Source organism: Carcharodon carcharias, chromosome 19 (genome assembly GCF_017639515.1).
Source record: "Carcharodon carcharias isolate sCarCar2 chromosome 19, sCarCar2.pri, whole genome shotgun sequence".
Taxonomy (NCBI): domain Eukaryota; kingdom Metazoa; phylum Chordata; class Chondrichthyes; order Lamniformes; family Lamnidae; genus Carcharodon; species Carcharodon carcharias.
Genome location: NC_054485.1, coordinates 83763142 through 83907320, shown reverse-complemented (window position 1 = coordinate 83907320; position 144179 = coordinate 83763142).

Sequence of the window (144179 nt, the reverse complement as noted above, 5' to 3'; positions counted from 1 at the left end):
ACTCACCTCCTGACTCCACAAAGTCTGTCCACCATCCACAAGGCACAAGTTGGGAGTGTGATGGGATACTCTCCACTTGCCTGGATAAGTGCAGCTTCGACAACACTCAAGAAACATGACCCTATCCAGGACAAAGCAGCCCACTTGATTGGCACCCCATCCACAAGCATTCACTCCCTCCACCACCGATGCACAGTAGCAGCTGTATGTACCATCTACAAGATGCACCGCAGGAATTCACCAAATTCTCCTTCCAAAACCATGACCATTACCATCTAGAAGGACAAGAGCAGCAGATAGATGGGATCACCATCACCTGGAAGTTCCCCTCCAAGTCACTCACTATCCTGACTTGGAAATATATCGCCGTTCCTTCACTGGGTCAAAATCCTTTCCGAACAGCACTGTGGCTGTTCCTACACCACATGGACTGCAGCGGTACAGGACAGCTCACTACCACCTTCTCAAGGACAACTAGGGGTGGGCAATAAATGCTGGCCCAGCCAGAGAAGCCAACATCCAGTGAATTAACAAAAAAAAAAACACACTTTTGACCATATCTCACTGCTGACAATATTGCCCTGCTGACCATACCAGATGACTGACCGTATCGCACTCCTGACTGTATCGCACCTCCCTGCTGACCATTCCACACCACTCACCATCCTAAATCATCGACAATGCCTCAGGACTGCCAGATCACACTGCTGACCATACCTCCCTGCTGACCATTTCACACCACTGACCATTCCACATCTTCAACCATGCCTCAAGACTAACCATCACACACCACTGATCATATCTCCCTGCTGACCATGTCTCCCTTCTGACCACCTCTCACTGCCGACCATCCCTCACAACTGACCACCCACGCCTTCGACCATATCACACTCCTGACCATATTCACTACTGACCATACCATGCCACTGAAGATATTGCATGCTGATTCCCATATCTCACTGCTGTCTTTAACTGAGAGCTGTCGACATTTCACTATTGCTTCGACAAAAGAACCTTTCCCACATACAATTTCTATTTTATTTTAGATTAATTGAGAGAATGGATATGTATATAAGGAGCGAAAATGGAGAAGTGGTACAGCTCAGTCATGATTGAATTTCTCTGTGAGCTGATGATCTCCCATGGTTCCGGTGTTCATGAGTTACGGACTCACCACTGACCGTCCCATCCCACTGACCATCCAGCACCAATGACCATCCCGCACCAATGACCATTCATCACCACTGTCCTGTGCTCACCACTGACCAATGTACATCACTGAACATCCCACACCCCTGCCAATCATACGAACATACATACAAAATAGAAGCAGAAGTAGGCTATTTGACCCGTCGAGCCTGCACCACCATTTTATAAGATCACGGCTGATCTTTTGTGTTTCGAATTCTACATTCTCATCTATCCCTTATAATCTTTGATTCCTTTACCTAACAAAAGTATACCTACATCCTCCTTAAAAATATTCAATGACCCTGCCTCTATCCCCTTCTGAGTCAGAGAGTTCCAAAGTTGCACAACCATCTGAGGGAAAAAATTTCTTCTCATCTCTGTCCTAAAAGAATGGCCCCTAATTTTCAAACAGTGCCCCCTAGTTCTGGACTCACCCGCAAGAGAAAAAAATCATTTACACTTCCACCTCATCAAGACCATTCAGGATCTTATATACTTCAATCAAGTCACCCCTCACTCTTCTAAATTTCAGTGTAAACAAGGCCAGTCTGTCTAACCTTTCCTCATAAGATAACCCACTCATTCCAGGTATCAATCTAGTAAACCTCCTCTGAACCACCTCCAATAGATTTACATCCTTCCTTAAATAATAAAACCAAAACTGCACACAATATTCGAGGTGTGGTCTCACCAATGCCCTGTATAACTGAAGCATAATACCCTTACTTTTATGTTCAATTCCTCTCATAAGGATAGCATTCCATTAGCCTTCTTAATTATTTGCTGTACCTGCACATCAACTCTTTGTGACTCATACACTAGAACACCTAGATCCCTCTGCAGCTTGGAATTCTGCAGCTGTTCTCCATTTAAGTAATACTCAGCTTTTTTATTCTTCCTGCCAAAGTGAACAACTTCCCACATTATACTCCATCTGCCAGATTTTTCTCCACTCACTCAACCTATCTATATCCATCTGCAAACTCCTTATGTCTTCTTCACAACATACTTTCCTACCTATCTTTGTGTCATCTGCAAATTTAGCTGCCATGTCTTCACTCCCCTCATCTAAGCCATTGAAATAAATTGTAAAAAGTTGCAATCCCAGCACAGACCCCTGCAGGACCCCACTCATCATATCCTGCCAATCAGAAAAAGACCCATTTATGCATACTCTGTTCTCTGCCAGCCAGCCAATCTTCTATCCATGCTAATAAGTTACCCCCTACTCCATGAGCTTTTATTTGCCTCAATAATTTTTGATTTGGCACCTTTTCAAATGCCTTCTGGAAATCCAAATACAGCACATCTACAGGCTCCCCTTTATCCATAGCACATGTTACTACTTCAAAGAACTCCAATAAATTGGTTAAATGTGATTTTCCTTTCACAAAACCATGCTGACTCTTCCTGATTACTTGAATTTCTCTAAGTGCCCAGCTATAACCTCCTTTATGATCGATTCTAACACCTTCCTCATGACAGATGTCAAGCTAACTCGCCTATAGTTTCCTGTTTTCGGCCTCCCTCCCTTCTTGAATAGAAGGGTTATATTTGCTGCTGTCCAGTCTGATGGAATCTTTCCAGAATCTAACGAATTTTAGAAAGTTAACACCAACGCATCTACTACCTCAATAGCCACCTCTTTTAAGACCCTAGGATGAAGCACATCAAGGTCCAGAGACTTGTCAGCCCAGAGCTCCCTCAGTTTGCTCAGCACTGCTTCTCTAGTGATTGTGTTTTCACCAAGTTCCCATCTCTCTTCCACTTCTTGGTTTACAGCTATTACTGGAATACGGGCAATGCCTTGACCAATCAGGGTCAAGCTGCCTGGTTTAAATTTCAAACAATGATTGGCAGTTAACTGACAGTCACCATCAGTGGTGCATTCTCCATGGCAACTCCTCTACCAAACTGCACTCTCTTCACATCCAAATAAATTGTTATTTTCCCCTAATATTGATATTCTTGCGCAGGGTCCTGATGAGTGCAAGATGAAAAGCTTCGACATGTCTCCTTTTCACCAATATTCAGGTTCTGTACCACCAAACGACTATTTATTACTGGAATGTTTTTTTTCTATCCTTTATAGTGGAGACAGAAGCAAAATATTTGTTCATTTCATCCGCCATTTCCTTATTATCTACTATTAACTCCCCATTGTCACTCTCTCAAGTACCAACAGTCACTTTACCTATTCTTTTCCTTTTTAAATATCTATAGGAACTCTTGCTATCCATTTTTACATTTCTAGCTGGCTTCCTCTCATATCTAATTTCTTTCTCCTGATTAACCTTTTAGTCATTCTCTTCTGTTCTTTATATTCTGACCAATCATCTGACCTACCACTCCACTTTGTGCAGTTATATGCTTTTTCCTTAAATTTGATGCTTTCCTTAGCTTCTTTAGTTAACCACAGATGCTGGGTCCTCACAGAATTTTTCTTTATAGTAGGAATATTCTTATTCTGAATATTCTGAAGAATCCCCTTAAATAACTGGCACTGCTTCTGTATTGATCGATCCCTTACCCTAGTATCTCAGTTCACATCAACTAGCTCAGCTGTCACACCCACAAAGTTGCCCTTATTTATGTTTAAAATGTTATTCTTAGGCCCACTCTTCTCTCTTTCAAACTGGATATAAAATCCAATCATATTGTGGTCACTGCTACTGAGGCATGCCTTCACTCAGGTCATTAATTAATCCTGTCACATAACACAATACCAAGTCAAATATAACCTGCTCTCTGTTGGTTCCAGAATGTGCTGCTATAAGAAACTATTGTGAAAGCATTCTATGAACTCTTCATCCAGGCTACTACTGCCAATCTTTTTTCCAATTTATATGTTAATTAAAATCACCCATGATTATTATCTCCCTTCATCACAAGCAATATTTCTCCTTGTATACTTTGTCCTACATTGTGGCTACTGTTCGGGGGGCTGTAGACCATTCCCACTAGTGACTTCTTTTCCCTACTATTCCTCATCTTCACCCAAACCAATTCTACATCCTGATCTCCTGAACCAAGTTCATCTCTAACTGTTGCATCAATACCAGCCCGACAACTTGTGAATGTGGAACTGAGCCACAGACTATGCAACATCTCCTGCAATGTCTATCGCTAGAGGAACTCTGCACTGTTGCAGATCTTGCTGAATTCAACAACAAGGCGCAAAAATGTGTCCAGTTCTGACTAGGCCATGTATAGACTGTCCGTGGACATGATAAATTTTTTTATAAAATAAATAAAATAAAAATCAATATCATCCTTGTTCAACAGTGTTACCCCTCCGCCTTTACCTAGCTTCCTATTCTTCTTGAATGTCATATACTCCTCAACATTCAAAACACAATCCTTATCATTCTGCAGTCATGCCTCTGGCTATCAGACCATATTTATTTACTTCAATGTGTGCTATCAATTCATCTACTTTGTCATGAATACCACATGCATTCAGCTACAGAGCCTTTAGTTTGTCTTTTTGTCTTTTTATTATCTTCGTGACATCTAGTCTTGACTATTGGTATATTCTTATGTTTTGTCTCTCTGTGTCTTCCTGCTATTCTATGATCCTCACTTTTCATATTACTATTATGCTCTCCTACCTTGAACAGACCCCTTGAATTGTTACATTAGCCTGATCTCTCACCTCCCTTGTTTAGTTTAAAGATCTCTCTACTTCCTTAGTTGTGCGATCCTCAAGAACACTTCAACTCAGCAACGGTTCAGGTGTAGACCCTCCCAATGGTAAAGCCCCCACTTTCCCCAGTACTGGTACCAGTGCCCCATGAACTGGAACCCACTTCTCCCACACTAGTTTTTGAGCCATGCATTTGTCTCTCTAATCATATTTGCCCTATGTCAATTTAGACATGGCTCAGGTAATAATAGAAGCAGGCAATATAGCCTTCTGGACACTCTATATTTGCTGCAAAGAACAGTGTCAACCTCCCTCACTATACTGCCCCCTACTAACACTGTATTCCTGTTTGCTCCCCCCCCCCCCCCCCCACTTGAATGGCTTCCTGTACCATGGTGCCATGGCCAGTCTGCTCAACTACCTTACAGACCTTGCTTTCATCCACACAGGTTGTGAGTACCTCAAGCCTGTTTGACAATTGCAAGGTTTGAGGCTCCTCCACTACTGTCTGCTCCATGATTTTACCTGCCTCACTCATAGTCACATCCCCCTGTCCCTCACTGCTGACCAAAACAGATGACCCTATTCTAATATGTGTGACCATCTTCTGGAACAAAGCATCCAGGTATTTCTCCCCCTCCCTTATATTGCACAGTGTCTGTAGTTCTGCTTCCAGATCAATAAGCCTGATCCAGAATTCCTCTAACTGCTTATGCTTCCTGCAGACATGTTTATTATGGATAGCCTTGGCATCCAGGAGTTCCCACATTCCACAGCTGCAGCATAACACCTGTCCTGCCATTGTTATTTATGTTATTCAGTTAACATAATTTAATTATTCACACAATTAACTCAAATAATTCCTATGTATGCCATACCTCTTTTTCCCATGCACCAAATTCCCATGTGAACCTAATTTGCTACTCACTTGGTCTCCATTGTCGCTCAGGTGTTGTGACTTCGTGTGCCCCTTACTGATCATGCAGTTTGAAAAATCTGTCTCTTTTATAAAGTCTCTGATGAGTCATTAGCTAGTTCAGCTTCCTGCTCCAATAATTAACACCATTTGAATCAACTGCTGTCAGTTGATTGGTAGATAACTGCCACTTTAGGCAGTTCTCTACCAAACAAGCTAATCCAATTTACTTGAAGTTAGTGCTATGTCAGATCTTGATTCTTAATCTACAGTTAAAACCTGAAAAAGACTTACCAGGACTTACCATGTGACATTAATTCACTACTCATTCGGTCTCTGTCTCACTCTGGCTTAGTTGCCTCTCTCCTCGTGTGTCTCTTATTGACCCCTCATCACTGACCATCCCACACCATTGACGATCTCTCACCACTGACTATCCCCCACCACTGACCATCTCTCACCAAGTACTTCCCTCAGCACTGACCATTTCTCACTATATAAGTTACTCCATGTTTAGTTGTCCTTTTCTCCAGGTGTGTCAAAGATTTTTCTACATTTCTAAGTGAAATAAAACACAATTATCCTTTACAAGTGAATTTCAAATTGCCACCATTCATTTTATAACAAACATTGACATTATTTGGCAGGTTCCTATCATTCACTCACCTCAGGAAGAAGATTCATCTTGGCTTTCCTACAGAATTATGACAGTTCTGCTGTTCTCACCATGCAAGTTGTCACGTATGACAGACCAACAGATGTGAGTGTTTCTATATCTGACCCACCCTATAACCGTTCGGTCTCCATTAGCGCAAACAGCACTGCTACTATGACTGTGAATTCCACCTACATGTTGTCAGGTAACCAAACCGCTAGAAGGGCGATAATCGTTACCTCAGATGAAGACATCTCCCTCATTGTGTTAAGTGGGAGATCCAAGACACATGATACATTTTTAAATTTGCCCTTCACCAGTTTGGGTACAAAGTATTATATCGTCACACATACCATGGACACTCCGTACAACGTTAAACAATTTGCTATTGCTAACAGCAACGAAGATGTGCTGATCACCATAACCGTTTCGGGATCTCTGACCTTCAATAGGACTCAGTACACCGACAAAGCGAGATTATCATTTGCAATGAGACCGAACGAGGTTGTTCAATTTCAGAGTGACAAGGACTTGACAGGAACAAAGGTTGAGTCCACAAAGCCTGTGGCTGTCTTCAGTGGAGAACAATGCATAAATGTCCCTCCGACTAATTGTGACCATATCAGTGAGAATTTATACCCAGTGGACAAATGGTCCAATTCATTCATTGTTTTCCCCTTAATGAACAAAACGAAGATGGACATCATCACCATTGTCTCTTCAGAGAATGACACCACTGTGAATATTCGCACAGAGGAAGGAAACAGGAAACTTCTGCTTCATGAAGGAGCTCATGTCAATGTTAATGTGAATGGTGGGATGATGATAAACTCAGCCAAGCCGATCATGGTGATTTACCTGTTTACAGGGGGCAGCACCTCAATGGTTTCAACCTTCGACCGCTTCCCTTTGACCGTGATACCATCTGTCTTTTTCAGCAATTACTTTGTATTTGTGACAATGGACAATTTATTCAATTACATCCTGGTCATTTCATCAGGACCAAACTCTGCCAGCATTAATTTGGACGGGGAACCTTTATCTACATACCTCTTCGAAAATGTAACCTTCGCTGACTTCTCTGCCACCAGAATCTACCTGGGGGAAACTGGGGGACGTCATGTCATCTCTCATGATTCAGCTCGCTTCATAACCTACAGCTATGGGATCAGAGAAGCCGAATCAAATGATAACATATCTCCCAGCATCAGTAAGTATTTGGTTGTTCACATTCTTCAATTGAAGAGCTGATGGTGTAATGTGAATGTCACTGACATAGCAAGTCAGAGGCAGAGTCTAATGTTTTTGGGTCATGGGTTCCAGACCCAGCATTGAGGATGGTGGAGCTTACATTCAATTTATTTAAAAAATAATCCCGAACTGAATGCTAGCCAGAGTGAGCATAAAACTGTCATTGATCCTTGTAAAAATGCTAAATCTGGTTCATGACTGCCAGCAAAGCCCAGATCCCGGGAAAGAGTAAAAAAAACACAAACGGAATTGTCGGAATGAAAGAGGATTTATCAAGCCTGTGATCCTCAAAGTGTCACCTGCAGCTGGTCTAACATGTGAGTCAGTATCACAGTTGAGGCCACACAAAAGAATAGGCCAGGACTCACATCCCCACCACTTGCACGATATCATCACACAAGCGGACCAGGTCCCACCCTATCTCATTGCTGACCATAACTCACTGCTGACCATATCTCATTGCTGACCATATCTCACCGCTGACCATATCTCACCGCTGACCATATCTCATTTCTCACAACATCACACTGCTGACCATATCTCACTGCTCACCATATCTCACTGCTCGCCACGTCTTACTGCTTACCATATCTCATTGCTGACCATATCTCACTGCTCACCATATCTCACTGCACACCATTTCTCTGCTTACCATATCACACTGCTGACCAAAACTCACTGATCACCATATCACACTGCTGACCATATTTCAGCACTGATCATAGCATGCCACTGAATATCATGCACACTGATTACCATACCTCCCTGCTGTCTTTTCCTGAGATCCGTCTGTATTTCACTACTACTCATACAAACAAACCTTTACCTTATATGATTGTTAGTCCTTTTTAGATTAGTTGAAAGAATGGATATGTACATATGGCTGGTCATTGGGGCAGGCTGCAGCTTAGTCATGCTGGAATTTCTCTTGGGGCTTATGTTCTTCCACTTTTGTGATGTTCATCAATCACAACAGTCCACTACTCACCACTATCCATGCAACACCGCTGCCCATCCCACACTACTGACCATCCCACACTACTGATTATCCCACACTACTGACCATTACACACCACTGACCATTCAATGCCACCGACCTTGCCACCCCACTGAGAATCCAACACCACTGACCATCCCACAGCACTGATCATCCAACACCACTGTCTATTCCACACCACTCTTTTTTGCTCACCACTGACCATCCAACACCACTGACCATCCAACACCACTGACCATTCAACACCACTGACCATTCCATGCACTGACCATGCAACACCACTGAGCATGCCACACCACTGTCCATCCCTGACCACTGACCATTCCACACCACTGTGCATCCCTCATCACTGACCATCTTAACTACTGACCAACCCATACCACTGTCAATCCCACTCCTCTGTCCATCGCTTACCACTGACCATCCCACACCACTGACCAGCCCACATCATCACCATCCCAGATGACTGACCATTTCTCATTATCTCCCTACATCAGTTACTCCATGTTTAGTGCTTTGTACTTTTCTCCAAGTGGGTCAATGATTTTTCAAGGTCTCTCAGTGAAAAGGAACTTAATTATCTTTTACAAATGAATTTGAAGTTGTCCCCATTCATCTTATAACAAATTTTAAAATTGCTTGGCAGGTTCCTATCATTCCCTCACCTCAGGAAGAAGATTCATCTCAGCTTTCCTACAGAATTATGACAGTTCTGCTGCTCTCACCATGCATGTTGTCACATATGACAGACCAACATTTGTGAGTGTTTCTATATCTGACCCACCTCGTTCAGTCTCCATTAGCGCAAACAGCACTGCTACTATGACTGTGAATTCCACCTACATGTTGTCAGGTAACCAAATTGCTAAAAAGGCGATAACCATTACCTCAGATGAAGACATCTCCCTCATTGTGTTAAATGGGAGATTCAAGAAATATGATTCATTTTTAAATTTGCCCTTCACCAGTTTGGGTACAAAGTATTATATCATCACACATATCATGGACACTCCGTACAACGTTAAACAATTTGCTATTGCTAACAGCAATGAAGATGTGCTGATCACCATAACGATTTCGGGATCTCTGAACTTCAATGGGACTCAATTCACTGACAAAGATATATTATCATTTGCAATGAGACCAAACGAGGCTGTACAATTTCAGAGTGACAAGGACTTGACAGGAACAAAGGTTGAGTCCACAAAGCCTGTAGCTGTCTTCAGTGGAGACCAGTGCATAAATGTCCCTCCGACTAATTGTGACCATATCAGTGAGAATTTATACCCAGTGGACAAATGGTCCAATTCATTCATTGTTTTCCCCTTAATGAACAAAACGAAGATGGACATCATCACCATTGTCTCTTCAGAGAATGACACCACTGTGAATATTCGCACAGAGGAAGGAAACAGGAAACTTCTGCTTCATGAAGGAGCTCATGTCAACATTACTGTGAGTGGTGGGATGATGATAAACTCAGCCAAGCCGATCATGGTGATTTACCTGTTTACAGGGAGCAGCACCTTAATGGTTTCAACCTTCGACCGCTTCCTGTTGACTGTGATACCCTTTGCCTTTTTCAGCAATTACTTTGTATTTGTGACAATGGACAATTTATTCAATTACATCCTGGTCATTTCATCAGGACCAAACTCCGCCAGCATTAATTTAGATGGGGTACCTTTACTTACATATCCCTTTGAAAATTCAACGTTTGCTGACTTCACTGCCACCATAATCTACCTGGGGGAAACTGGAGGACGTCATGTCATCTCTCATGATTCAGCTCGCTTCATAATCTACAGCTATGTGATCAGAGAAGCCGAATCAAACGGATACCTAAAAGGTAATATATCTCCCAGCATCAGTAAGTATTTGGTTGTTCACATTCTTCATTTGAAGAGCTGATGGTGTAATGGGAATATCACGGTCAGAGCAAGTCAGAGGCAGAGTCTAATGTTCTTGGGACATGGATTCCAGACCCAGCATTGAGGATGATAGAGCTTACATTCAATTTATTTTTAAAATGATCCTGAACTGAATGCTAGCCAGAGTGAGCATAAAACTGTCATAGATTCTTGTAAAAATGCTAAATCTGATTCATGATGGCCAGCTAAGCCCAGATCCCGGGAAAGAGTAAAAAAAACAAAAATGGAATTATCGGAATGAAAGAGGATGTATCAAGTCTGTGATCCTCAAGATGTCATCTGCAGCTGGTCTAACATGTGAGTCAGTATCACAGATGAGGCCACACGAAAAAATGGGCCAGGACTCACATCCCCACCACTTGCATGATATCATCATACAACCGGACCAGGTCCCACCCTATCTCATTGCTGACCATATCTCACTGCTGACCATATCTCATTGCTGACCATATATCATTGCTGACCTTATCTCACTGCTGACCATATCTCATTGCTGACCATATCTCACTGCTCACCATATCTCACCGCTGACCATATCTATCTGCTCACCATATCACAATGCTGACCATATCTCACTTCTCACCATATCACACTGCTGACCATATATCACTGCTCACCATATATCACAGCTGACCATATCTCACTGCTCACCATATCACACTGCTGACCATATCTTACTGCTTGCCATATCTCACTGCTCACCATATCTCACTGCTCACCATATCTCACTGCTCACCATATCACACTGCTGATCATATATCATTGCTGACCATATATCACTGCTCACCATATCTCACCGCTGACCATATCTATCTGCTCACCATATCACACTGCTGACCATATCTCACTGCTGGCCATATCTCACTGCTCACCATATCTCACTGCTCACCATATCTCACTGCTGACCATATCACACTGCTGACCATATTTCAGCACTGATCATACCATGCCACTGAATATCATGCACACTGATTACCTTACCTCTCTGCTACCTTTACCTGAGATCCGTCTGCATTTCACTACTACTTTTACAAACAAACCTTTACCTTATATGATTGTTAGTCCTTTTAAAATTTAAAAGAATGGATATGTACATAAGGCCGGTAATTGGGGAAGGCTGCAGCTCAGGTCATGCTGGAATTTCTCTTGGGGCTTATTTTCTTCCACTGTTGTGAAGTTCATCAATCACAACTGGCCACGACTCACCACTAACCATCCAACACCACTAACCATCCAACACCACTAACCATCCAACACCACTTACCATCCCACACTACTGAACATCCCACACTACTGACCATCCCACACCACTGATTATCCCACACTACTGACCATCCCACACCACTGACCATTCAATGCCACCAACCATCCCACCCCACTGAGAATCAAACACCACTGACCATCCAACACCACTGATTATCCCACACCACTCTCTTTTGCTCACCACTGACCATCCAACACCAATGACCATCCAACACCACTGACCATCACTCACCACTGACCATTCAATGCACTGACCATGCAACACCACTGACTATGCCACACCACTGTCCATCCCTTACCACTGACCATTCCACACCACTGTCCATCACTGACCACTGTCCATCCCTCATCACTGACCATCTGACTCCACTGACCAACCCACACCACTGTCCATCCCACTCCACTGTCCATCGCTTACCACTGACCATTCCACAGCGCTGACCATCCCACATCATCACCATCCCAGATGGCTGACCATTTCTCACTATCTCCCTACATCAGTTACTCCATGTTTAGTGCTTTCTACTTTTCTCCAAGCGGGTCAATGATTTTTCGAGGTTTCTCAGTGAAAAGGAACTTAAATATCGTTTACAAATGAATTTGAAATTGTCGCCATTCATTTTATAACAAGTTTTAAAATATGTGTGGCAGGTTCCTATCATTCCCTCACCTCAGGAAGAAGATTCATCTTAGCTTTCCTACAGAATTATGACAGTTCTGCTGTTCTCACCATGCATGTTGTCACGTATGACAGACCAACAGCTGTGAGTGTTTCTATATCTGACCCACCCTATAACCGTTCAGTCTCTATTAGCGCAAACAGCACTGCTACTATGACTGTGAATTCCACCTACATGTTGTCAGGTAACCAAACCGCTAAAAGGGCGATAATCGTTACCTCAGATGAAGACATCTCCCTCATTGTGTTAAGTGGGAGATCCAAGACATGTGATACATTTTTAAATTTGCCCTTCACCAGTTTGGGTACAAAGTATTATATCGTCACACATACCATGGACACTCCGTACAACGTTAAACAATTTGCTGTTGCTAATAGCAATGAAGATGTGCTGATCACCATAACCGTTTCGGGATCTCTGACCTTCAATGGGACTCAGTACACTGACAAAGAGAGATTATCATTTGCAATGAGACCGAACGAGGTTGTACAATTTCAGAGTGACAAGGACTTGACAGGAACAAAGGTTGAGTCCACAAAGCCTGTAGCTGTTTTCAGTGGAGAACAATGCATAAATGTCCCTCCGACTAATTGTGACCATATCAGTGAGAATTTATACCCAGTGGACAAATGGTCCAATTCATTCATTGTTTTCCCCTTAATGAACAAAACGAAGATGGACATCATCACCATTGTCTCTTCAGAGAATGACACCACTGTGAATATTCGCACAGAAGAAGGAAACAGGAAACTTCTGCTTCATGAAGGAGCTCATGTCAATGTTAATGTGAATGGTGGGATGATGATAAACTCAGCCAAGCTGATCATGGTGATTTACCTGTTTACAGGGGGCAGCACCTCAATGGGTTCAACGTTCGACACTTTCCTGTTGACTGTGATACCATCTGTCTTTTTCAGCAATTACTTTGTATTTGTGACAATGGACAATTTATTCAATTACATCCTGGTCATTTCATCAGGACCAAACTCTGCCAGCATTAATTTAGACGGGGAACCTTTATCCACATACCCCTTTGAAAATTCAACCTTTGCTGACTTCACTGCCACCAGAATCTACCTGGGCCAAACTGGAGGGCGTCATGTCATCTCTCATGATTCAGCTCGCTTCGCAATCTACAGCTATGGGATCGGACGAGCCGATTCAAACGCTTATCCAGTCACCAGCAGACCGTCGACCATCAGTAAGTGTTTGGTTGGTCACGTTCTTCACAAGGGGGGGCAGGTTCGTGGGGGTCACAGCTTTCGCACTGTAAAGTTTCAGGTGAATGGCCTTGGGAGGTGGGTTCAAATCCCACCACAGAACTGAATGATACGACCAATTGATTTTAAATTGCTAAATTAGGTTCAGAAGTGCCAGCGAAGCCCACCTCCCATGAAAAAAGGGGAATAAAAAGCACACAAATGGAATAGAAGAGGCTGTATATAGCTAGGGCTATTCCAAAATAGAATTCAGTGTCACAGATGTGATGATTGCAGAGAAGAGGCCAGAAACCTCATCATCACACAACCAGGCATCATGTCACCACAGCACACTGCTGAAGAGACCACCCTTCTGACCATACCACACTCATACTTTCCCTTTTATTCCATGACCTAGAATTTTGCTCACAAGTCTGCTGTGTGGCATCTCAGTTCTGATCACATCTCACTGCTGACCATTTCACACTGCTGATCATACCTCACTGCTGACCATTTCACACTGCTGATCATACCTCACTGCTGACCATTTCACACTGCTGATCATACCTCACTGCTGACCATTTCACACTGCTGATCATACCTCACTGCTGACCATTTCACACTGCTGATCATACCTCACTGCTGACCATTTCACACTGCTGATCATACCTCACTGCTGACTATTTCACACTGCTGATCATACCTCACTGCTGACCATTTCACACTGCTGATCATACCTCACTGCTGACCATTTCACACTGCTGATCATACCTCACTGCTGACCATTTCACACTGCTGATCATACCTCACTGCTGAACATTTCACACTGCTGATCATACCTCACTGCTGACCATTTCACACTGCTGACCATATCTCACTGCTGACCATAACTCATTTATGACCATATCTCATTGCTGAACATTTCACGCTGCTGACCATATTTCACTTCTGAGCATAGCTCATGGCTGACCATATCTCATCGCTGACCATATCAGACTGATGAGCATTTCTCACTGCTGACCATATCTCATTTATGACCATATCTCATTGCTGACCATATCAAACTGCTGACCAAATCTCACTGCTGACCATATCAGACTGCTGACCGTATCTCATTGCTGACCATATCATACTGCTGACCATATCAAAATAATGATCATATCTCACTGCTGACCATAATCACACTGCTGACCATATCTCCCTGATGGCCATATCTCACTGCTGACCATATCTCACTGCTGACCATATCAGACTGCTGACCATATCTCATTGATGACCATATCTCACTGAAGACTACATCACACTGCTGACCTTATCACACTGCTGACCATATCTCACTGATGGCCATATCTCACTGCTGACCATATCTCACTGCTGACCATATCAGACTGCTGACCATATCTCATTGATGACCATATCTCACTGCTGACCATATATCACTGCTGACCATATCAGACTGATGACTGTATCTCACTGCTGACCATATCACACTGCTGACCATATCCCACAGCTGGCCATATCCCACAGCTGACCACATCTCACTGATGACAACATCAAACTGCTGACCATTTCTCATTGCTGACCATATCCCACAGCTAACCAAATCTCACTGATGACCACATCTCACTGCTGACCATAACTCACTGCTGACCATGTCACACTCCTGACCATATCTCACTGCTGACCATATTACGCTGCTGACCACCCCTCACTGCTGACCATATCATACTGCTGACCATAGCATACTGATGACCATTTCTCATTGCTGACCATATCAGACTGCTGATCATATCTCACTGACGACCACATCAAACTGCTGACCATTTCTCATTGCTGACCAATTCCCACAGCTAACCAAATCTCACTAATGACCACATCTCACTGCTGACCATAACTCACTGCTGACCATGTCACTCTCCTGACCATATCTCACTGCTGACCATATCACATTGCTGACCATATCACACTGCTGACCATATTACACAGCTGACCATATCACACAGCTGACCATATCTCACTGCTGAACATATCACACTGCTGATCATGTCTGACAGACTAGACAAGCAACAGCCTGACATAGTCACCCTCAAGGAATCATAACTAACAGATAGTGTCTCAGACTCCACCATCATCATACCTGGGTATGTTTTTTCCCAAGGGCAGGACAGGCCGAGCAGAGGTGGCAGCAGAGTGGTCTACAGCTGGAGGGAGTTGCCCAGGGAATGCTCAACTATCGACTCCAGACCCCATGAAGTCCCATGTCATCAGGTCAAACATGGGCAAGGAATCCTCCTGCTGATTACCACGTACCGCCCTCCCTCAGCTGATGAATCAGTGCTCCTCCATGTTGAACATCACTTGGAGAAAGCACTGAGAGTGGCAAGGGTGCAAAATGTACTCTGGGTTGGGGGACCTCAATGACCATTACCAAGAGTGGCTCGGTAGCACTACTACTGACTGAGCTGACTGAGCTCTAAATGACATAGCTGCTAGACTGGGTCTGTGGCAGGTGGTGAGTGAACTAACAAGAGGGAAAAACATACTTGACCTTATCCTCACCAACCTGCCTGCCGCAGATCCATCTGTCCATAATAGCATCGGTAGGGGTGACAACCGCACAGTCCTTGTGGAGATGAAGTCCCACCTTCACAATGAGGATACCCTACATTGTTTTGTGTGGTACTACCACCATGCTAAATGGGATAGATTTTGAACAGATCTAGCAACTCAAGACTGAGCAGCCATCAGGCACTATGGGCCATCAGCAGCAGCAGAATTGTACTCAAACACAATCTGTAACCTCATGGTCTGGCATATCTCCCACTCTACCATTACAATCAAGCCAGGGGATCAACCCTGGTTCAATGAAGAGTACAGGAGAGCATGCCAGGAGTAGCACCCGGCATACCTGAAAATAAGGTGTAAATCTGATGAACAGGACTACTTGCATGCCAAACAGCATAAGCAGCAAGGGGTCATCAACCTTATGCTATCAAGCGGCACTTGCTTAACAATAACCTGCTCACTGACCCCCAGTTTGGGTTCCGCCAGGGCCACTCAGCTCCTGTCCTCATTGCAGCCTTGGTTCAAACATGGACAAAAGAGCTGAACTCCCAAGATGAGGTGAGACATGAAGGCAGCATTGGCTGAGTGTGGCATCAAGGAGCCCTAGGAATACTGGAGTCAATGGGAATCAGGGGAATACTCCACTGGTTGGAGTCATACCTAGCACAAAGGAAGATGGTTGTGGTTTTTGGAGGTCAGTCATCTCTGCTCCAGGACATCACTGCAGGATTTCCTCAGGGTAGTGTCCTCGACCCAACCATCTTCAGCTGCTTCATCGATGACCTTCCCTCCATCATAAGGTCAGAAGTGGGGATGTTCGCTGATGATTGCACAATGTTCAGCACCATTCACGACTCCTCAGATACTGAAGCAGTCCATGTCCAAATGCAGCAAGACCTGGCTTGGGCTGACAAGTGGCAAGTAACATTCACACCACACAAGTGTCAGGGAATGAAAATCTCCAACAAGAGAGAATCCAACCATTTCCCCCTGATGTTCAATGGCATTACCATCACTGAATCCCCAACTATCAACATCCTGGGAGTTACCATTGACTAGAAACTGAACTGGACTAGCCATATAGATACTGTGGCTATATGAGCAGGTCAGAGGCTAGGAATTGTGTGATGAGTAACTCATCTCCTGACTCCCCAAAGCCTGTCCACCATCTACAAGGCACAAGTCAGGAGTGTGATGGAATACTCCCCACTTGCCTGGATGAGTGCAGCTCTCACAACACTCAAAAAGCTTGACACCATCCAGGACAAATGCAATGTTGGCATTTATTTCAAGAGGACTAGAATATAAAAGCAGGGATGCGCTGCTGAGGCTTTATTAGGCTCTGGTCAGACCACATTTAGAATATTGTGAGCAATTTTGGGCCCCGTATCTCAGGAAGGAGGTGCTGGCCCTGGACAGGGTTCAGAGGAGTTCACAAGAATGATCCCAGGAATGAAAGGCTTAACATATGAGGAACATTTGAGGACTCTGGGTCTATACGCGATGGAGTTTAGAAGGATGAGGGGGGATCTGATTGAAACTTACAGAATACTGAAAGGCCTGGATAGAGTGGACATGGGGAAGATGTTTCCATTAGTAGGAGAGACTAGGACCCAAGGGCACAGCCTCAGAGTAAAGGGAAGACCTTTTAGAATAGAGACGAGGAGAAACTTCTTCAGCCAGAGAGTGGTGAATCTATGGAATTCACTGCCACAGAAGGCTGTGGAGGCCAGGTCATTGAGTGTATTTAAGACCGAGGTAGATAGGTTCTTGATTGGTAAGGGGATCAAAGGTTACGGGGAGTAGGCGGGAGAATGGGGTTGAGAAATTTATCAGCCATGATTGAATGGCGGAGCAGACTTGATGGGCCGAATGGCCTAATTTCTGCTCCTGTGTCTTATGACAAAGCAGCCTGCTTGACTGGCACTGCATCCACAATCATGCACTCCCTCCACCGCCGAAGCACAGTAGCAGCAGTGTGTACAATCTACAAGGTGCACTGCCTGAACATACTAAAGCTGGGATTTTCCAGCCCTGTCGCAGGTGGGACCCATTGCAGGCGAGGCGGCGTCCCAGACAGCAGTCCATTGACTTGTGGTGGGACTGGACAATCCTGGCGGCAGGCGAATGCAGATAATCCCACCCCAAGCCTCCTTCGACAGCACCTTCCAAACCCACGACCACTACCATCTAGAAGGACAAGGGCAGCAGGTAGATGGGAACACCACCACCTGGAAGTTCCCCTCCAAACCACTCACCATCCTGACTTGGAAATATATCACCATTCCCTCACTGTCACTGGATCAAAATCCTGGAACCCCCTCCCTAAAGTCACTGTGGGTGTACCTACACCACCAAATGAACTACTGTGATTCAAGAAGGCAGCTCACCACCACCTTCTCAAGGGCAATTAGGGATGGGTAATAAATGCTGGCCCAGCCAGTGAAGCCCTCATCCCATGAATTAATTTTAAAAAATCTCATTGCTGACCATATCATACTGCGGATCACTCCTCATTGCAGACCACACCTCATTGTGGACCGTGTCACACTGCTAACCATATCACACTGCGGACCACACCTCACTGCTGACCATATATAACTGCTGAGCATGTCACACAAACGTAATGGCACAGAAGGAGGTCATTCGGCCCATTGTGTATGCATCGGCTCTCCAAATGAGCATTCTGAGCTCATGCCATTGCCCTGCCTTTTCCCCCTACCCCTGCACATTGTTTCTATTCAAATAATCATCTAATGCCCTCTTGAATGCCTTGATTAAGCCTGCCTCCACCACACTTACAGGCAGTGCATTCCAGATCCGAACCACTTGCTGTGTGAATAAGTTTTTTCTCACATCACGTTTGCTTCTTTAAATCTGTGCCCAGGCCAAGGATAGACATGTGGGCATGAGAGCCCACATGTCTGTCCTTGGCCTGCTGCATTGTTCCAGTGAAGCTCAACACAAACTGGAGGAACAGCACCTCATCTTCCGACTAGGCACTTTACTGCCTTCTGGATTGAATATTGAGTTCAACAATTTCTCCTCCATCCCCACCCCCTTTCTGATCCCCCCTTTTCTTCCAATAATTTATACAGATTTTTCTTTTCCCACCTATTTCCATTATTTTTAAATGTATTTCCATCCATTGTTTTATCTCTACCTTTTAGCCTTTTTCTATTCCTTCACCCCACCCCACCCCACCCCCACTAGGGCTATCTGTACCTTGCTCGTCCTGCTTTCTACCCTTAATTAGCACATTCCTTAGATAATATCACCACCTTCAACACCTCTTTGTCCATTTGTCTGTGACATCTTTTGGTTATCTCCACCTATCACTGGCTCTACTTGTCCCACCCCCCCACCCCCCTTAAACCAGCTTATATTTCACCTCTCTTCTATTTTTACTTAGTTCTGTTGAAGGGTCATTTGGACTCAAAACGTTAACTATATTCCTCTCCGCAGATGCTGCCAGACTTGCTGAGTTTTTCCGGGTATTTTTGTTTTGGATTTCCAGCATCCGCAGTTTTTTGCTTTTATCTCCTCTTAACCTTCTTCTCTCCAAGGAGAAAAATTCCAGACTCTCCAATCTATCCTCATAGTTGAAGTTTCTCATCCCTGGAACCATCCTTGTAAACCTCTTCTGCACTTTCTCCAATGTATTCACATCCTTCCTATAATGTGGCACCCAGAACTGTACACAATATTCCAGCTGAGGTCTAATGAGCATCTTATATAAATTCAGCATAACCTCCCTGCTCTTGTACTCTATGCACCTATTATTAAAGCCCAGGATACTATGTGCTTTATTAACTGCTCTCTCCGCCTGTCCTGCCATCTTCAATGATCTGTGTACATGTGCATCCAGGTCTTTCTGCTCCTGCACCCCTTTCAAAATTTCACTCCTTATTTTATATTGTCTGTCCATATTATTCCTACCAAAATGCATCACCTCATACTTCTCCACACTGAACTGCACCTGCTACCTATCTGTCCACTCCACCAACTTGCCTATGTCCTTTTGAATTCCTATATTGTCCTCCTCACAGTTTACAACACTCACAAGCTTTGTATCATCCACAAACTTTGAAATTGTGCTCTGCACACCAAGATTTAGATCATTAATAATTATCAGGAAAAGCAAGGGTCCCAATACCGACCCCTGGGGAACACCACGACAAACCTTCCTTCAGCTTGAAAAATATCCATTGACCATTACTCTCTGCTTTCAATTTTTCAGCCAATTATGTATCCGCGTTGTTACTGTCCTTTTTATTCCGTGAGTAATAACTTTTCTCACAAGTTTGTTGTGTGGCACTGTATCAAATGCCTTTTGAAAGTCCATGTACAGCACATCAACAGCATTACCCTCATCACCTTTTTCAGTTACCTCTTCAAAAAACTCCAGCAAGTTTGTTAAACATGATTTCCCCTTTAGAAATCCATGCTGGCTCTTCCTTACCAACCCATATTTTTCCATGTGACTACCAATTCTATCCTGGAAAATTGTTTCCAGAATCTTGCCCACCACTGAAGTTAAACTGACTGGTCTGTAATTGCTGGGCTTATCCTTACAACATTTTTTGAACAAGGGCGTAAAGTTTGCAATTCTCCAGTCCTCTGGCACCATCCTCGAGTCTAGGGAGGACTGAAAGATTATGGCCAGTGCCGCTCTAATTTCCACTCTCACTTCCTTCAATATCCTTGGAAACATCTCATCCAGTCTCGGTGCTTTGTCAACTTTGAGTACCGACAGTCTATTCAACACTTACTCCTTGTTGATTTTGAACCCTACTAGTGACAGAGTTTCCTCGTCTGTCACCATGGCCTGGGTAGCAATGCCTCCTTGGTAAAGGTGGATGCAAAGTATTCATTTAACACTTCAGCCATGGCCCCTTAGTCCATTTGTAAATCCCCTTTTAGGTCTATAATCGACCCTATTCCTCCTTTTACCACCCTTTTACTATTTATATGCCTAAAGTAGATTTTGGGATTCCCCTTTATGTTGACTGCCAGTATTTTCTCATAATCTCCCTTCGCTTCTCTAATATGCTTTTTCAACTGCCCTCTGACCCTTATTCCTCTTGGTTCTCAATTCTATTTTCTACTTGACACCTGTCATAAGTGCATTTTTTCTCCTTTATCTTAATTTCAATCTCCTTTTTAATTCAGGGAGCTCTGGATTTGTTTGCCCTACCTTTCCCTTTCGATAGAACATACCTTGGCTGTGCCCGAACCAGTTCTTTTTTGAAGATAGCCCATTGTTCAGCTACAGTTTTTCCCGTCAATCTTTCATTCTAGTCTATTTGGCCCAGCTCCATTCTTGCCCCATCGAAGTCAGCTCTCAGCCAGTTAATTATTCTTACTTTGGATTGCCTATCGTCCTTTTGAATCATCATCCTAAAACATACAATATAATGATCACTGTCTCCTAAAAGTTCCCCCACTGACCAGGTCAAACAGTGCATACTTTCATGTTGGACTAGACACATACCGCTGTAGAAAATTTTCCTGAACACAACCGAGGAACTTTTGCCCCCCTCCGCCCTTAACACTACCACTGTCTCAAGGTTGACCACATGATACTGCTAAACATATCGCACTGTTGAACATATCGCTCTTATGACCATATCTCACTGCTGACCTTACCACACTGCTCACCATATCACACTGCCGATCATATAACACTGCTGACTATATCTCACTGTTAAGCATATCACACTGTTGAGCATGTCACACTGTTGACCATATCAGACTGCTGACCATATCACACTGCTGACCATATCACACTGCTGACCAGAGCTCACTGCTGACCAGATCTCACTGTTGACCATGTCACACTGCTGACCGGATCTCACTGTTGACCATGTCACACTGCTGACCATATCTTACTCTTGACCATATCACACTGCTGACCATATCTGAAAGCAAGCATGAAAGTACAGCAAGCACTTAAGAAGGCAAATGGTACATTGGCCTTCATTGTGAGAGGACTTGAGTACAGGAGCAAGGATGCCTTACCGCAGCTGTACAGGGCCTTGGTAAGACTACACCTGGAGTATTGTGTGCAGTTTCGGTCTTCTTCCCTAAGGAAGGATATACTTGTCATAGAGGGAGTGCAGTGAAGGTTCACCAGACTTAGATGGCCACATTGTTGTATGAAGAGGGATTGGGCCGACAAGGCCTTTATTCACTGGAGCTTAGAAGAATGAGAGATCTAATTGAAACCTATATAATTCTGACAGGGCTGGACAGACTGGATGCAGGGTTGGTGTTTCCTCTGGCTGGAGGGGTCAAGAACAAGGGGTCACGGTCTCAGAATACAGGGTAGACCATTTAGGACTGAGATGAGGAGAAACCTCTTCATTCAGACGGTGGAGAAACTGTGGAATTCTCTACCACAGAAGGCTGTGGAGACCAAGTCACTGAATATATTTAAGAAGGAAATAGATTTTTGGACTCTAACAGTGTCAAAGGGTTTAGGGAGAGCGCAGGAGTACGGCGTTGAGATATATGATTAGCCATGATCATAATGAATGGCGAAGCAGGCTTGAAGAGCCGAATGACCTATTATTGCTCCTATTTTCTATGCTTCTATGTTGCTATCACACTGCTGACCATATCACACTGCTGACCTCATCACACTGCTGACCATAATTCATTGCTGACCATACGTTACTGCTAACCATATCACACTGCTGACCATATCTCACTGCTGACCATATCTCACTGCTGACCATACCTTACTGTTAACCATATCACACTGCTGACCGTATCACACTGCTGACCATATCTCACTGCTGACCATACCTCACTACTGACCATACCTTACTGCTAACCATATCACACTGCTGACCATATCACACTGCTGACCATAACTCACTGCTGACCATACCTTACTGCTAACCATATCACACTGCTGACCATATCTCACTGCTGACCATACCTTACTGCTAACCATATCACACTGCTAACCATATCACACTGCTGACCATACCTCACTACTGTCCATAACACACTGCTGACCATATCACACTGCTGACCATACCTCACTACTGTCCATAACACACTGCTGACCATATCATACTGCTAACCATATCGCACTGCTGACCATACCTCACTGCTGACCTTATCACACTGCTGACCATACCTCACTACTGACCATATCAGACTGCTGACCATATCACACTGCTGGCTATACCTCACTGCTAACCTTATCACACTGCTGACCATACCTCACTGCTGACCATGTCTTACTGCTGACCATACCTCACTGCTGACCTTATCACACTGCTGACCATATCACACTGCTGACCATATCATACTGCTAACCATATCGCACTGCTGACCATACATCACTGCTGACCTTATCACACTGCTGACCATACCTCACTACTGACCATATCAGACTGCTGACCATATCACACTGCTGGCTATACCTCACTGCTGACCTTATCACACTGCTGACCATACCTCACTGCTGACCATATTATACTGCTAACCATATCGCACTGCTGACCATACCTCACTGCTGACCTTATCACACTGCTGACCATACCTCACTACTGACCATATCAGACTGCTGACCATATCACACTGCTGGCTATACCTCACTGCTGACCTTATCACACTGCTGACCATACCTCACTGCTGACCATGTCTTACTGCTGACCATACCTCACTGCTGACCTTATCACACTGCTGACCATATCACACTGCTGACCATATCTCACCATGGAGGCCCGCTGTGATGTGCTCTACCCCCGCTCTGGGCACAGGATGAGCAGCAGCATCAGTAATTCAGCTTGGGAGATGGTGGCAGCAGTGGTCAGTGCCATTACCCTGCAAAAGAGGACAGTCACCCAGTGCCGTAAGTGGATGAATGATCTCCTCTGTTCCTCCAGGGTAAGTCACTCTTCTCATCACTTCCAACTCACACACTCACAAACCCATCACACATCTATAGGATCTCACTCGCTGCCAGTCACCATTCACTCTTTCACACACACCCTCATTGTCCTCATATCGTCCGTGGGACCACTCACACACACACACACTTACACACACATGCCAGGCATACTTATCATCTGGTATGGCAGGCATCCCACTTACAGACTCACTATCTGTATTCATGCAGGACAAGCTGGCACACAACAACAGGGAGAGGTCGCAGACCGCTGCAGGAAAGCCTGAAATCAAGTTCCTCTTGGACTTTGAAAACAGAGCCATCCAGCTGGCCAGTGAGGATCTGGGCCGGATCTGTGCTGATGGTGAGGTTGGCGGTGCTCTACCAAGTGCAACATCCATCAGACAACCATGCTGTGCTGCACTTCCCCTGTTCCGCAGTCCCCTGCTATGCACTAATTATCTCGCCTTGCTTCCACAGGCGAGACCGCCGATGGAGTCTATGACCCACAGGGCCTCCAATCAAGGCCCGAAAAAGCCTCTGAAGAAGAATCCGAAGGCACCTTCATTGAAGACCCATCACGGCGCTCAACCACACCCTTCACCAGCGCAGAGACACACACCTTGGCGGGACCTAGCTTTACAGTCACCTTCTGGGAGCAGAGATAGCCAGACCTGCGAGGGACACCTCCACTCAGGCAGTGGGCTGAGTGTGAAAGAAACATCCAGGACTGATATCACTGGAAAACTAAATTCATTGGTTGGTGAAAAGCTGCTGTTAGGGAGTGTGTTTAAATAGCTTAAAACTAGAAAAACATATCATTTATAAAGAAGTAGCTACTTGGATTTCAGTAGGGAACACTAGCAATGGGGAAGTAAAGCTAAATCAAGTCAAAATGAAAAAAAGTAATGAAGCAAAGGTAAAGTTAGCATAAGTGTGGTAAAATTAAGTTATTAATTTATTCTACTCATTTTACTTGCTCTAAGTGTAATAAATCGTTCTTAGAGTTATGGGATGGCAGGTCAGCTCGGCCAAGTGGAGTGTACATCCTGCGGTATCTGTGGAGGTGTGAACGCATCATGTGTCCCAAACACATCTGTAGGATGTGTCACCAGCTGCACAAGCTCGAGCTCCGGGTTTCAGAACTTGAGCAGCGGCTGGAGTCAGTCTTGTGCATCTGTGAGGCAGAGGACTATGTGGATAGCACATATAGGGAGGCGGTCACACCGCAGGTCAGAAGTGTACAGCCAGAGAGGGAACGGGTGGCCCCCAGGCAGGCTAAAGGAATCAGGCAGGTAGTGCAGGAGACCCCTGAGTCTATCCTGTTTGCTAATCGGGTTTCCATTTTGGATGCCAATGAGGGCGATGGTTCCTTGGGCGGCTCAGCTGTACAGAGGAGGGGGGGGGGAGGAAAAAGAATGGAACGGCAATCATGATAGGGGATTCCATAGTCAGGGGATCAGACAGGGGTTCCTGTGGCAGCAAACGTGACTCCAGGATGGTGTGTTGCCTCCCTGGTGCCAGGGTCAAGGATGTCATGCAGTGGCTACAGGACATCCTTTGGGGGGAGGGGAATCAGCCAGAAGTCGAGGTCAACATTGGGACCAATGACATAGGTAGGAAGAGGGATGAGGTCCTGTAAGCAAATTTTAGGGAGTTAGGAAGGAAATTAAAAACCAAGACATCAAGAGCAGTAATCTCAGGACTACTCCCAGTGTCACATGCTAGTGAGCATAGGAATAGGAGGGTTGATTGATTAAATATATGGCTGGTGAACTGGTGTAGGAGGGAAGGCATCAGATTTCTGAGGCATTGGGACCAGTTCTGGGGTAGGTGGGACCTGTGCAAGCTGGACAGGTTACATCTTAACAGGACTGGGACTGATATACTCACAGGGAGATTTGCTAGTGCTGTTGGGGTGGGTTTAAACTAGCTTGTTGAGGGGGTGGGAACTTGAGGGGTAGCCCAAATTGGAAGGAAATAAAGTTGGCAACAGGAAGTAGTAGTGAGACTAGGAGGCAAAAGAAACAAAGCAGAGCACTGAGTATGCTTCAAATGTGAAATGATGTCAAAAAGACAAAGTTAATCGCAATAAGGTAGATGATCTAAAGGCACAAATAGAGGTAAATGGGTGTGATATAATTGCCATTATGGAAACATAGCTGCATGGTGACCAAGACTGGGAACTGAATATTCAAGGATATTCGACGTTTAGGAAGGACAGACAAGAAGGGAAAGGAGTTGGAGACGCACTAATAATAAGGGATGGGATCAGTGCTTTAATAAGGGAGGATCTCAGATCAGAAGACCAATGTGTGGAATCTGTTTGAGTGGAGCTAAGAAACAGCAAAGGGCAGCAGACATTGGTTGGAGTTGTTTATAGGCCACCAAACAATAGTGGTAATATGGGGCATGGCATTAATCAGGAGATGAGAGAAGCATGTAGCATGAACAATACAGTAATCATGGGTGACTTCAATCTGCATGTAGACTGGGTAAACTAATGCTGTGGAAGACGAGTTTCTGGAGTATGTTAGGGATGGTTTTCTAGAGCAGTATGTTGAGGAGCCAACTAGAGGACAGGCTATTTTAGATCTGGTATTATGTAATGAAAATGGGCTAATTAATAACCTTGTTGTAAAAGAACTTTTAGGGATGAGTGACCACAATATGATTGAATTTTACATTATGTTTAAAAGTGAGTTGGTTCACTCTGAAGCAAGGGTATTAAAGTTGAATAAAGGAGATTACGAAAGCATGAGGGACAAATTGGTGGATGTGGATTTGGAAAATACATTAAAAGGTAAGACTGTACATAAGCAATGGATAGTCTTCAAATAACTATTACATAGCTTACCAGCACCTATACATTCCTTCAAGGTGCAAAAACCTAAAAAAAGTCAGTCAACCATGGCTGACAATGGAAGGTAAGGATTGTATAAGATTAAAAGAAAAGGCTTATAAAATTGCCAGAAGTAGTAGTAATCCTGGAGTTTGAGAGGTTTTTAAAATATAACAAAGGAAGACCAAGAAACTGGTAAAGAGAGGGAGAACAGAATATGAATGCAATCTAGCAAGAAACATAAAAATGGACAGTAAAAGCTTCTAATGGGCCCTACTCTTTCCCTGTTTATCCTCTTCCCATTGATATACTTATAGAATATCTTGGGATTTTCCCTACTTTTACCAGCCAGAACTTTCTCATATCCCCTCTTTGCTCTCCTAATTGCTTTCTTAAGCTCTACCCTGCACTTTCTGTACTCCACTAATGCCTCCGCTGATTTGATTCCCTTGTACCTGCTAAAAGCCTCTCTTTTCCTTCTCATCATATCCTGAATATCGCTGGTCTAGATCATTAGATCATTAATATCAAGACCTAGATCATTAATTTATATCAGGAAAAGCAAGGGTCCCAATACCAACCCCAGGGGAATTCCACTACATACCCTCCCTCCAGCCCAAAAAACATCCCATGCCCATTACTCTCTGCTTCCTATTTTTCAACTAATTATGTATCTACGTTGCTACTGTCCCTTTTATTCCATGAGAAACAACTTTTCTCACAAGCCGGTTGTGTGGCACTGTGTCAAATGCCTTTTCAAAATCCATGTACCCCACATCAGCAGCATTACTCTCATCAACCTTTTCTGTTACCTCTTCAAAAAACTCCAGCAAGTTAATTAAACACGATTTCCCCTTTAGAAATTCATGCTGGCTCTTCCTTACCAATCAATATTTTTCCATGTGACTACTAATTCTATCTTGAATAATTGTTTCTAGAATCTTGCCCACCACTGAAGTTAGACAGACTGGTCTGTAATTGCTGGACTTATCCTTACAACCTTTTTTGAACAAGGGTGTAATGTTTGTCATTCCCCAGTCCTCTGGCACTTCCCCTGGGTCTCAGGAAGACTGAAAGATTTTGGCCATTGCCCCTGCAGTTTCTACTCTCACTTCCTTCAAAATCCTTGGAAGCATCTCATCCGGTCCTGGTGTCTCGTCAACTTTAAGAACCGACAGTCTATTCAACACTTGCTCCTTATCAATTTTGAACCCTTCTAGTGACAGAGTTTCCTCATCTGTCACCATGGCCTGGGCAGCATCTACCTCCTTGATAAAGTCAGATGCAAAATATTCATTTAACACCTCAGCCATGGCTCCATCATCCATGTGTAAATTCCCTTTTAGGTTCCTAATCAGCCCTACTCCTCCTTTTATCACCCTTTTACTATTTAAATGCCTAGAGAAGACTTTGGGATTCCCCTTTATGTTGGCTGCCAATCTTTTCTCATAATCACTCTTAGCTTCTCTAGCAAGTTTTTTCACCTCCCCTCGGAACCATCTAGAATGTTAGAATCTATTATAAAGGATGCGATAAGTGGATACACGGATAATAATGATCTGATTGGGCATAGTCAGCATGGATTTGTGAATGGGAAATCATGTTTGACGAACTTGTTGGAGTTTTTTGAGGATGTTACTAATTAGATTGATAAAGGAGAATCGATGGACATAGTATACTTGGATTTTCAGAAGGCTTTTGATAAAGTCCCCCACAGGAGGCTGATTAGCAAATTAAAAGCACATTGGATAGGAGGCAATAGACTGGCATGGATTAAGGATTGGCTAACAGGCAGAAAACAGAGAGTAGGAATAAATGGGTCATTCTCGTGTTGGCAGGCTGTGACTAGTGGGGTATCACAAGGATCAGAACTTAGGCCCCAGCTGTTCACAATATATATCAATGATGTGGATCTGGGGACCAAAGGTAATATTTCCAAGTTGACGAATGATACAAAATTAGTCAGGAATGTGTGTTATGAGGCAGATGTAAAGCAGCTGCAGGAGAATTTGGATAGACTTAGTGAGTGGGCAAGAACATGGCAGATGACATATAATGTGGAGGAGTGTGAAGTTATCCACTTTGGCAGGAGGAACAGGTGTGCAGAGTATTTCCTAAATGGTAAGAGGTTAGAAAGTGTAGATGTACATAAGAGACCTTGGTGTCCTCATCACTTAAGGCTAACATGCAGATGTAACAGGCAATTAGGAAAGCTAATGGAATATTAGCATTTGTCGCAAGAGGGTTTGAGTATAGGAGTAGTGAAGTCTTGCTTCAATTGTATAGAAACTTGGTTAGATCGCACCTGGAGTACTGTGTACAGTTGTGGTCCCCTCACTTCAGAAAGGTTATTATTGCCATAGAAGGAGTGCAAAGAAGGTTCACCAGACTTGCTCCGGGGATGGTGGGACTGTCTTATGAAGAGAGATTGGGGAAGCTGGGCCTGTGTTCTCTAGGGATTTGGAGAATGAGAGGTGATCTCATTGAAACCTACAAAATACTTCAAGGAATAGACAGGATAGATGCAGGTAAGATGTTTCCCCTGGTTGGGGAGCCTAGAACCAGGGGACACAACTTCAGAATAAGGGGGAGGCCACTTAGGACTGAGATGAGGAGAAATTTCTTTACTCAGAGGTTTGTGAATCTTTGGAATTCTCTACCCCAGAGGGCCGTGGAAGCTCAGTCACTGAGTATGTTTAAGGTAGAGATTGATAGATTTCTGATTAGCAATAACGTAAAAGGTTTTGGGGATAGTGTGGGTAAAAGGCATTGAAGTGTTCGATCAGCCATGATTGTATTGAATGGTGGAGCAGGTTCAATGGGCTGAATGGCCTTCTCCTGTTCCTATGTTCCTATGTTCCTACAGTAGCCTCAGGATTACAACCTGGTGAGCAGATCGCACTGTCTGATCAAAAGCAGGCGGCGGCAGGGACTTCCCAGGTCTCTGGCACTCGGAGGACCACTGGAGACCAGAAATCTGCTGAGTCCAAGTCAGATGAGGAGCCTCTGGACTCGGTCATACCTCAGTTGCTGGAGCTGCAAAGGGATGTCTGCTGCACTCCTCAGATGGAGGAGTACGTCCGCCTTCAGTCTGGGGTGAAAGCGCTGGCATGCCAAAGCACTGAGGTCAACACTGGCAGGATGGCAGCTGCCATGGAGTCCTTGGTCCAGGACATTTGTCCTACACTGCTGCATGGGCGGAGCTCCATTGCTGATGCCATAGTTGACCTCCAACAGTGTGTACACGAGAGGGGTGCCAAGCAGTTCGATCTCACTCCAGCTTCCCCTTCCCCTCAAGGAGACAGTCAGGGGCCCTCGGGCACCCATAGGAAGGCAGATCAGCAGGTGCACATCCCAGGGCCATCCACCCAGATGACTCCAGGAGTGTCTGGCCCATCCGAATCCTCCTCTTCCTGTGAGCCCAGCAGATCCAGTTCCACAGACCGAGGAGGGTGCCACTGCCAAACAGCAGGATCCTGAAAGCAGGCCGGGGTCCTCCAGGTCTCAGTCCTCCAGAGGATGGCAGCTAAGGTCCCCACAGACAGGGCAGCAGGCTGCCTCCAACTCCACTGTGGATGCCGGGGAGCAGCAAGACGTAGCAGCAGGGTTAGGAAAGTTAAGAAGATGTAGTTGCACAGCCTGGGCACGTGTGTTAATCTCTTCTACATAACGTTCACTATTGTAACTAAACCCCCAAGAATGTCTTCCTGCCTATGGCTCCTTGTTCTGAGAGCAGCATTCGTGTCACTCAGATGTGAAACCTTTCTGCACAAGATAAAGACAGGTGCATCAGTCCAGGGCCTCCTCTCTGTGCTTTATGCAGCCTTCAGACCAAAGTGATGGTCCAGCCTCACACTCCTCAGAAACATTACTGATGTCTGCACTTTGATGGTTCTTGTCATTGCTGCCAGAATGTTGTGAGCATGCATCACAGAGTTCCATCATTCTCTCTGTGTGGTCTCGGTACCTATGAGGTGGGATTAATCCCCCGTCTCTTCAGCATCTGTGACCAGTGATGCTGTGCTCCTGAAGGGTCAGGTGCTGAAGGCTGACAAAGGATCAGGTACTTTAAAGTTTCATGGCTATGTCTCTATGATATGAGCCTGATCACAGAGCACAAGTGAGCTGCCCTTGACCAGACAGGAATCAGACATTCACATGGGTGATGTGAAGATCTATGGAGTGTCTTCACTGCATGTTGTCATCATCCTCCTGGAACCGAACGACTATTAGGGCCTCCGCTTCATGTCATTGACAAGAGCCTTATCACAGAGGGTACTCATGCTGCCATCAGCCAGACTGGAGTCAAACGTTCACAGATGCAATGTGAGGATCTATGCTGTCTCCTCACAGCATTTCATCATCATCTTCCACAAATCTAGCAGCTATGAGGACCTCCCAAATGTGTCTGCCTCATCTGACCAGTGCGATAGCCTCATCCCCATCATTGTCACATTTGAGTACCTCCTCACCCTCATCCTCTTTGACGTCCTCCTCATCGGAGGAGGCGTGCAGCTCCTCCATCTCCTCCTCAGCCAGATCATTTCCCTGTTGCAGCACTAAGTTGTAAAGAGCGCAGCAGACTATGATGATGTGTGACACCCCCTGCGGACCGTATTGCAGAGCTTCACCAGACCAGTCCAGGCACCGGAACTGTATTTTCAGCATCCCGATGGTTTGCTCCACCAGGTTGCGAGCTGCAGGATGAGCCTCGTTATACTGTTGCTCTGCTGCAGTCTGAGGCTGCCACATGGGTGTCAACAGCCAAGGCCTCTGTGGGTAGCCTTTTAAGGAAGGATGTAAATGCATTGGAAGCAGTTCAGAGAAGGTTTACCAGACTAGTACCTAGAATGGGCAGGTTCCCTTATGAGGAAAGGTTGGACAGACTAGGCTTGTATCCTCTGAAGTTTAGAAGAGTAAGAAACGACTTGATTGAAACACATAAGATCCTGAGGAGTCTGGACAGGGTGGATGTGGAGAGGGTGTTTCCCCTTGTGGGAGAATCTAGAACTAGGGGGTCACTGTTTATAAATAAGGGGTCACCCATTTAAGACAGAGATGAGGAGAAATGGTTTCTCTCAGGAGATTGTGAGTCTTTGGAACTCTCTTCCTCAAAAGGAGGTGGAAGCAGCATCTTCGAATATTTTTAAGGCGGAGCTGGATAGACTCTTGATCAGCCAGTGGGTGGATGGGGCGTGGTGGGAGCTGAAAGGTTTCCGTGGGTAGGTGGGAATATGGGGTTGAGGTTACCATCAGATCAGCCATGATCCTAGTGTATGGTGGAACAGGCACAAGGGGCCGAGTGGCCAACTGCTGCTCCAAATTTGTATGTTTGTATGTTCATTGCTGAGCATATCACGCTGCTTACCATCACCAAATTCTGGCCATACCTCACTGCTGACCTTATTGTAGAGCTAACCATTCAAAACCGCAAACCTTACGGTAGACCATGCAATACTGCTAACCATGCCTCAATACTGACCCTATCATAGTAATGGCAATATCACACTGCTGACCATATCTTGCTGCTGACCATATCACATTATTGCCCATATCAAACTTCTGACAACATCACACTGCTGACCATATCAAACTTCTGCTGCCCATATCAAGCTGCTGACCATATAGCACTGCTGACCATATCTCACTACTGACCGTATTTCACTACTGACCATATCACAGTGCTGCCCATATCAAACTGCTGACCATATCACACTGCTGACCATATCTCACTACTGACCACACATCAATGCTGATGATACCATGATGTTGACCATCGATCACAGCTGATGAGCCACACTTCTGACCATATCATTAAGCTGATAAGTCCTGACAAAATCTCACGGCTAACTTTATATCAATGATAAATGTATCTCAATGCCGACCAGGGTACACTGCTGACTATTACTCATTGTTGACCATATCTCACTCCAGAACGTATCTCACTGCTGACCATATCGCACTGCTGACCACATAACACTACTGACCACAACTTACTCCTGACCATACCTCAGCGCTGATTATATCACTCTTCTGGGCATTTCAAATTACTGACAATATCACACTGCTGTCCATACCTCACTGCTGATCACTTCAAATTGCTCACCATATCTCACTTCTGACCATATCTCACTTCTGACCATATCTCGCTTCTGACCATATCTCATTGCTGACCATATATCACTGCTGACCATATCACATCGCTAACCATATCACACTACTGACCATATCACATTACTGACCATATCTTACTGCTGACCACACATCAATGCTGATGATACCAAATGTTGACCATCGATCACAGCTGACCAGTCCACACTGCCGACCATATCAAAAACATGATTAGTCCACACTACTGACAAAATCTCACCACCAACTGTATCTCACTGCTCACCATATCACACTGCTGAAAATATCACACTGCTGACCATATTACACCACTGACCATGTCACACTGCTAACCATATCTCACTGCTGACTACACATCAATGCTGCTGATACCACAATGTTGACCATTGATCACTGCAGACCAGTCCACACTTCTGACCATATCACAAAGCTGATACGTCCACGTTGCTGATGAAATTGTACCGCTGATTATATATCACTGCTGATCATATCACATTGCTGACCATATCACACTGCTGGCTATACCTCACTGCTGACCATGTCACACCCTTGACCATCTCTTGCTGCTGACCATACCACAGTGCTGACATCACACTGTTGACCATACCTCAATGCTGACTCTATGACACTGCTGATCATATCTCACTGATGACCATATCTCACTGATGACCATATCTCACTGATGACCATAGCTCACTTCAGAACATATCACACAGCTGACTATATCTCACTGCTAACCATATCTCATTACTCACCATATCACTCTGCTGACCATATCTCACTTCTGTCCATATCACATTGCTGACCATGTCACACTGCTGACTGCAACTTCCTCCTGACCATACCACAATGCTGACTATATCACACTCTGAGCATTTAAAATTGCTAACCTTTTCACAAGTTGACCATATTTTGATGTTGACCATATCTCACTACTGAACACACTTCACTGCTGATCCTTTCAAATTGCTGACCATACCTCACTGCTGACCATATCACACTGCTGAACGTATCTCACTGCTGACCATATCACACCGCTAAACATATCTCACCGCTGACTATATCTCACTGCTGACCATACATCAATGCTCACGATACCACAATATTGACCATCTATCATGGCTGACCAGTCCACACTTCTTACCATATCACAAAGCTGTTAAGTCCACACTGCTGACAAAATATGACCACTGACTTTATCTCACTGCTGACTAAATCATACTGCTGACCATATCACACTGATGACCATATCACACCGCTGACCATATCACACTGCTGACCATATCTCACTGCTGACCATATCTCACTTCTGACCATATTTCACTGCTAACCATGTCTCTTTGCTGACCATATTTCACTGCAGACCATACCTCACTACTGATCACACTTCACTGCCGATCATTTCAAATTGCTGACCATACCTCATTTCAGACCAGGTCACACTACTGACCATATCTCACTGCTGAACATATCTCACTGCTCACCATAACACACGGCTGGCCATATCACACTGCTGACCATATCTCACTGCTGACCATATCTCATTTCTGACCATATTTCACTGCTAACCATGTCTCACTGCTGACCATATTTTGCTGCTGACTATATCTCACTGTTGACTATATCTCACTGTTGACCATATCACACTGCTGACTATTGCAAACTCCTGACTGTCTCTTACTGCTGATCATATCTTACTGCAGACCATACCTCACTACTGAACACACTTCACTGCTGATCATTTCAAATTGCTGACCATATCTCTTTTCAGACCAGGTCACACTACTGACCATATCTCACTGCTGACCATATCACACTGCTGACTATTTCAAATTGCTGACACAGGGGGAGGCAATGGCATAGTGGTATTGTCAGTGGGCTAGTATTCCAGAGACCTAGGGTAATGCTCTGGGGACCCAAGTTCATATCCTGCCACAGCAGATAGTGGAATTTGAATTCAGTAAAAATCCAATGATGACCATGTAACCATTGTTGGTTATTGTAAAAACTCCCCTGTTTCACTAATGCCTTTTAGGGAAGGAGATCTGTTGTCCTTACCTGGCCTGGCCTACGTGTGACCCCCAGACCCATAGCAATGTGGTTGATTCTTAAATGGCCTAGCAAGCTGCTACAAAGACGCAACTCAAGACTGGGCATTCATGAGGCACTGTGGGCCATCAGCAGCAGCAGAATTGTACTCGAACACAATCTGTAACCTCATGACCTGGCATATCCTCCACTCTACCATTACCACCAGGCCAGGGGATCAACCCTGGTTCAATGAAGAGTGCAGGAGTAGCACCAGGCATACCTAAAAATAAGGTGTCAACCCAGTGAAGCTATAAAACAGGACTACTTGCCTGCCAAACAGCATAAGAAACAAGTGATAGGCAGAGCTAAGCGATACCACGATCAACAAATCAGATCTAAGCTCTGCAGTCCTGCCACATCCAGTCGTGAATGGTGATGGACAATTAAACAAGTCACTGGAGGAGGCAGCTCCGTAAATGTCCCTATCCTCAATGATGGAGGAGCCCTGCACATCAGTGCAAAAGATAAGACTGAAGCATTTACAACAATCTTCAGCCAGAAGTGCCAAGTGGATGTTCCATCTCGGCCTCCTCCGGAGGTTCCCAGCTTCACAAATGCCAGTCTTCAGCCAATTCAATTCACTCCACGTGATATCAAGAAACAGCTAAAGGCACTGGATACTGCAAAGGCTATGGGCCCTGACAATATTCCGGCAAAAAGTACTGAAGACGTGTGCTCCAGGGCTTGCCACGCCCCTAGCCAAGCTGTTCCAGTACAGCTACAACACTGGCATCTACCCGGCTATGTGGAAAATTGCCCAGGTATGTCCTGTACACAAAAATCAGGACAAATCCAACCCGGACAATTACTGCCCCATCAGTCTACTCTCGACCACCAGTAAAGTAATGGAAGGGAGCATCAACAGTGCTATCAAGCGGCACTCGCTTAGTAATAACCTGCTGACTGATGCCCAGTTTGGGTTCCGCCAGGGTCACTCAGCTCCTGACCTCGTTACAGCCTTGGTTCAAACATGACAAAAGAGCTGAACTCCCAAGGTAAGTTGAGAGTGACTGCCCTTGACATCAAGGCAGCATTTGACCAAGTGTGGCATCAAGGAGCCCTAGCAATACTGGAGTCAATGGGAATCAGGGGAATACTCCACTGGTTGGAGTCATACCTAGTACAAAGGAAGATGGTTGTGATTGTTGGAGGTCAGTCATCTCAGCTCCAGGACATCACTGCAGGAGTTTCTCAGGGTAGTGTCCTAGGCCCAACCATCATCAGCTGCCTCATCAATGACCTTCCTTCCATCGTAAGGTCAGAAGTGGAGATGTTCAGCATGATTCATGACTCCTCAGATACCAAAGCAGTCCATGACCAAATGCAGCAAGACCTGGACAATATCCAGGCTCGGGCTGACAAGTGACAAGTAACATTCGCATCACACAAGTGTCAGGCGATGACCATCTCCAACAAGAGGGAATCCAATCATTGCCCCTTGATGTTCAATGGCATTATCATCACTGAATCCCCCGCTATCAACCTCCTGGGGGTTACCATTGACCAGAAAGTGAACTGGACTAGCTATATAAATACTGTGGCTACAAGAGCAGGTCAGAGGCTAGGAATCGTGCAATGAGTAACTCGCCTCCTGACTCCCCAAAATCTGCCCACCATTTGCAAGGCACAAGTCAGGAATGTGATGGAATACTCCCACTTGCCTGGATGAGTGCAGCTCCAACAACACTCAAGAAGCTGGACACCGTCCCGGACAAAGCAGTCTGCTTGATTGGCACCACATCCACAAACATTAACTCCATCCACCACCAACACACATTAGCAGCAGTGTGAACCACCTACAAGATGCACTGCAGGAATTCACCAAGGTTCCTTAGACAGCACCTTCCAAACCCATGACCACTACCACCTAGAAGGAGAAGGGCAGCAGATAGATGGGAACACCATCACCTGGAAATTCTCTTCCAAATCACTCACCATTCAGACTTGGAAATATATCACTGTTCCTTCACTGTTGCTGGGTCAAAATCATGGAATTCCCTCCCTAACAGCACTGTGGGTGTACCTACACCACATGGATTGAGTGGTTCAAGAAGGCAGCTCACCACCACCTTCTCAAGGGCAATTAGGGATGGGCAATAAATGCTGGCCCAGCCAGCAAATCCCACGTCCCATGAATGAATATAAAAATAAAACTGCTGACCATACCTCACTGTTGACCATATCACACTGTTCACCACATCACACTGCTGAATATATCTCACTTCTGACCATACAACATTGCTGAACACAACTTGCTCCTGTCCATACCACGGTGCTGATTAAATTACAATGTGAGCATTTCAAATTGCTGACCATTTCACACTGCTGACCATATCTCGCTATTGACCATGCCTCACTACTGAACACATCTCACTGCTGATCATTTCAAATTGCTGACCATATCTCACTTCTGACCATATCACTTTGCTAACCATATCACACTGCTGACCATATCCCATTGCTGACCATATCTCACTGCTGACCATATCTCACTGCTGACTACACTTCAATGCTGGTAATGCCACAATGTTAACCATTGATCACTGCTGACCAGTCCAAACCTCTGAGCATAACATGAAGCTCATAAGTCGACACTGCTGATGAAATTGCATCGCTAAATTTATATCACTGCTCACCATATCACAGTGCTGACGATACCTCAGTGCTGACTATAACACACTATTGGCCATATCACACTGCTGACCCTACATCAATGCTGACCATATCACACTGCTGACCCTATCTCACTGCTGACCTTTTCACACTGCTGATCATGTCTCACTGCTGACCATATCACACTGCTGACCATCCCTCATTGCTGACCATCTCTCATTGCTGACCATATCTACATGCAGACTTTATCACACAGCTGACTATTTCAAATTGCTGACCATCTCTCACTGCTGACTATATTTCACTGCTGATCATACATTACTGCTGACCACATCTCTTTGCTGACCATATCACACTGCTGTCCTAGGCCAGGGAGAAAAATCATAAGCCCTGGTTCTTCTCCTCTTTTGGGTCCCCAAATATCTCTCCCATCCTACCCCACCCCCCAACCCACCTTTACCCGTACCCCTTACATCCACCCCTCCCTCTCACACATTTTTGGTGCCCAGAATTGGGAGCCATAGTCACAGTGGGGTCTAAGTGTTTGAAATAGAATTAGCAAAACCTCTTGTATTTTGCACTCTCTGCCTCTATTTAGAAAGCCCATTGAAAGATCAAGTTTCAGTCTGACCACAGCTTTGTCAGACATTTACACACAACATGGTCATTCTCTATGTTCTATGTTTCTATGTTTCTATGTCAACCATCTCTGCTTCTTTGAACCAGGCCCTATGCAATATCCAAACAGGAACAGCCAAAAGACTTGAACCTCACAGGCACCACAAACAACAATCCTAGGTACAAATGTGAATATTTTGAACTAATAGTGAAAAATCCTGGTTTTGCTTCAAAGTTTAAAAATGGCAAAATCTTGCAGTAAATTAGCACCAACCAATGTGAACAAGAAAATTACACTTTGCATTGCGTGATTAATATTTTCTCATTATAACTTGAATCTAACCACACTTACAATTGCCCAACATGGAGCATATAATAGGAGAGTAAAGTGCTGTAGATGCTGGAAACCTGAAATAGAAACAGAAAATGCTAGAAATACTCAGCAAGCCAGGCAACATCTGTGGAGGGATGGACAGAGTGCATGCTTTAGGTCCGCGACCTGCAGTAGTTCTGACGGAGGGTCACTGGCCTCTGTTTCTCTCTGCACAGATGCTGCCCGACATGCTGATCATTGCCAACGCTTCCTGTTTCTCTCGGACCAAAAATCACCCCTATCGCCAGCCCTCAAAAAAGCAATCAGGCTCTTGCAGGCCTCTCATTCCCCTTCAGCAAGAAACCCAGCTGCAGATGGCCAAAATATGGTTCAGCAACTACGTTAAATATGAATTTAAAAAAAAATTAAGAATGAAGAAAACATAAACATTTTGCTGAGCCAAAATAAAATCAATGTCAAAGCGATAATTTGATAATCTAAAAAAATGAGTAATTAATGAAGATGATCATAAACAGCGCCGAGCAGCAGAGCTAACTAATAAAGCCATTTTTTTGTCTTTTCACTTAAGAAGCAGAGCTAGAACAAGACAGGCTCGGCCTCAAGACTTGGGCCAGGAGTTTCTGGTGCCCCCCCCCTTAATGGTGGGACCCACCCTGAGAGATCGGCTGCCCAGCCAAAAGTCCGTTGACTTTTGGTGGGAGCGGCCCATCCTGGTGGTGGGCCGGGCCAGGAAACTCCCACCCCCTCGGTCCTGAGGGAATGGGGAGGGAACCAGGGCCGAGCTAAGGGTTTATGTTTAGCTAACACTGACCTTGCGTTCACCTCTGATGGCGCAGTCTCCAAGGTAGCCTTGGCGGAATTCATATGAAAGCGGGGATTGGAAGCTGGTTGGTTTTCAAGCCTGGGTTTGTCTTCTCTCCCCGACTGGTGTGGATAGGGGTTTTTGGGGAGGGAAGAGGAGGGCTGGTGGGGTTCGGCAGGGTGTGTGTGTCAAGTTCACTCAGTTCACTCACAGTCTCAGGGTTCTCACCCCCTCACTCAATTTCGAGGGAGGACTGAGGTCAGGAGGGATTGTCCCCTCCAATGGAATTGCGCCTCGTGTTGTCGAAGCCCCAACACCACAGCCCCGACTGGAGAGGAAACCAGAAATACAGACTCTGCCATGATCAGCAAATTAGGAAATGGCAGGGTGCACCACCACATAGCCCCAGGCCAGGCCGCAGCAAAAATAAATTAGAGAGGGAGAGGGATACAGAAACGCGGTACACAATCCAATACCCAGGCAGTCACCCATTATTTGTTGAGGAACCTGCCTCGTGATATTGGTGAGATACGAGCTGAATCTTTCATAGCAGACAGCAGTGTGGTGGGGCTCCATATTAACGCCAAGAGCAGTGGTGGGAGGGGGCTGGAAAGGGTCTGGCCCAGGGGCCAGTCCTCATGCACCATCGAGGGAGGAGGCTCGGGAAGACCTGGAGAGGCGAGGCACTGGGAGCTGGACCTCTTACAGAATCAAGCTCCTTGACATGTTCTTTCCAGTTTCTTCTGCAAGAAACCATCCAAGTAATTCCAAGAGCTTTTACGGCTTCTTTGACCTTTGATGGCAATGCTTTTAATGGGTTTCAACAACTGCCCTTGTGCTCAGGCCTGTACATTTGCATATGTACTCTTTCATCCAAAATCCCTCCTGGACTGTCCTGTACAGTATTGAAATTCAACTCAGCTTCTCAGTAGCTACGTATACAACTTTGGACATCAAGGCCTTTTAGTTGCAAACAATACACCTTCAGTAGATTCTGTGCCAAGTTAAATTGTCATTAGACTCTGGTAGAAAGTCTTGCTGATATGTCCAGGTAGGAAAAGTTCTCCATAGTGATCCGACTTCCAGATCTCAATTCAGAACCCTTTACTCCACCTAACTAGAAGGACCTCGAAGGCAGATTTAGATTCCATTATGGCCAAAACCTCAAGCTGCCCGAGCCAGCTGCATCGCACCACCGCCACTCCCTTACCCGGCACTGCCCAACCTACCATCTGTTGCCAGTGAAACCAGCCAGATGCGTTGAGCTGGGAGAAGGAGAGGCAGAGGCCTTAAAATCTCAAAATGGCTCAGGAGCCCCTGAGTTGCTTTGAGTGAATTGAGGATTTGAACTCACTCAATGTCGACCTAGGCACCTGAAACGACAATGGCAAACTCAGCCCCATCGACCCTGCAAAAACCACCTTACTAACATTGAGGGGCTTGTACCAAAATTGGGAGAGCTGTCCCCGCAGTCTGGTCAAGCAACAGCCTGACATCGCCGTACTCACAGAATCATACCTTACAGTCCATGCAGGTGCAGCAAGCAGTTAAGAAGGTAAATGGCATGTTGGCCTTTGTTGCGAGAGGACTTGAACAAGGATGTCTTACTGTAGCTGTACAGTGCCTTGGTGAGACCATACCTGGAGTACTGTGAGCAGTTTTGGTCTCCTTACCTAAGAAAGGATATACTTGCCATAGAGGGAGCAAAGCGAACGTTCACCAGACAGATTCCTGGGATGGCAGGATTGTCGAATGAGGAGAGATTGGGCCGAATAGGCCTGTATTCACCGGAATTTAGAAGAACGAGAGGGGACATCATTGAAACATATAAAATTCTGACAGGGATGGACAGATACGATGCAGGGATTATATTTCCTCTGGTTGGAGGGTCTAGAACAAGGGGTCACAGTCTCAGGATACGGAGTAGACAATTTAGGACTGAGATGAGGAGAAACCTCCTCACTGATAGGTGGTGAACCTATCAGAATGCTGTGGAGGCCAAGTCACTGAATATATTTAAGAAGGAAATAGATAGATTTCTAGACTCTTTAAGGGGTATGGGGAGAGAATGGGTGTATGGCGTTGAGGATCAGCCATGATCATATTGAATGGTGGAGCAGGGTTGAAGGGCCGAATGACCTACTCCTGCTCCTATTTTCTGTTTATATGCCCCAGACACCAATATTGCCATCCCTGGGTATTTCTAGCAGAGGTGGTGGCACAATGGTATACAGTCTGGAGGGAGTTGCCCTGGGAGTCCTCAACATTGACTGTTGGCCCCATGAAGTCTCAACTAGGATTGGATGCTGGTAGATGGTGAATAAGGAGTCTTAATTTTTTAAAAATCCTTTAGTAAAAATCTAATTTTGTTTGTAGTAAGCATTTAACTGAAATCTACAGTTTAAATTCTAAAGTTCCCAGCCTTATGCTGTGTTTTAGCAAGGTCTCCACTGGATGAGTAGTTGGGCTTACTTAATTAAGGAAGTAGCTGAAACTGGTTCCTCTGTGACTGGGTCAGCTAGCCTTTATTTCAGGAGCATATCAAGCCAGCCAACTTAGTGAGACTTAGAACAGAGTGTTGGGAGCTGGGTAATTAAGAGAGTTAGGGGAGGAAGCTTTTGGCATTTGATAATGCAAGAGGAGTAGTGGCCTTAAAAAGTGAGGGGAACCAGGCCCGAGACCAGAGCGGGACCAGGAGCCAGCATGAGAGGAACGGCAGCCTTGGTAAGTAGGGCCTGGTGAATATTTCTACAGTCCAGTCTTTAAAGTGAAAATTGGTCTTTAGTTTAGACTAAGTAGTGTTTAAAGTATAAGAAATAAGACTTTAGTATACATTTAATATCCCTTTAACTAGAGGAAGTAAAAGTAAAGGGAGTAATTTAAGGGTAAGTCATTGGCCACATGGAATGGTCCCCCTGTGCAATGTGGGAAGTCAGGGATACTCCCAGTGTCCAGGGAGACTATGTGTGCAGGGAGTGTCTCCGGCTGCAGCTACTTGAAATCCGCGTTCTGGAGCTGGATCTGCGGCTGGAGTCACTGTGGAGCATCCTCAAGGATGAGATCTTTGTGGATAGCATGTACAATGAGGTGGTCACACTGCAGGTAAGGAGTGCACAGGCTGAAGGGGAACAGGGGTGACTGCCAGACAGAATAAAAACACTAGGCAGGTGGTGCAGGAGTCTTCTGGGTCTATCTGCCCCTCCAACAGATTTTCCTTTTGGACACAGTTGGGGGAGATGGGTTCTCAGGGGAATGCAGCAAGAGCCAAGTCTGTGGCACTACATGTGGATCACCTGCACAGGGGGGTGGGAGGGAGAGAGTAGGAGAGCAATCGTGATAGGGGATTCTATCAGAGGGGGAACAGATAGACATTTCTGCAGCCACAGACGTAACACCAGGATGGTATGTTACCTCCCTGGTGCCAGGGTCAAGGATGTCACTGAGCAGCTGCAGGATGATCTAAAGGGGGAGAGTGAACAATCAGAGGCAGTGGTCCAGATCAGTACCAATGACATAGGGAAAAAAAGGGATGAGATCCTGAAAGCAGAATATAGGGAGCTAGGAAATTAAAAAGCAGGACCTTGAAGGTAGTAATCTCAGGATTACTCCCAGTGCCACATGCTAACGAGATCAGGAATAGGAGAATAGACCAGATGAATGCGTGGCTGGAGAGATGATGTAGGAGGGAGAGATTTAGATTCCTGAAGCATTGGGGCCGATTCTGGGGAAGATGGGACCTGTACAAGCTGGGGGTTGCAGCCCAGCAGGACCGGAACCAATATCCTCACTGGGGTATTTGCTAGTACTGTGGGAGAGGTTTTAAACTTGAGTGGAAGGGGTATGGGAACCTGTGTGGGGAGACTCAAGAGAGGGAAACAAAGATAGGAATGAAAGACAGAAAAGTAGAAAGCATAAGTGGAAGACAGAGGATACAAGGGCTAGCAGCAAATAGGGCCATAGTACAAAAAAAATGTGTAAAAATGTTAAAAAGACAAGTCTAAAGGCACTGTATCCGAATGCATGGAACATTCGCAATAAGGTAGATGAATTAACGACGTAAATAGATGTAAACGGGTATGATATGATTGTGATTACGGAGACCTGGCTGCAAGGTGACCAAGGCTGGGAACTGAATATCCAAGCATACTCGATATTTAGGAAGGACAGGCAGAAAGGAAAAGAAGGTAAGGTGGAGTTGTCAGTTAAGGATGAAATCAGTGCGATAGTGAGAGAGGATATTGGCTCAGAAAATCTAGATGTAGAATCAGTCTGGGTGGAGCTAATAAGCAACAAGGAGCAGAAAATATTAGTGGGAGTTGCCTATAGACTCCAAACAGTAGTGATAAGGTAGGGGACAGCATTAAACAGGAACTTAGAGATGCACGTGACGAGGATGCTACAGTAATCATGGGTGACTTTAATCTACTTATAGACTGGGCAAAACAAATTAGCAATAACACTGTGGTGGATGAATTCCTGGAGTGCGTACGAGATGTTTTTTTAGACCAGCAAGTTGAGAAACCGACTAGGGAACAGACTATCCTAGATTTGGTATTGTGCAATGAGAAGGGGTTAATTAATAATCTTGTTGTGTGGGCTCCTTTAGGCAACAGTAACCATAACATGATAGAATTCTTCATTAGGATGGTAAGTGAAGTAGTCCAATCCAAAACGAGGGTCCTAAATCTAAACAAGGAAACTACAAAGGTATGAGGAGTGAGTTGGCTATGATAGATTGGGGAACTTCATTAAAAGGTATGACAGTGGATAGACAATAGCTAATATTTAAGGAACAAATGCATGCACTGCAATAGTTATACATTCCATTCTGGCGCAAAAACACAACAGGAAGAGCGGCTCAACCATGGCTAACAAAACAAATTAACGATAGCATTAGATCCTCTTTGGAAAGTTGCTAGAAAAAGCAGCAAGCCTGAGGATTGGGAGCAGTTTAGAATTTAGCAAAAGAGGACCATGAGATTGGTTAAGAGGGGAAAATAGAGCTTGAAAGCAAACTTGCAAGAAACATAAAAGAGGACTAAAAGCTTCTATAAGCTTCTATAAGCATGTAAGTAAAAAAAGATTAGTGAAGACAAATGTAGGTCCCTTACAAGCCAGAATGCGAGAACTTATAACAGAGAACAAATAAATAGCAGAGCAATTAAACAATTACTTCAATTCTGTCTTCACGGAGGAAGATGCAAATAACTTCCCAGAAATGCTAGGGAACCAAAGGTCGAGTGAAAAGGAGGAATTTAAGGAAATTAGTATTACTAAAACAATAGTACTGGAGAAATTAGAGGGACTGAAAGCTGATAAATCTCCAAGGATTTATAATCTACATCTCAGTGCACCAAAGGCAGTGGCCATGGAAATAATGGATGCATTGGCTGTCATCATCCAAAATTCTGTAGATTCTGGAACATTCTCAGCAGATTGGATGGTGCCAAATGTAACCCCACTATTTAAAAAAGATGGGGGGAGGGGTAAAACAGCAAATTACAGACCGGTTAGCCTAACATCAGTGGTGGGGAAAATGCTAGAGTCTGTTATAAAAGATCTGATAAGAGGACACTTAGAAAATATCAATGGGATTAGACAAAGTCAACATGGATTTATGGAAGGGAAATCATGTTTCACAAACCTACTGGAGTTTTTTTGAGGACATAACTAGCGGAATAGATAAGGGAGAACCAGTAGATGTGGTGTATTTGGATTTTCAGAAAGCTTTTGATAGAGTTCCACATAAGGGGTTAGTGTGAAAAATTAAAGCACATGGGATTGGGGGTAATATATTGGCATGGATTGAGAATTGGTTAACAGACAGGAAACAGAGTTGGAAAAATGGGTCTTTTCAGAGTGGCAGGTGGTGACTAGTGGCGTGCCACAGGGATCAGTGCTTGGGCCACAGCTATTCACAATATATATAAACAATTTGGATGAGGGAACCAAATGTAATATTTCCAAGTTTGCTGATGACACAAAACTAAATGGGAACGTGAGTGGTGAGGAGGATGTAAAGAGGCTTCAAGGCAATTTAGGCAAATTGAATGAGTGGGCAACTACATGGCAGATGCAGTATAACATGGATAAGTGTGAAGTTATCCACATTTATAGGAAAAACAGAATGGCAGAGTATTGTTTAAATGGTGATAGTTTGGGAAATGTTGGTGTACAAAGGGACCTGGATGTCCTTTACACCAATCACTGAAAGTAAGCATGCAGGTGCAGCAAGCAGTTAAGAAGCAAATGGTATTTTGGCCTTCAATGCAAGAGGACTTAGAGTATAGGAGCAAGGATGTCTTACTGCAGCTGTACAGGGCCTTGGTGAGGCCACATCTGGAGTATTGTGAGCAGTTTTGGTCTCCTTACCTAAGAAAGAATATACTTGCCATAGAAGGAGTGCAGCGAAGGTTCACCAGACTGATTCCTGGGATGGCAGGATTGTCGTATAAGGAGAGATTGGGCTGAGTAGGCCTGTGTTCACTGGAGTTTAGAAGAATGAGAGGGGATCTCTTTGAAACGTATGATTCTGCCAGAAATGGACAGACTGGATGCAGGGATGATGTTTCCTCTGGCTGGGGAGGGGGGTGGTCTAGGACAAGATGTCACAGTCTCAGGATATGGAGTAGGCCATTATGATTGAGATGAGGAGAAATGTCTTCACTCAGGGGATGTTGAGCCTGTGAAATTCTCTACCACAGAAGGCTGTGGAGGCCAAATCACTGAATATATTTAAAAGGAAATAAATAGATTTCTGGACCTTAAAGGCATCACGGGGTATGGGGAGAGCGCAGCAGTATGGCTTTGAGATAGAAGATCAGCCATGATCATATTGAATGGCGGAGCAAGCTCAAAGGGCCAAGTGGCCTACTCCTACTCCTGCTCCTATTTTTTATGTCTCCATTTTTCATGGCATCAAGTCAAACATGGGCATTGAAACCTCCTGCTGAACACCACCTACTGTCCCCCCTCAGCTGATGAATCAGTGTTCCTCCATGTTGAACACTACTTGGAGGAAGCACTGAGGGTGGCAAAGGCACAGAATGTACTCTGGGTGGAGGACTTCAATGTCCATCATCAAGAGTGGCTCGGTAGCACCACCACAGATCGAGCTGGCTGAGCCCTAAAGGACATAGCTGGTAGACTGGGTCTGCAGCAGGCAGTGAGGGAACCAACAAGAGGGAAAAACATCCTTGATCTCGTCGTCCCCAATCTACCATTCGCAGATGGATCTGTCCATGGCAATATCAGTAGGAGTGACCACTGCACAGTCCTTGTGGAAACAAAGTCCCGCCTTCACATTGAGGAGACCCTCCATCGTGTTGTGTGGCACTACCACCGTGCTAAATGGGATAGATTTCGACCAGATCTAGCAACTTAAGACTGGGCAACCATGAGGCACTGTGGGCCATCAGCAGCAGCAGAACTGTACTCAATCACAAGCTGTAACCTCATGGCCTGTCATATCCCCCACTCTACCATTACTACCAAGCCAGGGGATCAACCCTGGTTCAGTGAAGAGTGCTGAAGGGCATGCCAGGGACAGTACCAGGCAGATGTCAACCTGGTGAAGATATAACACAAGACTACTTGCGTGCCAAATAGCGAATGCAGCAAGTGATAGACGGAGCTAAGCGATCTCATAACCAATGGATCCGATCTAAGCGCTGCAGTCCTGCCACATCCAGTCGTGAATGGTGGTGGACAATTAAACAACTAACAGGAGGAGGAGGCTCCACAAATATCCCCATTCTCAATGATGGGGGAGCCCAGAACATCGGTGCAAAAGATAAGGCTAAAACATTCGCAACAATCTTCAGCCCGAAGTGCAGAGTGGATGATCCATCTCCGCCTCCTCTGGAGGTTCCCAGCATCACAGATGCCCGTCTTCAGCCAACTTGATTCACTGCACATGATATCAAGAAATGGCTGATGGCACAGGATATTGCAAAGGCTATGGGCTCTGACATTATTCCAGCTAAAGGACTAAAGAATTATGGTTCAGAAGTAGCTGCACAAGTTGCTCCAGTACAGCTACAACACTGGCATCTACCCAGCTATGTGGAAAACTGCCCAGGTATTTCCTGCCACAAACAGTAGACAAATCCAACCCAACCAATTACAGCCCCATCAGTCTACTCTCGATCATCAATAAAGTAATGGAAAATGTCCTCAACAGTGCTATTAAGTTGCATTTATTCAGCAATATCCTGCTCACTGATGCTCAGTTTGGGTTCGGCCAGGGTCACTCAGCTCCTGACCTCATTACAGCTTTAGTCCAAACATGACAGAAGATCTGAACTCTAGAGGAGAGTTAAGAGTGCTTATCCTTGACATCAAAGCAGCATTTGGCCTAGTGTGGCATCAAGAAGCCCTAGCAAAACTGGGGTCAATGGGAATCAGGGGTAAAATTATTGGACTCATACCTAGCACGAAGGAAGATGGTTATGGTTGTTGGAGGCCAGTAATCTCATCTCCAGGACATCACTGGAGGAGTTCCTCAGGGTAGTATCCCAGGCTCAACCATCTTCAGCTGCTTCATCAATGACCTTCCTGCCATCATAAGTTCAGAAACGGGGATGTTCACTGATGACTGCACAACGTTCAACACCATTCGCGACTCCTCAGATACTGAAGCGGTCCATGGTCCAAATGCAGCAAGACCTGGACAACATTCAGGCTTGGGCTGACAAGTGGCAAGTAACATTCATGCCACACAAGTGCCAGGCAATGACCATCTCCGACAAGAGAGAATCTAACCACCTCCCCTTGACATTCAATGACATTACCATTGCTGAATACCCAACTATCAACATCCTGGAGGTTATCATTGCCCAGAAACTGAACTGGATTAGCCATATAAATACTGTAGCTACAAGAGCAGGTCAGAGGCTAGGAATCCTTCGGAGGGTAACTCAATCTCCTGACTCCCCAAAGCCTGTCCACCATTTCCAAGCTACAAGTCAGGAGTGTGATGGGATATTCTCCATTTGCCTGGATGAGTGCAGCTCCCACAACACTCAAGAAGCTGGACACCGTCCTAGACAAAGCAGCCCACTTGATTGGCACCACATCCACTAACATTCACTCCCCCCACCACCGATGCACAGTGGCAGCGGTGTGTACCATCTACAAGATGCACTGCAGGAATTGACCATGGCTCCTTCGACAGCACCTTCAAAACCCACGACCTTGACTACCTAGAAGGACAAGGGCAGCAGATACATGGTAACACCACCAGCTGGAAGTTCCCCTTCAAGCCACTCACCATCTTAATTTGGAAATGGATTGCCGTTCCTTCACTGTCGCTGGGCCAAAATCCTGGAACTCCCTCCCTAACAACACTGTGGGTATACCTACACCACATGGACTGCAGCAGTTCAAGAAGGCAGCTCACCCACCACCTTCTCAAGGGCAACTAGAGATGGGCAATAAATGCTGGCCCAGCCAGCGACGCCCACATTCCGTGACGGAATAAAAATAATTGATAATTTATGTCTGGAGAGGAATCCACCTGCCCACATTTACAGGGGAAGTTGGGTGCTTTGAAACAACTGTCACCAACCTGCTTGCATTCCAGTCAGGTTTGAAGATTAAGGCAGCAGTGATTCATGTTGGTGAAACCCAAACAGGAATCCACAAGCTGAGAAAGGAAACTGGCACATCTTACTACCCAACCAATCATTCCAGTTGTTCTGAACAACAGCAATCATTGGTCGATTAACCTGTCATTTGGCATGGTCTACATGCTGGATTGGCTGCTTTGGACACTGACCATTCAAACTGACAGGTCAATTAGCCCTGCAGAGGCACAAGGCCAGGGGGAATTAGCACCCTCCACATCACCCTCTCCTGAGTCCTGCTGCTGACCATATCTCACTGCTGACCGTATCTCACTGCTGACCGTATCTCACTGCTGACAATAACACATTTCTGACCATATCACACTGCTAACCATATCTCACTACTGACCATATCACACTGCTAACTGTATCTCACTACTGACCATATCACACTGCTAACCGTATCTCACTACTGACCATATCACACTGCTAAGCATATCTCATTGCTGACAATAACACATTTCTGACCATATCTCACTGCTGACCATGTCACACTGCTGACTATATAATCTCACTGCTGACCATAGCTAACTGCTGACTATAGCTCACTGCTGACCATAGCTCACTGCTGACCAAAACTCACTGCTGACTATAGCTCACTGCTGACCATAGCTCACTGCTGACCAAAACTCACTGCTGACTAAAGCTCACTGCTGACCATAGCACATTGATGACCATACCACTGTGCTGACCACATCACACTGCTGATTAACCATCTCTGCAGACCATACAAATTTGTACAAAGCATACACCACTGACCATTCCTTACCACTGACCATCCTACACAACTGTCCATCCCTCTCCATTGTCCATCCCTCCCCACTGACAATCCACATGACTGACCACTTCTCACTATCTCTCAATATCAATTACTTCATGTTTAGTGATTTGATCTTTCCTCCAAGTGTGTCAAAGATTTTATATGTTACTCAGTGAATCAAAACACAATTATCTTTTCTAAATGAATTTGAAATTGTCACCATTCATTTTATAACACATTTTGGCATTATTTGGCAGGTTCCTCTCAGTCACTCACCTCAAGAAGAAGATTCATCTTAGCTTTCCTACAGAATTATGACAGTTCTGCTGTTCTCACCATGCATGTTGTCACGTATGACAGATCAACAGTTGTGAGTGTTTCTATATCTGACCCACCCTATAACCGTTCAGTCTCTATTAGCGCAAACAGCACTGCTACCATGACTGTGAATTCCACCTACATGTTGTCAGGTAATCAAATCGCTAAAAAGGCATTAACTGTTACCTCAGATGAAGTCATCTCCCTCATTGTATTAAGTGGGAGATTCAAGACACATGATACATTTTTAACATTGCCCTTCAGCAGTTTGGGTACAAAGTAAGATATCGTCACACATACCATGGACACTCCATACAATGTTAAAGAATTTGCTATTGCTAACAGCAATGAAGATGTGCTGATCACCATAACCGTTTCGGGATCTCTGAACTTCAATGGGACTCAGTACACAGACAAAGCGAGATTATCATTTGCAATGAAACCGAACAAGGCTGTTCAATTTCAGAGTGACAAGGACTTGACAGGAACAAAGGTTGACAGGAACAGCCTGTGGCTGTTTTCAGTGGAGACCAATGCTTAACTGTCCCTCCAAATAACTGTGACCATATCAGTGAGAATTTATACCCAGTGGACAAATGGTCCAATTCATTCATTGTTTTCCCCTTAATGAAGAAAGCGAAGATGGACATCATCACCATTGTCTCTTCAGAGAATGACACCACTGTGAATATTCGCACAGAGGAAGGAAACAGGAAACTTCTGCTTCATGAAGGAGCTCATGTCAACATTACTGTGAGTGGTGGGATGATCATAAACTCAGCCAATCCGATCATGGTGATTTACCTGTTTACAGGGGGCAGCACCTCAATGGGTTCAACCTTCGACCCCTTCCTGTTGACTGTGATACCATCTGTCTTTTTCAGCAATTACTTTGTATTTGTGACAATGGACAATTTATTCAATTACATCCTGGTCATTTCATCAGGACCAAACTCTGCCAGCATTATTTTAGATGGGGGAATCTTTATCCACGTACCCTTTGAAAATTCAAACTTTGCTGACTTCACTGACACCAGAATCTACCTGGGCCAAACTGGAGGGCGTCATGTTATCTCTCATGATGCAGCTCGCTTCGCAATCTACATCTGTGGGATTGGACAAGACGAGTCATATGGATACCCAATGGGCAACAGACCCCCAGCATCAGTAAGTGTCAGTTCTTCACACTGTTCATATGGTGAGACAGTGGCATAGTGGTAATGTCATTGGGCTAGCAAGCCATCAGCTCAGGCTAATACTCTGGAGACATGGGGTCAAATCTCACCATGGTGGCTGGTGGGATTTGAATTCAATTCCTTTAAAGAAAAAGGAATAATGATTGCCATGAAACTGTGATTGATTGCTGTGACTTGTTCATGAAGGAAGTTGTGGCTTTGCTAACAAAGCCCACATCCCATTAAAGCATCAATGGGATTGTAGGACTAGGAGAGGCTGTTGTGGCACTCAAAGTGTTGTCTGCAGGCTAGCCCCTTGTCCCTGTAAGTCACTACCACAGTTGAAACAATATAAGAGAACAGGCCAGAACCCCCATTCCCACTGCTAGCGTGACATTGTCAGGAACCAGGCCGGCTCCCATGTGTGTGGCATAGGAGCCATTGTAAACACAAGTGACAGTGATGTTGTTTTACAAGCGTGATTGAGATTGGATTTTTCAATGCCAGGGCTGGAAGCAAAGAAGCGGCACTGGCTGAGCATGGAGCCCAGCTGGACAATGAAGTTCTCCAGCTTATCACCTCTGGTGCCTCTTCAAAAACAGCATCGTTCTCCCCAATCATACCGATGATTTTTTTCTTATGGTGGCTTGCAAATGCGGGTCGGGGTGGGGCTGACAGGTGGTCCTCAGGTTTTTTTCTCCCAAAACCCAGTGGTCCGCAAACAAAAAGGTTTAACAACCACTGGCTTAAACGATCAAGGCAAGATTCCAGCCTCCAAAGGGAGGAATGTGATTGTTTCTTTAGCTCAGAGTTTTCTGTCTGACTCATTTTCACCTGCAAGAATCAGGTGGATCCCATCGAAAGGATCGAGGGGTGATATTGATCTTGACCAGTGACATTGGTTCGCCGCCCATCATATGTCTTGTCAGTCATTCAACCCTATTGAAGCCAATGGAATGAAATATCAGATGAGGAGTAAAATGGTAATATAATTGTAATAATTATAATCCAAGTCAGGAACATAGCAGAGCTCAATTGAAACAGGTGTAATGTGAACAATAGAGGTGACAGCCACTCTCTGGTTTATTTCCCAGGGCAATGCCTTGACCAATCAGAGTCAACCTGCCTGGTTTGGATTTAAACAAAGCTTAGTAGCTAACTGTCAGTTGTCAGTTAACTGGTGCATTCTCCATGGCAATGCCTCCACCAATCAATGTCCACTTGCCAACCAATCAGCACTCTCTTCTCATGAAGTATAAATTGTTGTTCCCTTTGCGTTTGGCATTCTTGTGAATGTCTTGATGAGTGCGAGACAAAAAGCTTTGACATGTGTCTTTTTTCAGCGAAACTCAAGATCTGTACTACCAAACAATTATTTCCTAAAATGTTAAATGACATGCTAATGTTATGACCAATGCAGTTGGTAAAGCTGAGTTCTTTAAAAATCCCAGAGGGAAACTTTAAACAACTGTCATAACCTATAATTTTAAGTGTTACGTTTGAGGTGCAACTCTAAATTCAGGAATCAGGCCACCAGTCCTGGAGAGGTTTTATATGAAACTAGATGAAACATTTTATTAAGCTGCAACACCTTAAACACAAATACATGGCTACAAATCACTCCTATTATAATTTTTAATACATTTCCAAACTGATCTCCATTAAGGCAATAGCAATCCATATACTTAACCAGACACCAGGCAAAGCATTTTCACCTTACAAGTTCAAAATGAGGTTTTTTTACTTTGGTTCCTGTGGAGACAGTTGGAGGCTAACAGCTACGTTTGATCTCATATTGCCTCTGCTCTACACACAATAAACTGCTGAGGTTATACTTAGCACAGCTCATTGAATGTAAATTCTCATTGTATCACCAGCCTCTTCTAACAATAAAACACCTTTCATACTACCAATTTTATTAGCAATATAAACATTGCTTGGTCTCTGCTAGCTAGGTGCCAGAATTCATCCCACTTCTTGAATGCTCTATTCAAAAAATGCAAATGCACTCTACCTCTCTTACATCTCAAAACTAGTACACATCAAAGCACCCAGACTAGTTGGCTTTAATCCAGTTAAGACACACCCTCAGACTAAACCTCTGTTTTAAAAGAAAAATATTTTCCAATACTATATACATTATTAGCTTCATGACACTAAGCAGAGATGCTATGCTGAACCTTTATAAAGCTCTGGTTCAGTCACATTTAGACTATTGTCTCTAGTTTTAGTCACCGCACTTTAGGAAGAATGTGAGGGTCCTTGAGAGGGTGCAGGGGGGGTTTTCCAGACTGGACCCAAGGATTGCAGCTGCATGGTTAGGTTGGAGAAGCTGGTGCTGTTCCTTTGGAGTAAAGGGGATTGAGGGGATATTTTGCAGAATCCCAGAATCGCTACAGTATAATAGAAGGCCATTTGGCCCATCGTGTCTGCATTGGATCTCTGAATGAGCCAACTCACCTAGTACCATTCCCTAATCTCCTCCCCATATCCCTGCACATTCTTCCTTTTCAGATAACAGTCTGACTCCCTTTTGAATGCCTTGATTGAACCTGGCTCCGTCTTATTTCCAGGCAGTGCATTCCAGGCCCTAACCTCTCACTGTGTGAAAAAGTTTTTCCTCACATCTTGGAACTAAATCACCATTCCTTCACTGCCGCTGGGTCAAAATCCTGGAACACCCTTCCTAACACAACTAGGTGCACCTGCACCATATGGACTGCAGTGGTTTAAGAAGGCGGCTCACCACCACGTTCTCAAGGGCAACTAGGGCGGGGCAATAAATGCCGGCCCAGCCAGCAAAGCTCACATGAATGAATTGTTAAAAAATTTGTGTGATTCTTTTACTAATTACTTAAAATCTCTGCCTCATCGTTCTTGATCCTTTCACGAGTGGGACTAGTGTAGATATCTATTCCGGAGATAGGGAAATAGGGATAGAGGTGCAGAAGATTCTGACGGGCTTAGATAAGGAGACAAAAAAATGTCTGTTGCAGTAACTGATGGCGTAAGGATGAGGGGACACAGATATAAGATTTTGGGTAGGGGATACAGGGAGGAACGCGAGGAAGATCATTTTTTTGAAGTGATGGGTGAAGACCTGGAACTCGCTGTCTATGAGGGTGGTGGAAGCAGAGACAATGAATGATTTCAAAAGGAAGTGGGTAGCCAGTGAGGGGAGTAAACTTGCAGGATGATGGGGTAGACCGGGCGAATAGGACTGACTGGATTGCTCTACATATAAATGGCATAGAATTGATGGGCCAAATGACCCCCTTCTGTGCAGCGATGACTCTGTGGCTGGAGTTTTCTGCTCTTGTTGGTGGTAGGTGTCATGGCAAGCATGAGCAGGCAATATGGTGAGATGGCCCAAAATTGGTTTCCGCCACTGTGAAACCAGTTTGCGATGCTCTGCTCTGCCTGTCAATGGTGGGCCACATTTCCCGCCATCCAATGCCTGGAACTTAATTTTATTACATTAGCATCTCATCATTGTGCCCACACTGAGAACCAGTGTCACCAAAGACTGCACATAGCCAGGGATCTGGTCAGTCACGTATGCCACCTGCTGCAGGATTTGGTGCCATGGGGACATGGAGGGCATCCACTGCCAGTGGCCATGAAAGTGACTGTGATGCTCAATTTTTACACCAGTGGCTCCTTCCAGTGCTCCACAGTTGAGTTCTCTGGGATCTCACAATCCTGCTTACACAAGTGCATCCAGGAGATCACGGACGTCATCTTCGCGAAGGCTCTGAATGTTGTGTATTCTGCCTGGGATTGGGAAAGCCAGGAAGCAAGAGCACTGGGATTTGCACAGGTCTCTGGTTTTCCACAGCTGCAGGGTGCCATCAACTGCACTCATTTGGAGTTCCTCAGGGTAGTGTCCTTGGCCCAGCCATCTTCAGCTGCTTCATCAATGACCTTCCTTCCATCAAAAGGTCAGAAGTGGGGATGTTCGCTGATGGTTGCAAAATGTTCAGCATCATTTGGGACTCCTCAGATACTGAAGCAGTCCATTTCAAAATGCAACAAGACCTGGACAATTACCAGGATTGGGCTGACAAGTGGCAAGTAATATTCATGCCTCATAAGTGTCAGGCAATGACCACCTCCAGCAAGAGAGAATCCAACCATTGACCCTTGATGTTCAATGGCATTACCATCACTGAGTCCCCCACTATCAACATCCTGGGGGTTATCATTGACCAGAAACTGAACTGGACCAGTCATATAAATACTGTGGCTACAAGAGCAGGTCAGAGTCTGGGAATCCTGCACGAGTAACCCATCTCCTGACTCCCCAGATCCTGTCTACCATCTACAAGGCACAAGTCAGGAGTGTGATGGAATACTCCTCAGTTGCCTGGATGTGTGCAGCTCCAACAAAACTCAAGAAGCTTGACACCATCCAGGACAAAGCAGCCTGCTAGATTGGCACCACATCCACAAACTTTCTCTCCCTCCACCACCGACGCACAGTAGCAGCAGTGTGTACCATCTACAAGATGCACTGCAGGAATTTAACAAGGCTCTTTCAACAGCACCTTCCAACCCACAAACACTACCATCTAGAAGGACAAGAGCAGCAAATACATGGGAACACCACCACCTGGAACTTCCCCTGTAAGCCATTCACCATCCTGACTTAGGGACAATGTTGCCGTTCCTCAATTGTTGCTGGGTCAAAATCCTGGAACTCCCTCCCTAACAGCACCGTGTGATGTACCCACACCTCAAGGACTGCAGCCGTTCAAGAAAGTAGCTCACCACCACCTTCTCAAGGGCAACTAGGGATGGGTAATAAATGCTGGCCCAGCCAGCGAAGCCCACATCCCATGAATGAATAAAATAAACTTAGATCTCCGTGGCAACAAGCAGTCAACAACATCAACCGCAAGGGCTTCCACTCAGTAAAAGTTCAGCTGGCGTGCGACCACCACAAATGCATTCTACAGGTCTGCGCATGATTCCCAGGGAGTGCCCATGACTCCTAAATCCTTAGCAGGTCTCAGAACCCTGACATCTTCCAGTGTCCAGAGAGGCTGCAGGGTGGCTTCTCGGGGACAAGGGCTACCAGAGAGGCCGTGGCTGATGACACCCGTGCAGCGACCTCAGACTGCAGCAGCGGGATAGTATAAAGAGGCTTATGTTGCAACCTGGACTTTGGTGGAGCAAACGATTCGCATATTGAAAATGAGGTTCCAGTGCCTCAACAGATCCGGTGGAGCACTGCAATACAGTCCACCGAGGGTCTCGCGCATCATTGTAGGTCGCTGCGTGCTACACAACCTGGTGCTGCAACGAGAGGAGGATCTCACTGAGGAGGAGATGGAAGAGCTGCACATCTCCTCCGATGAGGAGGATGTCGAAGGGGATGATGGTGATGAGGTCCTCGAAGGCGAGGATGCCGATGATGAGGCCATCACACTGGCCAGATGTGGCAGGCGGGCCCGTGAGGCCTTAATAGCTGCAAGACTCGTGGAGGATGCTGATGAGATGCAGTGAGGACAGCCCTGACATCCTCACCTTGCATCAGCGATTGTTTGACTCCTGTGTGACTAATGTTAGCGCACATACCCTCAGTGCTCAGGCTCATGCCATAGAGACGCAGTGGAGGCCCAAATAGTCGCTAGATTCCAGGAGGATGATGACAATGACATGCAGTGAGGACATTCCATAGACCTTCACATAGCCTCTGTGAATGACTGACTCCTGTCTGGCTGAGGGCAGTTCCCTTGCGCTCTGTGATCAGGGTCATATCATAGAGACACAGCCGTGAAACTTTAAATGCATCTGATCTTTTGTCAGCCTTCAGCACCTGACCCCTTCAGGAGCACAGCATCACCAGAAACAGATGTTGAAGAGATGGGGTGTCAGCCCCACCTCAAAGGTGCTGAGAGAACACAGAGAGAATGACGGAACTCTGTGATACCTGCCTACGGCATTCTGGCAACAATGACCAGCACCATCGAGGTGCAGGCATCAGTAATGTGTCCAGGGAGTTTGATACTGGACCATGACTTTGGTCTGAAGTCTGCACAAAGCACAGGGAAGAGGCCCTGGACTGAGACGCCTGCCTTTATCTTGTGCAGGAACCAAGGTTTCACATTTGAGTGACACGAACACTGCTCATTATAACAAGGAGTCATAGGCAGGGAGAAACTCTTAGGAGTTTATTTGCAATAGTGAACATTGTGTACAAGTGATTAATACAGGTGCCCAAGCTGTGCAACAATATCTTCTTAAACCTCCTGACCCTGCCACTATATCTTGGAACCCCCCCCCCCCGCCCCCACCAACCCCGACATCCACAGTGGAGGTGGATGCAGCCTGCTGACTGCAATGCCTGTCTGTGATGACCTTGGCAGGCGTCCTCTGGAGGGCCAAGACCAAGATCCGGTCTTCTTCGGGTGTCTTGCTGTGGGCCAGCTGCACCCTCCTCGGCCTATGGAACTGGAGGTGCTTTCATCACAGGAAGAGGGAATTTGGATTGATCAAACATTCCCGGAGTCACCTGGGTGGATGGCCCTGGGATATCCAGCTGCTGATCCCCCTCCCTATAGGTGGCTCCTTGAGGAGAAGGGGAAGCTGCAGTGAGATCGAGTTGCCCCACACCCCTCTCACGTTGACAGTGTTGGAAGCCAACTATAGCGTCAGTGATGGAGTTCAGCCCGTGCAGCAGGGCAGGACTGATGTCCTGGACCAAAGTCTCCATGACGGCTGCCATCCTGCCTGTGTTGACCTCAGTGTGTTGGCCTCATGGTGCTATCACCTCGGACTGAAGGCAGACGGACTCCTCCATCGCCCCTTGCAATGTGAGGAGTGCAGCAGACATCCCTTCCTGATGTTCCTGTGATTGTCTTTGCAGCTCCAGCAACCGATTGAGGAGCGAGTCCAGAGGCTCAAACCGGACTCAGACTCAGCACATTCCTTGCCTAAGGCAGTCCTCCCAGTGCCAGCGACATCGGGTATCCCTGTCTCCGTCTGCTGCGGAACAGATTGTGTGCTGTGCTCACCAGATTGTGCTCACCGAGGCTGCTCTACATCCAGGTCTCACCGAGGTGTGTGTCGCTGCGCTGGTGGAGGGTGTGGCTGAGCTCGAGGACGGGTCTTTAACTGTGCTGCCCTCAGGGTCCTCATTCGAGGTGCTCTCAGTGCTGGGGCCTGGGCCATGGCTGCCTGAGGGCAACGTGGCAGATGTACCTTGGACAGAAAGTGGAGATTATTAGTGCTTGGCAGCCACATTACACAGAACAGTGGGCTCAGAGTGGTGTTGAGAGAGGGATAATGTGCTACAGGATTCTAATGTGGGTGTTCACCATGACCTCAGCGTCGCCGTAGCAATGGTCCATGTCCTTTCTAGCCAGCTCAAATGCGTGACTCTTGAATGGAGTAAGGACCTTGATGTCCAGCGCTTCACCCCCGGTCTGGGATGTCTCCCCAGGTCTGGGATGACCTTGTTCTGCATAAAGACGGATGGAGCGAGTGTGAGCAAGGCACATGCCAGGCCAAGTGAGAAGGATGCCAGGCATGTGCGTGTGCTGAGTGAAGCCATGGATGGGATGAGGAGATAAACTCCAGAGGAGATGAGGCCAGATGAAGATGTGAGGGTGTGTGTGTGAGAGAGTGAGTGGTGATGTCCCTTGAGCTGGCAGTGAGTGAGATGTCAGTGAATGTGTGATGGCCTTGTGAGCGTGTGAGTTTAGAGCGACGAGATGGTTGCCTTACCCTGATGGCATGGATGAGATCATTCATCCTCTTTCTGCACTGGATGGCCAACCTCTTGTGTGCAGGTTTGCCACTGACCGTCTCTGCCACCGCCTCCCAAGCCTAAGTGGTGAGACTGATGGGCCTCCTGTGACCAGAGCAGGGGTAGAGGACTGTTAAGACACAGCAGTTGGTAAAGGCTGAGCTGTTTAAATCCCAGAGGGAAACTTGAACAACTGTCATAACCTATATTTTCAATTGGTATGTTTGAGATGCAGCTCTGAAATTCAGAAATAAAACCACTGAGCCTCAAGAGGAATTTTATATAAAACTATATTAAACATTTATTAATTTACCAGCAAATTAAACACATACACATATCTACAAATTACTACCCCAATAACTTTTAAACAAGTCCCCAAATTAATCACTCCCAGGTAAATCTTCACCAAGGCAACAATAACCCACAGAATTTAAACAGACACCAGGCAAAGCACATTTGACCTTCCAAATTCAAAATGATGTTCTTTGGAATTTGTTTCCTTTGATCATACAGTCCTAGGCTTACATGCAGGTTAGATCATAAATGCCTCTGACCTGCACACACAAACACCCTTCTGTTTATACCAAGCTTTCCCTTTGAATGTAAATGTTCCATTGTATTACTAGGCTTTTAAATTCTGCCTTTCCTAACAATAATCCTTTCATCCCACCAATTTTATTAGTAATATAAACACATCGATTGGTGTCTTCCAGCTAGGTGCAAAATTTCACCAATTCTTTTGAATGGTTTATTCAACAAATGAAAATTGCACTTAACCTTTTACTCTTTACATTTATCTAATTAACACCTCAAACTACTGTGCATCAAGGCACCCTGACCAGCTGGTTTTAGTCCAGTTAAGACACACACATAGACACAGACCCTACTACAATTCCAATTTAAAAATAATGTCCACTAACATTAAAGACATTAATCTCGTCATGACAAGGACATTGCAGTGGGTCTCCACGGTGTCCAAGGGGCGTCCCGGAGATGCATCACTGAATTGGGGTGCTGCATTCTTCTTGGTTTTCAGGGCCATGTCTTCACCGGAGCAGTCCTGGGCTGCAAGCATTGAGAGCTGTGTGCACAGATGCAGTTTAAATATGGTGCCCAGGGTGAGGAAGCAGCGAGGTAACGGCACGGTGGGCCAATCGGAGGCCGCCCACCAGCGAGATGTCGTGTTTCCCATGACTGCGTAATTTAAGAGGCAGGAAGGAGATGATACAATTTAAAAATACATCATTGCAGCCAACGGGTATAACGTCTTTTTCAGGCCCACCACTGCACTTAGCGCAAATTACAATATATTACAATATATTTATTTACAATGTATATTAATGACTTGGATGAGGGAAGTAAATGTACTCTTGCCAAGTTTGCAGATAGGTGGGAAGGCAAGTTGTGAGGATGACACAGAATCTACAGAGGGATTTGGACAAGTTGTGAGTGGGCAAGAATTTGGCGGATGGAATATAACGTGGGAAAATGTGGGATTATGCACTTTGGCAGGAAGAATAGAGGAGCAGAATATTACTTAAATGGAGAAAGACTGCAGAAAGCTGCAGCACAGAGGGATTTGGGGGTCCTCATGCATGAATCACAAAAAGCTAACATACAAGTTCAGCAGGTAATAGGGAAGGCAAATGGAATGTTGGCCTTTATTTCAAAAGGAATGGAGTATAAAAATAGGGAAGTCTTGCTAAAACTATACAAGGCGCTAGTTGGACCACACCTAGAATACTGTGAATTTTGGGCCCCTTATCTAAGGAAAGATACACTGGCATTGGAGGCAGTCCAGAGAAGTTCCACTAGCTTGATCCTGGGTATGGAGGGATTTTCTTAGGGAGAGGCTGAAAAGGTTGGGCCTGTACCCATTGGAATTTAGAAGAATGAGGGGCAACCTTATTGAAACATATAAGATTTTTAGGGGGCTTGACAGGGTTGATGCTGGGAGGTTGTTTCCCCTTGGGGGAGAGTCTAGAACCAAAGGGTATAATCTCAGTGTAAGGGGTCGCCCATTTAAGACAGAGATGAGGAGAAATTTCTTTTCTCAAAGGGTGGTAAATCTGTGGAATTCTTTACAGCAGAGGGCTGTAGAGGCTGGGTCGTTAAGTATATTCAAGGCTGAGCTAGACAGATTTTGAATCAGTCAGGGAATCAAGGGTTATGGGGAAAAGGCAGGAAAGTGCAGTTGAGGATTATCAGATCAGCCATGGTATCATTGAATGGCGGAGCAGACTCGATGGGCCAAATGGCCTACTTCTGCTCCTCTGTCTTATGGTCTTAAATCTGGGAGGATTCTGTCCTATGCTTTGACAGGCCATGCTGTTGCCCCTCAAGGAACATAGCAACAGGAGTAGGTCATTTGGCCCCTCGAGCCTGCTCTGCCATTCAACTCGATCATGGCTGATCTTCTATCTCAATGCCATCTTGCTGCACTATTCCCATATCCCTTGATATCCTTGGTATTGAGAAATCCATCGATCTCTGTACTGAACATGCTCAACCAAGGAGCATCCACACCCCTCTGGAGTACAGAATTCCAAGGATTCACCACCCTCTGCGTGGAGAAATTCTTCCTTGTCTCGGCCTTAAATGACGTGTCCCTTATTCTGAGACTGTCCCCTGATTCTAGACACCCCGCACCCCACCCGACCACCAGCCAGGGGAAGCATCCTCCCTGCATCTTCCCTGTCGAGCCCTGTAAGAATTTTGTACACTTCAGTGAGGTCACCTCTCAATGTTCTGAACTCCAGAGAATACAAGCCCTGCCTCCTCAATTGCTCCTCATAGGACAATCAATGCTTGCTTGTGCCTCTGACGAATTATAACACGACAAACAGGGAAAGCAAAACAGCCATGAAAGAAGCAACAGTAGATTTACTGTTAGTACACAAGGTCTTTTTGTCCCATGATTTATTAGCTGGCACTTAAAAAAACAAGTGGGATAATAATGACTTCGAGGGATGTACTAAATGGACGCCAACATTTGTCCCCGATTCGTCCCACTTGGTTTCTTCTTCTACTGACTGATGGAAGGCAAAATCGCCCATGACGCATAACAGGCAGCTAATTTGATGCACTTAATCCCATATCCCAACTTCAAAGTAGGGATATATTTGAATGGTTGTACCTCTTCCCTGGTTTCAGGGTTCCGACAGTGTAGCTCAATTTCTGAACCTCGCAAGGATTTCTAGTTTGGCTCCAATTGTCTTTCGCTGACGGGCTCCTCTTGGTTTGGAGGGACCACCTACAGAAGGTGCGGGGGTGTCCTCCCCACTATCTCCAGCCTACGGGTATAAAGCAGGATTCTCTGGGAGCTGTTAAAGCCAGAGAGCAAAGAATGTGCAGTTAGTGTGAGAGATTTCAGTAGAAGAATCATGAGTAGCATAATAATTAGATTTGGAATTTGTCATTATTTGATCATTTTGGAGAAATTAAGGAAAAAATTCCACTGGATATCTATCCATAGATTTTATATACATATATATATGCATGTGTGTATAGTTCCAGGAAAGACAGTGGAGTAGTGGTAATGTCACTGGACTAGTGATCCAAACACTCAGGCTAATGCTCTGAGGCAGCTGGTGGAATTTAAATCCAAACCTGGAATTATAAAGCTATTCTCAGTAATTGTGACCATGAATCTATCATTGCTTGTAATAAAAACCCATTTGGTTCACTAATGCTCTTTAGGGAAGGAAATCTGCCATCCTCACCTGATCTGGCCTACATGTGACCTCATGCTGCCCTCTGAAATAGCTTCACAAGCTACTTAGTTCAAGGGCAATTAAGGATGGGCAACAAATGCTGGACTTGTTGTTGATGCCCACATCCCGTGAAATAATATATATCTCAGATTTAGATTGTTCAAATTCTTTGATACTTTATGAATTGCATTGTAAAATATTTTGCAGGCTGAAATGATAGCACCAATAATCTAGGCAAAAATACCCAGATTTTAAAATCTGCTGAGAAAACTATGTTCTCTATTTCAGGTACCTGTATAAAATGGATGCTTTTTAGTGTCGATAATGAGCTTATATTCTCTGTGCATGCTCTTAGGTGTTTATATTTTCAATGTACTCTCCAGAGTTTAGAAGAATGCGATGTGATCTCATTGAAATGTGTAAGATTCGGAGTGGGCTTCACAGTGGAAACTCAGTGAAGTGCACAAAAGTCTTACAGGGCTCCACAGGGCAAGTACAGGAAGGATGAACCCCTGGCTGGTGGTGGGGAGGGTCAAGAACCAAGGGACACAGTCTCAGAATAAGGGGTAGGCCATTTAGCACTGAAATAAAGAGGTATTTCTTCATTCTGACGGTGGTGAATCTTTGGAATTCCCTACCGCAGGGGAGTGTGTAGGCTCAGTCAATGACTTTGTTCAAAGCAAAGGTTGATAGATTTCTAGATACCAATGACATCAAGGAATATGGGGATAGTGTGGGAAGATGGTGTTGTGATAGAGGATCAGCCATGATCTGGTTGAATGGCGGAGGAGGCTTGAGGGAGCTGTATGCCCCATATTCTTCAAGCAACAGTTCCAGCACATGTGAATTTTTGGGTGGCCATTGGTAAGGAAGCAGCTGCTTCATCAATGACCTTCCTTCCATCATAAGATCAGAAGTGGGGACCCTAGCTTCCGGAAAGGTCCCTGTGAATTGGAAAACCGCAAATCTAACATCTCTGTACAAGAATAGAAGGAGACAGAAAGCAGGAAGTTACAGGGCAGTTAGCCAGAGATCTGTCATTGGGAAAATGCTAGAACCCATTATTAAGGACATAGTAATAGGACATTTAGAAAATCATCATACAATCAGGCAGAGTTAACATGTTTTTTGTCAAGTTTCACAAACTTATTAGGGTTCTTTGAGGATGTAACAAGCAGGTTGGATGTAGAGGAACCAGGAGATGGAGTGTATTTGGATTTCCAAAAGGTGCCACATAAAAGGTTAGTTCAGAAGATAAGCACTCATATTGTTAGAGTTAATATGTTAACATAGATAGAGGATTGCCTAATTAAAACAGAGAGTTGTGATAAATAGGTCCTTTTCAGGTTAACAAAGTGTAACTAGTGAAGTAACTAGTGTAACAGTGATCAGTGTGTGGGGGCCTCAACTATTTACAGTCATATTAATGACTTGGATGAAGGGGCTGACTATATTGTAGCCAAAGTTTCTGACAGTAGATAAGGAAGTAAGCTGTGAGGAGGATACAAAAAGACTGAAAAAAGATATCAATAGGTTAAGTGAGCAGGCAAAAATTTGGCAGATGGAGTATAATGTGGGAAAATGTGAGGTTGTCCACTATTGCGGGAAGAATAGAAAACCAGAATATTGTTTAAATGGAGAGAAATTGCAGAATGCTGTGATACAGAGGGATCTGAGTGTCCTTCTGAATGAGTCACAAAAAGTTAGCACGAAGGCACAGCAATTCAGAAGGCAAATGGAATGTTAGCCTTTATTACAAGGGGGTTGGAGTATGAAAGTAGGGAAAAGCAAATTATGCGGATGCTGAAAATCTGAAACAAAAGCATAAAATGCTGGAAAAGCTCAGCAGGTCTAGCAGCATCTGTGGAGAGAGAAACAGAAACATTAACTCTGCTTCTCTCGCCATAAAAGTAGGGAGGCCTTGCAATGGCTGTGCAGGGCATTGGTGCGACCCAGCCTGGAGTTCTGTGTACAGTTTTGGTCTACTCCTTTCAAGAGAGACATACTTGCATTGGAAACAATTGAGGGAAGGTTCACTTGGCTGATTCATGGGAGGGAGGGTTTGTCTTATGAGGAGAGGTTGAGCAGGTTCAGCCTGGGCTCGTTGGAGTTTAGAAGAATGAGAGATGATCTTATTGAAACATATAAGATTCTCGACAGGGTGGATGCTGAGGGGATGCTTCCTCTTGTGGGGAAATCTTGAAGTGGGGGCACAGTTTAAGATTTTAAGGCGGAGATGAGGAGGAAATCCTTCTCTCAGATTGTCGTCAACCTTTGGAATTCTCTTCCACAGAGAATTGTGGAAGGCTGAGTCATTGAATATATGCAAAGCTGAGTTAAACAGATTTTTGATCGACAAGGCAGGAAAGTGGAGTTAAGGCCACAATCGGATCAGCCATAATCATATCGAATGGCAGAGCAGGACCAATGAGCTGTACGGCAAACTCCCGCTCCTATTTCTTATGATCTTAAGATCTTATTCTTATCATCATAGAATTCCATTTTTCATGGTAATGCAAATAGTAGGCACAGTAGTGTTTTCGTCACCCATTACAGGTAGGCTCACCTGTTGTGGGGACATGGGTTCAAATCAATGTCAGCTGATGCAATTTAAATTAAAAGACCATAATCTGGAATTGAAAAGGCTAAGCCATGAAGCTACCACTAATTGTCATTGAAAAAAAAACCCATCTGGTTCACTAATGCCCATAGGGAAGGAAATCTGCCTTCCTTGCCTGGTCTGGCCTACATGTGACTCCAGACCCGCAGCAATGTGGTTGACTCTCACCTGTCCTCTGAAATGGCCCAGCAAGCCACTCAGTTCAAGCCTTGCCTGCAACGCCCCTATCCCATGAACGAATAAGAAAGTAATTGATGGCATGAGATCATCAGCAATCATCTGCATTAAAGAATGATTATGATTGTTCAAAAACTATGGTGCTACATTTTAGGAAGGATGTGAGAGTGCTTGAGAGACTCCAGAGGAGATTTAGCTGAATAGTTCCAGGGATGAGGGAATTTGGCGGCAAGGTTAAGTTGGAGAAGCTGGGGTTGTTCCCCTTGAAGCAAAGGAGGTTGAAGGGAGATTTGATAGAGGTGCACAATTAAGATTGTGACAGGTTTAGGTGAGGTCAACATGGAAAAGATGTTCCCTGCAGCTGGGAAGGGGTATGGATTTTAAAGTTTTGGACAAGAGCTTCAGGTATGATGCGAGGATGAACTTTTTTTTTGCGCAGTCTCTGGTAAGTACCTGGAACTGGCTACCCCCATGGGTGGCTGAAGCAGAGGTGATGAATGACTTCAAAAGAGAATTGGGTGGAAACTTGAGGGAAATGAACTTACAGAGGCTGTGGGGACAGAGCGGGGGGAATGACTGGTTTGCTCCCCTGAGAGCCAGAATGGACTCAATGGGCCAAATGGCCCCCTTCTGCGCTGCAATGATTCTATGACAGCCCTCTCTCCTCATATAGTGACCCATAACCAGTCTTGGTTAAACATGCATACAAATTAGGAGTAGGAGTAGGCCACTCGGCCCCTTGACCCTGCTCCACCATTCAATAAGATTAAGGCTGACCTAATTGTAACCTCAACCCCCACATTCCTGCTCACCCCTGATAAACTTTCACCCCCTTGTTAATCAAGAATCTATCTAGCTCTGGTTTAAGGATATTCAAGGACTCTGCCTCAACCACCTTTTGAGGAAGAGAATTCCTAAGTCTCATATCCCTCTGAGGGAAAAAAATGTTTCCTCATCTCTGTCCTAAATGGGCAATCCCTTATTTTGAAACAGTGACCCTGAGTTCTAGATACATTTGCTTCATCCTTGAATGAAAACCATTGAAGTTAAAAACAATTTCTTTCCCTTTTCAATAGGCATCATGCAAAGGCTAATAAAAACATGCTGGAAATCCAAAACAAAAACAGAATTACCTGGAAAAACTCAGCAGTTCTGGCAGCATCGGCGGAGAAGAAAAGAGTTGATGTTTCGAGTCTTCATGACCCTTCAACAGAACTTCAACTCTTTTCTTCTCCGCCGATGCTGCCAGACCTGCTGAGTTTTTCCAGGTAATTCTGTTTTTATCATGCAAAGGCTAACGTTTTCAATCCTGTTTTTAGAAGAAGAGAAATGGGGCTCGTTGACCTGTCTGCCCCAGGCTGCTGTGTACACTTTACCATCCAGTTTGCTCGCCAGTGCCAAGTTATCCACTACCGATGTTCACCTCATTGACCCCAGCTGCCATGCCGATCAGAGAGACGAGAACTGGGTCGTTATCACTGCTCCGTTTAACTCCTGTGGCACGATGATCACTGTACGTGGTCATTTCTACTCTCATGCTCACTGAGATTTGGGTGACCTAGTGGATTTTGATAATAGATCAGCAAAGCAGGGAGGTGGGTGGTGTGCATTAACAGATCTAAGTTGGTGGGAATTGATCTGAAATCAAAAGTGTTGGATTCGGATCTGGGGTAAAGGCTTTCAGTAATAATTCCAGCAAATAGTATTCAAAACAACACAACACTGTAGAGGAATGTTATCAAGTTTAGGTTTGTAGGCAAGGCTTTGAGTTTCGAAGTGTGACCTGATTGTGGTGTTGCAAAATGATTGAAGGGGTTTGAAAGGCTAGGTAGAGAGAAACTATATCCTGCGGTGTGTAAGTCCAGAACAAAAGGGCATAGCCTTAAAATCAGAGCTACATCATTGAGGGGTAATGGGGTAATTTCTGGAACCACTTCATCACACAGAGAGGAATGGAAATCTTCAACTCTCTCCCACAAAATGTTGTGGGTAGGTCGGGGAGTGCATTTGGAGGGTGAGGGGTGTGGTGAAATGAAAATTTCAAAGCTGAGGCTGATGGAGTTTTACTATCATGGGATATGGAGCCAAGCTAGGCAAATTGAGTTCAGATGCAGACCTGCAATGAGCTAATTAAATGGCAGAACAGGCTCACTGGGCAGGAACTCACCAAGATCTCTTCAACAGCACCTTCCAAACCCATGACCACAACCATCCAGAAGGACCAGAGCAGCAAATACATGGGAACACCAACACCTGGAAGGTCCCCTCTGAGCCACTCACCATCCTGACTTAGGGACAATGTCGCCATTCCTCAATTGCCGCTGAGTCAAAATCCTGGAATTCCCTCCCTATCAGCACCGTGATGGACTGATAGGACTGCAGCAGTTCAATAAGGCAACTCACCCACCACCTTCTCAAGGGAAATTAGGGATGGGTAATAAATGCTGGCTTAGCCAGCAACACTCACAACCCCTGAATGAATAAAAAACACAGAATGACTGGAAGCCACCCAACGAGTACAATATGGGTTGCGCAATTTCCTGAGTAGGTGGGAGAAAAAGAGACCCTTTTTCATCAGCAAGACCCCTGTATTGCATATGGAGGTGGCGGGATAGTGAGATTCGGGCAGTTCCACAGGGTGCCACTGACAGGGTATAACAGAAGCTTCAATCTAGAATGTCGTGAAGGATGAAGCCTTTCTGTGTTTAAAATATGTGCCTCCTTGTAGACAATGTAAGTTGGAAACAGAGTCAGGGAATGAAGTTAGTTGGGTGGGAGGAGTGGTGAAGTTGGAGTGGAGGAGTGAATGAAAAAGAATAACAAAACAACAAAGATGCCAACTCTCCATGGATATGAGAAACTTGGGTTTGATGGTTTCAATAGCATATTATTATTGATGATTCCATTTATGTTTCTTTGCATCTATGTATTGAAATCTATCTTTTCCTGCATGACAGTGTCATGGTTACCCACACGATTAAACCTCAAGACACTTTTGAATATAATTTTGCTCTACATTTATCATGATATCTAAATGTCTCATTCATCCGATTTTGTTACAGAATAAGACTGGGAAGATAGCTTATGAAAATACTATATATGGAACTGCTCCCCACACCTCGATTCACCGTCTCCAGATCAGATTGAATTGTGAGATGTTGACGTTTGAGAACATTACGATGGCGTTCATGCCCCGCATCAACTACGTGTCCCACTTGGGCCACTATAACATATCCTTTACTTTGTATCAGTCGGAAGCCTTCGATGACCCAGTCTGGCAATTCCCTTACAAAATCGAACTGAACAAGACTCTGTATGTTCAGATGAAGGCAGACACCACTGACAGCGGAGTGGAAATATTTACAGAGAGCTGTGTGTCCATACCGTCCCTGAATTCAAACAGTGTGATGTACAGCATCATTGAGAATGGGTAATTGCTGCATCTGCCTTGGTACAGGGGCAGACATTTTCTTGCCCTGTGCTAATAGTTCGTGACCCTGGGGCTTTGTCCTTGGGCTACACCAGAGGTTTAGCTCAAATCTGCACCCACAATGCTGATGATAAATTGCGCACTATGCCTGAACTTAAAATGACCCAAATTGCTATGTATTGTCGTAAACAATTCAGGGGGAGGGGGGGTTGGATGTCATATCAACACCAGTATATTTTCTCTTGGAGTTTTAAAATCAATAATTTTGATTCATTTTGTCATAATTTATTTCACCAGCATAGAGGGTGGCTTGTCACTGGAGTAGAATTCTATGAGGACAAAGCAGTGATACTTGGAAATGAATGGTACTGGCTGAACTGGTCTTGTATGTTTTGACTTCAAAGAGAGCAGTTCTTTCTCATAGTATGTCTTTCTTGAACTGATTGTAAGATAGTAGCTTACAGACCTTCCCTCATGGCAGAGGTTGCATGACTATGGAAAAGCTGATAGGACATGTAGTACTGTTGCATTTTAAAACCCCAAACATCCACCTTTTCATAAAAAACAAAAGATCTAAACACCCCCTTTTCCTAATGAACAGAAGACACATTTGCATGCACGATAATGTGTAACTGTGATTTACCCAAGTTACCCCTGTAAACCCACTGTTCTCATGCATTAACAACTGTTTATTCTACTAGTCAGTCTCTGCACATGCATTGCATTCCCCATAGTCTTTAAATCTTGCAAGTCTTGTTGTGATCCCAGCTGATCCTTTAAAAAGTACCGGGATGAGCACTTGGCACGTCATAACATTCAAGGCTATGGACCAAGTGCTGGTAAATGGGATTAGGTAGGTAGGTTAGATGTTTCTCGTGTGTCAGTACAGACTCGGTGGGCCGAAGGGCCTCTTCTGCACTGTGTGATTCTGTGTGATTCTGTGAGTCTGATGTTACTACTGGACAAGTTAGATCCCAGGGTGGAACACGGCTTGATAAATCCTAACTTTTATTTTTTGTTTAGAAAAGTGGAGAATGGCTACTGAACAGAGTTAAAGGAGTCAGCTAATGAACTTTTAACAAAAGAATAAAACATTTATTGAACAAGAAAAGATGAACTATATTACAACACTCCTTCACCCACACCTATACCTTTACAGATATATACAGATTCACAGGGATAACATAAGTTACAAAAGCTATCTTATACTCTCATGACCACAGTAAGTACACAGTCACGTAAACCAATAGGCAACCTGTGGTTAGACACACCACACTCTGAAATCAAGTGACAGATGCTACCCCAAACAGATGCTATGGATCTCTCATCAACTCCCCCCAGATACTTGTCACACCTTAGAACCATAGATAAGTTACTGCACAGAAGGAGGCCATTTGGCCCATCTTGTCCATGCCAACCCGAAGACACCCAGGTGCCAACCAGTCTCAGTGAACTCCATCTTTCACATGAGGGTTTCTAATCTTTACTCTCAAAGAACTCGTTTTGGAATCTTCTCCCAAACAATGCTTTCTCTCAGATGCCTTCCACAAGGGTCCATCTCCAAGGGTTCAAATTTTCCTTCCAATGTTCCTCTCCCCTTGATTGCCATGTGCATTCAAGCTTTGCCTTCCACACACTTTCTCTCAAATGCTCAGTTGTGCCAACTGAACACTACTGCTTCACATGCCCGTAGTAAAGAGCTACAGACCTATGGCTGTTTCCTTGGATCTTCTGGCTTCTCATTTGCCTATTTTGCTTTAAGTCTGTGTTCTGCACAGGTTCTCCCTTTAAGCTTGGAGCCTTTCTCTGATCCTCATTTCACTTCACTTAACAGCACATTTTCCAGTTTCCTGTCCTTGTCCTTTGACTTAACTTAAAGGGCTTCTTGGGCCTTTCTCTTTTTCCTTTACAACCTGCTCCCTGCAGTTCCCTCTCCCAGTAGATTGCTGACAACTGGTGTATCCCTTGAGATCCAGAACTGACTCAACATTCACTATTACTTTAACTTTAGAGCAATTCATCTAACATTTTTAGGCTTATTTTCCTCAGCAATCTGCTTGTCTGTCAGCTAGAGAGAAACTTAAATTGCACCCTTCCCCTGACAGCAGAATGACCAGCTGAACTCAAATTGCTTTTGGTTCCCCTGTGTCCCTATGTTGACCTCTAGTTGCTAGGCAACAGCACAGTTTTTTTTCTACCTTGTTGTTTTAACTCCCCTTCAAGAGTCATAAACCTCATTACAGTGCAGGCAGGCATCTTTCAAAGTGAAACTAAAACTCGAGCTCTCCCTTTCTTAATACACAAATACAGAAATACAAATTAAGATATACCTTATTACTAACACACACAATTACACATATAACTTACTTAAGCCATCTCCAGTTCCCAACAGTCTCTTAATGGTACGCATGCGTGCTGTCATTGGCTGTTCCTTTCCCGAAGAATGTCATTCCTGTGGCATTTGTTGCCATGGTACCTGTTGTTGTTCCATGTCCATTGTTGAGGACAATTAGACCTCTGGGAGTGATGGTCATTCTGTACTCTGCACAGCTGGTGAGATCCCATCTTCCTGACCGGCTGATTGTGGTGAAGGAGCAGCTTCACTAGTTGTTCGTATATGCCTGAGGTCGCACCTGTATATTTAGTCGTTTGCTTCCGCCGCTTATGATCAACATTTTCTCTATGCATGTCCCAAGTTTCCACATGGGCTGACTCCTGTTGAGAGTGTTGAAGGTTTGTACCTGGCTGGCTCTCCAATGCTCAGCTCTGGCATTAGCTTGACAGTCTTATCAAAATGAAATTTGACTTTCTGCTATTTCACCATGATTTTTTCATTCACACTTCTTACTACTTCTGGCTTCAGTCACTTTTTGCTATGGGAAGAGTCTTTTGTGTGCAGTGTGACATTAGTCATTGGACTGGACTACTTCCCATGCCTTCAGTTGGTGTGTTTCTCCACTCGAGGATTGCCTTGTGTACATACATACTGGATTTGCTTGATTTCTTTGGTGATTTTCACTGCTGTCTCAGCCTTTCCATTGGACTGGGGATAGTGCAGAGATGATGTGTAGTGTTGAATTTCCCAATCCTTTGTGAAGTGGCTGAATTCTTCACTCATGAACTGAGGACCATTATCACTCATCACAATGCCTGGAATGGATAATGACTGAAGTGTGCTTTCACGCATTCTACTATTTCTCCTGTCATTGTTGAGGTCAGCTGGTCTAAGTCTCAGTAGTCAGAATTGTAGTCAACAGTGACAAGATAATCAGTTCCTGCTATAGTGAAGAGCATCATCCATGGTCTGGGATGTCATGCATCATCAACAGTTCTCTAGCTTGTTTAGCTTGGTACTCGTTACAAGCAGTGCACTGGTCAACGTGGGCTCATGTTTGGACAGTAGAGCACTTCTCATGCCTTTCTCAAACTTGATTCAATTCCTTGATGGCTTAATGGATGCACTTCAGCATCCCTCCTCTCATCTCCTTAGGGACGATGACTCTATTTCCTTTGTACAAGATGCCATCCTGGGCTATCAATTCATCCCACTACACTCTTGTGATCACAGGTATGTCCTTGATGCTCTCAGGCCATCCTTTCATCATTACTTCTTGTAGCGCTTGGAGGATTGCATCATGCTGGGTAGCTCGTTTGATTTGAGCGAGGCACCTGTCTATCAGAGTCAAGGTCTCTGCCGAGTTAATAATTTCCAGATCATGTCTAGCTGCTGCTTCATGCTGAACCTCTGTCAGCGCATTTAAACCAAGCCTTAGATTTGCTTTAGCTGAGATGAGTGGCCGTTGTGTCCTACCTATGATCTGGAATTCTCGATCTTCCGTCTTGCCATTGCATTGGGCTCTCAGACAAATTTGTCCTCTGGGTATGAGTATCGTGCTATCCTGTAGCCTTAATTTCACTTTCGAGCGCTTCAGTTTTGGATCACCATGTTGAGCCACTTTGCACAATTCATGATGTTGTATGACATGCCAGTATCTGTCTGACACTTACTATTCACTCGATACTCTCCTTCTGCAGTCATCATTCTAACAGTCACAAACCATTTATCACCAATAAACTTGATGGAGTCAACCTGTTGTATTGTGTATACATGTTCTTCATGAGTCTCTTCCGCTGATATCTCTCCAGCGGCCATCTGTATCGGCTTGTTTTGCTTTTTTCTGGCCAAGAACTTGTGTGCGAAATGATTCTGCTTCTTGAAGTTAAAACACTACTTTCCCTGTGCTGGGTAATCCTTCTTTTCCTACGGATGATGTCGTCCACAGTATTTGCGTCCTGCCATTTGTCCACGATTGTTCTGCTCTTTCAGCTTGGAATGTCTCTCAGCATAATGTACCTCCTGGTTTTCTCTGCTCTGCATGTGCTCTAATTGATGTTTTACAAGCTCCACATTTCTACATTCATCTATCGCTTTCCTGAACACAATTTTCTCCTCTTTTCAGTAGACCTTCTCTCATTGAAGGGTCTCATATGCTTAAGAGTATTTTAGCTTTAATCAGATCACCTTTTAGCTGTCCAAGATTTTGCAAGCTGTGCCATTGCAATCGCATACTAGCCAATGGATCCTTTTTCCCCTTGAACTCTAGTGTTGAATACATAGAGTTCATAAGTTACATTCACTCGGAGTTCAAAGCATTCATTCAAGGCTTTCAAAATCTCTGCTGTCAGTTTTCTTTGTTTATCAATCAGATGTAGGGTGGTATACAATTTGTAGCAGTCCCTCCTCAGCAGTGTTAGAAGTATGGCTACTCTTATCAGTTCTGGCTTGTTAATTAGATCTGTTGCCAGCTCATAGTTTTGCCATTGCGAGTGGAAAAATTGCCAGTTCCACCAAATTTTGCCTTTCATTTCAACAGGAGCTGGGAGGGGGAATTTTATTGCCAATTTCGCTCACACAGTGTTTTACTTGCAGTCTTCAGTTTGTGTTAACTTTTCCTTGTCCTTTTCCACCAGCCTTTAGCAGATTTGAACATTTCTTTGTCCCTTTTTGAGCTGTGTCATCTCTGTAGAATCTCCAGGATTTGAAAGTTCTATTTGATCTCAGCTTCCTGATGCCATGTTTTGAGTTTGAAGACAGCAGTGCTTTCTCATAGTATGTCTTTACTGAACTGATTGCAAGATGGCAGTTTACAGAGCTTCCCTCATGACAAAGGTCACATGACTACAGCAAGTTAGATGGGAAATGTAGAACTGTTGCATTTCAAAACCCTGAACATTATATACCTGAACATGGAACTCCAGTAGTACTGGTGCCAATGGTACTGGGTTTTGACAATATTGAACTGGTTTTTCCTTCTGCGATGGAGACCCAGCCTAATGCTCAGGGGACAGGATTTCAAAACTCATTACAGCTTGTGGAATTTAAATTTATTTAATAAATTCATTTAATTAATTTTAAAAATCTGGATTTTGAAAGCTAGCCTAAGTGGTGAAACTAGGACACTGTCATTGATTGTCATAAAAACCCATCTGGTTCATTAATGTCCTTTAATGTCAGCTGTCCTTATCTGGTCTTGTCTGGCCTGCATGGATCTCCAGACCCACAGCAATGTTGTTAACTCTGAAATAGTCCAGCTGTTCAAGGGCAATTAGGGATGGGCAGCAAACTCTGGCCTAGCCAGCGACGCCCAAATCCCATAAATAAAAGCCATCAAAAAGAACATCCAGCTGTGAGTGTGAGTGGAAGGTGTACAGGGGGGTGGTTGGTGGGATAGGAAGGTCTAGGTTTGACTAGGAGAGTGAGGTGTGCTGGTGGGGTGGGTGGGGGGGCCAATGCTGGAAGTGGGGGGATGAAGGTGTCAGGCGGGGTGAGGTTGAGAGGGGAGATGAAGGTGTCAGGGGAGTGAGGTTGGGAGGGGGGAGGAAGGCGTACGGGGGTGGAGGACATAACGGGAGAATTTGGCAAGTGAGGAGGTAGGTATAACGGGAGAGGAATGTGGAAAGGGTGTAATTCAGAGGGGGGGAAGGAGTTCAGATTGGGGAAGAAGTTTGGGGTTGGAAGAGTCCAGGGGAAGGAAGGAGTCTGGGGAAAAGGAGTCTGGGGAGAGGAAAGAGTAAGGATGGAGGAGGAAGGAAGGGGAGGAGGGACTAAGGGGGGGATTTCCAGGTGAATGTGCAGGGGAGGGGTCTGTGTGGTCAATGACTGCCTATTGGGGAGCGAGCTGAGCAGTGGCATGGCAAAAGAGAATGGTGAGTATGGGAGGGGGCAGAGGGAGCCGGAAGGGTGGGAGGGTGAGGGTGCGACGATAGCTATAGATGGGTTGGTGAGGGTTGGTGGGGACTCAGAGGCAGACATGGATCCTGGCGTTGAGAAGAAGGAAGGTGGGGAGGTCAATGTGGATGGGGATGGGATTCTCAGGAAGGAAGGGAACGTGCATGTTCACCTGGACATCCTGGAAAGAAAAGGGTTCGGGTTGGTAGGTGACAGTGGGGAGGTGGAATTTGATGCCAAGGGGGTCAACAGTGATGGGGGAAAGGATTTGCGTGATTCGGGGAGGAGACTGAACGGTGGAGTTTACGAGAAACTTGACAATGACCATGTATTTCAAATTGAAAGTGAGCAGAGCCTCGTGTTGGACGGGAATAGGTGATACCTGAGAGTGTGATCAGTGGGTGGGCGGAGATACAGGTCGGCTTAGATCGACAACTGAAAGCGAACGCCAGCAGCAGCATTGAAAATGCTCGGGACAGTGAGATGAGTGGATGAAGGATCCGTGTGTGTGGGAGAGAGTTTGCATGAGGCTCTGAAAGGCCCTGCCACACACACACTTCTCCCTCCAGAATCACTCATGGTCCGGCTGTGTGCAGCTGAACTGTTAGTTTGGGGGGGGGTGGTGGGTGAGGGGCAGGGGGCGTGGGATGCAGTGGGAGGACTCACGAAGCCTGTCAATGAAGCTGAAAGACACCATTACACATTACTCATTGAAAGTGAATATATTTTCAGATTATAAAGTAATAAATTGTGTTCACCCGTACAACCACTTATGATTAGAATTTCTTAACTTTTCTAGGCTTACCACTTCTTCTAGGTGCTGCCCTGACATCTGCAGCAGGAGTGGAGACAGCCTGTGCAATGGTCAGCCCTGTTGCTTCTGATGACTTCAGCGTGCGTCCTCTGGAGAGCCGAGGCCTTGAGGGCCCCGGCTTGCTTTGACTGCACTCCTGTGGCCCAGTTGCTCCCTCTGTGGTGACAGAGGATGAGGTTGTCACAGGAAAAGGGGACTTGGAGGGAGAGGATAACCTCTAAAATTTCTGAGTGGATGACCCAGGGGCATCCAGCTGCCACTCCTCCTCCCTTCAGGTGCCCAATGGCCCCAGCCTTCGAGGGGTAGGGGCACCTGACAGGACACTGATGGCCCGGTTTCCCTCTCGCATTGCCACTGCAGGAACTTACTCATGGCTCCCGCAATGGAGTGCAACTCTGCCGCATCTCCGCGTTCGGCTGGACCAGGGCCTCCACGTTGTCCGTCATCCTTCCCATGGAGACCTCCATACGCAGACATGTGAGCACCACTTCATCAGAGAGCAGGGGCACACATTCCCCCAACTCACATGTCACTCTGTTGAGGGCTTCCAACATCTCTGCTTGATGTTCCTCCATCTTCGGTTGATTCTCCATGATGAGTTGGAAGGCCAAATCCAGAGGATCATCATTTGACTCGGCCCTCACAGGTGCCTCTTCCCCAGCAGCCCTCCGAGTGCCAGGGAGCTCGGCTGAACCTGCCTCTTCCTGCTGCGGACACATGACTGTGTGGTGAGCCACAGATTGTGAACCCGAGCCTGCTCTAGATCCAGGTCCCACCCAGGTGTATGTCTCTGCACTGGTTCAGGGTGTGGGTAAGCGCTGTGATGGTCTTCCAGGCTGCTCTTCAAAGGAGGAGGTGTGCTCTTGGCTGGAGGTGAGGGATGGATGGAGCTGAAGGACTGGCTGGCTGAGGGTGTCAATCCCTTGGCAGAGCCCCCTGTGAACCAAAGTAGAGGTAATTAGTGCATGGCAACAGAGTCAAAAGCAGGAGAGAGAGCATTCACAGTTACATTGAGAAAGGGATGATGGGGTGCAGGACCCTCACTTGAGTGTTCACCATTACCACAGGCCTCACCTGTCAGCGCAATGGTACGCTCCTCAAAGTGACCGAGGGGCCTAATGTGGGTCAGCCCACCCCACCCAATCTGGAACCTCTCCCTGCTGATGTGAGCAGTCTTCTACTGTGTGGAAACAGGTGGAAAGAGTGTGAGCAGGGCACATGGTATTGTGTGGAATGTTTGTGTGGTGAGTGGAGCCATGGACAGGATGGGGCCATGAGCTCCAGAGGATATGAGCCTGATGGAGATGTGAGGGTGTGTGTGAGAGTTTAGTGGTGTTGTTTCTTGTGGTGTGAGATCCCTGTGAATATGTGATGGGTTTGTGAGTGTGTGAGTTGAGAGTAGTGAGGTGGTTGACTTACCCTGGTGGAACTGATGAGAATATCCATCCTCTTCCTGCACTGGATGTCTCCCTCCTTTGTGCTCCGATGGCACTGACTGCCACTGCCACCACCTCCCGGGCCGGATTGGTGACTCTGGTGGACCTCGTGTGGCTAGAGGCGGAGTAGCGGACATCACTGGGGCCTTCCACTGCACTCAGCAGGCGCTCTGGAGAGACATCACTAAATTTGGGACCTCCGTCTTCTTTGTTTTCGGGGCCATCTGTCACCTGGAGAAGCCCTGGTCTGAAGGCATGCTCTGTTACTTCTTAAATATGGTGCCCGGAGCAAGGAAGTGCTGAGGTCACGGCGAGCGGGCAAGTTCAAGCCTGCCTGCCAGCGATCCAGAGTGTTTCCCAAGAACGCATTGTTAATGAGATGGGACACGTCGGGAATGGGACGATACAGCACTAAAAGCCGCCATTGCAGCCGGCAGGTAAAATGTCTTTTTTCCTGTCCGCTACCGCACTTTGTGCAAATCTGGGACAATTTCACCCCTGGGGAAGAGGGAAAATTTAGCGGCGTCTCTCCAGGGCGCCTGCTGGGTGCAGTGGAAGGTCCTCTACACTGGCCCTGGCCGCAGGAGGTCCACCAGAGTCACCAACCTGGCCTGGGAGGCGGTGACAGCGGTGGACAGTGCCTCAGGAAGGGAGTTAGAGACTGCCCAGTTAATAAGCTCCTGACAGTGTCACTGCTTCTCAAGTAAATAAGGAATTAGCGTATAACTAAAGCTGCATAATTCTGCATCACTGGGGTTTGCCAGCACTATAGAGTCCATGCTTTGTGATGGTGGCCTTGCAGTAATGTCACTGGGCTAGTAATTTACCTACACAGGCTGATGTGCTGGGGACATGGGTGCAAATCCCACTATGGCAACTGGTGGAATTTAAATCCTATTAATAAATCTGGAATTATGAAGCTTGTCTGAGTCATGGTGGCAATGAAACTATCACTATCATCAATTGATGTAATCTGGTTCACTCCTGCCCTTTAGGGAAGGAAATCTGTCATTCTTACCCACCTTGGCCTACATGTGACTCCAGACCCTCAGCAATGTGGTTGACTTTTAACTGATCTCCAAAATGGCGTAGCAAGACACTCAGTTCAAGGGCAACTAAGGACGGGCAACAAATGCCGGCCTTGCCAGCGATGCCCACCTCTCACGAAATAATGCATTTTTGAAAAGGAGTCCCAATGTAACTGTTTTTCCCCCCTGTTTCTTACAGTTGTCCCAAAGATTCTACCTTCATATTGCACCAATCGGATGACTCCAGGAAGCAGCGTTTCAGTTTCCATGCCTTTAAGTTTGATGGTTGCCCACAAGTCTATATCCTCTGTGAGGTGGTGATCTGCCCCAAGGGCTCGCTCCCCAGCCGCTGCGCCCAGGGCTGCCTCCCGCCCAAGCACAAGCGGGACCTCAGCATGCGGGAGGGCAAAGTGAAGTCAGGTCTCCTCACGCAGGGGCCCATCGTGTTTCGTCGGGACGTGGAAGGTGAGTCTTGTTCGTCAGGGTCCGCTTGGACTCAGAAATGTCGAGCTGTGATTTCAATCCCCTTAAGTATGATGTGACGTATGGAGCCAGAGAGCCGTTTCCCACATTGTTTACTGTGCCGGGCATTTCTTGTGGTGCAGTAGGTAGTGTTCCTGTCTCTGAACTCAGAGCTCCAGGTTCAAGTCTCATTCCAGGATTTGATGGCTAACAGAAGGTGGCGTGTGCATGATGTGGCCAAGCAGGTTGACTGCAAATCCTTCCAACATGTGCAATTGGCTGGTGGTAAGAGCAGGAGAGATTCCTAGTTGCAAATCTGATGGAAAGAAAATTGGAGCCTCCACTGTCACTATCTGTAGCTCCTGAAAAGTGTGTGTTGCCACAGCAACTTGGACTTTGTGTGAACTGTAACCAGCCACTGTGTTTTATATAGAAATGTCATATAAATATGAAGACTCGTATTTTCAGCAATAGAGAAAGGTGGGGGTGGGGGTGGGTTTGGGGGGTGGAGATGAATGGAAACCTTTTTTTGAAGGGGGTGTCTTCTGATCTGGAATGCACTGCCTGAAAGACAAAGTGAGACGCAGATTCAACTTTGCAACGTTTATAACATGTTTGGCCCTGGGGGAAGACCAGCGGGCTAATTGGATAGCCCCTTCAAAGACCTGGCACAGGCAGGATGGGCTGAATGGCCTCCTGTGCTTTACGGTTCCAACAGAAGAAATTTGTCCTCCGTGGCCGCATAAAACGGTTCATCGTCACATTGGCCACATCGTAGACACCCAACCCAATAATTCGGCCCCATGGCAATGAATAGAATTCAATATCTAGGCAGGGCTTGCTTATCACAAGTGGCCCTTTCCCTACCGCATGAGGCGAACCTCTCCATCACTGACCACAACAACAGCGAATGACAGGAATGGCGTAACACAAACGTACACCCTCCACTTTAATTTTGAAGAACGGCTATCAATTGCAGAACATGTACCAAACCACCTTAGGGCCATCTGAAGATAATGTCAATTATCCCGCACTGCATTTTAATATCTGTTTGTTTTAACCAGGTCTCATTCGGCTGCCTTTGAACTCGGAGAGCAGAGAAAGCAGCAGTTCCAACCCGACTCTAGGAGTGCTTTCAGGGGGATTCCTCGTTTCCATTCTTGCCTTGATAATCCAGAGGAGATACTATTTGCAACGATTTTGGGGGTTCAGGCATCTTCCAAGTAGCTGAACACGATCTGATGTCGAGCGCTGTGTGTGTTGCTTCACCCGCTGTAGTTCTGATTAAAACCGCAACTGTCCGGTATAACAAATCAATTTTTGTTCAAAAGTTTCATTTTATTTCTACACTAATAGGATGATAATCAAACAACACGGATCGGGTAGAAATCTTATAAATCGAGTTTAATAATGGAACTGCCTGATTTGTGGGAAATTAGAAAATCGATGATCAGTGAAATATTCTCAGCCTGCATTTTACTGTCCTGAAATCCTTCAGCTGCCTGTGCTCCTCCTGAACTGAAATAAAATTGATTTGTCAATGGCAACAGTGTTTGATCTCTTTTCACTGAAAGCTAACATGCAGGTACAGCAAGCACTTAAGAAGGCAAATGGTATGTTGGCCTTTATTACAAGAGGATTTGAGTAAAGGCGCTTCACTGCAATTATACAGAGCCTTGGTGAGACCACACCTGGAGTGTTGTGTGTAGTTTAGGCCTCCTTACCAAAGGAAAGAAATACTTGCCACAGAGGGAGTACAACAAAGGTTCACCAAATTAATGCCTGGGACGAGGAACGATTCAATAGACTGGGCATTTATTCTCTGGAGTTTAGAAGAGTGAACAGTGATCTCACTCAAACATACAAAATTCTTACAGGGCTTGACAGGATAGATGCAAGAAAGGTATTTCCCCTGGCAAGGGGCGGGGACAAGCATTGAGAATCAGGTGGGACAATCTCAGGACAAAGCAGCCTGCTTGATTGGCACCACATCCACAAACATTCACTCCCTCCACCACCAATGCACAGTAGCAGCAGTGTGTACCATCTACAAGATGCACTGCAGGAATTTACCAAAGCTCCTTAGGCAGCACCTTCCAAACACACAACCATGTAGAAGGGCAAGGCACACAATTTTTAAGAATTCATTCATGAGATATGTGAGCATCACTGGCTAGGCCAGCATTTTTTGCCCATCCCTCCTTGTTCAGAGGGCATTTTAAGAGTCAATCACATTGCTGTGTGTCTGAAGTCACATGTAGACCAAGCTAGGTGGCAGGTTTCCTTCCCTTAGTGAACCAGATGGTCTTTTGCAATAATTGGCAATGGTTATCATTAGACTTTTAATTCCAGGTTATTATTGGATTCAAATTTCAGCATCTGCTGTGGTGGGATTTGAACCAAGGTCCCCAGAGCATTACCCTGGGTCTCTTGAATACTAGCCTAGTGATAATACCACAATGCCACCACCTCCACCTGAGGCCTGCAGTGAGAAGAAGCGATGAAAATGGAGCCTCCATATCTCACTTCAATGACAGGCAAATTTCAGGGCAGCTTCACACCTTCTGTTCCAAAGGCACCTGCACAAAGAGGTCTTCCAAATTTGGAGGATCGGTTTTGCAACTGAAGAACTTCCTTATGTTCAGGTGAGCAGGCTCTGTGGCTTAAATGAGGGGTAGCTCCATGGAGGGTGGGGGTGCTCTGGCTAACACTACCAAGTCACGGAGCAGTCTGGGGGATGGAGTTAGATTGAAGGCAGCTATGTCTCTACGGCTGAACATTCTGTGAGCAGTCAGCCTGGTGCTGGGTTTTGAAGCTGGTGTCAATAGCATTAAGATGGCTATCATGTAGAAAGTCTATATGGCTGAAGAGAGAGACACAATGCTGAAGCTTTTGGTCTTCCAGTCAGGACAAATGTAAGAATGCCAAATTTCAAAGCATCACCACAATTTATACTACAGGGAAAAGGGTGCTGATTGGATGGTAAATCAATAGATTGGCCGAGGCATTCCCACGGAGTAGGCAACAGGGTTCTATAAGCTCTCCCAGCTCCCAAAAAAAGGCACAAGACTTGAACATATTCCTTTTGTTTGCACAGAATAGGTCCTTGCATATGGAAGTATGTTGCTTCTAGCAAGCATAAATGAGCCACATTACAAGCTCGACTGATCATCTTAAATTGGTTGTTTGTGTAGTTATTAGTGCACTCAGTATTGTTCAAAAAGTATTGCCCAATTGCAGAAACCATTCAAATTACATTTCTCAGCTGCATGAGAAGCACAAATGCAGCATATAATTAATTGATGAAGAAGTGTTTTGTTTTGAACAAAATATACTGGAAACACTATGTAGAAGTTAATGGGGGGGAAGGGTGACATCACTGATAAATTCTGAAAATATATCCGTCCAAAACGTGGAAGCCTCATTCTATGAATTGGGGTGTGTGCCTATGTCACGCTCAAGTGCTTGGTGGTAATTGACTTCCGCATTTTCTGATGTTTCATGTTATCTCCATGCCAAGAGTTCCCATGATCAGATCTTGGAGCCAGCACTATTCTTTAGCACAGTCACTTATCCAATCCTTAAGTTGTCCAAAGATCTGATGTTGGCCAGATAACTTGGTTGGTTGTCATGACCCAGGGGGGAACAGATTTGCCCCTGGGTTGGTTGATCTGCCCTTGGGGGAAGTGGGATAGTGGATGATCCTACAAACCCATAGCCATACTGAGCACTTGCTAAATGGAGAGTGGGAAGCGGAGAGATTGGAGAAGCTGGGATTGCTCTCCTCACAGCAGGGGAAATTAAGGGGAAACCTAGTCAAGGTTTTCAAAATTATGAGCAGTTTTGATAGAGCCAAGTAGCAACAGACTGATGCCTCTGGAAAGTGGGTCAGTAGCCACTGGCCATAGGTTGAAAACAATTGGTTAAAAAAAACATAGGTAAAATTGAGGAGACAATTGTCCACACAGAAGGTTATTATGAGCTGGAACACACTACCCGAAAGGGCGGTGGACTCAGAGTTCAACTAAACTTTCAGGAAGTGTACAAGATTATGATAGGTGTAGGCAAGGCAGTGGGGGGATGGGGGTGCGGGGAAGGAGTTGGTGTTCAGCTGGGTCAATTGGCTGGATGGCTAGAGTGTCATGCAGAGTAATGGCAACAGCATGGTTTCAATCCTCATTTTATGGGCTGAGACAGCTCTTCGGACCTCCCTCCTTGCCTTGCCCCATAGGCAGTATCATGGCATAAGACCAGATTAAGCAACCCTTGGATGAGAACACTACACGGAGAGAGATAAGATAGAGAAACAAAAGATATTCCCAACCGTGCCAGGTCTGGTGGTGGGGATGGGGTGGAGGGGGTGCGGTGGGGGAGCACAGATTTAAAGTTTGAACATGAGGAAGAACTTATTTTTCTAAGCAGTGAGTGTTACTGACCTGGGAGTTGATGCCCATGTGAGAGGTGGAAAGTGCAGACGATGAATGATTTCAAAAGGAAATTGGATGGTCACTTGAGGGGAATAAACTTGCAGGGCTACAGGGTCAGAGCAAGGGAATGTGACTGACTGGAGTGCTCTACGGAGAGCTGACATGGGCTTTATAGCCTGTATTGTCTCCTTCTGTGCAGTAATGACTCTATAAATTAACACAACTGGACTTGTATTTAAAGAGGACTTATTTTGCAGGGTTATGAGGAGAAAGGTGGGGTGTGGGATTAAACTGGATAGCTCTTTCATGCATGATGGGCTGAATGGCCCCCTTCTGCTCTCTTAGGTTCAATGATACTAAACTTTTAGCATTTTGTTATGGTAGCCTACTTTTTAAAAATTCATTCGTGGAACATGGGCTTCACTGGCTGGGCTAGCATTTATTGCCCATTCCTAATTGCCCTTGAGAAGGTGGTGGTGAGCTGCCTTCTTGAACTGCTGCAGTCTATGTGGTGTAAGTAAACCCACAGTGCTGTTAGGGAGGGAGTTCCAGGATTTTGACCCAGTGACAGTGAAGTAACGGCGATATATTTCCAAGTCAGGATGGTGAGTGACTTGGAGGGGAACTGACAGGTGGTGGTGTTCCAATGCACCTGCTGCCTTTGTCCTTCTACATGGTAGCAGTCATGGGTTTGGCAGATGCTGTCTAAGGAGCCTTGATGAGTTGCTGCAGTGCATCTTGTAGATGGTACACACTGCAGCTACTGTGCGTCAGTGGTGGACGGAGTGAATGTTTTTGGATGTGGTGCCAATCAAATGGCCTGCTTTTCCTGGATGGTGTCAAGATTTCTGAGTGTTGTTGGAGTTGCACTCTTCCAGGCAAGTGGGGAGTATTCCATCACACTCCTGACTTGTGCCTTGTAGATGGTGGACAGGCTTTGGGGAGTCAGGAGGTGAGTTACTCGTGCAGGATTCCTAGCCTCTGACCTGCTCTTGTAGCCACTGTATGTATATGGTTGGTCTAGTTCAGTTTTACTGTGTTAAATACAATATAGCACAATGCCCATTATGAAGCAGATATTCTCCACATGTAGATTTCTCAGTTGAATGAGAGCATAAGATAATAAGAAACAGGAGGAGGAGTAGACAAACAGCCCCTCGAGCCATTCAATATGATCATTGCTGCTGTTCTGTCTCAACTCCATCTTCCTGCCCACTCCCCATATCCATTGATTCCCTGAGAGACCAAAGATCTGTCTACCCCAGCCTTAAATGTATTCAATAATGGAGCATCCACACCCTCTGGAGTAGAGAATCCCAAAGACCCACAACCCTCTGAGTGAAGAAATTTCTCCTCATCTCAGTCCTAAATGATCGGCCCCTTATCTTGAGACTGTGCTCCCAGGTTTTAGACTCTCCGACCACTGGAAACAATCTCTCAGTGTCCACCCTGTCAAACCCCTTCAGAATATTGTATGTTTCAATGAGATCACCTCTCATTCTTCCAAATTGCAGGGAGCATAGGCCCAATTGACTCAGTCTCTCGTCATTGGATGAGTAATTATAGCACGCACTCATGATGGCAAACACACAAACTGAATTCTGCATATTAGAGAATAAAGGAATTGATCATTCACATTCCATTCATGATTAATGACAACAAATGGCTTAAAAGAAAATAGCAGTATCACCTGGGATTTAGATCCTCAGATCAGTCTTGAGTGCATTGAACCACTCGGCGTGTGATTCCTGCGACAGATATTACCATTTGCAACATATCCAGGCAGTTTGAAAGATCCCCTATGGAGGTCCTTGAATCATGATTTGACTTTGAAGTTCTCCAGGTCACTAAATGCGAACATACGAAATAGGAGCAGAATTAGACCATTCGGCCCCTCGAGCCTTCTCCCACCATTCAATAAGTTCATGGCTGATCTGTTTGTGTTTCAATTTCCAAATTGCCATCTACCCCCTATATCCTTTGATCCCCTTGCCTAACAAGAATCTATCTACGTCCGCTTTAAAATTATTCAATGACCCCCCCACCTCCACCACTTTCTGAGGCAGAGAATTCCAAAGTCACACAAAGGTCTGAGAGAAAAAAAATTCTCCTCAGCTCTGTCCCAAAAAGGTGACCCCTTAATTTCAAAACAGTGCCCCCTAGTCCTGGACTCAGCCACAAGAGGGAACATCCTTCCCACATCCACCTTGTTAAAACTGACTTCAACAGAACTCCCAACCCATGTTGAGTGATTTTCTCAGAATAAGCAGGAAACTCACTTCAGCTCCCATTTACCAGTATATCACCGATCAGCTAGCAGTCCCATCGCACTACCCCAATGCCAACTTCAGATGGTACCTGCACTTGCAGATACTTTGCCTGGGGCTGCGGCATCATCATGTTTAACAGCTATCCTTTCACGAGGATACAGGGGATTGAAACCACAATTAAGGCAAATTTTGGTTTGGCTAAGTTGGGTTTCAAGTGCATAATCTGTATATTACATCTGTCATAGATTAACATCCTGGGGGTTACCATTGACCAGAAACTGAACTGGACCAGCCATGCAAACATTGTGGCTACAAGAGCAGGTCAGAGGCTAGGAATCCTGCAGGCAAGTAATTCACCTCCTGACTCCCCAAATCCTGTCCACCTTCTACAAGGAGTGTGATGGAATACTCCCCACTTGCCTGGATAAGAGCGGCCCCAACAACAGGGAAGAAACTTGATGCCATCCAGGGCAAAGCAGTCCACTTGACTGGCAGCCATCCATCACCTTAAACATTCACTCCCTCCACCATTGATGCACAGTAGCAGCAGCGTGTACCATCTACAAGATGCGCTGCAGGAACCCACTAAGGCTCCTTCGACAGCACCTTCCAAACCCACGACCACTACGACTAGAAGGACAAGGGCAGCAGGTGCATGGGAACATCACCACCTGCAAGTTCCTCTCCAAAGTCACTCACCATCCTGGTTTGGAAATATATCGCTGTTCCCTCACTGTCGTTGGGTCAAAATCCTGGAACCCCCTCTCTAACAGCACTGTGGGTGTACCTACACCACAGGGACTGCAGCGGTTCAAGGAGGCAGCTCACCATCACCTTCTCAAGGGCAACTAGAGATGGGCAATAAAGGCTGGCCTAGCCAGTGATGTCCTCATCCCATGAATAAATTAAATAAATGCCTCATAAAAGACTGAAAGCAAGTCAAAATACCATTACATTAAGTTGGAACCATGCAATTGGAACTGATTAATGTAAAAGTAATATTCCCCTTGATGAACTAGACTGATTCTTGGGATGACAGGGGTGTCCTATGAGGAGAGATTGAGTAAAATGTACCTATATTTTCTGGAATTTAGAAGAGAAGTGATCTCATCGTAACATATAGGACTCAAAGGATTTGACAGGATGGATTCTGGGAAGATTTTCTCCCCTGGCTAGTGAGTTCGATAACTAGGGGGTATTGTTTCTGAAGAAGGGGTTGGCCATTTAGGACTGGGATGAGCAGAATGGCCTTTCTTTTCTTCACTGCTTTATGCCTATGGCCCACCCTACCCCATGCCAAGCTGTGATGCCTTTCCACCCACTGCACAGTGAACACTTAGCGACATGAGCTTGTGCCTGCGCAATACTCCCGTACATATCGCATTCAGTCAATCCAATCAGATTAGGGAGCATGCCACACAAGATTCCTTTGATTCTTCCAACTTCCTAAATCACAAGCAATTCCCTTCGACTTGCATCACTGGTGTTAATAGTTTGTAGTGATCTGTAGATGTTCGGGAGTTTCGGGAGTTGTCCCGCAGATCCAAGCTGACTCTCTCCTGAGAACCCTACCCTTGGATTCTAGGATCCCCTATAGCCTAGTTTTACATGGCCATTGTTTTATTGTCTAATGCAAGAATAAAATACCACGCGCATCAAGCCATTGATTCCAAGACTCTCACACACTTCATCCCTCCCCTACAGCTTCCCTCCATGGCTTCCAATCTCATGGCCCCCCCCAATCCTGAATGGCCCACTTCCCAAGATTAATTAACAGGGCTGCCTGGGTGGATCCATGTTTCGGCCTGTTCCTGCCCCAATGAGCTGATTTCTTCCTATCTCAACTCTACCTTGCCTCCCTTTGTCCAGTCTCTCCCTACCTACATTGTGGCTTTTCCAATGCCCTCCGTCACTTTAATTTCCCTGGCCCTAACCTTTTCACCATGGGTGTCCAATCCATCTAGACCTCCACCCTCTGCCAGGATAGCCTGAGGACTCTCCCCTCTTCCTTGAACAGAGGCCCAGCCAGCCTCCATTCACCAACATCTTCCTCTGCCTGGCTGAACTTGCTCTCATGTTAAACAAATTCTCCTTCAACTCCGCTCGTTTCCTCCAAGTAAAAGGGATTGCTCTGGGTACTTGTATTTGTCCGAACTATCCCTGTGTTTTGGTGGGATGTGTGGAATCTCCCTTATTCCAGCCCTACTCAGGCCCCGTCCTTCACCTCTTTTTCAAGTCTATTGATGGCAGTCACCTCCTGCTCTCATCTGCAACTAAAAAATTTCACCAGCTTTGCTGCTAACTCCCACCCGCCCTCACCTTTCACCTGGTGTATCTCTGAATCTCCTCTTTCCTGCCTTGACTCCTCTGTCTCCATTCCTGGTGATAGACTGCCTACAACACTCATTACAAGCCCACCAACTCACACAGCTACCTCGACTACACCTCTTTACCACCACCCCCTTTCCTGTAAGCATCCCATTCCATTTTCACAGCTTTTCTTTCTCCGTCACATCGGCTCTGAAGATGTTGCCTTCTGTACCAGCTCTATTGCCATGTCATGCTTGTTCCTCAGCCCATTCCCACCCAGCATGGTTGACAGGGCCCGCAAACAATGCCCATCCTATTTCCCACACCTGCTCTCACCCCTTCCCCTCCCTCCCAGAGCTACGATGGCCCTCACCCCTCACCTGAGGTGCCACCACATTCATTGGTTCAGACCTTGCAGTTTCTGCCAAACCTAGCGCGATGCCACCACCAAACACATCTTCCCCTGCCCTCCTCTGTCAACATTCCACAGGGACTGTTCCCTCTGTGCCACCCTGGCCCACACCTCAGTCACACCCAACCCCTTCTCCCTTTCCCACGGCACCTCCCCATGCAAGCACAGGTGGTGTAGCACCTGTCATTTCACCTCATCCTTTCTCACTGTCCAAGGCCCCAAATGCTCCTCCCGGGTGAAGCAGCGATTGACTTGAGCTTCTTTCCATTTAGCCAACTGCAGCTACTGCTCATGTAGTGGCCTCCTCTACACTGGAGAGGCCAGATGCAGATTGGGTGATGGCTATGCAGGTCACTCCCATTCATCCTGCAAGCGTGATCTCCAGTTTCCAGTCGCCTGTCATTTTAGTTCGCCCACTCTGATCTTTTTGTCCTTAGCCTCCTACCCTGTTCCAATGAAGCTCAAGGAATGGGACCTCATCTTTCAAGTAGATACTTTACAGTCTTCCAGACCCAACACTGAGTTCAACAACTTCAGGCCAATGCTCCCATTTTTAAAATTTTTTAAAATTTGTTTGTTTTTTTTGTTTTTCATTGGAAGCTCTTGATGATGAATCTGCCTTCCCACTTACACCCCCACAGCAGCATCTTTTTTTTACTTCACTTGCCCCATTATCTTTCCTTTTTGCCTTGTGCCATCACTCTGCTTGTCTTTTAATCTCCCCCAATTCCCACCCAATCACATACCTTCACTTTTGTTCTTGACCCACTCAACACCACCACCACCCCCCCTGCCCCCCCCCCCCACCCCAATGTTAATGTCATGTCAATTACATTGTCAAGGTTTGTTAATGTCAATTGCATTGTTATGGTTAAGGGAAACAGGTGATGGGTATTAATTGTCTTTGAGCACATATACATAGGGGACAGCTGGGACACTGGGTTGAGTGGGAGGACAGCTGCGAGACTGAACAAGTCAATAAACCCCCTCAATAAAGAAAAGCTCTGTGCCTTGGTTTCAACCTCACCAACCAGTTTTGACCCTATTAGCACCCAAAGCCAATCTTTCCCCGCCACTGTACTTCCTTAGAACCTGTTGCATCTCCAACTCTTCCCAGTTCTATGTTAGTGGGGATCAGTTTGTAATACTCTTGCCTCTGGATCAGGGGTTACGGGTTCAAGTCCTGCCCCAGGAGTGAGTGCAACAATTGCAGCTGACACTCCAGTGCAGCACTGACAGAGTGAAGCACTGTTAGAGGGACACTACGCAGGGAGTCTGCACTGTCAGAGGTGCTGTCTTTTGAATGTGGCATCAACTGAGGCCACATCTGCTTTCTCAGGTGGGTGTAAACGTTCCCATTACCTGTAAGAGGACTAGGAAGTTCTCTTCGATATGCTGGCCAATATTTGTCCCTCAACCAATGCCACTAAAACAGAGTAATTGCCGCTTTTTTGTGGGAAATATTGTATTGTTGGTGGGGTCACCTGAGGTAAAAGAGGGTGCTCCATTTGCCATCATTGGACAATGGGCTAACCGGTGAGACGTGTCTGTGGCTATTAAGTGCACCATTATGTTGTGATGACTCACTCAGTAATAACTGGGAGGTGCAACGACAGTCTGTCCCAGTTACTTGCTCCATGTTTGTAGGAGAACGTTCAGGTGGATGTTACTTTCAACCTGCACATGATTGGTCAGAATGAGAAGAGATGAAGAGAGTTCATTCATTCCTCGCTGGCTAGGCCAATATTTGTTGCCCATCCCTAATTGCCCTTGAGAAGGTGGTGGTGAACTGACTTCTTGAACCGCTGCAGTCCATATCATGTAGGTACTCCCATAGTGCTGTTAGGGAGGGAGTTCCAGGATTTTGACCCAGTGACAGTGAAGGAATGGTGATACATTTCCAAGTCAGGATGGTGAATGGCTTGAAGAGGAACTTCCAGGTGCTGGTGTCCCCATCTATCTGCTGCCCTTGCCCTTCTAGGTGGAAGCAGTTGTGGGTTTGGAAGGTGCTGTCGAAGGAGCCTTGGTAAGTTCCTGAAGGGCACCTTGTAGATGGTACACACTGCTCCTACTGTGCGTCAGTGATGGGGGGTGGCGGGAGTGAATGTTTGTGGATGTGGTGTTAATCAAGCGGGCTGCTTTGTCCTGGATGGTGTCGAGCTTTCTGAGTGTTGTTGGAACTGCACTCATCCAGGCAATTTTCCTAAAGTAAAAGCAGGAGTGTGGAAAAACATAGTTTACTTTAATTTTTCTCCTTATGTCAGTGAAGTAGTGACAAGACTTTTCTGTTACCTGCCTCCTGTGTAGCTCTGAACATCAAAATATCGAGGCCTAAACTTAAACCTCCTTGGGTCCAACTGGGATTCCAAATGGAGGATATCTTCAGTATTCTGGAGTACAAGAACAGGGACGTCGCACTGAATATTTACAAAGTTCTGGTTAGGCTACAACTAAAGTATTGCGTCCAGCTCTGTCCACCACATTTTAGGAAGGATGTGAGGGTCCTTGAGAGGGTGTAAAGGAGATACCAGAATGGTTCCAGAGATTTTAGCTACAAGGTGAGGTTGAGGCACTGGTGTTGATCCCCTGGTAGATAGAGATTGAGGGAAGATTTGATGGAGGGGTGCAAGATTATGACAGGTTTGGATAAAATAGATAGGTAAAAGCTGCTCAGAGTAGCACAAAGATTTAAGGCTTTGGGCAAGAGCTGTCACAGGAATGTTGAGGAAGACCTCTTTTTTCCCAGTGAAGAAAGTGGAACTTACTGCCTCTGAGGATGGTGGAAGCAGAGATAATCAGTGATTGCAAAAGGAAACTGGATGGGCACTTGAGGGAAAGTAACTTGCAGAGTTATGGGGATAAAACTGGGTTTGGTGGGGGGGTGGGGGGGTGGGCGTGGCAGAATGTGCAGCATAAACACTAACAGAGACCAATTGGGTTGAATGGTCAGTTTCTGTGGTGTGCGTTCTGTGTAATTCTGTATTGTTTAAAGCCAAAGCCCCCATAGGTAGAAAGTGAAATGAAAACTGTAATGTTACCCAGGCGGTGAGAACAGACGCTACAAGAGCTAATCCAATCCGATCCATTGAATACGCTACATGCTTTGACTCTGTATAACTGTCAGTGAGCACTAGTACAAGTGTGAGATCAGCAAGCCTGTGAGTACTGGACTTTGTGTTCGTGCAAACAACGTTAATCTCAATGACCAAATCAAAGATCAGAGCTTTACACATTTACCAACAGCAAACTGGTTTGGCCGAAATGGGAATATAGTGTCCAATTCTGGGTACGACAGGACAGATATGGAAACATTAAAGAGGGTGCTGGAAAGATTCATGAGAATGGTTCCATGGATGAGGGACTTCAGTGATGTAGATAGATTGGAGGAGCTGGGGTTGTTAGGGTTAGAGAATAGAAGGTCGAGAGGAGATTTGATAGAGGTGCTCAATATCATGAACAGAATAGAGAGAGAGGAACTGTCCCTACTGCTGGAAGGGTTGAGAACCAGAGGATGCTGACTTAAGGTAATTGGAAAAAGAACCAGAGGTGACACGAAGAAAAACCTTTCTCACGCAGCGAATGGTTCGGTTCTGGAATGCACTTCCTGAGACTGTGGTGGGGGCAGGTTCAATTGTGGCTTTCAAAAGGAAATGGAATAATTACCTTAAGAGTGAAAAAAATTACAGGGCTCTGGGGAAAAAGGCGGGGAAGTGGGTCTAGCTAATTAGCTCTTACAGAAGTCGACATGGACATAGCAGGGCAAACAAAGGCCTCTTCTGTGCTGTTTCTGCTCTATGACTACATGATTCTAAGCACTGCATCATTCACAATGTAACACCATAGAATTATGACCTAACCAGGGCAAGCTGAGTTCAGTGGATTACTTCCAAATTACCCCACTATTCAGAGGATCTTCACTTGGATTCCTGTTTCACAGGAGGGAACCTTGCAAAAATCATAGAACCCAAAGGTTTATTAAGTCCATCATAAATCTGTTGCTTTTGGACTCTATGACCCAATTGATAGAATCCAGGATCCCATTTGCCTTTTTAACAACTTTCTCAACCTGTTTTACCAATGATTTTTCCACATATATCCCCAGGCCCCTCTGCTCCTGCACCCCCCGCCCCCCTCCTTTAGAATTGTACCCTTTATTTTATATTATCTCTCCTTGCTCTTCTGACCAAAATGTATCGTTTCACACTTCTCTGCATTAAATTTCATCTGCCGCATGTCTGCCCGTTTCATCATTCTGTCTACATCCTCTAGAAGTCTCTCACTATCCTCTTCACAGTTCACAATATATCCCGGTTTTGTGTCATCTGCATATTTGGAAATTGTGCCCTTTATACCAAGGTCAATATACACAAAGCAATGGGTCTAACACCTCCTCTGGGGAACATTACTATATTCCTCCCTCAGTCCACAAAAATACAACCATTGACCACTGTTCCCTGTTTCCTGACACTCAGCCCTCCTATCATATCCACTGTCCCTTTTGTTCCATGGGCTTCAACTCTGCTGACAAGACTGTTATGTGGCAGCTCAGAGGTGATTGTGGGGAATGTGGAATCGACATTTGCCCTAATGAGTGGATTGCAAACAGTTTCTTATGGACACCAACTCATCTCCCTGTCACTACCTGAGACCCTGTCACCCCCATAGCTGTCGCTGTCCAGCCATGTATTATTCCTCATATCGATATTACTGAAGTGTGAGCCATGTTCTCTATCAGCTCAGTGAAGCATCTCTGGGTTCCAAGTTGAATCAGAATCCATCTGCTTCTAAACGATGGTGGTCTCTACGTCAAACCTGTCAGTCAGTTCTTACAGCTGACTGTCAAGGTGCCTGGTTTAAATTTTAAACAATGGTTGGCAGTTAACTGTCAGTCACCATCAACTGGTGCATTCTCCAAGGCAACGCCACTACCAACCAGGATCTACTTGCCAACCAATCAGGACTATCTTCTCATACAGTATTAATTGTTGTTTTCCCCTTATATTGGTATTCTTGCGAAGTGTCCTGATGAGTGCAAGACAAAAAGCTTCGACATGACTGTTTTTCTCAGCAATATTCAAGTTCTGTACAACCAAACGACTATTTGAAAGGTTTTTCCAAAAGGGTAAATTGAATGATACTTTCTTACATGCTAATTAAAGGTTTTTTTTTAAAAGGAACAAGACATTGTCGTCAAAATAGATTTGATCCTTCAAGATCAGGAGCCGCAAATGAGTCTTTAGTGAGCCGCAGGTTACCAACCCCCGGGCTAAATGTCCAAAAGGTTAAGACTTCCATTACCCTTTGGCGTTTATGCATAATCCAAGACATGATAACCCAGCACCGATAATCAGACTACTTTATAAAAATTGAGTGAAGTAGATGGATTTGTGTGTTCTCACAGATCCCTCCCTGTGGGGGATGTTTTCTTGCCAGGGACAGCCTTGGGGAAGCCTTGTCAATTAGATCTCTCCTGGCCTTTCACAGTTAGGTCTGTTGACTAGCTATTCAATCTATATGTGCACGTACAAATAATTTTCCAACTGACCTCCCACTTTCACACCGTTCTGTACTGCACCCAGTGCTTCTCTTAGCTTAGCTTCTGCATAGAATTGATTGCAGGTAACCTTGTTTCACCCCGCGCCCGATTGCACTAGGCTCAGTCCCACCAAATACTATCCCGATTGTAGCGGTCTATCCCATGTACAGGGCTTCAGTCATTCTTTTATCTCTCCAATCATTTAGACCCGGTAAATTCAAGAGGTTTTCCCGCTTTCAGATGGGTCACTCGTTGGATCTCCTCCAGCCCTACCGACCCTCCGAGATCTCTGCGCTCCTCTAATTCTGGCCTCTTGCAGATTCCCAATTATAATGGCTCCGCCATTGGTGGTCGTGCCTTCAGTTGCCATGGCTCCATGGATATCATTGTATTAAAAAATATCAAAGTTGCAACATCTCCCTGGCTCTTAGGGAACTTACATTGGGCACCCAGTAACATGTTCATGATGACCCCAAATATGTTCTTTGAACATGTACACCTGGAAGCATCAATCCAACACAAATTCAGACCCGGCGGTCTTGTGGTGCAGGGGTCATGTGTGCCCCTATCTCTGAGCCAAGAAACTGTGGGTTCAGGTCCCAAAGCAGAGCCTGTTGGTCATGGGTGTTGACGATGCGTTCAATGAGCTGATGAGCAGGCCGAGAATCTCCACACTGTTCCCCGAAGGGGATGAAATTGTGTTGTGTGAAAATAGGCTTAAGGAAGCCACCATGTCAATTTGCCCCCTTTTAACGGACCTCAAGATGCTTTTGAGGATGAATTTATTCTGTGTTCCTTATAAATGTTTCACGAATCTGACTCTTGTTTCAGAATGAAACGGGGGAGATGGGTTATGTAAATACGGTTTACGGGACAGCCCCGCAGACCCTGATTAACCGCCTTGAGGTCGAATTGAAATGCGACCGGTCGACGACCCAGGTCCTCACGCTAGGATTCACGCCGCAGACCGGTCAGGTGGCTTGGCTGGGACACCACAACGTATCCTTTACACTGTATCGCTCGGCTGCCTTCCGTGACCCGGTTCGGGAATTCCCTTGTCAAACTGATCTGAATGGGAACACTGGAAAAACTGAGCAGGTCTGGCAGAACGGTCATGAGGACTCGAAACGTCAACTCTTTTCTTCTCCGCCGATGCTGCTAGAACTGCTGAGTTTTTCCAGGTAATTCTGTTTTTGTTTTGGATTTCCAGCATCCGCAGTTTTTTGTTTTTATCATTGTTTTGATCTGAATGGGACTCTGTGCGTTCAGATGGAGGTGGAGACGGCTGGCAGCGGAGTGGAGATATTGACAGAGAGCTGTGTGTCTGTACCATCCCTGCATCCAAACGGAGTGGAGTATAGCATTATTGAGAATGGGTAATCGCCGCAGCTACTTCGGTTTCATGAGATCATAAGAAATGGGAACAGGAGGAGACCATTCGGCCCCTCAAGCTTGCTGCAACGTTCAATACGATCTTGGCTGATCTGACTATGGATTCTGCCAGCACGCGCCCTGCCCTTCCATAAGCCTTGACTCCTGTGTGGTGGGCATTTTGCCTATTTCTGGAGAGTCTCTGCAACTTTATTAGAGAAAGTGAGGTTGAACTTGGCTTTTCTCTGGTGAGTCCAACGGGAGGTACCAGCCCAGTGTCAATGACCTGAGATCTTTGGCGCTATTTATTACTGGAGCAATTCCGTTGCCGGAAAATGCAGTTCCCGTTAATCAGAACAAGTGCACGAGGTCAACTAGTTACATCTTACCTTATTTCAGGTTCTGAAACAACATTAGCGACCTGCGTCTTGTAGTTCCCGCTATAGCAAGCACCCATCCTTGAGGAGGTGGTTCTGAATGTGTTTGGACTCTGTCAAAGTTGACCTTTCATTTAATTTATTGTCGGATATATAGTGAAATATAAGGTGAGAAAGAAACTTTGAAACGTAGGAAATGAATGGCACAGGAGGAGGCTATATGGCCCATCATGTATGTGCCGGCTGATAAAGAGCGATCCTGCCTAATCCCACTTTCCAGCTCTTTGTCCATTGTCCTTCGGGTTATGGCATTTCAATCGCATATCCAAGTGTGTTTTTTTTTTAAATGTTACAAGGCTTTCTGTCTCCACCAGTCTTTCAGTCAGTGAGTTCCAGACCCCCACCACCCTCTGGGTGAAAAAAAATCAATCCTGAACTCCCGTCTAATCCTTCTGCCGATTATTATAAATCTAAGCACCCTGGTTATAGACCTCGCTGCTAAGGGAAATAGGTCCTTCCTATCCACTCTATCTCGACCACTCATCCTTTTATGCACCTCAATTCGTTTTTCCCTCCTCTGTTTCAAAGAAAGCAACCCCAGCCTATCCAATTTTCCCTCATCACTAAAATCCTCTGGTCCCGGCAACATGCTCTGTTTCTCTCCTCTGTAAGTGCGATCACCTCCTTCCTGTAATGTGGTGACTATCACTGTCCATAGGACACCATCTATGTGCACGGGACACCTTGGTCTAGTGATGATGTTACTGGACTATTAATCCAAGAGTTGATTACTCTCTGAACATGGGTTCAAATCCCACTATGGCAGCAGAATTTAAATATCATTGGTAAGCCTGAAGTCTTAAAACTAGTCTCAACAATGGTGACTATCATTTTTTGTTATAAAAACCCAATTGGTTCACTGGTGTCCTTTAGGGAAGGAAATCTTCTGTCCTTACCTGGTCTGACCTACATGTAACTCCAGACCCAAAGCAATGTGGTTGACTCTTAACAACCCTCTGAAGTGGCCATGCAAGACACTCAATTCAAGGGCAATTAGGGATGGGGAACAAATGCTGACCTTGCCAGTGGTGCCCACGTCCCATGAAAGAATAAAGGAAAAAACATGTCCTTGCTTCCTTGATAAAAAGGAAGTGGTAGACTGTCTAACAGCATTTCATTGTCCATGTGTTTAAGTTTGGCGATTACCTGCAAGTCTATGTCCTCTGTGAGATTGTGATCTGCCACAAAAGCACAAACCCAACCGTTACACCCAGGGCTGCCTCCCGTCCAAACACAAGCGGGACCTGAGCTGGCGGGAGAGCAAAGACGAGTCAGCTTGTCTCTCGCAGGGACCCATCATGTTTCCCAGTGACTTAGGAGGTGGGTCTGATGGTAGAGACTGGACTCAGGAATCTCAAACTGCAAGTATGGCCGCAAAATGTGCAACATGCATCAAAGAAGAGTCATTTTGGACTCAAAGTGTTAACTCTGTCTCTCCCCTCCACAGATGCTGCCAGGTCCTGCTGCGTTTTCCCAACACTTCATGTCTTTATTTCAGATCTCCGGCATCCACAGTATTCTGTCTTTATTTTTGCAGAATGGATATCAATTGTGAAGAACGTTTTTCATCCATTGTGCAATGATCATAGGGACATTTGAAGAGTGCATCAATTATCCTTAATACCTGTTTTTTAACCAGATTCGGTCTACGGTTGAACTCATAGAGTAGAGAAAGCAACTATCATGACACTGAAGAAGAGTCATACGGGCTTGAAAAGTTAACTCTGCCTTGCTCTCCACAGATGCTGTTTGACCTGCTGAGTTTTCTATCATGACACTACTGTTGGAGCACTCTCAGGAGGATTTCTAATTTCCACCCTTGCCTTGATAGTCCAGACAAGATGCCAATTTACATCACCCACTTCCTTCCAAGAAGCTAAACCAGTGTCTTTCAACATTTTTTTGGGTTGGCTAATGATTGCTTTAACAGCTGGTGAAATTCCGTAGAACCCTCCCCACATATTTTTTTAAAATTTGTTTATGGGGATGCTTCATTGGCTGGGCCAGCCCAGCTGCCTTTGTTCAGGCCAGGTGAAGACAGCAGATTTCCCTCCCCTAAAGGGCATTAACTAACCAGAAGGGGTCATCCCAGATATTTATTGGATTCAAACTCCTCTATCTACTGTGGTGGGATTCAAACCCCAGTCCCCAGGGCATTACCCTGGGTCTCTGGACTATCACCACCATTATGCCATTGCCTCCCTGTATATATGATGAAACAAAAATGAAAGCAAGGTAAAACACTGTTGAATGAATGAACGAAAACACAAACATTTTAATGATTATTTTCCATTACCAATGAATCTTGAAAAATTGAAAACTTTGCTACAGCTTTCAACTGAGCTGCAAATTGGGCGGAACCCTTTAAGGATGCTCGCTGAACTCTTTTTGATATTTTATGTACTTTCATCATGCTGTAAGGCTTTTCTTTTTAATATATGTTATCTTTATATTCATGTCAAGACATAACCAGTTGTGAAATGAGCCAACATCCTGAGCTCAGTGCCGGGTGCTAGGAACATGGAGTGCAGAGGATATCAGGTGAAGATTTCTGAACAAAGACATCAATGCTGAGGCTTCTGTGGAACTTTATAAAGATATAAAGACTAGACAAGGATATGGGCAGTATTTAAATCAGACTTGAAGAGGAATTACTTTTCTCAAAGGGTCGTGAATCTGTGGAATTCACTACCTTGGAGTGCAGTGGATGCTAGGACGCTGAATAAATTCAAGGAGGATGTAGATAGATTTTTAATTAGTAACGGGTTGAAAGGTTATGGGGAGAGGGCGGGAAATTGGAGTTGAGGCCAAAATGAGATCAGCCATGATTGTATTGAATGGTGGGGCAGGCTCAGTGGGCTGAATTGCCTACTCCTGCTCCTAGTTCTTATGTTCTTATGTTCTTAAATACACGCACACAAACATGTCAGGACATACCACTGGGGTGGTGGCTCACCACCAGGCACCCTGATTACAGAGACTGAACTAGACCATGGCTTCTCGGGTATGTGTGAATGGCTTTCCCCCTGCTTTACCAAGATACAGAAACTGCATCCATCGCTGGCAGGTACCTAGAGATAGCCCCTGCTGAGAGCGGGAAATGACCACATGCGTATAGCCTTTGTGTGGCCAGGGTGGAAACCTGGCCGGATAATCCAATTGGAACACTCGGTTGAAGACATTACCTTATATGCCGAGAGAGCAGGGTCATAAAGGGGTATCAAGTCACAGCTCTCAAGGGCATGGGGGCTGCAACCAGGAAGTGTGGCTTGGTCAGTCACTGGAAGTCATGTGGAAGAAGTCATTGAGCGGACTGACCACCCGGGGATGAGCTCCTGCGCATGGGTCTTACTAAGCATGGTGTGTAAGTATATACTATTGCCTAGTGGGTTAATAAATGCTTTTCACATAAATTGGAAATTGTATCCATAGTTTGTTTCATGTCGTTGATACTAAAATACAGGGTGAGGACCTTAGATGGTAGTGGGGCCCCCTGGTTAAGAGCCTTGCATTGGTTGAAACACACTGAGCTAAACACTGTCTAAACTAAAGATGAATGCTGTGTGTGCTTTCAGTTCTGATTGAAAGCACAACTATCTGCTTTAACAAACGAACTTCTGTTCGAAAGTTGCCTTTTACTTTGAAGCTGATAGGATGATAATCCTAAACTGTGATTCATGTGGACACCTAAATTGGGTTTAATAACAAAACTGCCGGCATCGTGAAAAAATCAGGAAATCAGTGATCACCAAAATATCCTCAGCCTTCATTTTAGTCACTCCGGAAGTCTTTACTGGACTGAAATAAGGTGCCGATAGCAAGGCAGTGCCTGTCCCTTTCGGTAGCTTCCAAATGGTTCTTACAAATTGCTGCTCTTAAGTGGATTCGAATCATATTGAGCAATCCAGAAGTTCATAAAGTGACGTTTCATTTCGAAAGCATTGGGAATATGCTGGAGGAATTGTCACTTTTTTGTGGGAAATATTGTATTGTTGGTGGGGTCACCTGAGGTAAAAGGGGGTGCTCCATTTGCCATCATTGGACAATGGGCTAACCGGTGAGATGTGTCTGTGGCTATTAAGTGCACCATTATGTTGTGATAACTCACTCAGTAATAACTGGGAGGTGCAATGACAGTCTGTTCCAGTTACTGCTCCATGTTTGTAGGAGAACGTTCAGGTGGATGTTACTTTCAACCTGCACACGATTGGTCAGAATGAGAAGAGGTGAAGTGAGTTCATTCATTCCTCATTTTCTTTTAAATTCACTCTTGGTGTGTGAGTGTCACTGGCTAGGCCAATATTTGTTGCCCATCCCTAATTGCTGTTGAGAAGGTGGTGGTGAGCCGTCTTCTTGAACCGCTGCAGTTCACATGGTGTAGGTACATCCACTGTGCTGTTAGGGATAGAGTTCCAGACTTTTGATCCAGCGACAGTGAAGGAACAGCAATATATTTCCAAGTGAGGATGGTGAGTGGCTTGGAGGGGAACTTCCAGGTGGTGGTGTCCCCATCTATCTGCTGCCCTTGTCCTTCGCAATGCTAGTGGTTGTGGGTTTGGAAGGTGCTGTCGAAGGAGCCTTGGTGAGTTGCTGCAGTGCATCTTGTAGATGGCACACACTGCTGCCACTGTGTATTGGTGGTGGAGGGAGTGAATATTTCAGGTGGTGTATGGAGTGCTAGTCAAGCAGACTGCTTTGTCCTGGATGGTGTTGAGTGTTGTGGGAGCTGCACTCATCCAGGCAAGTGGAGAGAATTCTGACACATTCCTGATTGGAGCCTTGTAAATTGACAGGCTTTGGGGAGTCAGGGAGTGAGTAACTCATCACATAATTCCCAGCTAGAAGATCAGGGAAGTATCCCTACCAACATTCCAGATTTCGCTCAATGAACAAACACAGCATTCACATTAGCTCACTGCCCTGACACCGAATAAACAATTTATTGTCCATGGATGGGAGCAATGGCTTTTGTTTCACGATTAAAGATTCCTAATACACCCATTTTGTCAGCTGATGGATGGAATTGGCACACTTTACATAGATATTACATGGTGAGCTTAATCTGGGTTCAAACAGCTATTACTGACAACATTCAACTTTCCTTTTAGTATCACCCTTAATGCATCTGGGAAAGATAAGGGCAAAAGCGATTTATCCTGAGCTGAGGGATTGTAGCCTTTCCCCTGGACACAACAAACAATAATACTGAGATAGGGGCTGATCCTCATTGTTCGTGACACTCTTTACTTCATTAAAACTCTTTGAGAGCAATTTTCGTCAAGAGCCACCTGCTCATCAAACACCTTTCCTGCTGGGTTCAATAATCTCTCATGCCCTTAAAGATCCCGAAGGACCGCCTGCAGTAGGCCATCTTCCCTTGGGTCTGCCGCACTTGTTCTTCCAGGTGGTACAGGTGCAAGTTCCCCTCCGAACCACATGCTCTCCTGGCTTGGAACTATATTGGCGTTTCCTTCACTGTGGCTGGGTCAAAATCCTGGAATTACCCCCCACCCCACCCCAATACCTTTGCCCTCCTAACGGAGATGTGGGTGTAACTACACCACATGGACGACAGGGGCTCAAAAGGGCAATTCACCACCACCTGTTTGGGAGGTGCTACTGATGGTTACTGTAGTGCATCCTTTGTGCTCAGGGCTTCCCGATTGATAAACTCCAAAGCTTCAAAGTCATTTGGACAGGGGTTCCTCCCAGTGCAATTCCAGTTATGCCAGCGGTTATTAACGTAGATGAACGACAGAAGGAAACCGATCACTTAGTTCGCAAACTGTTTATTTTGCTTCAGGAGATCATGGGAGGTAAGGTTTCCTAACTAAAAGCTCAGTACAATTTAGGAATTTAAAAAACAGGAAACTGCTAGAAACACCCAGCAGTTCTGGCAGCCTCTGTGGAGAGAGAAACATAGCTAACGGCCGGGACTGGCCGGCGCTGCCGCGGTGGATGCGGCGAGCCAGCCAATGGTCCATTGAGATAAAAACAAAAAACTGCGGATGCTGGAAATCCAAAACAAAAATAAAAAGTACCTGGAAAAACTCAACAGGTCTGGCAGCAACGGCAGAGAAGAGCACAGTTGACGGTTCTGTTGAAGGGTCATGAGGACTCGAAACGTCAACTGTACTCTTCTCCGCCTATGCTGCCAGACCTGCTGAGTTTTTCCAGGTAGTTTTTATTTTTTATTTTTTGCAATAGTCCATTGACTTCGGCGGGTCTGGAAGATCCCGCCGGTGGCGGGGAGTGGGGGGGGGGGGGGGGGGGGAGCGGGGGGGGTGGGGGGGGGGGTGGTTTTTTTTGGGGGGGGGGGGGTGGTGGGGGTGGGGGGGCGGAAAATCCCGCCCAACATGTCAGGTCAAGGACCTTTCAACAGAGCTGTGGAAAGTGAGAAACGTGCTGGGTTTTGAGCAAAGGGAGCGGGTGGGACAAAGACAAAGGAGAAAACCTGTGGAAGACTGGAGAGATTAAATGACAGAGGAGATAGTCTTCCAGGGCCAAAGGGAATGGAGATGGGGGAAAAGAAGAGAAACAAAAAAAAAAATGCGTCTGGAGCAGGTGCCTGAAACTGTTAAACTGAGTCCCAAACATTAACTCCGTTTCTCTCTCGCCACAGATGCTGCCAGGGCTGCTGTGAATTTCCAGTATTTTCTGTTTTCTATTTCCGATTTCCCTCATCCACAGTATTCGACTTTGCAATTACATTTTCGCAATCAGTGATTTCCCGAATTTCCGCAATTGAAGTCATGTTGCTACCGGACAAATATATGTCCTCAGTCATGAACCCAGGTCCTACAAACACAGAACTAAAGGAAGCTTTCTTGAGCCTGATTGACTGTATTGGGCTAATCAGTGACGGAACGAATGAAGCAACATACATGGGGTTGAAATTTGTTCTGGGCAATGAAACAATATGGGGAATGATGTATCTGCTCATGGTTATATTCAGCTTCTGATGCTCAATCTACTGTAGTCAATGGGGTAGATTCAGCTTGCTCGGTCGTGTAGAATGGACAGTGTCGCACAGGCAACCTGTTACCCGTCCCACGCAATATTCAGCCTCACTGCGGTCGCTATGACACCGCTTGCTTTATGTTAACTCCCAGGACAAATTCCCACCCCTTAGTGCTCTTCATCAGATTGTGTTCCACTGACCGACTGGATTACTAGAAAAGGCCGTTTATCAGAGGGTGTACGGCTGGGTGTATCCGTGTGACTTGTCGTAAGTAGTATTTCCTCTGGAGTATCAGGGCAAGGATGGCAATCAGGCAGGCCGCAGACAGTACACCCAGAATGGGCACGTTGTGGGCGCTTTCCCTCCTCTCTGGCATTGTCTGGCGCTGAAGGATTCCTGTTCACAGTAAACAGAAATGGGATGCAATGTGAGATCACTGATCACCCTCTGATCCTCCCGTAGCAAGTACACTGAGGTAGTTCTCAATTTGCCCATTGGGGATGGGGTATGAATCTTGTGAATCGGTTGTTACCCGCTTGGTAAATTGCTTGGCTTCCATCAATGAGTCATTGATGGACTGGGTTCCCCAGTGGATGTATGGCACTGAATATCACTTTCCACATTTGGGCTGCAAGTTGAAAATCAACTCCGTGCCTTTCATTCCATGACTGCTCACCACAAAAAACTCAGGAGTTGCCAATGACGCCTGAATGGAGTAACATGGAGTGAAGGCGGTCATAGGCGGGGCCCCCCAAAATGGGCAGAGCTGCATTTTCTATCACAATATGACACACCCAATGTAAGGTTTGATTGATGTCCATGTGATTGAATTTTGGGTGGAGCATATAACAGGTAACCCATGTAATACCTTTTTTCTCGTGCCCAAATACACCTTCAACACATAAGAATTCACAGTCATCAATAATGGCTACAAAAGCAGGTCAGACGGTAGAAATACTGTGCTGAGTAACTCACCTCCTGATTTCCCAAAGCCTGTCCACCATCCACAAGTCACAAATCAGGAGTGTGATGGAATACTCTCCACTTGCCTGGATGAGTGCAGCTCCCACAATACTCAAGAAGCTTGACACCATCCAGTACAAAGCAGTCCACTTGATTGGCACCCCATCCACAAACATTCACTCCCTCCACCACTGACACACAGTGTGTACCATCTACAAGATGCACTGCAGGGATTCATCAAGGCTCCTTAGATAGTACCTTCCAAACCCACAACCACTACCATCTAGAAGGACAAAGGCAGCAGGCACGTGGGAACACCACCGCTTGGGAGTTTCGCTCCAAACCATTCATCATCCTGACTTGGAAATATATCACCGTTCCTTCACTGTCGCTGGGTCAAAATCCTGGACCTCCCTCCTTAACAGCACTGTGGGTGTACTTCCATCACAAGGGTTCAAGAAGGCAACTCACCACTGCCTTCTCAAGGGTGATTAGGGATGGGCAATAAATACTGGCCTAGCCAGCGAGGCCCACATCCCATGAATGAGTTTAAAAAAAGGGGTGGTATGTCATGGACTGCCTCTTATAGTGCATAAGTAATTGGAGGTGAATATGGAGAAATAAAAGGTCTTGCTATGGGTACCTGTAAGTGTCCCAGCTATGCCTGTCTGTGGGATATGTGAATGCTTCTTGTTCCAGTACTACTCAGGCCCCTTCTCTTACCTCTTATCCCAGTACTTCGATGACTGTATCTATGCCACTTCCTGCTCTCAGCCAGCGCTGAAAACTTTGTTTTCAATTTCCACCCCTCTCTTGCCTTCACTTTGGCCAGCTCTGGTTCTTCCCTTCCCTTCCTCAGCTTCCCTATCTCCTACTGGGCTTAGTCTGTCAACTAATATTCATTACAAGTCCACCGACACCCACAGCCACCTTGACTATGCTTCCTCACATCCCGCTTCCTGCAAGGATTCCACTCCATTCTCCCAGTCCCTCCGTTTCTGTCACATCTGTTCTGATGATGCCACCTTCCACAATCACGCTTCCGATATGTCTTCGAATTTCCTCAGCCAAGGATTCTTCCCTACTGTGTTTGACCAGGGCCTTGACTGTGTCTATTCCATTTCTTGCACTTCTGGTCTTGCCTTCCTTCCCATCCATCTCAGAACCACAATGGGTTTCATATTGTCGTCACCTTCCATCCCACCAGCTTCTGTATTCAACAGGTCATCTTCTGTCATTTTTGTTACCTCTGGCATGATGTTACCACCTTGATCCTCCCTTGACCTCCCCCTTTCAGCATGACCCTCCATGACCCACTGCTTGGTCCAATCCTCAATCACTCCCAACACCCCCATCGCTTCTCAAGGCACCTTTCCATGCAATGCAGGAGATGCAACACCTGTCCTCTTACCTCCTCTCTCCTCACTGTCCAATGTCCCAAACACTCATTCCATGTGAAACAGTGACTAACTTGTGCTTCTTTCAATTTAGTCTGCTCTATTTTTTGCTCACAATGCTGTCCTGGTGATACCAAATGCAGAGTGGGTGACTACTTTGCAGAACACCCCCATTTCATTCTGCAAGCATAGCCCTGTCATTTTAATTCTCCACTTTGCTCTCTGTCTGACCTCTCTGCCCTCGGCCTGCTGGAGCTTTCTAATGAAGCTCAATGCAAGCTGGAGGAACAGCACCTCAGCTTTCAACCAGGTCCTTTACAACCTTCCAGACTCAACACTGAGTTCAACAATCGGAGATCATCATCTCTTCCGCCATTTTGTTTCCTTTCATTTTGCTGTTTTAGGACTCATCCTTGCTTTGTTTTCTTGTTTTTGCTTTTGGATGGTAGTTGTACATGAGTCTGTCATTCACACCTGTTCCAGACACACACTTTGTTCCTTTATCTGTCCCGTTACCACTTTCTTTGGCCCTGCACCACCAATTCCTTCATCATTTAATCTCTCCTGTCTTCCCCCCATCACCGACCTTCCCTTTTGCTCCTCTTTCCACCCTTTCCCCTTTCATTCACTTAAAGCCAGTTAGATTTCTAACTTTTCCCAGTTCTGATGAAAGTAGACTTTAAATGGTCCTCTCTCCACAGATGCTGCCTGACTCACTGAGGATTTCCAGCATGCTCTGTTCTTAATGAGGGGTTAGATAATAATCCTGGATTGTCTATATTGTGAGCTGCTGTGACACATGTTATAATTTGAAATGTTCAACAGCCAATCTAGGAACCAGGTAGAATGATCTTTCAGAGAGCCTGCACAGTCTTGATGGGCTGAATGGCCTTCTTCTGCACTGCAAAGGTTCTGTGATTCTGACCCTCACAATCAGACCCACCTCCTAAGTCGCTGGGAAATATGATGGGTCCCTGTGAGAGATGAGCTGACTCATCTTTGCTGTCCCGCCAGCTCAGGTCCCGCTTGTGTTTGGATGGAAGGCAGCCCTGGGCGCATCGGTTGGGTGATGAATCCTTGCGGCAGATCACAACCTCACAGAGGACATAGACTTGGGGGTAATCCGCAAATTTGAACGCGTGGAAGCTGAAACGCTGCTTCCTCGGGTCATCCGATTGGTAGGTTTCAAATGTCGAATCCTTAGGACAACTGTAAGAAACGACCAGATTAAGCAACATGTAGTGTCCAGTTGTAGAGTGAGCAGTGTAATCAGCAACAAAGTCAGTGAAGCAGAATTCTAAACACTCAGATATTTCTGATTCCTTTATTAACTAATCTATGAATGGCAGTGTTAGGGGATCATTAGACAGTCTACAGCTTCCTTTTTTTATCAAGGACATTTGTTTTCTTATATTCTTTCATGGTTCATGGGTACCACTGGCAAAGTCAGCATTTCTTCCCCGCCCCCAATTGCCCTTGAATTGAGTGTCTTGCTTGGCCACTTCAGAGGGTTGTTGAGAGTCAACCACATTGCTCTGCGTCTGGAGTCACGTGTAGCCAGACCAGGTAAAGACAGGAGATTTCCTTCCCTAAAGGACACTAGTGAACCAGATGGGTTTCTATAACAAAAAATGATAGTCACCATTGTTGAGACTAGCTTTGACATTCAAGACTTAACAATTGGATTTAAATTCAGCTGCCATAGTGGGATTTGAACCCATGTCCAGAAAGCATTTGCCTCTGGATTACTAGCCCAGTGACATCACTACTATACCGCCATCTCCCATGAGCACAGCTAGTGTCCTATGGACTGTGATGGTCACCACGTTACAGGAAGGAGGTGATCGCACTTACAGCGGAGATATACAGAGCATGTTGCCGGGACTGGAGGAAGAAAGTCTTATAACGTTTATAAAAAACACACTTGGATATGCGATTGAAATGCCGTAACCTGGAGGACAATGGACAAAGAGCTGGAAAGTGGGATTAGGCAGGATCGCTCTTTATCAGCCGGCACATACATGATGGGCCATATGGCCTCCTGTGCCATTCATTTCCTATGTTTCAAAATTTCTTTCTCACCTTATATTTCACTATATATCCGACAATAAACGAAATGAAAGGTCAACTATGACAGAGTCCAAACACATTCAGAACCACCTCCTCAAGGATGGGTGCTTGCTATAGCGGGAACTACAAGACGCAGGTCGCTAATGTTGTTTCAGAACCTGAAATAAGGTAAGATGTAACTAGTTGACCTCGTGCACTTGTTCTGATTAACGGGAACTGCATTTTCCGGCAACGGAATTGCCCCAGTAATAAACAGCGTCAAAGATCTCAGGTCATTGACTCTGGGCTGGTACCTCCCGTTGGACTCACCAGAGCAAAGCCCATTCCAAGTTCAACCTCACTTTCTCTAATAAGGTTGCAGAGACTCTCCAGAAATAGGCAAAATGCCCACCACACAGGAGTCAAGGATTATGGAAGGGCAGGGCGCGTGCTGGCAGAATCCATAGTCAGATCAGCCAAGATCGTATTGAACGTTGCAGCAAGCTTGAGGGGCCGAATGGTCTCCTCCTGTTCCCATTTCTTATGATCTCATGAAACCGAAGTAGCTGCGGCGATTACCCATTCTCAATAATGCTATACTCCATTCCGTTTGGATGCAGGGATGGCACAGACACACAGCTCTCTGTCAATATCTCCACTCCGCTGTCAGCCGTCTCCACCTCCATCTGAACGTACAGAGTCCCATTCAGATCAGTTTGACAAGGGAATTCCCGAACTGGGTCACGGAAGGCAGCCGAGCGATACAATGTAAAGGATACGTTGTGGTGTCCCAGCCAAGCCACCTGACCAGTTTGCGGCGTGAATCCTAGCGTGAGGACCTGGGTCGTCGACAGGTCGCATTTCAATTCGATCTCAAGGCGGTTAATCAGGGTCTGCGGGGCTGTCCCGTAAACCGTATTTACATAACCCATCTCGCCCGTTTCATTCTGAAACAAGAGTCAGATTCGTGAAACATTTATAAGGAACACAGAATAAATTCATCCTCAAAAGCATCTTGAGGTCCATTGAAATGGCTAAACTGACATTGTGCTGGAAGCAATGCAGCATAAGAACTTAATAAATAGGAGCCATTTGGCCCTCGAGCTTTCTCCGCCATTCAATAGGATCCTGGCTGATTTCACTGCACTTTCCTGGCTGCCCCCTCACTGCTACCGCCCCCCCCACCCCCAACACCCCCACTCTCCCCGCCCCCACCCCCCCCCCCAACACCACCCCATCATCCTTGACTCCCTAGTTGATCGAAAATCTATGTAACTCAGCCTTGGATATATTCAATGACCCAGGCGCCAATGGGTTAAAGGACTCCAAGGATGGACAACCCTCTGAGAGAAGAAATTCCTCCTCATCTCCAAACTTTGTGCATTTGCATATATGCATTCTGAACCTGTCTTTGTATATTTTTATAATTCCTTTTCTGGGATGTGGGCTTTGCTGGCTAGGCCAGCATTTATTGCCCATCCCTAATTGCCCTTGAGAAGGTGATGGTGGGCTGCCTTCTTGGACCAACACATGGACTGCAGTGGTTCGAGAAGTCAATAAGCCCCATTGCCCTTTTAACCAGCATTTCTGCACACCTCCCAGTGATGACTGATCTGCCAAACCACCCGATTCACAGCCAGTGTAGGAATCTTCACACACACGTACAATGGCTTTGGTGCCACAGGAATCAAATGGGGCCGTGACAGTGACCCAGTTCTCGTCTTTCTGTTGGGCACGGCAGGTAGGGTCAATAAGGTGAATGTCAGCCACGGAGAGCCCCGCACTGGCGAGCACAGTGGACGGGAATGTGTATACAGCAGCCTGGGCCAGACACGTCAGCGATGCCTTCCTTTCATGTTCTGAAAAAAAAGACAAGACTCATAAGGTAGTCTGGACTGATTCCAGGAGGCCCGTGTGTCAATTTGCACAAATGTTGGCTGTACAAAGAGCGAGTGAACATAAACGTTACCCTGGCAGAGGGGAGCTTTGGCAGAAATTCTCCTTCCCGCCTGCTGTAACCCCAGTGAAAGAGCCAATGACAGGGCTCCCCGTGGGCTTTTGGGTGAAATTGCGGCCCCAATTGCAAAGTTGCGTCCATGCCCAGGATGGAATGTGGTGCACTTAATCCTGACCGCGCAGTGAACGCAAAGTGAACACAATCAGTGCGCTCGCACTGGAAGCAGCTCAGAGAAGGCTCATTAGGCTGATTCCTGGGGTGAAAGGGATTGCCTTATGAGATAAGGTTGATAAGGTTGGGCCTGTACTCACTGGAGTTCAGGAAAATGAGAGGTGGTTTTAATTGAAGCATGTAAGATTCTGAGGGGGCTTAGCAGGGTGGATGCTGAGAGGGTGTTTTCCCTTGTTGGGGTGACTATAACTAGGGAGTTACAGTTCAAAAATAATGGGTCTCCCATTTAAGATGGAGTTGAGGAGGGATTTCTTCTCTCAGAGGGTCATGAGGCTTTGGAATTCTCTTCCCCAGGGAGCAGTGAAGGCTGTGGGTCATTGAATGTATTCAAGGCTGAATTAGATTTTTGATCAACATGGGTGTCAAAGGTTATGGGGAATTGGCAGGAAAGTGGAGTTAAGGCCACAATCAAATCAAACATGGTCTTATTGAATGGAGGAGCAGGCTTGAGGGGCTGAATGGCCCACATCTGCTCTTAATTCTTATGATCTTATGACTGAGATGAGGAGAGGTTTCTTCAGTCAGCGGGTTGTGAATCTTTGGAATTCTTCACCCTTAGAGAGCTGTGAATGCTCAGTCATTGAGTATTTTCAAGACAGAAGTCAATAGATTTTTGTGTACTAAGGGATTTAAGGGGCTTGGGGATAGTGCAGGAAGGTGGAGTTGAGGTAAAAGAAAGGCCACGACCTCACTGAAATGCGGAGCAGGCTCATAGGGCCAAATGGCCTACATTTGCTCTTACATTGTGTTGTCTCAGCATATGGTGCACTCAAGTCTTCAAGTGGAGCTGGAACGCACCATTTTCTGAAACAGAGGTGAGAAAGCCATTCAGCTGAAAGAAGTTATGAATTGAGTCACACTGCAAGAGTTCACGTGAGAAATATTTGTGCATCTGGAATCTTTAAGGCTTATGGGACTAGTTTTTATAACAGCCACCCCCCCCCCCCCCCACACACACTCGGGTGCGCTTTCAGTGGGATAAAATATGAGGGGTGGCTAGCCCCGCCACTTTCCCACCCACCCCAGCCCTGGTGCCTATAAAACGGTAGGTCAACAGGCGCCGAAGTTGGCAGTCCACCCGCCATTTTATAAAAGGGTAACAAATGGGCAATTGAGCTTGCTAACAAGCTAAGTGACCCATATATCATGCTGCCCACGTCATAATATGGTTGGTGTGGGCGGCCGGGCAAGAGTTTGGACTCTGTTTACTAAACAACACTGGTTAAAAAACATTAAAGAAGATGGTGGGGTGGGGGTTACGTCCTATGGCATCAGAGAAAACCCCTCCCCACAATGAGACCCCCACTTTGTGCCTCCAGAAGGAAACAACTGTTTGGACCAGTACTCTTATTTCCCAGTTTTTACTGGTGTTCCGTTTTATGGTATAGAAGACCAGTTCGGGCCAGTGCTCTTATTTCCCAGTTTTTACTGTTTTTTTTCTGTTCTGGGCTTTCCACCTGGCCTCCAAAACCCATTACCTCCCCGCACCCCATCCCACCCTAAAAACCCCCAGGACTTAGTTTGGGGTCGGTTTCTCTTCCTCCTGGGGCCTGCTCGCAGTCTCGGCAGCAGCTACTCCGAGTACCAGCGCTGCTGAGTCTGCACCGGCCAATTGCCGGCAGCTCTCGAGGGTGGGACTTCCTCCCGCTGAGGTGGGGTTGGGGGGCCACACGGGTATCCCTCTCTCTGCAAGGAATTTTACAGCCCCGTCGCGAGGGGAGGGCAGGGCTGTATAATGCGGTGAGCCGTTCGGAGGTCCATTGACTTGGTCGGGACCGTAAAATCCGGTGTAAAATTCCGCCCGCTGCCCATTCTGGAATCACCGCCGCCCTCCCTCCCTCCAGAGTGTTATCACTGGGGGAGGGGGGGGGGTGGTCCTTTTTTTTGAGTCGGTTGGTGTGAGGCCGACTCTCGTAAGATGGGTCGGGGGTGGGGGCGGTGCGGGCAATTTGCCGCCCTGTAAAATTCAGCTCCTGGGTCTCCACGGTTAAGCATGAAGCATAAAAATAGGAAAAGGGAGGGCACCTTACCAGCATTGGTTCGCTCGCTGCCTATCGAATAACCATAAGCATCATTATAACTGATTCCATAGACATATATCCCAAAGGAAGCTGAAGGATGGGAGATGACATGGCGTCCACCATTCCTCCCCAGGTAAACTCTGGTGGCAGTGAACTGTGAGAAGGTCATGTTCTCTGATGGGTAGGTGTTCAGCGGAATGCCATTCAATGTAATCTCCTCGGGGCTGGACTCGGGGGAAACCACCATGGCGTAGCTGTGATACGAGGCCATTGTCACGAACACATAGCTCCGGCTAAAAAAGGCAGAAGGGACAACGTCTGCCATGAATGGGTCGAAAGCCGAGACCATCGAGTTGCGTCCTCCCGTGCTCAGGTAGGTCACCAGGACTGGCTTGGACGAGCCCACAGTCAGCCCACCGCTGCTCACGGTCACGTTAACGTGGGCGCCTCTCGGAAGCACCAACCGCCTGGCCCCTCTCCCAGTGTCGATGCTCACGCTCGTGTCGTCCTCGGCAGACAGGATGGTGATGACGTCCCTCCTCTTTTTGAGCAGTAGGGGGAAAACGACGAAGGAGGAGGCCCATTTCCCCACGGGGCGCAGCTGCTCGGCCAGGTAGCCGCAGTCGCCGTCGGTGAACCAAACGCAGCTGCCTCCTGTGAACACAGCCACGGGGGTTGTTGATTTGACCCTCGTGCCGGTTAAGTCCTGGTAGCTCTGAAACTGAACGGCCTGCTTTGGCTCCATAACAAATGAGAACCTCTGCTTGTCAGTATATTGCGTGTCATTGAACACCAGGGAACCCGAAACGGTCACAGTGATCTCGGCCTGTTCCTCACCATTGGCTATGGCGAACTGCTTCGTGTCGGAGCCGTCGCCGTTGTAAGTGACAACATAGTAGCTTGTTCCAAGCTCAGAAACCGGCAGACCCAGCATTGAAGCCGATAAGTAGCGTCTCGTGATGAGCATGTACAGGGAGATGTCTTCATCTGCCGTGACCGTTATCGTCTTCCCGGAAAACTCGTTGAGCCTCAACATGAAGGAGGAATTGAGTATCACCGTAGAGGTGCTGTTGGCGCTGACGGCCACCGATTGGTTGTAGTGTGGCTTTGCGACCTGAACGGAGACAGTAGCCGGCTTCTCGTAAGCGACGAGGTGCAAGTGAAGGTGAGCGCTGTTCAAATTTTGTAAGAAAGCCACAATGAACTTTCTCCCACGGCTCGACGATCGTGCTGAACCTGTGTCACAAAGGTATGGAGCATTGCAAAGCACATTGAGTATAGAAACAGGCCATTCATAGGAACATAGGAACGTATGAGCAAGAATAGGCCATTCAGCCCATTGATTCTGCTCCGCCATTCAATACGATTATGGCTGATCATCTGCTTCATCTACTTCACTGCCTTTATCCCCACACTATCCCCATATCTCTTTATGTCACTGGCATTTACAAACCTGTCAATCTCTGCTTTAACCATACTCAGTGACTGAGCTTCCACAGCCCTCTGGGGTAGAGAATTCCAAAGATTAACAACCATCTGAGTAAAAAAATGTTTTCCTCATCTCGGTCCTAAGCGGCTTCTCCATTATTTTGAATTTGTGTCCCCTGGTCCTAGACTCTCCAACCAGGGTAAACATCATACCTGCATCTACCCTGTCTATTCCTTTAAGTATTTTGTAGGTTTCAATGAGATCACATCTCATTCTTCGAAATTCTAGAGAATTCGGGCCCAATTTCCCCATTCTCTCTTCATAAGACAGTCCCACCATCCCCAGAACAAGTCTGGTGAACTTTTGCTGCACTCCCTCTATGGCAATAATATCCTTCCTAAGGTAATGGAAACAAAACTGCACACGGTACTCCAGGTGCAGTTCCATAGCCCAAATGGCCCATGCCGATGTGTATGCTCCACATGAGCCTCCTCCACCTCTCTTCATCTAACCCCATCAGCATATCCTTCTATTCCTTTCTCCCTCATCTGTGTATCTAGCTTCCCCTTAAACATATCTAGACTATTCACCTCAACTACTCTTTGTGTCAATGGGATTTACGTTCTCTCGCCACTCTCTGAGTGAAGAATTTTCTGCTGAATTCCCTACAGGGCTGAACATCATTGTGTTTATGGCCCTTCATTCTGGTCTTTCCCATAACTGGAAACATCTTCTCTACACCTATCCTATCAAATTCTTTCATAATCTTCAAAATCTCCACCAGGTCACCCCTCAACCTTGTCTTGTGTTCTTCAGAGAACAGAGCCCCAGCATTTTCGATCTTTCCTGATAAGTTTAATGCCTCGGTTCTGGTATTGGTCTAGAAAATCTTTCTGGAACATGCGTGGCGGGTCAGGTTTGAGACACAATAGTCAAAGAAAGAATTAAGAGCCACTTGGAGAAATTTGATTTAGTTAAGCAGAGGCAGCATGGATTGGTAAAAGGCAGATGTGCCTGACTAATCAACAGGTACTAAAGGTTAGAATGAATGAATTGGTGAAAGTTTACGGAATGGAAATTCATGTAAGAAAGATGAAAGTTCTGAAGATGGGAAGAAATACTGATGGGAAAGCAGAGGTCAAGTTAAATGGTCAACAGGAATGGCAATTTAAGTGCTGGGTAGGCATTCATTTCAGAAGATGGTTATGGCCATAATGAAATCAGGGTGTGAACAGCAATGGCAAAGAATGTATTCTCCAAACATAAAGAATTGCTCAGCATAGGAGTGAGTAGGGATCGTAAGAAAATCACGGTTGTGATTTGGTTGTACAGAGCTGAAGTGTAGACCTTAAAAAAAAAAATGGACATCCAAAGACTAGAAAGCTGTGAGGTGTGATTCTGGAGCAGGACGGAGCGGGTCAGTTGGAGGGAACACAAGAGCAATGGTAAAATTCTCAAGATGGTGGAAGATGGTGGTATTAGTGAATCCCATCAAGAAAGGCAACGAGGTTAGATTGGCCATATGAGGGCTCAGGGAGCTGAAGACCCTGCTGCCAATGGTGCAGCGATTAAAATAGCAGCAAGAGGCCAGGAGTGAGTATGGCTGCAAGCTTGAAAGGTAATAAGGACATAAGGAGTAGGAGCTGCAGTGGACCATTCAGCCCCTCTAGCCTGCTCTGCCATTTGATAAGATCACGGCTGATATTCTACCCCAATGTCACCTTCCTGCAAAATCCCCCAAATCCCTTATTTCCCTTAATATTCCAAAATCCATTGACCTCTGTCTTGAATATACTCAGTAACATCCACTTCTGCCTGGGGTAGAGGATTCCAAAAATTCACAACCCTCTGAGTGAAGGGTTTTCTCCTCATCTCACTCGTTATTCTGAGACTATGGCATGTGACGCTGGACTCCCCAGTCAGGGAAAAATGTCCTCTCAGCATTTAGACTATTGGGCCTTTTAAGAATTTTATATTTGGGGCTGGGGGGTCTTGTGATGTAGTGGGTAGGGTCCCTTCCTCTGGGTCAGAAGTTCTAGGTTCAAGTCCCACTTCAGGACTTGATGGCCATGGAAGGCACATTCATAACGTGGCTGTCAAGGCCACATCATAAACAGGTTGATTATCAGCCTGTAAATCCTTCTGATACACCTGATGGCCGGCGGTAAGAGCAGGAGAGGTTCCTGGTCAGCCATACTGCAGAAAGTAACAGCAAAACCACTGCAGTACTTCACCAAGCGTCACCATGGACCAATCTAATAGAAGTCCATGGTCACCAACACCCTCTTTGGGCACAGTACCTAAATGGGGAAGAGGATATGTAGGGCTGGAAGATATCGGCTGGCTTCATATTCAAGTGAAATAATTAACTGCTGCTCCAGTTTAACTACTGATCTTACTTAGGAGTGGGAGTAGGCCGTTCAGCCCTTCGAGTCTGCTACTCCAGTCAATAAGATCATGGCAGATCTGATTGTGGTCACAACTCCACTTTCCTGTCTGCACCCGCCCCCCATAACCCATGACTCCCCCCCGTCTATCAAAAATCTGTCTAACTCAGCCCTGAATAAATTCAATGGCCCAGCTTCTCCACTGCTTTCTGAGGAAGAGAATTCCACAAACTAACCACCCGTAAATCTGAAATAACTAAGTTTCAACCTGCAGCTAGCCCAGTGAAAGGAGAGACTCTTTTAGCGAGGAAGTCTGAGAACCCAAATTGGAAAATGTTCTATGAACACAGCATAGAAAAGATAGTTAAATGGAATGGAACTGAAATCTGTTCTCACCATTAGAGATGATCACTGAGTAAAACAGCAAGATGTACAAACACTTCACCAGCCCAGGAACCATCATTTCCACCAGTGTCTCTGAACCACCCAACAAAACCTTGATATATACGCCGTGCTATCAGAAATAGCGATACTTTGTATGGAGCATCTGTTTCTGACAGGTTGAGAGGAAAGAAACAACATTAATATTATAAATTACCCAGTTGCATCGATCTTCATGACGTGTAAGTTCTGAATGTGCTGACTCGCAGGCAGAGCGCCCCTGTGTGCTGTGCAAGGTAATTTCAGGAACAGCAGCCATTGCAATCGGTGAGACTTGACTGACTGACTGAGCAAAACCAGGGCTTCACTGCGCCGGTGATGGATGTGGTAAATGTTAATGCCATGAGTCTGACAGCGCAGCACTCACTCAGTACTGTCCCTGACAGTGCAGCACTCCCTCGGTACTGACCCTCTGACAGTGCAGCTCTCCCTCAGTCCTGATCCTCTGACAATACAGCTCTCCCTCAGTCCTGACCCTCTGACAGTGCAGCACTCCCTCAGTACTGTCCCTCTGACAGTGCAGCACTCCCTCAGCACTGACCCTCTGACAGTGCAGCACTCCCTCAGTACTGATCCTCTGACAGTGCAGCACTCCTTCAATGCTGACCCTTGGACAGTGCAGCACTCCCTCATTACTGACCCTCTAACAGTGCAGCACTCCCTCAGTTCTGTACCTCTGACAGTACAGCTCTCCCTCAGTGCTGACCCTTGGACAGTGCAGCACTCCCTCAGTACTGACCCTTGGACAGTGCAGCACTCCCTCAGCACTGACCCTCTGACAGTGCAGCACTCCCTCAGTACTGACCCTCTGACAGTGCAGCACTCCCTCAGTGCTGACCCTTGGACAGTGCAGCACTCCCTCAGTACTGCCCCTTGGACACTGCAGCACTCCCTCAATACTGTCCCTCTGATAATGCAGCTCTCCCTCAGTCCTGATCCTCTGACAGTGCAGCACTCCCTCAGTACTGACCCTCTAACAGTGCAGCACTCCCTCAGTACTGACCCTCTGATAGTGCAGCACTCCCTCAGTACTGACCCTCTGATAGTGCAGCACTCCCTCAGTGCTGTACCTCTGACAGTACAGCTCTCCCTCAGTGCTGACCCTTGGACAGTGCAGCACTCCCTCAGTACTGACCCTCGGACAGTACAGCACTCCCTCACTACTGACCCTTGGACAGTGCAGCACTCCCTCAGTGCTGTCCCTCTGACTGTACAACACTCCCTCAGTACTGACCCTCAGACAGTGCAGCAATCTCTCAGTACTAGCTCTCCAGCTAATATTTGTCCCTCAACACAAATCACTGAAAAAAGAGAACACAGATTATCTGGCTCTCAAAGAAAGAAGGACTTGTATTTTTACAGCACCTTTTACAATTTTGCAGATGATGAAGAGCTTTTTTTGAAGTGTGGGTCCTGGCTACTATTGATCCCTCGATTGACATGACTAAAACAGATTATCTGGTCATGATCACGTTGCTGCTTGTGGGATCTTACTGTGTGCAAATTGGCTGCCACATTTCAAGACCTCAACAACGACTAAACATGTACAAACCCGTCAACGGCTATATTGTACTTTGAGGATCCAGGGGTTCTGAATGGAACAGTGTGCATTGTGGAAATTAGGCAGGAAAGTTGAGCCCCATCAGTAACTGTGATTCACCCCTTCTTAGTCAATGTTGAATGCGGATGTTAGGGCCCCCAAGCTATTCTGAAAGGCTCCCTCCTGTCAAACAGGGCCCCAGATTTTATTTTAAGCATACCTTTGAACTTTTTGTGAAATAGTGGGGAGGCGTTGGAAGGATTCCCAGGCTATTTATCAGCTGGTTGAAGCTCATCATGGTTAAGAATTCCTGGTGTGGGGCTTCAACATGGAGCTTCAGGCCCAAAAGTGGAGAAGCTGCCACCGTCCCACATAACCTCTCAGAGCACGGATGAAGATCCCTTGAGTATTGTGGTCATTTGTGATAGTTTATCTAACGAATTCAGCTTGTCCTGACAAAAGTGCCAATTTCAAGGTGCTATATTGTAAATGGTGTGTCTCGGTTGGTAGCACGCTTGTCTCCGAATCACAAGGTTCTGCATGAATTTGAGCGCAAAAATCAAAGCCATACTCTAGTATGGTGCTAAGGAAGTGCTATTGGAGGGTCAGTACTGAAGGAGTGCTGCACTGTCAGAGGGTCAGTACTGAAGGAGTGCTGCACTGCCCGAGGATCGGTACTGAGGGAGTGCACCACTGTCAGCGATGCTGTCTTTCAGATTGGACATTAAATCAAGGTCCCATCTTTGGTGGATGTAAAAGGTTCCATGATGCAATTTCAAAGATGGTCAAAGGGTTAACCTCAGTGTGCTGGCCAAAATGTCAGAATCACAGAAAGAGGTTATTTATTCATTATGAGGTGACTTGATTGAAACATGTAAGATCCTGAGGGGTCTTAACAGAGTGGATATGGAGAGGATGTTTCCCCCCTTGTGGGAGAATCTGGAACTAGGGGTCACTGTTTATAAATAAGGTGGGTCGCTCTTTTAAGAAAGAGATTAGGAGAATTTTTTCTCTCATAGGGTAGTGAGTCTTTGGAACTCTCTTCCTTAAAAGGCAGTGCAAGCAGAGTCTTTGAATATTTTCAAGGCAGAGGTAGATAGATCCTTGGTTAACAAGAGGGTGAAAGCTATCGGGAGTAGGCAGGGGTTAAGGTTACATTCAGATCAGCCATGACCTTATTGAATGGCAGAGCAGGCTCGGGGGGTCGAGTGGCCTTCTCCTGCTCCCAATTTATGTGGTCATACGCTGGTATCACATTGATGTTAGCGTAAATTAGCTGCTACATTTCTGACATTACAACAGTGATTACGCTTTGGTTGTAAAATTCTCGGAGATCTTTGGTGGGCATGAGAGATGCTATATAAATGCAAGCCTTTGTTTCCTTTCTTTTGGTGCTGTATTTGCGGTTGGGAAATGTGTAAAATTCTGACCTTTGATCTGGTGCCTGTGAAAACCAATGATTCTGGCTGGTTACTGAGATTAATAACAAAAACAGAATTACCTGGAAAAACTCAGCAGGTCTGGCAGCATCGTCGGAGAGGAAAAGAGTTGACGTTTCGAGTCCTCATGACCCTTCAACAGAACCTGAGATTACTGAGATTAATGTCGTTTCCACTGACACAAAGTGCAGTAACCACAGGTCTGTTAATCTCACACCTGTACTAATTCTCACTGATATCTTTATAGGCTGGTCATTTACAAGGTCAATGGTTTGGATTAACTATCGGAGTATTACCACCTGAATAACGTTATACTTTGTATTCCATGCTAGCAACGGAAGCCAAAAAGCATGGCTGTAGAGGAAGAGGTGATAGAAAATTGCTCCTCATGTCCGTGGGTGGTGCTGAGAAGGGGGAGAAACCGGCTCCCAAAGTCAGGCGCAAAGGCGGAGTGTCAGAAGTATTGGCAAGATGAAATACTGCTGACCATTTAGGAAGTGGCGTAGTGGTATTGTCAGTGGACTAGTAATCCAGAGATCCCGGGTAATGCTCTGGAGACCTGGGTTTGAATCCCACCACAGCAGACGATGATATTTGAATTCAATAAAAAAATCTGAAATGAAAAGTCAAATGATGATCATGAAACCATTGTTGAATGTTGTAAAAACCCATCTGCGTCACTAATGTCCCTTTAGGGAAGGGAATCTGCTGCCCTCTTACCTGCTCAGACCTACATGTGACTCCTGACCCACAGCTATGAGGTTGACTCTGAAATGGCTTAGCAGGCCACTCAGTTTTCAAGGGCAATTAGGGATGGGCAATAAATGCTTGCCTAGCCAGTGATGCCCACATCCCTGTGTAGGTAAGGGTGTCTGTGTGTGTCCAGGGTTGCTCAAAGGTGAGGTTATTGGAGCCAGATTGTCTGTAGAAAGTAAGGGATAAAAGAGTAAAGGTATTAGCTTCTTTCATTTGCAATGAGGCCTCATGGTGGGTTTTAATTTACAAGTAAACAGACTTTGGTGATAAGTTTTGAAATTGATTTGTAACTGTTGCATTTCAAAGGAGTTTCAAAGGTACAAAAGAACACTGGCGTTTTATCGGGGGTTTGTAAGTAAACAGGGTCAGGTGTTTTAAATTTTATTGAACCAAAATAGAGAGGAAATAGGAACATGAAAGGGTTTAATATTTGGGAACCTGAGTTTTCAAACGGATGTTTGAAGACAATGAATGAACTAAGATGAAAGGGTTGGAAAAGGGTATTTATGAAAAGAGAGTTTGCGCTGTAGTGAGGTGCTGTGAGGGAATGCCATTGAAGGCCAATCCTTGTGTGTTTAGAGTGCACTGAAAAAGCTGTGAAAGTCTTTTGATTGAAGAAAGCAATTCAGTTTTAGGCCGGCAGAATATTTAGAACCATAGAACCAAACAAAGGTTGCAGCACAGAAGGAGGCCATTCAGCGTATCTTGTCCATGCCAGCCCGAGGACACCCAGGTGCCCTTTCTAATCCCACCTTCCTGCCCATAGCCCTGCAGCTTACAGCACTTTAGGTGCAAATCCAGGTGCTTTTTAAAAGAGTTTAGAGTTTCTGCCTCTACCACCAACTTGGGCAGCGAATTCCAGACACCCACTACCCTCTGAGTAAAAATGTTCTTCCTCATGTCCCCCCTACACCTTCTGCAACTTATCTTGAATCTATGTCCCCTGGTTCTAGAATTCTCCACCAAGGGAAACAATTTTATCCTATTCCCCGCATAATTTTGTACACCTCAATCAAGTAAAATCTCAGCCTTCTTTGTTCTAAGGAAAATAACCCCAACCTATCCAATCTCTCCTCATAGCTACACTTTTCTAACCCTGGCAACATTCTTGTAAACCTCCTCTGCAATCTCTCCAGAGCTATTATGCCCTTCCTGTAATGTGGTGACCAGAACGGCACACAATACTCCAGTTGTGGCCTCATCAATTTTTAATACAATTCTAACATTATATCCTTACTTTTATATTCTATACCTCTGCCAATGATGGAGAGCATTCCATATGCCTTCTTTACAACCTTGTCTATTTGAACTGCTGCCTTCAGGGACCTGTGTACTTGTACGCCAAGATCTCTCACTTCATCTACCCCTCTTAGTATATTCCCATTTATTGTGTAATCCCTATAACTGACCTCCCTAAATGTATGACCTCACAATTCTCTATGTTAAAATCCATCTGCCACTTTACCACCCAATCCACCAACCCATCTACATTGTTTTGGAGATTATGGCTATCCTCTACACTATCCACTACTCGACCAATCTTTGTGTCATCTGCAAATTTCCCAATCATGCCCCCCACGTTCACGTCCAAGTCGTTAATATATAACACAAACATCAAGGGTCCCAACACCGAGCCCTGTGGAACACCACTTGAGACAACTATCCATTTGCAAGGGCATCAATTGACCATTACCCTTTGTTTTCGGTTACAAAGCCAACCTTTTATCCAGTTTGCCATGTTACCCTGAATCCCATGGGCTTTTACTTTCCTGACCAATCTGCCATGTGGGACCTTGTCAAATGCCTTGCTAAATTCCATGTGCACAACATCCACTGCACTACCTTCATTAAACCTTCTTGTCACTTCCTCAAAGAATTCAATCAAATTTGTGAGGCAAGACCTTCCTTTAACAAATTCATGCTGACCATCCTTGACTAGCCCATGCCTTTCCACATGACAGTTAATCCTATCTCTCAGGAATGATTCTACTAATTTGCTCACCACTGATGTAAGACTAACTGGCCTATAACTGTTTGGCATTTCCTTTGATCCCTTTTTAAACAATGGAACTATGTTTGCATTTCTCCAGTCCTCCGCTACCTCCCCTGTATCTAGTGAAGATTGGAAAATTATCCTCAGAGCATCTGCTATCTCCTCCCTGACTTCCTTCAGCAGCCTTAGAAACAATCCATCTGGCCCTGGTGACTTATCAACTTTCAAGGATTTCAACCCTTTGAGTATTTCCTCTCTCTCTATCCCATCCAATATCACGCAGTGTTCCTCCTGGACTACTATATCTATATCCTCCCTTTTCTTTGTAAACACAGAGACAAAATATTCATTCAAAACCCTTCCCACAGCCTCTGCATCTACACACATCTTCAGAGATCTTCATCTCTGATAGGTCCCACTTTTTCCTTAACTAACCTTTTAGCTTTAATGTATTGGTAAAACATCTTTGGGTTATTTTTAACTTTACTTGCTAATTTTTTTTTAATGCCCTCTCTTTGATTTCCTTTATTTCCTTTTTTACTTCGTCCCTGCACTTCCTTTATTCATCTAGGCTATCTGCAGTGCTTAGTTCTTTGCGACTATTGTACGCTTTCTTTCTCTGTTTGATCTTCCCCTGTTCCTCTAGACAACAAGGGGGTCTAGATTTGACAGTACCACTCTTATTTTTGTAGGGGACATGTCTTCTTTGTACAATTAGGATCTCGCTTTTTAGTGCTTCCCACTGGTTTTCCACTGTTTTATCCTCCAGCAGTGCTGTCCAGTCCACCTCAGCCAAGTCCCTTCTCATTTCTGCAAAATTTGCCTTCCCCCAGTTCAAGATGTTTACTCCTGCGTTATCTCTGTCCTTTTCCATGGTAATGCTAAATCTAACTGAATTGTGATCACTGTCCCTGGTATAGTCACAAACTGTCACTTCACCCACTTGCCCTTCTTCGTTCCCCAAGACTAGGTCTAGAATGGCATCTCCTCTCATTGGGTTTGTCACTAATTGGTTAAAAAACTTTCCTGGATGAATTTTTCTCCCTCAGTGCCCCTTATATTGTTTGAATCCCAGTTGATATTAGGATAGTTGAAGTCTCCTACTGTTATTGTTGTCTTGTTCTTACAAGCAGAATATGTTTGTTCTTCTATCTCCCTTTCACTATTTGGAGATCTACTCCCAGTAGTGTGACTGCCCCTTTTTATTTCTAAACTCAATACATAATGCCTCGTTTGTAAATATACCATTTAGTATATCATCCCTTCTCACAACTGGAATTGATTCTTTAACCATTAGTACTACCCCCCTCCTTTTTTATCTCCTACTCTATCATGTCTGAAGACTCTATAACCAGGGATATTAAGCTGCCAGTTTTGTCCCTCCTTTAGCCAGGTCTCCGTTATAGCAATGCCATCCTGCTGCCATGTGTCTACCTGTGCCCTTAACTCATCTACCTTATTTGCAATACTCCTTGCATTGAAATATAAACAGTTTAACCCCATCAATTTCCCTTGCTGGACACTTTTTAAACTTTGCTTCTCCTGTAACTCCATGTCTATCACGACATCCCTAGCTAATGTTCTACCTCCATTTTTCTGACCTGAATCTGACCTATCTGATCCTACTCCTGGGATCCCATCCCTGCCACACTAATTTAAATACTCCCGAACAGAACGAACGAAAGCCCCCACAAGGACACTGGTCCCAGCTCTGCCTGGGTGCAGCCCGTCCGGTTTGTACAGGTCCCACCTTCCCCAGAACTGGTCCCAGTGCCTCAAGAATCTGAATGCCTCCCGGCTGTACCATCTCTCCAGCCACATGTTCATTTGGTCTATCCACTGTTTAGAGTGAAAGCAATTTCTCAATTGGGGTAATATTTCCTGGATTTTATGGTTTAGAATCTATAAGGGCTGTTGTCAAAAAGGTAGTTTTAAGGTGTATCTTTGAGAAAACGTTTTGGGGATTGTTTTGTAAGATTTTTCTAACTGTGTATCATTTATCTTGTGCATTTAAGTTTTTATCTCTTTTAATAAACATTTTGATTCTTTAAAATTTAAAAATGTTATCACTGGGATCCTGTGCTTTTGAGTTCAGTAGCTTCCCTCCCCATTTATCTAAAGCAAAAAAAAAAGACTATGATCAGATGAGGCGGATTTCAATCCAAGACCTGGCTTGCTCAGCATTAACATCAGCTGCAGCCATAACAATTTCATAACAATTGGCAAGTAGACTCTGATTGTTGGAGGCATTGCCATTGTGAATGTACCAGGGAAAAGTTAACTGCCAAGCATTTATTTAAATTCAAACCAGGCAGGTTGATTATACAAAAAATAGGAGCAGGAGGCCATTCGGCCCCTTAAGCCTCATCCGCCATTCAATAAAAGCATGGCTGATCTTGGTGTTGAATTCCACATTCCCATCTACCCCCGATAACCTTTGATTCCCTTGCCTAACTAGAACCTATCTACCTCTGCTTTAAAAATATTCAGTGACTCCATTTGCACCACCTTCTGAGGCAGAGAGTTCCAAAGTCGCACAACCCTCTGAAGAAAACATTTCTCCTCATCTCTGTCCTAAAAAGGTGACCCTAATTTTAAAACAGTGCCCCCTAGTTCTAGACTCACCCACAAGAGGAAACATCCTTTCCACGCCCACCTTGTCAAGGCTGTTCAGGATCTTGTATATTTCAATCAAGTCACTCTTCACTCTTCTAAACCCCAGTAAAAACAAGCCCAACATGTCCAATCTATCCTCATAAGACAACCCACTCATTCCAGGTATCCATCAAGTAAATCTCCTCTGAACCACCTCCAATGCATTTGCATCCTTCCTTAAATAAGGAGACCAAAATTGCATACAGTATTCGAGAAGTGATCACACCAATGCCCTATATAACTGAAACATAACATCCTTACTTTTATGTTCAGTCCATCACATAATAAAGGATAGCATTCCATTAGCCTTCTTGATTACATGCTGTACTTTTATGACTCATGCACTAGAACACCTAGATCCCTCTGCACCATTCTCCTTTAAAGGAATACTCTGCTTTTTATTCTTCCTGCCAAACTGAACAACTTCATATTTTCCCACATTATATTCCATCTGCCAGATTTTTGCCCACTCACTCAACTTATCTACTTATCCACATCTGTCTGCAAACTCATGTCTTCTTCACAACATACTTTCCTACCTATCTGTGTCATCTGCAAATTTAGCTACCATGCCTTCTTTCCCCTCATCTAAGCCATTGATGTAAATTGTAAAAAGTTGAGGCCACAGCACAGACCCTTGCGGGGACCTCACTAGTCACTTCCTGCCAATCAGAAAAAGACCCATTTATGCATACTCCCTGTTTTCTGCCAGCCAGCCAATCCTCTATCCAGGCAAATATGTTACTCCTTACACCATGAGATTTTATTTTCCACAATAACCTTTGATGTGGCACCTTATCAAGTGCCTTCTGGAAATCCAAGTACAGTCCGTTTACAGTCTCCCCTTATTTACAGCACATTTTACTCTTTCAAAGAACTCTCTTAAATTGGTTAAACATGATTTCCCTTTCACAAATCCATGCTGCCTTTCCCCAGTTACCTTGTTTTTCTAAATACCCAGCTTTAACCTCTTTAATGATCAACTCTAACATCATCCCCACGACAGACGTCAAGCTGACATATTTTCTGACCTGTTTTCTGCCTCCCTACTGCTCCTATTTCTTACGATCCTGCGCTAGCTGCTTTTCTCTTGCCATAGTTGCTGCCTGAGCTCCTCAATGCCTCCATGATTTCGCCTTTTGTACCCAAGAGCAGGCTTGCACATTCAGTGTCTCGGCACCATCTCACAATGAAACCGATTAGTTTAGTTCCAGGCGATTCTCGGTTAATTAACATTGATTTGACCCTGGGGACATTTTTGGGACGCTCAGCCGCTACTGTAGGTAAGGACAAGTAAGGAACAAAGGTTGGGTGCAGTGAACACTTTAATTCAGTTTGGTAGAATACACAGGCAATTAACTTCAAAAGCAGAGCAATCATAAGAATAATTAACCTTCCCAATTTTATCATTAGCTGAAACCCTTATAAAATTTATCCCATTTGTTATTGTCTTACACTATGGTCTTATGGTCAACGCTTAAAAAAAACTGATTTGAATTCATTTGTATGCTGTTTCGGTTTTTTAGAAGATTAATGTTTTTGTTTTACTGAAAAAAACATCGTAATACATGGAAGGGTCAAAAGGTTACAAGTCACACTGATCCAAATCCCCGAAAGATATTTCACAATTCAAACCAGTTTAAAGTTTATAAATCTAGCTGTCTAGGCCCGCGACAAAAACATGAGGTAATTTCAAGTGGACATAATCATCCTTAGAGGAAAAATTAGTGACTAGTGCGCCGTTGAAGCTAAGACTAAAGAGCATTGGTGTTTCATTTTTGTCCGCACAGGTTTCTTTTTAACGGAGTTTCCATACAGAAGGATCATTCAGTTTTGCCGCAAGTAGTACTTTCTCTGGAGGATCAAAGCGGTGAGCAAAGTCAGACAAGCAGCCGAAAGCATGCCGAAAATGTACATGTAATAATCGCCTTCCTTCCGCTCCGAGTTCCGGCGGACTTCTCCTGCACGAATAAAGGTAAAACACGGGAATTAAGCTGCCATTTCGATTGAATCTCAGTGCACACTGATCGTCTCACAGCGTGACCTGTTCTACAACAGGGGCGAGCTGTCCCTCGTTTTGGTAACGTTTCGAAACTTCACACAAGAGGTCGGGTTAAACAACGAGGGTAACCATCAGGCGTAAATATAACCAGCCGATGTATGTGCATTATACTTTGTGTTGCATGCTTGAAATTTTAGTTCTGTGGTTAAATGTTGTGGAGCAATGTTAACCCATCATGCCCACTGTGACACTGACAAGATCAGGCTCATTGGCCGACTTTACTCTCCCTGGAGATCGGTGATGAGTAATATTGGGCAGGATGTAAAATGGGCGTTTCACCCGGTCCCCCTTGGGTCTCCCGAAGGGCAAGTACTTTTTTTTCCTGGGACGTGGGCATCGCTGTCAAGGGTAACATTTGTTGCCCATCCCTAAATGCCCTTGAGAAGGTGATGTTCAGGAAGAAGGCCTTCGTGAACCACTACAGTCCATGTGTTGTAGGTGCACCCCCACAGTGCTGCTATGGAGGGACTTCCAGGATTTTGATCCAGTGGCAGTGAAGGAACAGTGAAGTAGCTCCAAGTCAGGATGGTGTGTGGAGGGGACTTGCAGGTGGTGGTGTTCCCAGCGTGAGGTGATTGCATTATTGCTGGAAATGCCAGGCCTGTTATCTTAATTTATAAAATATGGACGGTCTTATTTTGAGTCTTGGGGGTTTGAATCAAGAGATAAGAACAATGCTGAAAAAAAAACATCCTGCCAAAGCTTTTTGTCTTGCACTCATGAGGACAGATTCTCAAGAATACTAATTGTAAAGAGAAGGTCAATTTATACTGCATGGGAAGAGAGTGCTGATTGGTTGGCCATTTGAATACCAATTGTAAAGAGAATAATTTATACTGCATGAAAAAAGAGTGCTGATTGGCTGGTAAGTGGACACCAAATGGCCAACCATTCAGCACTCTCTTCTCATGCAGTATAAATTGTTTTTCCCTTTACAATTGGTATTCAAATGGCCAACCGGTCAGCACTCTGTTCTCATGCAGGATAAATTTATGTTCCCCTTTACAATTGGTATTTTTGTAAATCTGTCCTGATGAGTGCTAGATGTAAAGCTTGGACGGCATGTCTCATTTTTTCAGCAATACTCCCAAATGACTATTAATAAAAACAATATTGGCCTTAATCGTTTAAAAAAATTCCCCTTTAAAATAAAACATTAAAGTGTCAAAATTAGCATAAAAGTGCTCATGAATTCAACCATGCTGGTCTGGTTTATCAGACGCTAAGTGGCCTCTTGTACCCTCAACATGGTGATTGGATGTGCAGGCTCATTACAAAGCATTAGTGCCCCAATCGTCATTTTGGTGAAGGTCAAAAATGTTAGTGTCCGCTCCCAGAGCCTGAAACAGACTTTAGGATATTTGCTGAAGCAAATAATGCCCCTTTCTGGGGTCCCAAGGAAAGACTGTTTGCTCTGAGGCAGCGGGTGATGACTCCACTCAAAATACACATGGTCCAACAGGCAGTCCTTTACGGGTCCGACTAACCAGGGGAGTTTTTAATATATACTTACTTGAATGTGGAGAGTAGCAGGAGTGGCAGAGATTTCTCTCCTTTGCTGGGCATCATTAACTCCACCTGGTACCTGCACTTGACACTGCTCCCTCCAACCTACCCTCCCTGACCCAATCATCCACCATTCCCAAAACACTACCCCACCCATTCCCCATCCTATATCCTACCCATTCCCAATCCAACTGTTCCCCCAGTCCTGATCCAATATCCTGCCCATTCCCGACCCATTCACCCACCCATTATCGATCCAAAACCCATCCCTTCCTGACCCAATTATCCATCCATTCCCGATTCAATATTCCACCCGTGAATCAGTGTCCACTCTTTCCAATCCAGTATCCCACCCATTCTCAAACCAATTGCCCACCATTCCCAATCCAATAGCCCCATATATTCCTGAATCAATGCCCACTCTTCCCAATCAGCGCTTGCCAATCCAACATCCCATTCATTCGCACACCGTGATCCGGTATCTTACCCATTCCCATATCAACTGACCACTATTTCTAATCTGATATCCCACCCAATCCCAATCCAGTATCCCACCCATTTCCTGAATCAATTGACCACTCTTTCCATTACAATATCTCACACTTAGGGATCCAATATCCATCCATTCCTGAATCCATGGTCATCCTACACAATCCAGTATCACACCCTTTCCTGAATCAATTGCCCACTGCTCCCAATCCAAAACCACGCCCCAATCCAATAACCCACCCTTCCTCATCCAATAACCTACCCTTCCCAAACCAATTATCTACTCTTCCCAACCCAATCACCCACTCATCCTAAACCTATATTTTTAAGAGTTTATTCTTTCATGGGATGTGGGTGTTGCTAGCAAGTATAGTATTTATTGCCCATCTCTAATTGCCCTTGAGAAGGTGATGGTGAGCTGCCTTCTTGAACCGCTGCAGTCCACGTGGTGTAGGTACACCCACTGTGCTGTTAGGGAGGGGGTTCCAGGATTTTTACCCAGCGACAGTGAAGGAACGGTGATATATTTCCAAGTCAGGATGGTGACTGACTTGGAGGGGAGCTTCCAGGTGGTTGTGTTCCCATCTATCTGCTGCCCTTGTCCTTCTAGATAGTAAAGGTCCCAGGTTTGGAAGCTGCTGTCGAAGGACCCTCAGTGAATTCCTGCAGTGCATCTAGTAGATGGTACACCAATGTGAGTCAGTGGTAGAGGGAGTGAATGTTTAGCAATGGTGTGCCAATCAAGCGGGCTACTTTGTCCTGGATGGTGTCAAGATTCTTGAGTGTTGTTGGAGCTGCACTCATCCAGGTATGTGGAGAGTGTTCCATCAAACTCCTGACTGGTGCCTTGTAGATGGTGGACAGGCTTTGGGGAGTCAGGAGGTGAGTTACTCGCTGCAAGATTCCTAGCCTCTGACCTGCTCTTGTAGTCGCAGTATTTATACGGCTGTCCAGTTCAGTTTCTGGTCAATGGTAACCCCCCAGGATGTTGATAGTGGGGGATTCAGCGATGGTAATGCCATTGAACGTCAAGGGGCGATGGTTAGATTCTCTTGTTGGAGATGGTCATTGCCTGGCACTTGTGTGGCACAAATGTTACCTCCCACATTGTGAATCACCCACTCTTCTCGGCCTAATAGTCCTACCTTCCTGATTCAATTGCTCATTGTCCCCAACCTAATATCCCCTGCTTCCCGATCCAATATCCTATCCTTCCTGAACCAATCACCCACCATTTCCTGATCCCATCATCCACCCTTCCTGAGCCAATCGCCGGTCTTTCCCGATCCAATATGCCACATTTCCTGATTCAATTGCCCACCCTCCCCGGCCTAACATCTCATGCTTCCTGATCGAACATCCCTGGCCGATGTGGCCCAGCCTTCACGACCCAGATATCCCACCCGTTCCCGAGCCAGCCGGTCGCCCTTGCTCACTTACCTAACGTGCCATTGGCCTGATCTTCCAGTCAGCTCTGCGCGACTTGCTGCCTCCATGCAGGTGAGGCCCGAGGCCCAACAATGCGGCGCCTCGGGCCTCAGCTTTCAGGGGCGGGGCTGGCAGCCTGCGGCCCCGCCGCGCCCAATAATGGGGGCGCCCCAATTTCTGGGCCGCAGTCAGGGAAAGTAGCGGAGATAATGCAGTCGCCTTTTTTAAACCTCAGAACAACACAAGCAAGCCGCAGCGAGAAACCGTCACAAACAAGCGAGAGAGGGTTTGGGGGGGGTGGTGTTGAGGGTGTGCGGGGTTGGGGAGTGTTGGGGGGAGGGGTTGGGGTTGAGGGGGTTGGTGGGGGGGGGTGGGGTTGTGAAGGTGGTGGGGTTGGGGGGTTGTGGGGGGATTGGGGTTGGTGGGTTGATGGGAGTGGGGTTGGGGGGAGGTGGGTTGTGGGGATTGGTTGGGGGTGTGGGGTTAGAGGTTGGGGGGTTTGGAGGTTGGGGGGGTTTTTGGGGGGGTGGTGAGGGGTGTTTTGGGGGTTGGGTTGGGGTGTGGGTGGGGACTGGAGGGAGGGTTGGGGTTGGGGGTTGGAACGTAACACACCCAGTGGGCCTGCGGGGAACACTATGGGTCCCTGGGAGAGTCGGGCAGACTTGACTTTACTCTCAATAGCTCGGAGGTCACGCTTCTTCCTTGACGAGATGCAGCCCTGCTCGCACCGGCTGGGAGAGGAGTTGATGTGACACAGGATAAGGTCACAGAATATATAGACTTGCGGAAAGGTCTTGAATTTAAACACGTGGAAACTGAAACGCTGTTTCCGCGAGTCGTTGGTCCTATAGGTTTGAAACGTCAAGTCGTTGACACAGCTGAAACACAACAAGAAAACATGCGGTTAAATTCCGTTGTTATCTGCCACGGGGCAACCCATGGAAAAACGGCCGGTTGGCGTCAGTGAAAATCAAAAATCAGGTCACACCTGCAACGGGTGGTCAATTTAATATATTTTTTTTAACTATTCTTTCATGGAATGTAGGCATCACCAACAAAGCCAGCATTTATTGCTTATCCCCCCCCTCCAAATGTTTGGTGGCGGTGAGCTGCCACCTCCTCCAAAGCTGAGTGGCTCATGCGGCCATTTTCAGGGCACAGTCAAGGCTCAACCGCATTGGAGCCAAACGTAGGCCAGGCCAGGTAAGGGTGGCAGACTTACTTCCCCACCACCCCCCTCTTCGAAGGACTGCAGCAGCTCGAGGAGGCGGCTTGCCGGCACCGCCTTCAAGGGGCAATTAGGGATGGGCAACAAAAATGCTGGCCCTGCCAGCGAAGCCCATATCCAGTGGACTGAATAGGTGAATGGAAAGCACACCAGGGAACCAGCTGAGTTTTTAATGACCAATCCGTAGCTTCACGGTCACCTTTACTCAAAAGGGGTCTCTTATAATTCCTGAATTGTTTAATTCATTAACCATTTAATAGATGTAAATTCCCTCAGCTGCCATGGTCAGATTTGAACTCGTCTGTGGATTATTAGTCTAGCCCTCTGGGCTACTAAACCCAGGACCATAATCACTATGCTACCATTCCTGGCAACTTGTCACTCATGTATTTGTTATTTCTGATTTTACTGGTTCTTGTTTTGGTGCCAAACTGTCCTCTGAGCCTCTCTTGAAATAAGTTACCATCACCAGCTCATGAAAGCAGCCCTCCACCACCCTCACAGGATATCTAACAGCAAGCAATGAATGCTGGCCTTGTCCATGAGGCCTAGATTTCGAGAATGTGTTTTATCCATCAGCTAAGCTCTCAATTAATGCAATACTCGAGACACTATTTGCAAGATAGAGTGGATTATAAAATTAACCAAGTGTAATCAGTGACCAGTCATATAAATACTGTGGCTACAAGGGCAGGTCAGAGGCTGGGAATCCTGCAGTGATTAACTCATCTCCTGACTCCCCAAAGCCTGTCCACCATCTACATGGCACACGTCAGGAGTGTGATGGAATACTCCCCACTTGCCTGGATGAATGCAGCTACCACAGCACTCAAGAAGCTTGGCAGCATCCAGGACAAAGCAGCCCTCTTGACTGGCACCACATCCACAAACATTCATTCCCTCCACCACTGATGCACAGTAGCAGCAGTGTGTACCATCTACAAGATGCGCTGCAGGAATTCACCAAGGCTCCTTCGACAGCACCTTACAAACCCATGACCCCTGCCGCCTAGAAGGACAAGGGCAGCAGACACATGAGAACCTCACCACCTACAAGTTTCCCTCCAAGTCACTCACCATCCTGACTTGGAAATATATTGCTGCTCCTTCACTTTCATCGGGTCAAAATCCTGGAACTCCTTTCTTAACAGCACTGTGGGCGCACCTACAGCACATGGACTGCAGCAGTTCAAGGCAGCAGCTCACCATCACCTTCTCAAGGGCAATTAGAGATGGGCAATGAACGCTGGTCTAGCCAGCGAAGCTCACATCCCGTGAAAGAATTTTTAAAAATCCATTGTCATCCCAGATGTATTTTAGAAATTCCAAGTTGGAGTTACCCGTGGATTAATCCTCATAAACCTGGGGTCCAGCGGGTGGAAACCACAGAGAGAAACCACGCTAACAGTAGGCAGGGCACAAATGTCCGGGGGGCTTTGCCACCTAGAGGCTGCGCAGTCTCAATTCAACATGGGGTGTTATTTTATGGTCCCATTATGGCGGGGGAGGGGCCAGATGATGCGGCGAGCTGTCCAAAAGTCCACTGGCTTCGGCGGGACCGGTGAATCCTGCCGGTGGGAGGGGCCGTAAAATTCCGCCCGTGGTAATACAGCAGAGGTTGCCGCATTTGGACAATTGCTACTTGCAGTCCAGCACTTCATCATTGGCTTCTTGCAGTTAGATCTCCCAGTTAGATGGCCTGTGCCTTTAAATGGAATTGGGTGCGATTTTAACCAAACTGGCTTGTCGGGGGAGCTGACTGGATGGGCTGTAACACCGGCTTTACCGCCACTTTTTACTCTTTGTTAAAACCAGTGGAGAATGAGCTCTGGGAGGAGTGTGAAACTGGCATTGCCAGTCACCCTGTGGTTTTTCTGGCCCAGGGTGAGTTAGGTTAGTATGACCCTCTTAAAGGGGCAGCCTGCTTTCCAAATCCTGAGTTCAAGTTTTTGTTCAGCTTCACTTCCTGGAGCTAAGCTCCTGATTGAATGGGGACTGTGTGTTTCCTTTGGCAACGCCCTCTGATATTGTCCGTTATTATTTTCCTCAGCTACAAAACAGTCTTAACACAAGAATTAGGAGCAGGAGTAGGCCACACGGCCCATCCAGCCTGCTCCAACATTCAAGACCACCATGGCTGATCTTGGGTTTCAATTCCATTTTCCCTTTTCTCAAATTCGCACTAACTGTCCTCAACGAACTCATCAGGGCTGTGGGTCAGGCAACATGGGAAAGTTACAACTAAAAGTCACCAACTCGAAACATTCACTCTGTTTCTCTCTCTCTCAGTAGATGCAGCCTGAGCTGCTGTTTTGAGCATTTCTGATTTGATTTTGGATTTCCAGCACCCGCATTATTCTGCTTTTGTCTTTATCAGCTCAGGTCCGCCTAAGTGACGGTTCACTTTACCGCTCATTATGGCTACTGGAAGCTTAACTTCCACGAGCTGAATGGTCTACAGCAGGCTTGTCCGACTGGTGGCCCATGGGCTCGATGGCCACCGCCCTCCCCCCCACCGCACCCACCCCAACTCCGCCTCCCCACCCCCCAACTCTGCCTCCCCCCAGAAGCCACATTCTGCGTGGCTACTTCAAAGCCAGTTTTCAAAATGCCGGTCACACTGTTAATTTGGAATGGAAGTTCCTGCAAAGAGCTGCTCCTCCAATCACAGGCCGTTCCTCTCCTGCATCTGCTGCTGATAGGCTCACTGGTGGCGCAAATGTGGGAGAGACACAGTCTGTGACCGGAGGAGCAGCGAACAACAGTGGCAGTTAATTTGTTGGAAAGGGTTTTCCTTTTGGGGTAGGCAGAGGGAGCCTGAGCGCCGGGGCCCAGGGAGCGGGGATATGAGTGTCGGAGCCCAGGGAGCGAGGACATGAGTGTCGTAGCACGGCAGTGGGGAGCCCAAGCGCAGGGGCCTAGGGAGCAGGGACACAGGTGTCGGAGCATGGCAGCCGGGGCCCCTAGAGTGGGCTAGTGGAGTGCTGGGGCCTGGCGGTGGGGAACCAGAGTGCTGGGCTCCACCGGCGGGGGAACCGAGTGCTGGGGCCTGGGGGAGGAGGGGCTGACTGCGAGGCCCAGGAATGTGACGCTGCAGAGAGCCCGAGGTTGGAGGTGGTTGATGTAGGGGGCAGAGTTGGGTGGGGAAGAAACCGACTGGTGTGCGTGGGTGATTGTGTGTGTGGGTGGGGGTGGGGGGGGGGGGTGGTGAGAGAGGTAGTGAGTGAGTGTGTGTGTGGGAGTGAGAGAGTGAATGAGAGAGTTTGTGTTTGTGAGAATGAGAGGGTAAGTGATTGTGTGGGAGTGAAAGAGATAATGAGTGTGTGCGTGTGTCTGTGTGTGGGAATGAGAGAGGTAGTGAGTGAGTGTGTGTGGGAGTAAGAACAATGAGAGAGTTTATGTGTGTGGGAATGACAGGGTAAGTGATTGTGTCTGTGTATGGGAGTGAGTGTGTGCACGTGGGAGTCTGTATCAGTGTGTGTATGTGCGTGTGTGGGAGTGAGGGAATGAGTGAACGTGTGTGATCTATACTGGAGCGCTGCTTTGGGTGCCTCATAAGAAAATCCCTTCATACCCGGGATCAACTAGTGAGCCTTTTCTGGACTGCCTCCAATGCCAGTATACCTTTCCTTAGATAAGGGGACCAAAACTGTTCACAGTATTCTAGGTGAGATCTAACTAGTGCCTGGTATAGTTTTAGCAAGACTTCCCTATTTTTATACTCCATTCCCTTTGAAATAAAGGCCAACATTCCATTTGCCTTCCCTATTATATGCTGAACTTGTATGTTAGGTTTTTGGAGTTCATGCATAAGGACTCCCAAATCCCTCTGTGCTGCAGCTTTCTGCAGTCTTTCTCCATTTAAATAATATTCAGCTCCTCTATTATTCCTGCCAAAGTGCATTACATCATTTTCCCACGTTATATTCCATCTGCCAAGTTGTTGCCCACTCACTTAACCTGTCCAAATCCCTCTGTAGACTCTGTGTCATCCTCACCACTTGCCTTCCCACCTATTTTTGTGTCATCCACAAACTTGGCGATAGTACTTTCACCTACCTCATTTAAGTCATTATTACATAGTGTATACAATTGAGGCTCCAGCACTGACCCCTGTGGCACTCCACTAGTTACAGGTTGCCATCCCGAAAAAGCCCCCCTTATCCCAACTCTCTGTCTTCTATTAGTTAGCCAATCCTCAATCCTTGCTAATATACTACCCCCAACACCATGGGATCTTATCTTGTTAAATAGCTTTATGTGCAGTATCTTGTCGAACGCCTTTTGGAAATCCAAATATATTACATCTACTGGTTCCAGTTTATCTATCCTGATTGTTACCCCCTCAAAGAATTCAAATAAATTTGTTAGGCATGATTTCCCCTTCTTGAAGCCATGCTTACTCTGCTTGATTGGATTATATTCCTAAATGCTCTGCTACTATATCCTTTATAATAGACTAACGTTTTTCCAATGACGGATGTTAAGCTAACTGGCTATAGTTACCTGTTTTTTGTCTCCCTCCCCTTTTGAATAAGGGTGTTACATTGGCCGTTCTCCAATACACTGGGACTTTTCCAGAATCTAAGGATTCTTGGAAGACTGCTACCAATGCATCCACTACATCTGTAGCTACTTCCTTTAATACCCTAGGATGCAACCCATCAGGTTCAGGGGACTTATCAGCCTTTAGCTCCATTAGTTTACCTTGTACTTTTTCTCTAGTGATAGTTATTGTACTTCTTTCTCCCCCCCACTCCCCTCTTTTGCTCCTTGATTATTTAGTATTTTTGGAATGCTATTAGTATCTTCTACCATGAAGACTGAAACAAAGTATTTATTCAACTCCTTTGCCATTTCCTCTTTCTCCATAATTATTTCACCAACCTCATTCGCTAAGGGGCCTATGGTTCTTTGGCCTCTTTCTTCCTTTTTATATACTTAAAGAAGCTTTTACTGTCCGTTTTTATATTACTTACTAGTTTACTCTCAAAGTTCATTTTCTTCCTCTATTATTTTGTCATCTTTTGTTGGTTTTTAAAACTTTCCCAATTCTCTGGCTTACCACTAATCTTTGCCACATTGTATGTTTTTCTTTTCAATTTGATACTGTCCTTAACTTCCTTGGTTAACCATGGTTGGTTTATCCCCTTCCTTGAATCCTTCTTCCTCACTGGGATATATCTTTGTTGAGAGTCATGAACTATTTTCTTAAATGTCTGCCATTGTTCATCAACCATCTTTTCTGCTAAACTGCTTTTCCAGTCCACTCCAGCCAACTCTGCCCTCATTCCATTGTAATTACCCTTATTTAAGTTTAGCACAGTTGTTTCCGACCCAAGTTTCTCACTCTCAAACTGAATGCAAAATTCTACCATATTACGGTCGCTGTTTCCTAGGGGATCCTTTACTCTGAGATCATTTATTAAACCTGCCTCATTACACATTATCAAATCCAAAATAGCCTGATCCCTGGTTGGATTCACAACTTATTGTTCCAAGAAACTCCCGAATACACTCTATGAATTCTTGCTCATGTCTGCCTCTGCCAATTTGATTTTCCCAATCCACATGAAGATTAAAGTTACCCATGATTAATGTACTGCCTTTTTTACACGCCCTCAATATCTCCTGCTACCCCTTCACTTTCCTTCCTGCCTGTCCTTTCGAAAAGTCACATAACCCTGAATATTTAGTTCCCAACTTTGATCTCCTTCTAACCACGTCTCCGTAATGGCTATAGGATCATACCCATTAACCCCAATTGTGCCGTTAATTCATTTATTTTGTTTCTAATACTACGTACATTTAAGTAAAGTGCCATTAATTTTGCCTTTTTACTAATTGTTCCCCCTTTGGCCCTATTGGCTGTTGCTTTATTATGTTTGCACACTCAGTCCCTTCCTGTCACACTCTGGGTATCATTATCTAAGTAGCTGCCCTGTAAGACTGCCGTATCCTTTTGCTTTGTAAGCCAAAGCATCCTCTCTCCAGAACCCCCCCCCCCCCCCCCCCCCCCTCTATTTAGTTTAAAGCCCTCTCTACAGCCCTAGTTATTTGATTCGCCAGGACACTGGCCCCAGCACGGTTCAAGTGAAGCCCATCCCACTGGAACACCCCTTTCTACCCCAGTACTGATGCCAGTGTCCCATGAACTAAAACCCATTCCTCCCACACCAATCTCTGAGCCATGCATTTAACTCCTTGACTTTATTTACCCTGTGCCAGTTTGCTTGTGGCTCAGGTACCAATCCCAAGATTATTACTTTGGAGGTTTTGTTTTTTAATTTAGCTCCTAACTGTTCAAATTCTTTCAGCAGAACCTCCTTTCTAGTCCTATCAATGTCATTGGTACCAACATGGATGAAGACAACTGGATCCCTTCCCTCTCACTCTAAGTTCCTCTCTAGCCCTGAGGAGATGTCCTTAACCCCGGCACCAGGCAGGCATCACAGCCTATGGGACTCATGCTCACAGCTGTAGAGAACAGTATCTATCCCCCTAATTATACTGTCCCCTATCACTACTATACTCCTATTTCCTCCCCGCACTTGAATGACTCCCTGTACCATGGTGCCATGATCAGTTTGCTCATCCTCCCTGCAGTCACTGCTCTCATCTACACAATTAGTAAGAACCTTGTAACCATTGGACAGTTGCAGGCACCGAGGCTCCTCGAACGCTACCTCCTGGGTCCCCATACCTGCTTCACCTGCAGTCACACCCTCCTGTCCCTGATCACAGACCAAATCTGAATTACCTAATTTGAGAGGTATGGTCGCCTTCTGGAGCAAAGTGTCCAGGTAACTGTCCCCCTCCCTGATGTGGCGCAATGTCTACAGCTTGGACTCTAGCTCCTTAACTCGGATCCGAAGCTCCTTGAGCTGCAAACACTTGGTACAGATGCGTTTGCTCTGGATCACCTTGGTGTCCAGCAGCTCCCACATGCTGCAGCAGCAACACATCACCCGTTCTGCCATTGCTATCATATTTTCAATTTATTAATTAATTACTCCAGTATCTCTACTCTTTACACTTTGTAATTTTTGTTTTACACGTTAATTTCAATCTTATACTTAACAAGCTATCTTTAAGAAAAAGGGAAGAAAAAGGTTAGAGATGTAAACACAAGCTAAAGACCTTACTTTTAGTATAAAGACTAGAAATACTCACCAATCAGCTTCTCTCTGCGCTCTTTTCCCTTCTCGCGCTCATTAATGGTCTCACACTCTTCTCTCACTGTTAAAGGCCCCAGTCCTCTTGAACTTGCTCCCTGTAAATGACCACGCTGTTTCTCTCACACACTCTCCCTGTAAATGACCACGCTGTTTCTCTCACACACTCTCCCTGTAAATGACCACGCTGTTTCTCTCACACACTCTCCCTGTAAATGACCACGCTGTTTCTCTCACACTCTCTCACTGTAAATGGCCACGCTGTTTCTCTCACACTCTCTTGCACTGGTGGCTCAGCTGCACATGAGGGGAGCAGGAAGAGTGGAAATGCTATTGTTGCAGGGGATTCCAAAGTTAGGGGAGCATACAGGCATTTCTGTGGCCGTAGATGTGACTCCAGAACGGTATGTTGCCTCCCTGGTGCCAGGGTGAAGGATATCACAGAGCGGCTGCAGTAAATTCTTTTGGGGGAGGGTGAACAGCCAGAGGTTGTGGTCCACATTGGTACCAATGGCATAGGTTGGAAAAGGGATGAGGTCCTGAAAGCAAATTTTAGGGAGTTAGGAAGGGAATTAAAAAGCAGGACCTCAAGAGAGGTAATCTCAGGATTACTCCCAGTGCCACTTGACAGTGAGCAGAAGAATAGGAAGATTGAAGAAATGGAGTAGTAGGGAGGGCTTTAGATCTCTGAGGCATTGGGATCGGTTCTGGGGAAGGTGGGACCTGTACAAGAAGGACATGTTTGCTAGTTAGTTGGGGAGGGTTTAAACCAATTTGGCAGGGGGATGGGAACCTGAGGGAAAATTCAGAGTGCACGGGAGAGAAACTGGCAGTGGGAAGTAATGAAGTATGAACTGATAGTGAGGATATATCAGAGAGTAGTATCAAGGTAGGTAGAATACATGGAAAGTTTGATAGAATTAGGGTAGGCAATAATAAGTCATTAGATGGGGTCAGAAAAAGGGGAAAAGTAAAAAAGCCTAAATCAGGGCAAATGTGCATGCATATGAATGCATGGAGTGTGGTTAATAAGATTGGTGAACTGCAGGCACAGGCTGACAAATATAATTATGATATTATTGCTATAACAGAGACATGGGTCAAAGAAGGGCAAGACTGGTCGTTAAATATTCATGGCTACAAGGTGTTAAGGAGAAACAGGAAAGGAAGGAAAATGGTGGTGAGGAGTGGCAGTATTGGTTAAAGATGGCATTACAGTACTGGAGAGAGAGGATGTTCCAGAGGGGTCACGGACGGAATGTCTCTGGCTAGAGATAAGGAATGAAAAAAGTTCAATAATATTGATTGGTGTGGTATATAGATCAACTGGTGGAAGGGATGTAGAGAAACAAGTGTGCAAAGGAATTACAGAGAGATGCAAGAATTATGGAATAATTATAACGGAGGACTTCAATTATCCAAATGTAGACTGGGATCAGAATAGTGCAAAGGGATAAGAGGGGCGAGAGCTCCTGGAATGTGCTCAAGATAATTTTCAGCAGCAGTATGTTTCCGGTCCAATGAGAGGGCATGCCCTTTTGGACCTGGTTCTGGATGATGTCGAGCTTCTCGAGTGTTGTTGGAGCTGCACTCATGCAGGCAAGTGGAGCATATGAGGAATGAGTTGGCCTAAGTGGATCAAATATTAGTGAGAGAGCATTTAGGAGACAGTGACCAATGTGTTAAAGTTTAAGTTGGTCATGGACAAGGACAAGGATCAATCCAGAGCGGGGATAATTAATTGGAGGAAGGCCACTTTCAATGGGATGAGGATGCATCTGAGTCGAGTGACATGGAATCAAATGTTGGCAGAAAAGACAGTGGCTGAACAAAGGGACACCTTCAAATAATAGCATTGCAGGCAATGTCAAGGTACATTCCCTTGAAGGGGAAAGGTAGGACAAATAAGTCCAGAGTGGTTTGCACGCATCCAGGCAAGTGGGGAGTATTCCATCACACTCCTGACTTGTGCCTTGTAGATGGTGGACAGGCTCTGGAAAAATAGAAGAGAAGATGAAAAGGAAGAAGTGTGCGTCTGACAGATCTCTGGTCCAAAATACAATGGAGAATCAGACTGAATGCAGAAGGGCCAGAGGGGAATTGAAAAAGCTAACAGGAAAAGCAAGGAGAGAGCATGAAAAGAGACAGGCAGCTAACATAACAGGGAATCTCAAGATCTTCTTTAGGCATATAAATAATAAAGGATAAAGCAGTCCATGTCCAAATGCAGCAAGATCTGGACAATATCTAGGCTTGGGCTGACAAGTGGCAAGTAACATTCATGCCACACAAGCGCCAGGCAATGACCATCTCCAACAAGAGAGAATCTAATCATCACCCCTTGACATCCAATGGCATTACCATCGCTGAATCCCCCACTATCAACATCCTGGGGTGGTTACCATTGATCAGAAACACAACTGGCCATTTAAATACTATGGCTTCAGGGGCAGGTTAGAGGCTGGGAATCCTGGGGCGAGTAACTCACTTCCTGACTTCCCAAAGCCTGTCCACCATCTACAAAGCACAAGTCAGGTGTGTGATGGAATACTCTCCACTTGCCTGGATGAGTGCAGCTCCCACAACACTCAAGAAGCTTGACATCATCCAGGACAAAGGAACCCGCTTGATTGGCACCCCGTCCACAAACATTCACTCCCTCCACCACCGATGCACAGTAGCCGCAGTGTGTACCATCTACAAGATGCACTACAGAAACTCACCAAAGCTCCTTAGACAGCACCTTCCAAACCCACAACTTCTACCATCTAGAAGGACAAGGGCAGCAGATAGATGGGAACACCACCAACTGCAAGTTCCCCTCCAAGTCACTCACCATCCTGATTTGGAACTATATCGCCATTCCCTCACTGTCGCTGGGTCAAAATCCTGGAACTCCCTCCCTAACAGCACTGTGGGTGTACCTACACCACATGGACTGCAGCCGTTCAAGAAGGCAGCTCACCACCACCTTCTCAAGGGCAATTAGGGATGGGTAATAAATGTTGGCCTATCCAGCGACGCCCACATCCTGTGAATGAATAAAAACAAAGGGCAGGTTTTTCTGGCCCTATGTCAGTGGGACCTGTTGTGGGCGAGGTGGTCCCCCAGCCAGAAGTCCACTGACTCGGAAGATCCCAGCGGCGGGTGGGTGCAGAAAATCCCACCTAAAGAGTGGTAAAAGAAAGGGCACAGCTGATTAGGATAGAAAAGGAGACTTTCACGTGGAGGCAGGAGGAATAGTGGAGGTATTAAATGAGTACTTTGCATCTGTCTTTACAAAGGAAAAAGGTGCTACCCAAGCCAAGGTGAGAAAGCAGGTAACTGGTATGCTAGAAGAATTTGCAATTGAGGAGGAGGAGGTGTTAGAGATGCTATCTTTCCTTAAAATAGATCAGGTACGAGGACCTCATGAAATGCATCTGAAGGAAGTGAGAGTGGAAATTGCAGGGGCACTAGTGATAATCTTCCAGTCCTTCTTAGACACAGGGAAGGTGCCAGAGGACTGGAGAATCGCGAAAGTTTCACCTTTGTTCAAAGAGGAGTGCAAGGGTAAAGCCGGTAACTACAGACCAGTCAGTTTGACCAACAGGGAAACTTCTGGAAATTATAGTTTGGGACCAAATCAATAGTCACTTAGACAAGTGCAGGATAATTCAGGAAAGCCATCATGGATTCACTAAGGGAAAATCATGTTTGACTAACATGCTGGAGTTTTTTGAGGAAGTAACAGAGAAGGTTGATAAGGACAATGCTGTTGTTGTGGTGTGTTTGGATTTTCAAAAGGTATTTGATACAGTGCCACACAACAGACTTGTGAGCAAAATTCTAGCTCATGGAATAAAAGGGAAAGTAAGCATTTGGATACGAAATAGGCTGAGTGACAGGAAACAGAGAGCAGTGATAAATGGTTGTTTTTCAGATTGGAGCAAGGTCTGTAGTGGAGTTCCCCAAGGGTCAGTGTTGGAACCCTTGCCCTTCTTGATACATATTAATGACCTAGACTGTGGTGTTCAGGGCATGTTTTCAAAATTTGTAGATGATATGAAGATTGGAAACATTGTAAACTGTGATGAGGATAGTCTTGAAACTCTAAAGGAGGTGTAGGAACAGAGGGACCTCGCTGTATATATACATAAGTCATTGAAGATGGCAGGACATATTGAGAGATCAGTTAATAAAGTATATAGTATCTCAGGCTTTATTAATAGGGCAATTGAGTACAAGAGTAAGGAGGTTGTTTTGAATTTGTATAAGACACTAGTTAGGCCTCATCTGGAGTTCCGAGTCCAGTTCTGGGCACCATACTTGAAGAAGTATGTGAAGAATAATTCTAGGGAGAAAGAACTGTAGATATGAGGATAGATTGGAGAGATTGGGACTGTTTTCCTTGTAGAAAAGAAGGCTGAGAGGAGACTTAATTGAGGTACTCAAGATCCTGAGCGGTATGGACAAAGTAAATAGTGAGAAACTGTTCCCACTCAAGAGAGCATCAAGAAATATCACTGGATCACAGAATTTTTATGGTGCAGAAGTAGGTAGTTCGGCCCAAAGTGTCCACCTTGGCTCTCCGAATGAGCATTATGACTCAGTACCATTCTCCTGCCTTCTCCCTGGAACCCTGCACATTGTTTCTATTTAAATAATCATCCAATGTCCTCTTGAATGCCTCGATTGAACCTGCCTCTGCCACCTCCAGGCAGTGCATTCCAGACTCGAACCGCTCGTTATGTGTAAAGGTTTCTTCTCACATCACATTCTTTTGCAAATCACTTTAAACCTGTGCCCTCTCATTCTTAATTCTTTTACGAGCAGGAACAGTTTCTCCCTATCTACTCTGTTCGGCTCCCCTCATGATTTTGAAGACCTTTATCAAATCTCCTCTTAGCCATCTTCACTCCAAGGAGAACAGTTACAACCTCTCCAGTCTATCTTCACAACTCAAGTTTCTCATCCCTGGAACCATTCTTGTAAGCCTCTTCTACACTCTCTTCAATGCGATCAAATCCTTCCTAAAGTGTGGCACCCAGAACTGTACGCAAGACTCCAGCTGAGGTCTGACTAGTGTCCTAAATGCTAAATTCAGCATAACCTCCTTGCTCTTGGAATCTATGCCCCTAATAATAAAGCCCAGGATACTGTATGCTTTATTAACTGCTCCCTCTACCTGTCCTATCGTCTTTAATAACTTATGCTCATATACAGCCAGTCCCTCTGCTCCTTCAAATGCTTTAGAGTTGCATCTCTTATTTTATATTGTCTGTCCATGTTCTGCCAACCAAAATGAATCACCTCACACTTCTCCGCATTGAACTTCATCTGCCAATTATCTGCCCAATCCACCAACTTATCTATGCCCTTTTGAAGTTCTACACTGTCCTCCTTGCAGTTTGCAACACTCACAAGCTTTATATCATCTGTAAATTTTTAAATTGTCCCCTGCACACCAAAATGTAGATCATTAATATATGTCAGGAAAAGCAAGGATCCCAATACCGATCGCTGGGGAACTCCACTACAAACCTTCCTCCAGCCCGAAAAATATCCATTGACCATTACTCGCTGTTTCTTATTACTCAGCCAATTTTGTATCTATGTTGCCACTGTCCCTTTTATTCCATGAGCTATAACTTTACTCACAAGTCTGTTGTGCGGCACTATATCGAATGCCTTTTGGAAGTGCACGTACACCACACCAACAGCATTTCCTTTAACTACCCTCTTTGTTACCTCTTCAAATAACTCCAGCATGTTGTTGAACACCGTTTTCCCTTTAGAAATCCATGCCGGCTCTTCCTAATCAACCCACATTTTTCCATGTGACTTTTAATTTTATCTCGAATAATTGTTTCTAGAAGCTTCCCCACCACTGAAGTTAAACTGACTGGTCTGTAATTGCTGGGCTTATCCTTATAACCTTTTTTGAACAAGGGTGTAATGGTTGCAATTTTCCTGTCCTCTGGCACCTCCCCTGAGTCTAGGGAAGACTGAATGATTAAGGCCAGTGCCCCTGCACTCCCTCCACTCTCACTTCTTTCAATATCCTTGGATGCATCTCATCCTGTCCCAGCGCCATGTCAACTTTAAGTACTGACAGTTTATCCAATACCACCTCCTTATCAATTTTGAATCCTCCTAG